Below are 140900 nucleotides of genomic sequence, written 5' to 3'. Positions count from 1 at the left end.
TCGGACGTTCAGCTTCTGAAAAACGTTCAAAATTTACTTCTGGGTTTTCTGTGTTCGGGAACTGAAACGTATGATAATGGAGGCGTTTGGGAACCGAGGTATCAGATTGCTTCATCTTATTAATTGGAGGTGTTTGTTCGGTCTAGTGATATTTGTCTGGCTATTTACTTTTTCTTACGTTTTGTAACTACCGGCATGTTATCCTGGAATGTTGCTGCCTAACATTTTATGGTGGAGAATCTATCTGATGTTGTGAGCTGCTATGAGCATAGCTTGCCATGGAGAAGCAGCATTCAATTAAAATGATGCTTCTGGTGAAGTCCTTGTAAACTAATATGCCTGCCTTGGTCTAGGCTAGTCTTCCCCTTTGTCATACCCTCCAGCTGTACTGGGGCTGATGGGAATTGTAGTCCAAAATATCTGGAGAGCACCAGGTCAGCACAAGCCAGGATATGCTGAACAGGTGCAACAAAGTATGTGACTTGTCTGGTCTTTAACAGTTGTGTCAGTGGAAATTTCGGCCCATGTTAGTTGCACTTGCTAAAACAGTAAAGGTAACGGGACCCCTGACCATTAGGTCCAGTCGTGGCCGACTCTGGGGTTGCAGGGCTCATCTCGCTTTATTGGCCAAGGGAGCCGGCGTACAGCTTCCGGGTCATGTGGCCAGCATGACTAAGCCGCTTCTGGCGAACCAGAGCAGCACACGGAAATGCCATTTACCTTCCCGCCAGAGCGGTACCTATTTATCTACTTGCACTTTGATGTGCTTTCGAACTGCTAGGTTGGCAGGAGCAGGGACCGAGCAACGGGAGCTCACCCTGTCGCAGGGATTCGAACCGCTGACTTTCTGATCGGCAAGTCCTAGGCTCTGTGGTTTAACCCACAGCGCCAACAGTACACAAACCAAAACTTGGACTTCTGCAGGTTTCATTACGCAGTTCTCCATCCAAAGACTGCGTACAAAAATATTTAGTTTTGTTTTTAAAGAAATGCTTTTAAAGAAACAAATACAGGTAAGGCTGGAACAATGGGAAACTGAGAGAAACCAAAATCGGCAGACTTATCAGTAATGTGCCGAATTGAACTAAAAACTGGGAAAATAAGAAACCGAGTGAAACTGAAATTGACATATCTGTCTATTCCTGAGGACAAATGGATCTGGCTGCAGCTTCTTTGGGGAAGACCTTAGCTTAGCAAAGCAAACCATGGTGCCCTGTGCATCTCTGATCTTCCAAACCATGGTTTGGAAATTAAAAATTATTAAAAATTTATTATATTATTATTAAGCATACGGTGAGGTGTAGCATCGGTGACACTGAGACAGAGAAACAACAATAAAAAGTTACTGTACAAAGCAGAGCAGACAGGAAACAGCTGTGAGATTTAAAACATCTCTCCTTTGTACAGAGTAGTGCTGTATGTGGGAACTCGCTGGAACACGGGCCTAGATTAATGGGGTGAGCTTGCCATAGAACACAGCTGGGCCTTTCATGGGGAGAAAAAGGTCTTAGCCGTAGAGAAGGGCTGCAGAAAACAGCGGAGATGAGAGTGTTTTATTTTCTCCTACGTTTCTTTGCTCATTTCCCATTCGCAGGGCCTGTGTGCTCTATTCATATCCAGGAGCCTGGCTGGATGGAACCCCCAATTTGGCAGGCAGAAAAGCTCCGCTTTCTTTTATTTTCACCAAAGCAATTTTTCCTAGCCTTTCTGCCTTTGTAGAAAGTTATTGGTGGAAGAGAGAAGGGAGTTTTAAGGTTTGATTTCTCATGGTTAGGAATGGGGGGGCGGCAGCGGCTTGATTTTGCTTGCATTTTAATGAGGAACTATGCAATTCACACATTTCTGACCTGAAAGCACAACTATACTTCAAATTCCACACGTCTCTGAATTTTGCAACACACTTAAGAGCCAGCGTGGTGTAGTGGTTAAGAGCAGTGGACTCGTAATCTGGTGAACCGGGTTCGATTTCCTGCTCCTCCACATGCAGCTGCTGGGTGACCTTGGGCCAGTCACACTACTCTGAAGTCTCTCAGCCTCACTCACCTCACAGAGTGTTTGTTGTGGGGGAGGAAGGGAAAGGAGAATGTTAGCCGCTTTGAGACTCCTCGAAGGGAGTGAAAGGCGGGATATAAAATCCAAACTCTCTCTCTTTCTCCAACCCAACCATGTGTGCAAAAATGCACATATTAGGGGGACTGTGTGCATTAAAAAATGCACACAAGGGTGAAAAATCACACCCAAAAAGGTATTACGTTAGGAGAAGATTGCTTGGGATAAAAGTGCATATTAGTCGATACTTCACACAGAAACATTATCGGGAGAAATTTGCACTAAAATGCTGACGAATCTTCATGAGCATTAAAAACAAAAATTGCAAATCACTGCAGCAATGTGAAGAACAGATTGTGAGATGGGGGGGGGGGGATGAGATACTGAGAAAAACTGAAATTGATTGATTCAGCCGTTCCCTACTCATGGTCCAGAGTAAAATATCTGAATGTTGCAGCACTTCCAGGCTCCTCTGTGCCTGAGAGATTTAGCCAATGGTTGGTGGAGACGTTTCAGAATGTAGTTTGGTCTTCATTTTTCAGCAAACCAGCCTGATTATTGGGCTACTAAATTGGACTAGCCCAGTAGTCCAATAGTAGTCTTCAGCTTCCTCCAGCCCCAGCATTGCCAGTGTGGTGTAGTGGTTAAGAGCGGTGGACTCATAATCTGGGGAACCGGGTTTGTGTCTCCGCTCCTCCACATGCAGCTGCTGGGTGACCTTGGGCCAGTCACACTTCTTTGAAGTCTCTCAGCCCCACTCACCTCACAGAGTGTTTGTTGTGGGGGAGAAAGGGAAAGGAGATTGTTAGCCGCTTTGAGACTCCTTAAGGGGAGTGAAAGGCAGGATATCAAATCCAAACTCCTCCTCCTCCTCCTCCTCCTCCTCCTCTTCTTCTTCTTCTTCTTCTTCTTCTTGCCAGTGTTCAGGGGTGATGGGAGTTGTAGAGTCTTAGAATTGTAGATTTGGGAGAGACCCAAAGGATCAGCTGCTTCAACCCCCTGCAATGCAGAAATCACTGCTAGCCCTGAATCTCCCAACATTCAGTGGCACCAAATGACCCAGCTGTGGTTTAGTATTATCAGGATGTGAGGAACCTGGTGGTTGTAGCCCAACAACAAGTGGAGGTCACAGGTTAAGAACGTAAGCATAGCCCACAACTGTTTCTGTTCATTGCAACTCAGGAATTAGTAATGAATGTCCACTGTGGGGAGCTGGATGCTGACGGCCTGCCAGTTTTTATGCATCTGTGTTCCCTGGCAGGGAGGATGGTGGCAGAGGTCCCGAGTGGCACTGCCCAACCCCTTTTGGGTCTGGAGATATGCCCAACCCTGCCCACGGCTGGTGCCAGCTTTGAGATTAAAAAAAAGTTTTAAAGTGGCTGCCCAGTTAAACTGCATGCCCTTTTAATCTTTGAACAGGTTTCCTTTGGTTCTGCTGATTAATTGACTCAAATTTACAGCTCTGGAAATTAAGGTCTTGCCCCTACACCACAAGCTTCAACCCCTTGCCTTCCCCCTTCAACCTTGCAGGTTTGTTGAGACAGCTTAGATTTTTCTGTTCACAGACCTTGACCACCTTTGCAGGACTGCAGGTCAGCAAAGTTTGTGATGTTGTCATGACCATCACCTGTTTGACCAGCCCCTGCATGCAACAGAGCAGGTGGAAGCCCTGATCCCTCAAACTGTGCATGGAGGTGGCGTGCCTTCACAGAGAAATGACAAAAAAGGACACCAAATAACATCTCTGTTTCCCCTGGGTCACTTTTGTGAGCACCAGGCATTGGCCCCAGGTACTTGAACTCCCTGCCTTCATAGTGGGGCTAGGAACTTGCTGCTTTTTTGTTTAAAACAAAAGCCAAGAACCCATGGGCGTCTTTGAATCTACTACAAAAAAAGGCTCTGCTCATCTGTCTTGCTCAGCCATCCACAACTTGTACTATAGAGCGGTCATTCAGTACCTTGCAGAGAGTAAAGACCCAGCTAAGGTCATTGATAGCAGGGGAGATGTGCTTTCTGAGCATGCACAGAAAAACTGCATTGGTAAAAAAGAAGTACCGTATTTTTTGCTCCATAAGACTCACTTTTTCCCTCCTAAAAAGTAAGGGGAAATGTGTGTGCGTCTTATGGAGCGAGTGCAGGCTGCGCAGCTATCCCAGAAGCCGGAACAGCAAGAGGGATTGCTGCTTTCACTGCGCAGCGATCCCTCTTGCTGTTCTGGCTTCTGAGATTCAGAATATTTTTTTTCTTGTTTTCCTCCTCCAAAAACTAGGTGTGTCTTGTGGTCTGCTGCATCTTATAGAGCGAAAAATATGGTAATTTAATAAGAAAGTGCTGAAAAGGTTTTCAGCAAATCCAAGAAAACTTGTTCTAGTTTAATTTTTAAAAAATAAGATGAAAAAAGGCATGCTCTTTGTAATTTCGCAAAATATACTCGACAATGACATGAAAGCTACTCCCTGTTGTTAATTTTTTTATTTAGCTTCCCAGTTTTCAAATGACTGAATATTTTTACAGATTTTTTTCTGAGCACTTGGGGTGAAAATAAAGAAAAACAACTATTGTTGAGACGTTTCATTCCAAATCTGCTAGACAGAGCCAGAGAGGGTGATGACAGGTGGGTGTCCTGTCCCCCTAACATAAATGCTGGCTGTGCCCATGCAAGAACATCTGGAATTTTGTACCCCAAATGCCGGTTTCTGCATCGTTTTGCCGCAAGCAAAAAGGCTCAGCCTGATCTTCTGCCTGTGCCCAGAGAGAGATGTGCTGCAATTGATTTCTTTGTTTTATTTGGTCCATTCATGTCAATTTCTGACGCTCCCTCGTCCCTCCTCCCTCCCTCCAGAGGATGCTCAAGGCATGGCGATTCCCAGCAGATGGCCAGCGGCTTCCTCTGCCCCCGTCTTAGCACAGTCCAGGTTCCTGGGGCATCTCCTGGCCCACCTTCTGCAGCAAAACCTGCTCATGGTCCTTGGTAGGGAGATGTTGCTCTGGCACCTGTCTGTTGGGGGATAAAAAGGCAAGACATTGTCAGAGCATCTCAAGGGAGCTGCAGACTGCAGGGGCCATAGATTTGGACCAGGATCTCCTGCTTCTCCCCACCCCTCCCTTTCAACTCAATTTTATTTTTGTTTTACTTTGCTTACATGGCAGCTTTCCCTCTGAAAGTCAGCCTTCATTTGCATCACTCCACATAAATGAGCAAATGTGAATTTTCTGCAAAGTTGTGTCAAATGGGTCTGCAGCCAGAATCAAACAGGCCGTGTTTGCCCTTTTACATGCCGCTTCCGGGTATGTGGCGATGTGTGTTGTCATGGTCACGCATGCCTTGACCGTGCATAAATGGGGGGTTGGCTGTGTTAGTTTGCATTTCTTAGTGCAGAAAGTATTGATCTGATGCGTGGAGATCTTTCCTATTCTGATTAATACAAGAGGATTCTAGAAGCTACTAGAAGCTTCTCTGTGTGAGAGAAACAGGCAGAAGGGTCATGATTGTTTGGGTTATACCTTCTGGGAAGCTGGTTTGAACTGGTTCTCTTATGTCTTTCAATTAAGATCATGCTGACTATAAATACAGGCCAGAAGGAGCCTGGGTTTTACTTTATCTTTCTCTCTTCCTTCTGGTGTGGTGTTCTGTACATAGTATGCTTAGTGTTAAGTTTCAGTCGTGTTATAAGTTTTTGTAAGTGCTGCAACTGAGTTTCTTGTGGACAGTGCCAATCCTGAATGTACTGGATTAGTGACCATTACACTGCCTTCAGTAGCAGTAAAGCTCTGCTGGATGAAATACAATTGCCGCTGGTCTATTTTTTTGAATCTCTGCAATGTGTGAAGGTTTTCCTCCACACGTATGACAGCCTGTGCACGGCATGGTTTATTCCCTTCTGTAAGCCACTTGGGTGGCGCTGTGGGTAAAAGCCTCGGCGCCTAGGGCTTGCCGATCGAAAGGTTGGCGGTTCGAATCCCCGCGGCGGGGTGCGCTCCCGTTGTTCCCAGCGCCTGCCAACCTAGCAGTTCGAAAGCACTCCCGGGTGCAAGTAGATAAATAGGGACCGCTTACTAGCGGGAAGGTAAACGGCGTTTCCGTGTGCGGCTCTGGCTTCCCAGAGCAGCGATGTCACACTGGCCACGTGACCCGGAAGTGTCTTCGGACAGCGCTGGCCCCCGGCCTCTTTGAGTGAGATGGGCGCACAACCCTAGAGTCTGTCAAGACTGGCCCGTACGGGCAGGGGTACCTTTACCTTTACCTTAAGCCGCTTGGAGGCGTATAAAGAAATTTCTTTAACAAAATTCAAATGTATTAGGAAATGTCCACTTTGGAAGAAAGTATACATTTAGAAATGCATAAAATTTTGTGAGGAAACAGGCTCAAAAACATGCATTTATAAATACAAATTGTACTTTTCATTATTATTATTTTTAAATGGCAGAGAAATGCAAAGATGGGATGTGCTGTGGACTCATGAATGGAGACTTGCAAAAGTTTCCTGACCCCCTGGACATGCCTTTCCAGGACTCACCCACTCTCAACTTCTTCGATGGTATCTGAGAGCGGCCTGTTGCGTGTCTCTGGCAGGAAGAAAGCGGCAATCCCAGACAGAATTGGGGCTGTCCCGTATATGAGAGGTGGGAGGTATGGAAAATATTCCCCGGTCATTTTTACCATCGGCGCCACTATGCCCCCCACACGAGCCAGGGTGCTTCCTAGCCCCATCCCGGTCTGTCTGCAAGTGTAGAAAACAACCTTTAAAGGAGAAACCATAAAATGGTAAAAAACAAAAGGTTGGTTTATCTTGGTTCTTTAAACAAGTAAACAAATCAGAAAAAGGGAACCAAGATCTGAGTGTCTTTTTTGGGGGGGGGATATTTTTTGTGGGACTTGATTATTCAGAGAAGCTGCTTTGGGGACTGAGCCACAAGTTGCTTGGCACTGCTTCTTTGGGCTGGATGTCTGAACAGGCACCAATGAGCATTAAAGGCTGTAATTTAGCAGCAGAACATCTGCTTTGTATGCCAAAGGTCTCAGGTTCACTCCTTGACATCTCCAAGGAGAGTTAGGAAAGAGAGAGAGACCCCTACCTGAAACCCTAGAGCAGCTTTTCTCAACCTGTGGGTCCCCAGCATAGCTGTCAACTTTTCCCTTTTCTTGTGAGGAATCCTATTAGGAATAAGGGAATTTCTCTTTAAAAAAGGGAAAAATTAACAGCTATGATCCCCAGATGTTGTTGAACTACAACTCCCATCATCCCTAGCTAGCAAAGCCAGAGCTCAAGGGATGATGGGAGTTGAAGTCCAACAACATCTGGGGACCCACAGGTTGAGAACCGCTGCCCTAGAGAGATATTTCTGGTCAGCATAAGGTGATACTGAGCTAGCTGGACCAATAGGCAGTGGCATAGCATGGGGGGCACAGGGGCGGTTGCCCCAGGCACAAAATTGTTAGGGGTGTAAAATGTCAACACCCGGTGCTGCCTCAATACAGCTGCATGCTGCCGTAGCTGGGCTTTGTTGAAAACAGCTTCTCCATGCAAACCAGGAAGTGACATCTCCAGACAATGGAGCAACTCTTCTTTTCTTATCTTGGCAGCTATGATCTCCTGGGTGACGTGGATCGCAAGCATAGTTCGTCTGTTTCCCTCCCTTCCACCCACCCCTTCGGCGTGGCCCTGATCGCTGGCAACCCACGCTACACCACTGCCAATAAGTTGTGCCATTTTAGGGGGTGTGAAGCTTAATTTTTGCAAATTTCTTCAGTGAGGGCCTTAGAAATATGTTTTTGGGTGTGAAGAAGTCAAATCTGCTATGATTTTTGTGGTTGGACATGTAGTCCCTATGGGACTAACTCACTGTAATCCAGCTTCCTGTGCTCCTAAGTTATATGAGACAGCATTAAGTGAATGTTTGTGGTCTTTGATATCTCTGAATCTCTCTTTCTCACATGCAAATAGGCACCTTGCTCACGTGGCATCCAAGTAACAAGCATATTCTTAATGAGCTTTTGCTACTGCCCAGGCAATTATTTCTGTGACATGTTGGGAACGGCTTTGTGCTGCTATAGCAGGAGCCTGGATTCAGCACTGGTACTTGGTGAAAGCTGCATGTTTGGACGATGAAAGAGATATCATACTCTAGTGATGAGAAAACCACTGGCTCCAATTTTTCTCAAATGTTGCCATTTGTTCTGTATAATCTAAAGGGGAGGTGACAGTCCGAGGTGCAGACTTACCTGATCACGGTTGGGTAGAGCTCGCCTGTGTAGAGATAGAGGCAATTAAAGGATGAAGCCAAGCATCCTTTTCCAAGCACTGCCAAGGAGGTCCTCAAGGTGTATAGATCTTGTGTGGAAAAGAGAGTCAGGAGACACACATGGGGTCATGATGAGTTTTCCATCCCTTACACCTTGGTGGTTATTTTATTTTTCCTAGCTACCAACAAGTCCAGGGAACTGCGGGAGGATCTGCAGCTAAATCACAGAAGGCATGGTGGCTAGATAGTCACCAACAGGGGACTCTACGATGTCATAGCCTCTAAACATTTGTTGTGGGAAGGAGAACAGCAGAAAATGCAATTTATACTTCTTCCTGTCACTACACATTCTTTTTCTACTCTCAGATAATTCTATATTGGTTTGCAGCCTTAGGCTGAGATCCCGGGCTCACTTATCTGGGAATAAGTCCCATTGAATATAGTGGGAATTTTGAGTAAACATGCATAGGGCTGCGCTGTGAATTCTGCTGATTTGAAATTATTTCTGAGTTGCTGAAACTCTCTAGATTAGCACCCATTCTTTCATTGTACAGTGGTACCTCGGATTACATACGCTTCAGGTTATATACGCTTCAGGTTACACACTCCTCTAACCCAGAAATAGTGCTTCAGGTTAAGAACTTTGCTTCAGGATAAGAACAGAAATCGGGCTCTGGTGGTATGGCAGCAGCAGGAGGCCCCATTAGCTTCAGGTTAAGAACAGTTTCAGGTTAAGAACGGACCTCCGGAACGAATTAAGTACTTAACCCGAGGTACCACTGTATAGTGTGTTAGTTTTATGATGTTAGCCGCCCTGAGCCCGGCTCCGGCCAGGGTGGGCGAGGTACAAATAAAGATTCATTTACTATTTATTATTTTTCCTACCTGCAATGTGGGAAGACATTTCTTTGCTGTTCTCCAGAGAGCAATCTCCATTTTGAACTGGACTATTGACATTTTTAATATTTAAGGATTATTGCCTGCCTATTTTTTATCATGGCATCTCTTGAATCCTGGCAAGACTTCAATGTGAGTAAACCTCACATTTTAAGTATTCCAGAAAGCTCTCCCATCCAATTGTTCCCATCAAGGAAGCATCTACCAGAGTCATTCTGATGCATTAACCAACAAGCAACCCTAACATAGCAAAGCTATCCGGTGACTGTAGAAGAGAGAGGATTTACCAACTAAGTGCCATCAGCCGCCAAACCACCTCATGGGACTGATTGTCAGAGCAACGGGTGCAAGTGGTGGCTATGCACAGAGCCAAGCAGCAACGACGTTCCCCACTTCTGCCTGACATCATCTTACCTTGGGGCACAAATAAATTGGCCAGGATGGCCAAGCCAGCCAGGATGACAGAAGAGGCCTGTGTGGTTCTCCGTCCGATGTAGCTCATCCCGATGGCGGCCCCCAGCTTGGCCGGGATGTCGATGCAGCCAAATGCCACCTGGATCAGGTAGATGCTGAAGCCAAAGTTCTGGAGGTCCATGACGAGGCCGTAGTAAGCGAAACTAGTGGCAAACCTGGAAACGGGGTGTAAAAAGGAGATGGCACAGAAAGAAAGGCAAGGGATGTGCAGGTTCTGGTTGTGGTGGGTAGCAAAATCCACACATCTCTCAGCTCCAAAAGCCATTACTTCTGACACAAAGTAATGGCTTTTGGAGCTGAGAGCTGTGTGGATTTTGCTTGTTACCAATTTGACAGAATGCAACGAGATTCCAGCAGGACGTAATCTTGCGTCACTCACACTGTTGATCACTCCGTAGCCCTAAGATACAACCTGCCCTGGAAAAGATGCTACAAACACCAAATACAGTGGTACCTTGGTTGTCGAACTTAATTCGTTCCAGGAGCCCATTTGACTCCCGAAACGGTTCGAAAAACAAAGTGCGGCTTCTAATTGGCTGCAGGAGCTTCCTGCACTCAATCAGAAGCAGCGGAAGCTGCGACAGATGTTTGGCTTCTGAAAAATGTTTGCAAACCTTAACACTCACTTCTGGGTTTGCGCCGTTCAGGAGCCAAAACGTCCGAGTACCAAGGCATTTGACAACCAAGGTATGACTGTACCTTCTTTCTAAACTCTTCTTTTTTATATATGTGGCACAAATATATCATCTGATTTGGGGATAAACTTGTCTTCTAAAGGATCAAAGTGTTGGTTTAACTCTATGAGCCGTAACATTTATTCCATTTAATCTACGTAATTTTTCATAGGACTAAAGCAACTGTTCTGGAGTGGGGGCAGGGGGAGGAGGAGATCATTTGTTTTGGTTTTAGACAATGTACACTTATCTCACAGTGGATATGAAACTGGAGAGAAACTTTTGATATATAATGCAGTAGAAAAAGGGCTTGAACAAAAACACTCTGGAGGTGGGGGTGGGAAGTCAATACATGAAACAATGTAACGATTCAATTTGAAAACTTTTTTGGGGGGAAATTGGAAATTAAATAAAAAAAAATTATATCGGAAAAAGGAAACTGGAGAGAAAGTGTGTGACAGCCATAGCTTTGTAAGCAGTTAGGTTAAAAATAATGTACTACTACTATGGGGACACGGGTGGCACTGTGGGTTAAACCACAGAGCCTAGGACTTGCCGATCAGAAGGACGGCGGTTTGAATCCCCGTGATGGGGTGAGCTCCCGTTGCTCGGTCCCTGCTCCTGCCAACCTTGAAGTTCGAAAGCACATCAAAGTGCAAGTAGATAAATAGGTACTGCTCCGGCGGGAAGGTAAACAGTGTTTCTGTGTGCTGCTCTGGTTCTCCATAAGCGGCTTAGTCATGCTGGCCACATGACTCAGAAGCTGTCTGTGGACAAACGCCGGCTCCCACGGCCAGTAAAGCAAGATGAGCACCGCAACCCCAGAGTCGGTCAGGGGTCCCTTTACCTTTAAAGCATTGGAGTCCTAAAATTGAGTAATTAGGAATTCAGCCTCTTGATGATTTTAGTGTTGCATTTTGAAAAGAATCTTAAAACCAAGTTTCTAGCCCTGGTGAGAGTATTTGAATTTTAGGAGCGGAGGGATGAAAAGTAATGGTCAAAGCGTACCAGACACTGGAAATACAACAGGAGATCCGGCGCACGGTGGGTGTACGAACTAAGCTGACGGCTGTGTAGGATGATCGTGTCAGAGACAATTCTTTCTGCATGCTAGCTTTTAAGACCTACAGGAAGAAAAGGAGAACAAATGGTTGATCTTACTCGTCACTGATGCAGAATCTTTCCTGGACTGCCCCGATTTAAGGAAAGAATGAAGGCAAAGGCTGGCAGAGGCACTGGCAGCAGAGCCTAAAGGACCTCAGGAAGTCTGCCATTGGCCTTGGGTGACTGACAACCTTCACCAGTCCTATCTCTTGAGTTTCTGAGGAGTCACCAAACCTGCTTGGGATTGTCCGTGTGTCATATAGTGCAATACTCCCTAAGAAGCGGCACGTAACCGCCAAACTCTAGGAGTACAGGGAATGATTCCCGTTTGCAAAGGTGGATAATGTTGGGTTCACAGTTTTTAAAAATATGTGCACTCCAGTAACTACACATGTACTTAGCTGAAAAGGAGAGAAAGATAGAGTTTAGAACATGCCCAGAAATCCTGTGCTGGAGGCGTTTAAGTAGAATGTTGTCTATCTGTTAAGGTTGTTGCAAAGCTTCGGGTGGGGGGCGGGCAGGAATGGGTGGACCACTTTGAGCAGCGGGCCAAGCTGTGCACCCATCTGTCACCTGGCATCATATGATATCAGGTTCCCACCTTGAACTGCAAAGGAATGCTCCTTTCCTTTTTAAATTGGCACCTTTCCTCACTGAATTTAAGCTGCAGCTGCAAAAGAATGCTCCGTTGCCTATGCAGCATGCATTTGGTGCTATTTGAAACTGTTGCTTTACCTGTCCTGTGCGTGTCATCATGCAATGTCAGGTGATGGACAGGTGAGTTTGTAAGCTCAGTGGCAGATGCCCTGCATGCAAAATGTCCCAGGTTCCTTCCCTGGCATTTCCAGAAAGGACTGTGAGAAACCTCGTCTCTGAAACCCTGGAGGGAGGCTGCCAGTCAGTGTAGACAATATTGGCCTAGCTAGACCACTGAGCATTTTCTATTGTTTGTTTAATTTCTTTCTGGTTCTAACTTGCTTTTATTTGTTTTATTTCATTTTGTCAGGTCACTTTGAGACTTTATCTCTTGTATAAAGTAACCAATAGATGTGATATATAAATAATGCTGATACTAATATTGGCAATGAAGTATTTTCATACGGTGTGTCGTCCCCGTCCCCCAATATGTTAATACAGTCATACCTTGGAAGTCAAATGGAATCCGTTCCGGAAGTCCGTTCGACTTTCAAAACGTTTGGAAACCAAAGCGTGGCTTCCGATTGGCTTCCAAAAGTTCCTGCAGCCAATTGGAAGACCTGTCAGACTTTCGGCTTCCAAAAGAACATTTGAAAACCGGAACACTCACTTCTGGATTTTGATCGTTCGGGGGCTGATTTGTTCTGGAGCCAAGGTGTTTGAGATCCAAGGTACAGCTGTATTGTGTTTCTGCTAAAGGTGCCCTCCAAATTGAGTCACATTCGAATATTTCAAAATTCAAAGATTCACATTAAAAAACGACAACAAATCCAGCCAACATAACAGACACGGATTCACAGAATGTGCGCACCCCTTGCTTGTGAATTTGGTTGCATCAACAACCTCAATTCGTCTTTGTACCTCTGTGCTGAGTTTCTCTCCCTCTTCCATTTTCCTGTTGATCTGTGCTACCCTCTTAAGAACTTTCACAGCCTGTTCCAGTCGGTTCGAGAGTATTAACCACCGTGCGGATTCTGCAAACCACCTAGGCAGGGTTAAAAAAAAGTCAAATCTCAAACTGTGGGAGACACAATAGCTCAGTTGGTTAGACCATGGTCTGATAACACCAAGGTTGCAAGTTCGATCCCTGTATGGACCAGCTGCATGTTCCTGCATTACAGGGGGTTGGACTAGATGATCCTCAGGGTTCCTTCCAACTCTACAGTCCTTTGATTCTATGACAATCACAGTAGGACCAGTGCCCCGGGCAACTTCTGCTTTCTGCCTTAAGCATATCCAGCGCCGTGGTGCAAATATCTCTCTGCCCCCCCCCGTTTCCCAGAGTTGTTGACCTTTCTTAAGGGGGGGGGACTTCGGTCTGGCTCCTTTACATCGTGTGGTCCAATGCGTGCTCGGCGCTGCATGTAGGTAAGAGATACCCGGATCGCAGCCCAGATGGCCTCCCGCGCTGCCTCCCTCTAAGCTCCCGGTGCCCCTTACCTGCCCCCATCTGGGGAAGTCCGCGCAACAGGAGGGCCAGCAAGCAGGTCAGGTGGCTTGCCGGTTGTCCCATCCTCTCTTGGTGCCAGGATTGCACAGGGCGCTTCCCTGCTCTGCTCACAGACTCCCCAGGGAGGCGCGCAGGCAGTGACGAGGCCAGAGAGGGGTGGGAGAGACACGCCTGCCCTGCACCCACCCCTGATTGCACCTGCCAGGCACCTAGGCAGCCCCGGCGGGAGGGGACGCCAAGAGGCTTCCCTGAGTCGGACGCAGTGCATTTTGATGGGTAGCTGAGAGGAGAGGAGCGGGCTGTCCCAGAGCTGGGAAGGGAGCAAGCCCTGACTCTCCTTCCTGGACACTCAGCCCATGGCGCCCTCCAAAATCTGGCTCCCCGGCGCCCCGCACCACTAACATCTGTGGGCAAGACACCCCTGGGTGGGTCAGGCCTGCTTGTAGCAGGACTGCCGTGCAACTGAGCCATTTGGCCAAATGCTCGCATAGCAGCAATTCATGGCAAAAGTCACAGGAGCTGTTGGGTGAGACCCTGGCTGCTCTCTAGGGTTTAAGGGTTTAATTAAGGGTGTTTTCTGCAAAGGGATGATGTGTGCTCACCAGGAGTAGACAAAGAAGGCGAGAAAGGGCACTGAAACAGCGAACTGGAGCCAGCGCCAGTCTGGGAGGGCGTAGGCCAGTCCAGGAAGGATGATTTGCCCGGTGGTTGCAGAATATCCTACCACAGTCCCAGCAATCGTGCGCACTTTGGTGGGTACCCACTCGAGGACTAAAGGAAACACAGAGAGAGCGAAGATCAGTCAATCATTATATAGCAACAGGGGCTGCATCTACACAGCTATAAAAAAACGCTCTGCAAATGATCTGGGAAAAACGTTTTACAGCTCACAGTGTAAAAATTCATTCAGTTCTAACTTTAGCTCTACAGCGCCCTCTGGTGTCACAGTGTTACAACGCACATATATATTCCACTGGGATTCATACATCTCAGCGCTGTCTACACTGAGTGGCAGAGTCTGCCCAGGGTTTCAGACAAGGAGCCTCACCCACCTCTATCTGGAGATGCCATTAGCAAATGAACCTGGGGCCTTCTGCAGAGATGCTCTGCTACGGAGCTATGGTCCTTTTCATAAAAATAAAGTAAGATTCTAGTCTTTGTGTTTCAGGATAAAGGACTGATCGAAATAGGAAGATAGGAATCATAGAATTATATGATTATTCTTTGCAGAAGTGCATGTTTATTAAAGTAGGGGTACAGCAAGGGTTGCCAACTCTCTTCCTGCCCTCTGCTCCTCTGCTTTTAACAGTGACTGGTTCTGCAGATATTACAAGCTGAGAATGCTGCTTTTTCTTCATCCCTTAAAAAACCTTCTCTGCTCCCTTCTGCACCTTGTCAAGCTGATGTTAAGGAGCAGAAGAGCAGGCCAGGTTGTGTGTTTTTCTGGTCAGTTGGCAAATCTAGCACAGGGCAGATCAAATGAGATATTGTTTTGCATTAATTATTCCCATATGACCAAACAAGCCTGGCATTTCTCTCCCCCCACAATCCGTCTCCAATGTTTCCACATCATGTGACCCACCCACCCTTTGCGCCTCTCCTCTCTGCGTGTGATAAAGCAAATGAGAGCCAGGTATGCCAAACCAGGGGGATAAATATTTGTACAGCTCAGCAACATGCTGAGGGCAAAACACAGCTAATGGAGTCAGGAATGCAAGAAAATGCAAACACAAAAACACTCTTCCACATGCCACCATGCAAAAGCAAGCTTTCCCCTGCACCTCCCACAGCTGTTTGGCAGGCAGAAATCCAGCAGGTCTAGCTTCAGCCACTGCTCCATTTCCACACTGGAGTAAAAGCTGCACCCGTTACATAGCGACCTGTCTTGCAGGTGTTAAAAGCACCAGCCTCTAAGTCTGTGAGCGGAAATGTTTGGAATTACAGAGCAAGGGGCAGTGTGATTCAGTGGGTAGAGACAACCAATACGGGGAAGGCTCAGAATTGTGGAACCGACTTTGTTTATTGTTTAGCTACAACCCCAAGCCAGGAGCCAGGTACAAAGCAGTATCTTAGTCATGCAGAATAAAAGAACAGGGTGTTTTTTTGAATGCAGGCTAAGTTCCGAACCAAGCTTCCAAGTCGTTTTACATAAAAACCCACTCCTGGTTTTCCTCCAAGCATCCTCTTTCAGTTTCTCCGCCATCGCTGGGACTCTGAGCTAATGGTGCTCAACTGGCCTCATTGGACTGGGCCTTGCGACGCTTACCTAAGGACATGCAGTTCAGGATAATCCCAGAGTACGACATGCCGACCAGGAAGCGGAAGACGCAGTAGGCTGTGAGATTCGGGGAGAAAGCGGTGCACAGTCCCGCAACGGCCATCTGCAGGTAGGACCAGCTTAAAACTGGCTTGCGCCCAAATCTGCAACACAGGACGTTGCATGAATATATTGCCATTGCTACAGTACCAACAATCTGAATACTAACAGCAGGGCTGGTCCCAGATTCTTTTTTTTATGGGGGGGGGGAAGAGTCTAGGAAGGTGCCTCTTAAGCTGCAGGTTTCCCTGATCATAGAATCATAGAGTTGGAAGAGACCACAAGAGCCATCGAGTCCAACCCCCTGCCAAGCAGGAAACACCATCAGAGCACTCCTGACATATGGTTGTCAAGCCTCTGCTTAAAGACCTCCAAAGAAGGAGACTCCACCACACTCCTTGGCAGCAAATTCCACTGTCGAACAGCTCTTACTGTCAGGAAGTTCTTCCTAATGTTTAGGTGGAATCTTCTTTCTTGTAGTTTGGATCCATTGCTCCGTGTCCGCTTCTCTGGAGCAGCAGAAAACAACCTTTCTCCCTCCTCTATGTGACATCCTTTTATATATTTGAACATGGATATCATATCACCCCTTAACCTCCTCTTCTCCAGGCTAAACATGCCCAGCTCCCTTAACCGTTCCTCATAAGGCATCATTTCCAGGCCTTTGACCATTTTGGTTGCCCTCCTCTGGACACGTTCCAGTTTGTCAGTGTCCTTCTTGAACTGTGGTGCCCAGAACTGGACACAGTACTCCAGGTGAGGTCTGACCAGAGCAGAATACAGTGGCACTATTACTTCCCTTGATCTAGATGCTATACTCCTATTGATGCAGCCCAGAATTGCATTGGCTTTTTTAGCTGCCGCGTCACACTGTTGGCTCATGTCAAGTTTGTGGTCAACCAATACTCCTAGATCCTAGCAACTGATTTGGGAAACGGCCTGTTTGCGGTCATACTACCCTGAACACACCCGATCTTGTCTGATCTCGGAAGCTAAGCAGGGTCGGGCCTGGTTAGTACTTGGATGGGAAACGGCCTGCCAGTTTGATTTCCCACAATGCCCCTTTGCGGGAATAGTGCTGCTGAGGCCAGTGTTGCGTCAAGCCTAATTGAGACAGCAGTTCACGTCTTCATCTGTTCCCCCACCCTCCACCTGAGTTGTTTCACCCACCAGGCCTGAGTTTCTCCACCCCTGAGCTGATATATTGAACAACCACAGATACCCACCTGTCAGCTAAGCTCCCAAACACCAGAGCGCCCACCAGAACTCCCCCCATGTAAATGGACTGTGCCATCTGTCTCCGGGTCCGCAGGTTACACACCAAATCCCACTGCATGGATAGAATGGAAGAGGGTTAAAATGCAGGCAAAGCAACCCTTTCGCACAAGAAGAGGAATCACAATCCACTTGTGTCAGTCGGTTAAATGCTGTAGGTATAACATCCCACCACTAGGGGGAGGTGTGGTTTAGTGTGTCGCCCCCTAGAGGAGAACTGGGTGGTGGGAGGTCTAAAGCAGGTCTGGGGAATCTGATGCCATCTCTGATATTGTTGGACTCCCAACTCCCATCAGCCCCAGCCAGCATGGTCAGTGGTCATGGTCAGTGGGAACTGTAGTCCAACAATACCCAGAGGGCCTGACAAGCTTCCCACACCTGATCTAAGCTACTACACGACTTTTAGAAGACATCTGAAGGCAGCCCTGTATCCGGAGGTTTATGTGTTGGAAGCCGCCCAGAGTGTGGAGGCATGCCTCAGCACACACCCTGCTGCCCATCTGGATGCGGTCTGTGTGAGCACAAAAGAATGTGATGTGAATATTGTCAAATGGAGAGGTAGCAGTGACAGTGCCAATCATCTGGGGGGGGGGCAGGTGGGGCTGATGCTGAGGCCCCCCTCCCAGCAGCTGGTCAGACCTCATAGTGCTGAGATTCTGTTTGAAAGGAGAGAGCCTCACACAGAGTTGTGTGCTTGCAGGATTCTGCTGTACAGTGGTACCTCGGGTTAAGAACTTAATTCGTTCTGGAGGTCCGTTCTTAACCTGAAACTGTTCTTAACCTGAAGCACCACTTTAGCTAATGGGGCCTCCTACTGCTGCTGCGTCCGCCGGAGCACAGTTTCTGTTCTCATCCTGAAGCAAAGTTCTTAACCTGAGGTACTATTTCTGGGTTAGCGGAGTCTGTAACCTGAAGCTTATGTAACCTGAAGCGTATGTAACTCGAGGTACCACTGTAGTTGATGATCTCTGGGTCTGCAGCAGGGGGTGCCAACTTGGCACTTGTGGGCACTATAGCACATCTGAGGTCTTCTCTCTGGAGAAGCCCCCACCCCGTCTCTGCGGTGATGAGGTGGTGAGGACCACTGTCCATTTCTCTGTCAAAAAGCACAGAGAGCTAAAGGAGGAAGTTGAAAGAGTGACGCTCTTTCTCACTTCCGCTTTCAGCTCTATGTGTTTTTCAAAGCTCTGGTCAATTCTGCTGGATGGGACTTTTGCCCTGATCCTTTGGAAAAGCAAAGTAGGCAGGTGCTGATTTGGTGGAGTGGTGGGGAAGCAGTGATGAGAGCAACCGATGCCTGTGGCACTTGCTCAAAAATCCAAATGTGCCCAAAGACCTAAAAAGGTTGTCAACCTCTGACCTCCCATGCTTCCCCCTCCTCAGTGGAATTTTCTGCATGCTGTTACCTGATATCACACCCCCTTCCTCTTGCTTGTTGAATTAAGATGTGAGAAAAATGGTGAACTGAAACACAGGGTTGCTGCTGCTTTAGTACATTTTACCTTTTTGCCACGTTAACCTTTTTTATATATATAAAAAGAATTGCTACATGAAAAACAGGCAGATGGCATGCACAGAAAACATCAGTGTGTGTCAAATCAGTTGAAACATTAACCTTCCTATGCTGTGGCAGTCCATGTGGCTGTTCCCGGCAGCATGTAAGCGAGTGTCCTGCTGAAAGAGAGCAGTAATATACATCTGGCCTAGTAACCTACTTCCAACGCTGGACAGCCAAAGTGCCTATGGAAAGTCCACAAGCCAAACATGCAAGCAATAGCCCTCTTCCGCTGTTATTCCCTGACCTCTAGTGATCTGAGGTAGACTGCTACTGACTGTGGCAGTTTCACTTTGCTCTTGTAGTTAGCAACTGATGGTAGCAGGATTTCAGTAGCCAAGCAAAATAAGATATAAAGCATGATGGTGATTGTATTTGCTACCTATACTGAATACGCCCCTCCCCCCTTTAAAAGCAGCCTAGCCCCCAGCCCTCCAATCTTAAGTACAGTTCTCCGTATTTCCATGCCAGGTTGCAATTTTTTAAAAATAGTCCTCCTGAATATTTATCAGCAATTTGGTGCGAATTTCTCCCAATATTATTGATTCACATATACAAATCTTTCTGTGAAATTTTGCCTAGTATACACTTTTTTGCAAAACAATGTTCCCTAAGATAGCACATTTTTACATGCAATCTTCACATGTATGTATAATTTTATATGCAACTTACTCCAGTATATATGTATTTGTGTGGAGGTTGTATGTCTGGAGAATTTCACTGTAAAATTCAGAGACGCGCGCAGTTCAAAGGATGGTGGCTGTGATTCAGTTTGCACGTTGCTCTGGGACGTGGAAAGTTGGCAGGCTCAATTATAAATACGAACAGAATCGGCTTTCTCCCCCGTGCCTTCACTGGGGTCCCTGAGCCTGTGAGGGCCAGCTGCTCCTCCAAGCCTTGCCACGCCCTGTCTGCTTGGGCCCAGGCTGATGAGGAACAGGCTTGCAGCCTTGAACCAGGCAAGAGAGAAGAGAGGTCTGTTCTGAGGTTTGGCACACTCCCCAAAAAGGCCACTAGCCACTTTCAGCGCCCAAATTTTCCTTGCCAGCACAATGTCCTAGCCCAGGGGTCTGCAACCTTTAAGACAAAAAGAGCCACTTGGACCCATTTCCGAAGGGAAAAAAAACCTGGGAGCCGCAAAACAATTGCGACATTTAAAACAAATATGTCTCCGGAGCCGCGATCTGACAGCGGGCGGGAAGGTGACGTCGGGACGGTGCATGACTAACACACACACCGCCCCCATGCGACGTCACAGCCAGTATAGCGCCCGCCACAGTGGGGAGTTTCGGGGCGCACAATGCACCTCCTCCCCTTGCTAGTATCCGCCCCGGAGCCGCGGCAAAGGTGTAAAAGAGCCACATGCGGCTCCGGAGCCGCGGGTTGCAGACCCCTGGGCTAGGACATGGGTATGCAAACTAAGGCCCAGGGGCCAGATCCGGCCCATTCACCTTCTAAATCTGGCCCGCGGACGGTCTAGGAATCAACATGTTTTTACATTAGTAGAATGTGCCCTTTTATTTAAAATGCATCTCTGGGTTATTTTTGGGGCATAGGAATTCATTCATCCCCCCTTTTTTTCTTTTCAAAATATAGTCAGCCCTCCACAAGGTCTGAGGGACAGTGGACCGGCCCCCTGCTGAAAAAGTTTGCTGACCCCTGGGCTAGGAGATAGTTAAATTCTCCCTGCCACGGATCCTGATAATTAGCAGCTAGTTCTAGCGGGAGAAAAGACCTGCCCATTCAATGCAAAGACACATTCAACGCCATGTCCGCCTTGGCCCTCGGATGTCTCCAATTAGCAGAGACTGAGCTGGGGGGGGGGGCTGTGGCCCTCAGGACTACAATCCCCACCAGTCCCAAACACCATGGGGCTGCAGGAAGATGTGGTGCAAGTCATTTATTAAATGCTTGCCTTGAAAAGCTATCCCCTATGAAACATCACTGCACGTGGAACCCATGTGGAATGCCGTGGCAGCCTGACCCCCCCCCCCGACCTGCCGCCCAGGCCCTCTCACCTCCATGATGATAGTGTTGACAAAAACGCTGTTGTCATAGATCCACCCATCGTAGCACGGCTCCGTGTCCACCTGTGTCACATTGCGGCTGTCATCGGCGCTGGAATTGAGGAGGTGCCAGCGGGGTGTAACAAACCGGCGACACTTCTCTGGCTTCCCGGCCACGTCTTTGGGGATGTAGATCCACAGGAGGTCCTCCTCCACTCCTGGCTTTTGAGTAGTTCTGTTTGCATGGCCAGGGTTGGTGGCGTTGCCGGTCAGCCGGATCCGGCAGTGGTGGTCCGGGATGGCGGCGGAGAAGTTCTGCAGCAGGTTGTGGCTGGCGACCAACAAGACAGGAGTGACCAGCAAGGCCACCTGCAAGACCTGGAAGCGGCCCATGCCCCCAATCTTCTCAAGTAGGTCGGCAAACGCCATGGTGGAAGAAGGAGGAACGATTGGAGGGGGACGACTGAGTGGCTGGGCTCAGGAGCGATCTTTTGTGGCCGGGATCTCCGGAACGCATGCCAGCCCCAGGCAAACCCTTCCCACCCTCGCTGGAAGAAGTTTCCTCTCGCTAATTCAGGGTCAGGATCTTTCTCAAGGCAAAGCTGTGACGGCCCCCATCTTGGCCGCAGCTGAAAACATCGCAGGCCGGCCTGGCGGGGGAAATAAAAAACACATTTTCAGCAACCTGTTTTGTGAACTCAAGTCATCCCTGCAAGACTGTTCCTCGCACAGGCTGTAAACTGCATGGGGTGTTTTTGAGTCCCTTTTCCCCCCTGTGTGTGTGTCTGTGTGTGTGTGTGTGCCATAGCCTTGAGGGGGGAACCAATGGGGCTAGGTTTCAGAAAAGGGGGGTTGTTCTCTTCTCCATGGGATTATGCAAGCCCTAATCACTTTACTTGGGTCAAAGTTCTAATGAGGCTTTGAAGGATTAGTCCAAAAGGGATAGGAAGGAGGAGAAAATGAAGGCATTCAGTAAATGTGGGGCAGGGTGTTGCATGGAACAAGTATTAGGTTTTTTTTTGGGGGGGGGAGGCGTGTGGAGAAAGGAAAGAGGGGGAGCTGGCTGTGTTCTCTTGGCTACAGGAAGCATCGTTTTTTGTTTCTTGTTCCGTGCTCATAATCTTAAAAAGCGGACCGCTGGAGATCGCCTGCCCTGGAATGACAAAAGCAGGAGATGGCACAGCACTGGAGAGAATGATTGTTCTCATCAGGCAGGGGGAAGTGGCTCTGTGGTAGAGCATCTCTGTTGCAGCAGGCAGAAGGTCCGGAGTTCGATCCCCAGCGCCTCTGGGTAGCACTGGGGGAGATTCCCTGTCCAAAAACCCGGAGGGCTGCTGCCAGTCAGTGTGGACAGTAGGGAGCTCCATGGACCATTGGCTCTGACTCAGCAGAAGGACATTTCCTATATTCCCCCATCAGGCTCTGATTGGTGTGTGTGCAAGCTTTTGAGCTACACAGAGCGCTTTATGATTTTGCCCCTTTCTGCCTGGGAAAGAGCTGTGTGAGGATGGAAAGCTGCCAAGAGGCAGCCCAGGTGAGGCAGCTGCTTGCACCAGTGTCACAAAGGGCCCACGTGCCAAATTCTTAGCACGCGTGACTCAGTGAAATAAACGGGAGCTGCACAAATAAGGGAAGTTTATGAGCATGTGAGGCCTTCAAATTTGGTGTGGCCGTATCAATTTAAGGGGAGTGTGTGTGTGTGTAGATATCAGCCAGAAACTAGCCCAGGGGGTAATGTAGCCCCCAGGCTAAAAACGCTCCTGCAACCTTGATTTATTCCCTATCTTTTTATTTGCTGGCTGAAGACACTGTACAAAGAACAGAGTTGTGATTATTAACAACCTGTCTGCTTTTTTGAAGGGGGAAAAACGGTTTCTAGCTTTTGTGGCCGAGATGCTAATGCGTGAAATATGTGACGGCCGTGTTCTTGACAGACGCAAGTCAAAGCAGCCAAACAGTGTAGTAAAATTATGCAGCAGGGCAGTGTGCTTCATAATTTCTGCCTTTGGGGAGCACCAGCTGCTTTGACTTCACCCCAAGTGTTGAAGCGTGGTGTTCCACTGTGTGTGGCAAAGGATTCTGGGACGTGTTCTGGGGTGTGCACTCAACACAAAGGGTACCTTGCCCAGGCCAGTTGAAGTTACCTGAGGACTCAAGTGAGTGAAGAACAAATCCCCCCAGTAGATTTAATGCTGCCTTGCAATGTGTGCTGCAGGGCAAAACTGACCTGTCCAATGAACCTTGTTCACCATTTCCAGTCATCGTCTAGAGCAGGGCCAGCGGTGGAGCAAGCCGACCGGGCACCTGGGGCAGCGCGCATGCCCTGCACCCATGGGCGGGTCAAGCTGGGGCAGGACGCTCCGCCCTACAGCTGTGGGGGAAGCGGTGGGCAGACCGTTTGGGGCAGCGGGGAGCCGGTGGGCACCCAAGCCACCGCATCACTCCCAGGAGAGACGCGTGGCTCAGGCGCACTGCAGGCCCCACGGTGAGTGCCACCCAGCATTTTGTCACCTCCCTCAGTGGTGACACGTGCTGCAGCCCGCCCCCACCCTTCCTCCAACCCTGAGCAGGGCTGTGGGCCGAGGCCAGAGGTCAAATGTGGCCCCCAGGAGTTCTCTGCCCAGCCCTTGGGACTCCTCCCAGGCCACACCCTCTCGCTGGCCCTCCTTCAGGGCTTTTGCTTGCCAGGATGTGTCCTTCAAGTCTGACTGTGGGTCTACTTGCCTGGATGGGGAAAGGAGAGGGGTCTGCACAACCTCCTAGTTTCTGCCAGGCTGGGGAAGTTGCCCATTGTAACATATTATTTTTGCCTCCCTTATATGCCTGTTACGATTATAAAAAGGAACCCCCCCCCCATTTATTTCACCACAAGCTCCTTGGAGGAGAGTTGAATCATAGAATTGTAGAGTTGGAGGGGGCCACCATGGTTCATCTAGTCTGACCCCCTGCAATGCAGGAATCTTTTGCCCAGTGTGGGGCTCGAACTCACAACCCTGAGATTAAGAGTCTGATGCTCTACCAACTGAGCAATCCATCAGGATGTGGGCTGAGTCTGAAAGCTTGTCAATCTTTTAAGCCATCGTTTTAAGCCATCTTGCTGGGTGCGGTGGGTGCATCTCCTTTTTGACAATTTATTAACATTTTGGGGGAACCGGGTCGTGTTTTTTGTTGTTGTCACTGTCTTCGCTTCCATTACCCTCACTCGCTCTCAGTGATGTCATTATCAAGTCAGATTTGACAGGCTGCACAGAGTGGCGATGCCATTCTAAGCTAGGGTCGCCATATTTCAAAAAGTGTAAATACGGACACAAAAGTTGTTGAAGCCATCATGAGGAGCTCTGCGCGCCCCTTTCCCCACACCCCTCCTTTCCCTTCTTCCCTCACGCCCTTCACGCCCACCGCTGAAGCCTCTCTCTGAAGCTTTCCGCCAAATGTGTCCGGAGAAACGGAGGAGGCGATTGTTAGGCTGGAACCGGGAGCTGCCTCCACGGCTGACCAAACCTCAGCAGAGCCAATAGCTGCATTCTGGGCAAGAGAAGCCCCATGAGGAAGCTGAGGCCACAGTAGGGTGAGAGTAGTGGTGGGGCGGAAAGATGGTGTGTGCTTTTTGAGATATTTTATGGGAAATGGGCAAAAATGACACTGCCAATATGGGCTGCCATATCTCCTGATTTTCCGGGACATTTTCTTGCCGAATTCTACCTGGACGCTGCTTCTGACCGCAGTATTACGGGCATGTCTGGGAAATTCCAGGTGTATGGCAACCCTATCTAAGCAGTACGCAAGTAAGGGGACCTTGAAGGGATGAGGTGCTTCAGTTGGAGCTGGCACTGGAGGCTGGTCCATTGGGCCAAATAGGGCACTGCTCTGAGCAGTGGCGTAGCGTGGGTTGTCAGCACCCGGGGCAAGGCAAGTAATTTGCGCCCCCTAACCCGTGGATTTGCGCCCCTTAACCCGTGGATTTGTGCCCCCTAACCCTAACCCCCAGATGTTGCGCCCGGTGCGGCCGGCCCCCCCTGCACCCCCCACGCTACGCCACTGGCTCTGACTCTGCCCTCTGCCAGCCCCCACTTGCCTGCCTTTTTTAATTACAAGCAGTCAAAGGGGTGGCCGTCTTGCAGAGCTCAGAAGGCAGGCAGAGGAGGAGGAGGATGGGGACGAGGGATGGAAGGATTCCAGTTCTCCCAGTTTCTCATTCTAAAATCCAGTTCCCCACATTTTGCAACGATTTGGAATTTATTGATTAAAAGAAAATTCCCTGTGAAAATTCACCAGCATTTTTAATACGAATTTCTCCTAATAAACACATTTTCATATGCAGTTTTGGTGAACGTACACATTTTTGCAAGCAATTTCCCCATATGCAATGCAGTTTTGTGTCCTTTTTTTTACAAATTTTTTTTAAATGCATGCTTTCCCTTAAAATGTGCATTTAAAAAAATGGTTGGAAAACTGTAACCCGAAATTGGGAAAAGTGTGAATTTTGAAGGATAGCTCTGTTTCGGTTCACACGTGGTTTCAGAAAGGGCAAGTTGGATAGATTTGGCTTTGAATGCATACTGAATTGAATTCTTCCTCTGTCCCTAATGGGGCAGAAACAAGAGCTCCTTAGCTCTGCCTGCCATTGGCTGTGGCTCCAGCTGTCATTGACTCTGGCTCCGCCTACTTTGCCCTCCCTGCTTTCTGCTCCACCCAATGGGCACCAGCTGCCACTGGGAGCAGGCATGGGGAACCAATGGCACTCCACAAGACTGTGAATATGGTTGTATAGTTCAAGTATTTCCCGGCAGAAATGAGCACCCTGCTGAAAGTCCTTGTTTGACCCCAAAGTAAAAACTGGACACTATTCCACACTAACCTGACAATAATTGAGAGTTGGTGCTCTGTGTGCTGTTGCATTTCTTTGATGGCTTCCAAACAAGTCCTGTTGTTTTGCTGAGCCTCACCTCCCTAGAAAACCCACATGATAAGGCAGGGATGGTGAACGGCCCACTGGATCTGGCCATGGCTGGTTTTTCCCTCTGGCCTTATTTGCTCCCCTCTTTCCCTTGCTCCTCCTCACCTGCTGGCTTCCTCTGCCCAAGTAGGGAGAGCTCATTGCTTTGAAAATGTTGATCTGATGGCAGTGGCATAGCGTGGGGGGTGCAGGGGGGGCCGGCCGCACCGGGCGCAACATCTAGGGGTTAGGGTTAGGGGGTGTAAATCCACGGGTTAGGGGGTGCAAATCCACGGGTTAGGGGGGCACAAATTACTTGCCTTGCCCCGGGTGCTGACAACCCACGCTACGCCACTGTCTGATGGCACCTGCAACCTCCACTTGCATCTTAATTTGAACCAACCTCATCTGTACATTCTGAAACAATATGCAACCCAAAGCACAGGGTACCTCCCCTCCCCCAAAATGCATATAACTAGGAAAATCATGCCTTAAAATGCATGTATTTGTGTCCCTAGTATAACATCAATAGTGCTTTCTATTAGGGGATATTGCATTAGGATTGGGGAGAAATTAGATTCAGTTCTCATCTGAAGCTGAATCTATCAAATCTGCACTGTCCGAAACCCATGCGTGAACCAAAGCACAGCTATCTGTTAAAATTCACCCTCATACGAAATTTGCCTTGCAGTTTTCCAAGTAAACAATGGTTAAAAAAAGCATATGTAGAACCAAGATTGACAGCTCTTTCCATCTTTATTTAGGAGTGCACTAAAATGCTGTTGAATTTTCAGGAGGACTTTTTAAAAAACACCAAAATGTTGTAGACATGCTAGGAACTGAACTGGTAAACTGGAAAAAACGAGATTTGGTGGGTCCCTGCAGCAGAGACTAGCCTAAGCCCCTTCCACCTTAAAGTGTCCTTGCAGGGTGGAGGGCATGGCTGGTCAGATCCTCAAACACAAGAAGCCCTTTAAGGAGATGAGGATTGCCCCCCCCACTTTTTTGCAGGTCCCCAGCTGTGAGTTTTTCACACTTGGACATGTCAGCCAGGCTAGAATGGTGTCCTAGCCTATTACGATTAACAGAATGTCTCGACTTTGCTATGCTGGTGGAAGAAGGCACTTAGGGTTTTTTTTTATTGTTGAAGGTGGTACATTGCAGGCAGCGGAGGCCCTGCTGTGCCTGGGGGCACACCTTTGAGGCTCAGCTACTTTTGGCTGGGTCGGCGGCTGCCCCATCTCCTTTTCCTGTGTTTTCAAGCGGCCTGGGATCTTTAAACATTCTCATGTCCAGGAAAATGTCATCCTGATGGGAAGGGGTCCCTTTGCAGCCCTCGTCGCCTTTCTGCTGCTCCAAGTTCCTAAAAGAAGACAAATAATGAAACTGGATGGGGGTGGGGAGAGAGAGAGACGATTGGGGGAATATTATGGGTTCCTGAAAATCCTCCTGCTTAGGTCCAGGTAATCTTACAAACTGACTCCTCCCCAGCTCAGCTCAATAAGAAAATGAGGGGCTGGGGATGGAGGGGGAAGAAAACTCACCAAGCCAGCTAATGTTTCACTGCTGCTGCTCAGGACACCGAAGGTTCATGGGGCTTAGCTGTACCACCTGTACCACAACTGAAGGCGGTCCTGTTTAGGGAAGTTTTTAATGTCTGACACACTATTGTTTTTAATACAGTGGTGCCTCGCAAGACGAAAAGAATCCGTTCCGCGAGTCTCTTCGTCTAGCGGTTTTTTCGTCTTGCGAAGCAACCCCATTAGCGGATTAGCGCTATTAGCGCTTTAGCGGCTATTAGCGGCTATTAAAGGCTTAAGGGATTAGCGGATTAGCTGCTAAAAGGCTATTAGCAGCTTAGTGCCTTAGAAAAAGGGGGTGGGGAGCGGAAAAAAATCACAGGAACTCGCAAGACATTTTCGTCTTGCGAAGCAAGCCCATAGGAAATTCGTTTTGTGAAGCACCTCCAAAACGGAAAACCCTTTCGTCTAGCGGGTTTTCCGTCTTGCGAGGCATTCATCTTGTGGGGCACCACTGTATTCAGTTGGAAGCCGCCCAGAGTGGCTTGGGAAACCCAGCCAGATGGGCGGGGTATAAATAAATTGTTGTTGTTGTTGTTGTTGTTGTCTGCCTGCCTCTGCAGAGGTGAGCCTGGCCGGCTGGGCCTTGGCGAGGAGACTTGGGACACGGCGGGAAGGCTAGGCTCCAGGGTCCAGAGTCCTCTGGCGGCAGGCAGGGTGGGGATCCCTGCATGGGGGCGCCTGCCTTATACCCCTTCAAAACCATGCGCCTGGGGCTACGACCCCCCTGGCCCTCCCCCTGGATTAGAAGGCCCAGATAGGTCTTTAGAGCAGGTGTGCCTTAGCTGGTTTAACCTTCTTTTCCTCACGTAGTCCTACTGCATTTGATACTAAAGGCTTCTGAACTTCAGGCTTGCGTTTCCGTTTTTTTAAAAAAAGTATTTCGGAAGGCAGGGGATGTTTTAAGAGGCACACAGGACCCTCTTGTCCGTGTAATCCAAGCTGACTTCAGCTGGAGTTGCTGTTTGCTCAAGGGAGGTTGTTCTGCCATAAGAATGTAAGACGATTCCTGCAGTATCAGGCCAAAGGCCCATTAGTCTCACAGTGGTCACTCAGATGCCCCCAAGCAGTACAGCAGCACTCCCCCCCCCATGTGATTTCCATGAACGTGCCAGGTGATGTGTTGAAAAGCTTTCCTTGATTGACTTCCATCACTTACACTGCACTTCCTATATACATTTTAAGGAAGGTTGTATCTGTTATTCCATATTATTACCATACAATCTCACACAAATCAGTCAATAAAATTTTATTAATATTTTCATATTGAGATATTTGTAGAATAAATTTGGAAGAAATTCTTCCAACTTCTCTTCTTTTCTCTCTCTATTTTTTTTCTTTCCCCCCTCTTTTGTTCTTTTTTATATATGTGTGCTTCTCTGAAATATATATGTATGTATGTATGTATGTATGTATTTGCAAGATTTTGTAATAATTATGTTAAATAAATTAATAAAAAAGAAAAAAGAAAAGCTTTCCTTGAGTTCTGTACTGATCTGGGGTATTTTTTTGATTAAGGGGTATGTGCAGCCGACAAGTGGACTGCTTCTCCTCACAAGCTAGTCTTTCAGCTAGCAGAGGAGCTGGCGACTGCTCTGCCGCACTCTTGGATTCAAATGTCAAGATGCTGACCAGCAAAGAAAAAGCAAGTATCACTTCTCTCTCAGGAATATGCAGCCATTCCCCCAAATTTGCAGGAGGAAATTTCCGTGGGGTCCAAGGTTATTCCGTTTTTAGGCACCTTGAGTTAATCATTTGTCCCTGCAAATTAACAGAGGTAATCCAGGGCCTGAATGCAGACTTTACCTTCACGCCAAATTGCTCAAAGCAATTTTAAACAGAAGATAAGAGTCACGGTGGGGTTGGATTAGATGACCTCCCCGTAGCGTTGGGCAGAAATTCGATTCCGTTTGCGCTTAAAGGGGAATTTACCTTTCGAAAAACAAGATGCAAATCAACCCACAGCCATCTTTCGAAATGCACACTTTTCTGAATTTTGCAATGCTGTTCCTCTGCTAAGCAATGTGTACCGAAATGCATATACCAGTACTTCTGTACAGCATGCATATAAATTTGTATCTTAATGGAAATAACATGCAAAACTGCATGGTAAAAAGATGTTTTAGAGCAAACAAACCCGATTTATCTGATTGCCAAATCTGGTGCTAAGGGCAGCAGCTCTTGGTCCCTAAACTGTGGGAACCTATCCCTGGGCCTTTTTGTGGGAGTTTAATATCATGTCTACCATGTGGCAATGGCAACAGCAAATTCAGCTTCTTTGCGTCATAAGCCAGTCTCATCTGTGTAAGTTGATTATCTGCACACTTTGTGGGTAATCTGCATGATATAGACAGATAATTTATGCGGTTACGATTGGCATACATTGACAAGCCAAATGATGCCCATTCCATGTTTAGAATTAAGAGAGGGGGTAGCCGAAATGATGACAATTCCTGTGTATGAATCATGACATGAAAAGGCACAATCTCTTCTGTTTGTATTATAATAGCTCTATAAGCGTTGCTAGCATAAGTACCTTCATGTGTCCTTTGACTATTTTAGGTAAAATGCTGGAATGTTGTGTTTTCCTTGATGCAAGTCACTTCTCCGCCACTGATGGCTTACTAAATGGAAGGATGGCAGTGTGGTGCAGTGGTTAGAGTGTCCAACTAGGACCTGGGAGACCAGGGCCATGAAGCTCATTGGGTGACCTTGTGCCAATCACTCTTAGCCTAGCCTACCTGATAGGGTTGTTGTGTGAATAAAATTGTGGGGGACCAGTTATGCCAACTTGAGGTCCTTGGATAAAAGCTCTTGGATACATGCGATGAATACATCTACTTTATGTTGGCTACATATTTGAACACCTTAAGATTATCATGAGCAACGACCAGGTTTCTGTCTATGTTTGGATACATGGAATAAGAGCCTAAGAAGAACCTTTTGCATTAGGCCAAGGATTCATCTAGTCCAGCAACCTGTTCTCACAGTGGCCAACCAGATGCCCCCCAGAGGATAAGAATTCAAACTCAACTCCTGGGGCTTTCTGTGTGCAAGCCCTGCACTTTGGAAGACAGGCTCACAGCCATTTTTTCTTTGTTGATTATATAGAATGAATATGTCCCCTTACCAATTCCCACCACTTTTCTGAACCTTTTCCAACTCTCCAATACCCTTTCTGAGCTGAGGCAAACTGAACCTTTCGAAACTGTGCCAATTTTAGCCTCTGATTTTAAAACTGCACTGTTGTGGGGTTTTTTTGGTCTCTCAGAATTCCCAAACAATGCCAGGTACCAAGGGTTGGTGCTGATAAGCAAACAAATGTGGTTAAGGAATGAGGAGGGGAAAAGGCAGATCTACTTACTGGTTCTCCACATCTTCGATGGTATCAGGTAGTGGCATGTTCAGGGTCTCTGGAAGGAAGCAGGCGGCAATGCCAGAGATGATGGGAGCTGCCCCATAGATCAGAAGGGGGAGAGATGGGGAATACTCGCCAGTCATCCTCACCAAGGGAGCCACGATCCCGCCGACACGAGCCATGGTGTTCCCAAACCCCATCCCGGTCTGCCTGCCATGCAATGGACAGAAAGTTGACAAAGGGGGAAAGCCTTAAGCCTGGGAAACCTGTGCTGCCCCAACAGATAACCCCAGACTTCAACTCCCATCAGACCCAGCCAGCATGGCCAATGACCCAGGATGATGGGAGCTGCAGTCTAGCAGTGTCTGTAGGGCCACAGGCTCCCTATTGCTGGCCTAAATAGATTGGTGCCTGGTGCTCCTTGGGACTGGTAGGGCAAAAGGCAGGGAGCCCAACACTAGGGGGAGCCAGAGCCAATGACAGGCAGAGGCGACTCATTCTGGTTTTGCTCTCCTCTTCCTCCCTGCTCCCTACATGGAGCAACACTGAGGTTGAGGAGGAGGAGGAAGCTGCCAGGCAGTGCCAATCCCTGGGGTGGCTGGGAATATGAAGACTGGTGGAAGGCGGCTGGCGTATGGCAGACTGAGACTGGTGGGGCAGCGCCCCATTCACCCAAATGGGCCAGCCTCCACAGCAGCCAGGTTACTTGAAGGATGGCTCCACCTGCCTGTTTTAAAAGATGGGTCTGCCTTAAATAGCTTGGGTCTAGGGGGCTTCCGCAGCTGTGTGTGCTCAGGCCACAGAGGCCACTTTAGAAAGTAGAAGGAATAGCAGTGGGCAGCATTATATACCCATCAACTGCCCTGGAAAAGCTGGGACATCTCATTTCCCCACATCCCAGAAGAGTGCGGCGGCCATTTTGGGTGCCTCACATGACTTCGGGCTGATATCTAGCGCCAAAAACAGCATTTATTTCCGGGTACGCAAGACGGTTCTGACGGTATTCCAGGGTAACCGCCCATATAAAATGGCCCACAGTTAAGAGCTTCCACTAAGTCTGAGGTACCTGATCACCGTGGGGTAAAGCTCTCCCGTGTATAAGAAGACACAGTTGAAAGAGGCTGCCAAGCACCCTTTCCCAAAGACAGCAAAGACAGTGCGCAGGATCTGCATATCTGGGGAGAAGATCAACTCAAATGATTTTGCAAACAACTATTGTTCAGAGCCCTTCAGCCCCCCAACAAATTCTGTTACCGTTTTGACCTTTGGTTTCTTGCCATTATTTGACTTCCTGTTCCACTTTGCATTTGGCATACATTTCCTGCCCCCACCACCTCAGTCTTAAGATAAGGTTTTCTCCCTCTGTCACCAGCCAAATGACCTTTCGCAGTTTGTCAGTGTTGTGTCACCAGCAGTCTTCGTCTCAGAACTATTAGAGCATTTGTGAACATTCTGTGTCTCACCTGCAGCTCAGCCAATAACAAGGGTGGCAGCCTGAAGGTGTCAGGCAACAGCCACATTTTAAGCCTTATTATATAAGTTTTCAGCAACCTTTGGTGAACACTGGCATTGACACTGTGAATGTTGATGCTCCCATCACCAGCAGGAGTGAAGTCAAGGCACTTTCCTTGAGTGAAACGACACATTATGTTAAATAAGAAATTGCATTTAAAATGTCTGTTTGTGGTTTTAAAATAACAGCTGTTGGGATGGGGCTGGGACCTGATCAGAGCTGGCGCTGTGGTTTAATCCTTTCCCACTATGCTGTGATTTCAACAAAAAGTTCCTCCCTCACCTTCTTGTTTTCTGTTTTATGGTTTTCAACTTTTGCCTGTAAATCACTCAGAAAACTTTAGCTGTTGGGTATTATGCACAAATGTAAAATAAGCAAATGAATTAATGAATTAAAATTAGCCTGAAGGAAGGAAGCTGTTAGTAAGAAAAATGCACCCTGCACATGCTCAGGGGCTCTTTCACCTATTCTTCCACGTGCTTTTGAGCCAGAAGCATGAACCTGTAGTCTCAGTCACAAGGTCTTATGCCACACAGTTCTAGGACTTAATCCCATTTCACACTGAAAACAAACAGCCTTTCCTCCTCCACAGGAAACCCTGTTGGGAGCCTATAACCCTAGGAATCTGCTTTCAGCACCCTCACCAGACTACAGTTCCCAAGAGGTCTTTGGAGGGCACCCAAACACCTCAAGCAGTAGAAAAACAGACTGTTCTCTATTTTGTGGGAGGAACTCTAGCACGTACCAGGAAACATAGGTTTGCAGAAGCATGTTTTGTTTTATTTTGAATTGTATTGTTTTGCTGCTTGGTGGTTTGCCACCCTGGGCTCCTTTAGGAAGAAGAAGGGCAGAGTGGACGTTGAATAAATCAATGGGTGGATAAATAAATAAATAAAGTGGATGAAATCATTCTGTATCCCTAGTGCAGCATACTTATGACTTTATATATGTTGGAAACTGCCCAGAGTGGCTGGGTCAGCCCAGTCAGATGGGTGGGGTACAAATAATAAAATTATTATTATTATTATTATTATTATTATTATTATTATTATTACCCACTTGAAAAAATAAGATGCCCTGGGATTTTCTTGGAGGAAGAGCCATGGGATATAAATTTAATGCATAAAGCAAATAAATAAGAAACAAACTGTTTGCAGTTTGGAAAGTGATGGGGACGTACCGTACATTGAAAAGTATGGGGTGGAATAGTGACTAACAGGAAGATGCATGAACACCTTGCAAACAAATCAAGGTGAACATTTGTTGTCAATGTATAACCCCCCAGGAAACGAATCGGAGCAAGTGCTCAATAAATTCAACTTCCGCATAAGCTTTGTGCAAGCAAATCAGAACGAACGCTCAATGGTCTGGAGGAGCCCCTAAACTGTGGTTTATCTGGAGTCTCACCTTGGGGGACAAAGATGTTTCCGGCAATGGACAGGCCTGCTAGGATGAGAGTCAATGCCTGGGTGATCCTGCGGCCAAAGTAGCAAATCACAACAAAGGCAATGAGTTTCGCTGGGATATCAACAGCCCCAAAGATCACCTGGATGAGGTAGACGCTGACCCCAAAGTTCTGCAGGTCCATAGCCAACCCATAGTAGGCGAAGCTGGTGGAGAACCTGGTGGCGGATACAGGGAAAACACACAAATAAGCCGAGGGTTGTGGCTCAGGGGCAGAACATTTGCTCTGCGTAAAGAAAGTCCCAGGTTAGGTCTCCAGCATTTCCAGGTAGAACAGAGGGACATCCCCGTCAGAAACCAGGTGAATCCGCTTCCTGTCAGCGTAGATACTGAGTTAGCTCAATGCTCTTCAACCTTTGACCCCCCAGATGTTTTTGGACTCTGTTTTCCATCATTATTCTTTATGCACCATTATTTATTAAATTTGTTAGTCGCCTCCAACCCAAAGTGACTTACAACCAACCACCTATCGTTCCATTTACAGTGGTACCTCCATTTTTGAGTGTCTCAGAAGCCGAACGTTTCGGTTTTCGAACGCCGAAAACCCAGCAGTAAATCCTTCCGTTTTTGAATGCACCTCGGAAGTCAAATGGCTTCCGCTGCATGTTTTTCAATTTTCTCCATTGAAATTGGAATTCTCCCTTTGCACCTCAGTTTTTGAATGTTTCGGAAGCTGAACGGTCTTCTGGAAGGGATTACATTTGAAAACCAAGGTACCACTGTATATCCCAACATTTTCTCCACAGAGCTCAAGGTGGCACCTGTGGCTTCTGCCCTCATTTAGTCCCTCACAACAACCCTGTGAGGTAGGTTAGTCCGAGAAGGAGCCTGGGGGGGGGGCTGGTCGTGCCCCCTCTCAAAAAAGCACAGCCCCCCAGCCCCCCACACTACACCCCTGCTCTAACCAACTGAGCTATCCGCCCCCCAATACTGAGCCAAGAAAACGATCTTTAAAGCGATCTGGCTTTTCTTCTTCCGCTTCTTTCATTCCCTCTCTTGCCTTCCCCACCAGCTGCTTCCACCTCAAACTTACCAGACGAAGCAAAGGCAGCACGTTACGCGTCGCACAACAGGCGATCGCACCAAGTCAGCTGCCGTGAAGTTGGACTTGGCGGAGGGTGCCTCTTTCTGTAGGCTGGCTTTCAAGACCTGCAAGAAGAAGACAAGCAAGGGGTTGCCTGCCGCCTGCTGTGGCCTCCGGCCAAATTCCGCACATTTAGGGATGGAATGACGAGACGCCTGGAAACTTACTTAATGTTTAAGGGGAAGGACTGTAGTTCCACGTTCAAGGGCATGCTTTGGATAAAGAAGGTTCCACATTCAATCCTCAACCTTTTTCGGTAGAGGTAGGGGGAAAGCCCCCTTGGAAACCTTACAGATCAGCAGGCTAGTGAGGGTGGAGGCCAAACAGGCGAATCCACAACTTGCACCCCGATTGCAGAATTAGTGTATCCTGACTGCGGAATCAAGACTGTCGCAAAATACACACAGCCATTTTTTGGATGGCTGGTCCACCTCATCTTCTTCCTAAGGTTGCTACCATTCCCCACCTGCACTCCCAGGCAGGCTCCTGTTCCCTGTAGATGTTTGGCAGGCAGATATTCAAATGGTGCTGTTTTTTGTGTTTTTTTAACAGCAGAGAGGTGCATTTTTGTGTGTGTATGTTTTTTTGGGGGGGAGCTGGCACTGCTGAATCACTACCTGTTGTGCAGATGCTAAAGGCTTAGAAGCATAAACCAGGAAGAAAAGGAAGGGACGTTTCTTTCTCTCGCTACCTCGAGGCTGAGCTTCTGCCCTTGCTCCTTCTGCCCATTTATCCGTGCCACTTTTTGCAGCTCCTTGAGTGCCTGGTCCAGTTTGCCAGTTGTGGCATACCACCGGGCAGACTCTGTAAACCACCTGGGCAAGAGAAAAACAGAGAGGCAGCAAGGTGGGGGAACAGGGACACGGTGAGGTGAAAGAAGGTATATACAACCCCTAGGTAATGCCCATCCTGCTCTACAGAAGGAGCCCTTGGGTATTTGATTAACAGCTCTGCCCTGCACCCCAACATCTCCTGCTCCAACAAGCCCCTCCCTAGGTTCAGCTAGCTTCCCCCCCCCCCCTTAGGGCTTATACTTCTATGCCTTCAATGGCTGTAAGCAGGGGTGCTGACTCCTAGAGGCTGAACCCCTTTGAACCCCCACCCTGGGGGACAGAGTTCCCACAATGTTTGTCCGGGATATGGCGGCTCCTCCCCCCTCCCCCCTCCATGGTGGGGGAGCAGCCCCTGGCTCATAGCATTGGCAGGAGGCGGCGGCAGAGGAGCCGCCCAGACACCCAGACATTGTGCACGATGGCGTTGTGTCTTGGTGTCGTGTCCGACGTCTGGGCATCGCATGCAGCATCACAACATCGCGCATGATGCCCGGATGCGACTCGTGACACCCCGGCATCACACGCGATGTCAGCTGCGTCAATCACCCTCCTGAGTCAGCATGCTTGGCTGCAGGAAAGGCAGGAAACCAACAGTTGAAGCTTCCCTCTGAAAATGTGCTGGGGAAGCTTTTACTGTTGCACTGCTGTTTGTCAATGATGCAAACACAGGACCTGCTCTTTAAAGCGGAATCGGAGCAAATGGCAGTCCAGGTTTTCTGCAGATTGCTCTTTGCTCCGATTCAGCTTTAAAGAGTTGTTTTTTTGTGGGAGAAGCTTTGGAGAGAAAGAAAGAGGGTGCCCGGATACAGAGCTTTAAAGCGTGGGTTGTTCCTGGAAAGCGTGGATAAGCCCTATATCTTTATCTTTAAAGTGGCATGCTTAAATGGGGACTGCGAGAGAGGAGAAGAGACAACCCCTTTCCCCCTCCTTGCTTATCCAGTCTCCCCTTCCAGAAGCTTCCTTGTGACCCTCCCCCCGCTCCTCAAATGGCCGGTGTCTGCCTTTGCAGTGCCCTCAAGGCACTCCTTCCTCCCCAGCTCATTCCCCACAACCTCAGCTTTCCTCGCCTTCACCCACCAGTCTCCAGCCTCCCCACACAATTAATGTCAGTGTTTTGGGGTAGGGACTCCCACCACTGCCGCTCACAGCAGACAAGAGAGCAGGGCCACAGCGCCACCTACCAGCCGTACAGGAAGAAGGCGAAATAAGGGAAGGAGACGGCCAGCTGGAGCCAGCGCCAGTCGCGGATGGCATAAGCTATGCCGGCAAGGATGAACTGCCCGACGCTGTAGCTGTATCCAGTCACCATGCTGATGGTGGCCCGGGAATGCATTGGGGTCCACTCTACCGCTGGAAGAGGAAAACCCCATGTTGCCGTCTAGCAATGTTCAAAGGAGTGAACACCCACCTAACTGATTCTGGGGTTTCTAACAAGAACTTTGACCTAAACTCTGTGTCAAACAGAAAATATAAAACCAGTACTTTCTTCCTGGAAGTACTCAAGGTTACACAGTACTGGCACCTTCTGCCCCCCCTCCCCATGTTAAAAGTGTGGTACTTACTGTAACAATTTCATGGTGAGTACCTCCCCCCGCCTTTCTATATAAAAAAACACCGTATAAAACATATGGGACAGATTGAACTTCTCCAGTTCCTCTGGGACATAAATGTGCATCAAAAGGAACACCCGAAAACCTTATTTGCAGCAGTGGAGAAGTTAAAACACAAACCTAGCTAACGGTAAGGCACTGCTATATTTAGGTAGATTTATCACTTCTAAATATTTTGGCAGTTTAATCCCATGATTTGAATTCACACATGTAAATAATGAAGAACAGGTTTTGTTAGTCCAATATCGTATGCTCTAAATGAGTGGAGATTTAAACCCAGATATCCCTTATTCTGTGCAACACTCACTACAACACAACATAGTGCCTCGGGGTGTGTGTGCACAAATCAGACTTGAACCCAGATCACAAGGCAAGGAAGTAGTCATCACTCATTTTACCCCATTGGTGCATAGGGATGAGTGAATCTGTCAATGATGATTGGCGTTTCTCTCAGGTTCTCATTTTACCAATCTTAGTCCTCCTTGTTTCCACATCAGTTTGCAAGTTTCTTTTATATATATATAAAAGTCCCCATGACAATTCACCAGCATTTTTGTGTGAAGTTTTCCTAATATACAAATGTTTGTATGTAATTTTGCCTAATATGCACATTTTTGCAAAGTGATGTCTCCTGATACAATGCATTTTCCCATTTATTTTTCATGAATATATGCGTATTTATGTGCTTTTTTGTTTTAGAGGTGTGAATGAGAAAGGATGCCTCTGTTTCAGTTGTTTTATTATGTGTGCAGATTAGATGGCCACGAGGCACCAGAATTCGCATCGGAGGCCCTGTGATGTGGGTGCCGAGCACCCACAACAAAATCTTTGTGGGTGCTTGGGCCCCCAGGGTCCCCTATATAGTTGGTGTCAGTGGCATACTCAACCTACAGGTGAAAACAGCCCTTTGATTTTCCAAGAGAACTGTGTAAAAGTCAGATCTAGCAGAATTAATCAGAGGCTTGAAAAATAGAGCTGAACAAGGAAACGACAGCACATTTCCAACTTCCTTCATTGTCTCCAGGTACCTTTCAAAGGAGAAAGGGGCAACTACCTTCTCCAGCAGGGGGCAGTACCTGCGTGGTGGTGGTGGGGCTCAGAGGCTTTGTGAGCTCCAGGGGAAGTCCTCAAAGGTGCCTGGGTGCCCAAGGGCATCATGTTGGTGACCCCTGATTTAATATCATTGTAAGAAAAAGCAGTGTGCGTAGGCGGCCATTTTCTCAGTAAAACAACAACTGAAAAAAGAGATTCCAAGACTCAAACTCGCTCTCATCTGTAACTGGTTGTCTTTGGTGGATATGACTGCCTGTGATTAATGGGAGAGCAATGCCCTTTGCACATGCCCAGAGGCCTCAGGGCAGATTTGCAGCATGCTTGGCTAATGTTTTAAGTCTTGGAACCAGCCACTAGAGGAAACTTACTTACACAGCGACACGCAGTTCAGCCCAATGCCTGAGAGAGCCATTCCTGACAGGAAGCGGAAGATGCAGTAAGCTGTGAAGCTGGGGGCAAAAGCAGCGCAGGACCCCGAAACAGCCATTTGGAGACAGGACCAGATCAACAAAGCTTTCCGGCCAAACCTAAACAGGGGAGGAACGAGTCTTGTTATAGACAGGGTGGTGGGTGAAATCTGGAAGCGGCAGGAATGGAAGAATGATCTGGAAAAGGAGTGGGGGAGCTTTTACAGCCTGAGGGCCACGTTCCCTTCTGCGCAACCTACCAGGGGCCACATGCCTGTGGTGGGCAGGGCCAGAGGCAAAAGTGGGAGGAGCAAGGAATGCAAATATTATATTTGTACGGCAGGCCGGTTTCTGCACACACCTCTCTCTCCTTGACCCAGACAAGCAAGAGGCAGTATCAGAGTTCGAAGGTGCACTCCAGCCAGGCATAAACACTCAAGGAGGGTCTGGCTGGGGAGGCTCCTGAGGGCCAAAAAGAGAGTCATGGAGGGCAGAATTTGTCCCCCGGGGCTGAGGCTTCCCACCCCAGAGCTACTGTAGATGCACCAAGGCGATAATGGCTGGTGTGATGGGATGAAGAGCTGCTTGTGCGTAAACTGCAAGTCCCTCAGAGTTTGATCAAGTTCTCAAACCTCTGCCTGTGACGGAGCCCTTCCAGCATGGCTGCGTCAATCGCTAGCAGAATCCGAAAGTGGTTGCTTTCGGAATCGTTTCCAACATAAAAGCTCCTTAACGGAAACACGTCTTCTGGACTCTCGGCATGACAGTTTCCGGCGAGGAATGGGTGTCCCTATAGGAGGTCCTGAGACCTCCCCGCTGTTTTCGCTGGAAGCGTCTCTGAGCCATTCCTCCGACTCACCTTCCCTTGAAGTTCCTGCTCTCCCCCTACTGGTTCCCTCTTCCGCTGCTGCGTCTCTCTCAACCTCAGAGAGCCCTTGCACCTCCTGTCCTTCCGATGGCAGTTCCCTGACATCCGGAGAATGTAAAGAGAACACACCATAGCTGCCAGCATCCTGGGAGGGCAAATCAGGACATGACCTCCCCCCGCATCTTGCCGCCAGCCGCCCTTACATGTCGCTCCCACCCATCGCCTTGGGTTTCCCCAAGGAAAGTGGCAGGATAAAACTAAAACCTGTGAGGATCATGGGACAAATTGAAGAAATTACAGGGCAAATGAAAATGTAGATGAGCCAAGAGTCAGATACTTTCACTGGCCCTGAGCCCACGGTCTTTACGGCTTACAGACGCTTACAGACGCTTCAGGTTACAGGTTACAGACTCCGCTAACCCGGAAGTAGTACCTCGGGTTAAGAACTTTACCTCAGGATGAGAACAGAAGTCGCGCAGCGGCATAAGTGGGAGGCCCCATTAGCTAAAGTGGTACCTCAGGTTAAGAACAGTTTCAGGTTAAGAATGGACCTTCGGAATGAATTAAGTTCTTAACCCAAGGTCCCACTGTAATCCGGATAAGACTCTGGGACTGGGGGAAAGTCAGTTTCTGGCTAGGAAAAAAGGGGTCCTCTTCCCTGCACACACACACACTGAGTTGACCCCAACATGGGGGGAGGGTGGCGTGACATCACACATGCGCCGCCCTCCCAACCCGGCCAGGCCGACTTGGCCCATCATGCCCCCCCACCCCACCCCAAACAGCCAGATTAGCTTCATGAAAGGGATGGGCCAAGGCAAAGACTCTTCATCCTGGCTCATCCTTTTGAGGATTGTCACGAAATTCCCTTGAAAATATGGGGGGGGGCCCTGGCCCCCAGCCCTCCCTTTGATGGCGCCCCTGTCCCCACAACCCACCATTTGCCATTTTCCTTCTACTAATCTAGTATGATTTTTAAAAAACAAACAAACAAAGGATTCCTTGGCCCAGCTAGAACCAACCGCTTTGACGTGCATTCGCGACGTGCTTTCAAAGCACGAAACGCCTTACTTGTCTGAGAGGCCGCCGAATGCGACCGCGCCCACCAGCACCCCCGCCATGTAGATTGACTGGGCCATCTGCTGCAGCGTCCGAAAGTCGCACACCAGGTCCCACTGCGGGAGGGAGGGGGGGAGGGCGGTTAACACAGAAGCATCACCATCGCTTGGCTTTTCCGAAACGCGAAGCAGAAAAGTTGACTTTGGGATATGTATCTATAAAGCTCCATTTCCTTTTCCAACTTTCCACCTCACACAGAAGATGGTGTGTGCTCAAGCTCCGCAGCTCCAAAAGGCATTCCTAGAACCATAGGTGGCCGAGGCAGTTTTTACTGCAAAAACTTTAATCCTTAAATCCCGTTGGCAAGAACAGTGGTACCTCGGGTTACAGACACTTCAGGTTACAGATGCTTCCGCTAACCCAGAAATAGTACCTCAGGTTAAGAACTTTGCTTCAGGATGAGAACAGAAATCGCGTGGTGGCGGCGCGGCGGCAGTGTGAGGCCCCATTAGCTAAAGTGGTACCTCAGGTTAAAAACAGTTTCAGGTTAAGAACAGACCTCCAGAACAAATTTAATTCTTAACACCACTGTATTGTGGCAATTGTGTTGAGTAGGAAATTGCTGAATTTAGACAAATGCAGGAGACCCCAGATACAGAACCTGGGATTTTCCTCCTGCAAAGCTGGTCCTCCACTTCTGAAGAATAGATGCCCCCCCAACCCCCCCATATTTATATGGAGACTCTTCGCAGAGAGCTTTCGTGAATGATGGATTAGGAGAGGGTGGGGTGGGGGGGTTGCAGGTGAGGGGAGGATTATTTAAATCACTAAACTTAGATAATCACAATTTAGCTACTCAACATTGCTCCCTTAAAATCAATCTTGGGCATAGTCATATTTCATATTGAATGTGGACATGTGGCCTATCTCTCTCCCCCCCCTTTATTTGTGAAACATTTTGTTACAGGAAGTCATCTGCATCATTGTTGGGGACCCTCCAGATTATTTAATTATTATTTGTATCTCACCTTTCCACCAAGGGGCCAAACATGCGTATCCCCCCCCCCCCCCGCTTTCTCCACACAACAACCTTGGGAGGTAGGCCAGTCTAAGAGAGAGTGACTGGCTGAAGGTCACTCAGCTGTGTGGGGATTTGTACGCTGGTTTCCCAGGTCCTCTTCCCACACACTTAACTTCTGCACTGACTGCGATTCCCATCACCCCAGACCAGGAACTGTAGTCTAGCAGCAAGTTCCCCCCCGATCTACACAAATCCAGCATCCAGAATCCCACTTCAGTACCAATCCAATCCCAAAAAATGTGGTGAGGCATTGCTGATCCTCACCTAAGGCCTTCCTACCTCTGTCACAATGGTCGACGTGAAGACTTCGCCATCGTAGGTCCAGCCGTCAAGGCAAGGCTCCAACTCTGCCTCTGTCCTCTCCAGCTCCGTGGAATTGGGCTCGAGGAAGTGCCACTGGGTGGTGACGAAGCGACGGCACTTCTGCAGCACCTGGTTGCCGTCTGTCGGGATGAAGGCTCTCAGAGGATCCCGACAGTCTGCGCCTTCGGTGATGTTGCTGCCACCGCATGTGCTGTTAACGCTAGTGCGGCAGCGGTGCCCGGGGACGGCTGCTGTAAAATTCTGCAAGAGGTTGTGGGCTGCCATGAGGACCATCGGGAAGCAAAGCAGCAGCACGTTGAGGACCTGGAAACGGCCCATGCCGCCAACCTGATCCAAAAGTTGGGCAAAAGTCATCGCGGCCCAAAGATGCAGGACGGGCCCGGCTGAATCGGACGAGGCACGTTGGCCGATGCAATGGCAGCAGGGGAAGGAGAAAATATATACCGGTATATATACTTGCAAACGTTAGGTGTTTGCTTGGTGATCTGGAGGTGCAAATCACAAATGGACTTGCTAAAACGTAGAGATAGAAACCTCCAAGAACCGGCCCGGTGGAGGCTGTCAAAATGATTCCACGGCTGATTTCCTTTGCAGTGGTTGGAGCTGTACTGAAGGAATGAAACAGTTAAGAAGGACACTTCCCATGCCTCCTGCTGATGGGCAAACAGACGGGACCTCTGCCCTCCTGCGTGTGCATTTCATATTTGAGCCTGCTCCAAGGTCACCCAGAAATGCGCCGCTGCTTATGTGCAGTTCCTACGAAGGAACCAGTAGGGCACCTTTCCCTCTCCCCCCTCTGCCTGCAGGAACAAAAGGTAGAATGAGGCTGAAAAGGCCAGAGCAAGGCGAAAAGGCTCTGGAGAGGGGCTTGTTTTTCTGTGCTTCTGATTAAGCTCCTGCTGAGTTTCAGACGGCTTAGTCGGTTCCATTAGACCCACATCTCCTAAGAATGGAGGTATTAGTGAAAAGGGAGGGGTGCACATTCACTTCCAGCGAACTCTTGGGCGAGATGGTGGTAACAGGCAGAGGAATGAGCTGAGTCAGGCCTGGAATATGAACTTTCCCCCTTGAAGTCATTTGCATTCCTGGTATCAAAGAAAACATCACAACGATAAGCTTTATTTATGGGGGCTTTGCAGATCCGGGGGTGGGGGGGTGGGATCGTTTGCTGCTCTGGGTGTTTGGTAAGACTTTTTCCACCCTTCTCTTGGTCTGGGATGCTTCCCTCTGAGGTCGCGTCATGAATCCCCAATGAATGTATCAGTCTGCATGGTGAACCCTTCTGCCTTTGACACATCCACATGTCACGAAAAATGGGGCTCTCTCAAGGGAGACCCTGCAATGTCCGCTATTGGTCAGTGGAAGGAAACAGAGTCACAGCCAGCTAAAATGAAAGGAAACTGCCCAGCCCTGTCAGAAAGACCACCCAAAATGTAATGAAAACATCAAAAAGAAAGAGGAGGTGTTTAGTGACACTGGAGCACACATGAGTACATAGTTTCGGAACTTGTCAATCACAATACTTTGTGAACTGCCTGTCTTGAACCGCCATTCAAATTCAGACACATTTTATTCCCCTCTCCAGGCATCTAAACACCCACTCTCCTTCTCCCTCCCGGATCTATTCTTCTTGCTCTTACCCACATTCCCCTCTTTGATAGGCAAATGACAGTTCCCTCTTCTGTGGACAAGCAACCCTCTCCAAATGGTAAGACATTCGCAGCTAGTTGAGGGGTTTCCTAGTTTCCTGGCTGTGTGACTTCAGAGGTGGCTGCTGGGGTGAGGTGTGGGCCAAACACTGCTCACTTTTGGGTTTACTATATCATTTGACATGAGTTTCATTCATAAGCAAGGTTTTCCATTCATAAAAAAACCTATTACTTCAGAGGAAAAGGTTATGAATTTATCCTTTCTGGGTGGTACATGTGGGGTGGTGCATGCCCTCAATTTACAGCGCAACCAATAATTTCCAGCGCTTGATGGGAGGCGCTGATGGGCATTAATTACACAGCTCTGCAAAAGTGATCACAACTGCAAGGAACAGGTCTCATATATAAATTAAATGTTCATAAATGTACAAGGCAAACATATGCATAAGTATATAAACCACGTGTCTGAAATAGTACAGGAGAGCAATCCTGAAGCCCAACCCAAAGGGTGCTCATCAATGGTTCCTCTTCATCCTGGAGAAGAGTGACTAGTGGGGTGCCACAGGGTTCTGTCTTGGGCCCGGTCTTATTCAACATCTTTATCAACGACTTGGATGATGGACTCAAGGGCATCCTGATCAAATTTGCAGATGACACCAAACTGGGAGGGGTGGCTAACACCCCAGAGGACAGGATCACACCTTCTTTGGAGGTCTTTAAGCAGAGGCTTGACAACCATATGTCAGGAGTGCTCTGATGGTGTTTCCTGCTTGGCAGGGGGTTGGACTTGATGGCCCTTGTGGTCTCTTCCAACTCTATGATTCTATGATTCTAAGCCATTTTGATTCTCCCAAATTGACCTCAAATTTTTCTCTGCAAGATGGAAGGAAATGGAAAAACCTCCCCATTGTCTTTTGCTTACAAATCCTGCCTTAAGGGTGTATTTGTGTATGAATAGGGTGAGCCTGTGACCTCAGTTCAGGAACTAAAGTATTAGCCATCAAAAAAGAATGGCCAGACTGCCCAGGTAATGCAACCAGTGACCATTATCAGGTATCCTGGCAGACAGGATTTCTGCTGTAGGTTTCAATTATATGCAATTTCACTGATGCGCACGGTGCCTTGGAACATAACCCCCACATAAGCGGGGGTGGGGGGAGACTGCTTGTACTGCTGAAGATGATGTTACCTGTGTTGTTTCTGCTGTAGCATTGGAGAATGCATGAACAAAGTATTTAAACTTGCTAAAGTTTATGGTCTATTCACTCCAAAAGGGGTGGAGGAGAATTTTAATTGCTTAATACTGGCACATTTTATAACATGGCAAATGTTTATTGAATACATAAATTGTTCAGACCGTGGCAGGAATCCACCCAGCACTTGGCGTGATCTCTTGGAGTAATCAAATGAAACTTTAACACATGGCATGATAAAATTCTATAATTTTATCAAGACAAGTTACTTGTTGCTTACTGTTGTAACAATTGTTTTCTCAAAATGTATCTTCTGAACCATGAAAATAAATAAAAACAGTATTATTATTTTTTTAAAAATAGTGGCATATTTAAAGCTCTAACAACGTATATTTCCTATGCTTTGCAAATGTTAAAATGTTAAAGCTCTAACAATGTATATTTCCTATGCTTTGCAAATGATCTGTGTTTTCAACTCTGCTAGGGACTGTTTTTCCTAAAGAGTGAGTCAAGCCTCGCACCCCTTTTCCCCAGCCATTTTTTCTTTGTAGTTCCCCACACACATGGGACTTCAGGATTAACTGGTATTCCCCAGTGATTTACAACCAAAACAACAGTCCACCAGTTTGGCGGCAGCCCTCCATATCAAGTACCTTTCTATGTTTCTGTCTAGATCAGCCCTTTATCCAAAGCACCAAGGGCTGCTGCCATGGATTGAGCCAAGAGTCCAGTGACAATGGATTTATTATCACAGTTTCCAGAGGAGTAGCCGTACGAATAAAAAATGCAGTCTGCTGACTGCAGCTACTACTATGGCATAAGATCCGCTGTCCTGTAATATCACATATGAGCTTTAACTTTTGATGAAGCCCAGGACAGCGAAACAAGGCCAATATTCCGGAAATCCTTGTCTTTGTGAGAGGATTTTGTGGAACTGTAACAACCTTTCATGTGGATGGTTTGGACTTTATGAACAGACAGGTGGAATAGACACCATTACATGGATGGACCTTATGCATGAACTGACTAGAGAATGATCTGATCCACTGGGTCTTCTGCTTCGTTTGTTGAACTTTATGAGTTACTTCTGTTGAAATTTATAATTTGGTACAGTGGCGTAGCGTGGGTTGTCAGAACCCGGGGCAAGGCAAGTAATTTGCGCCCCCCCCCCGCTGCACTGTCCCTCCCCCAGATAGTCCCTCGCTCTCTCTCCGCACCGCACCGCACCGCACCACACCGCACCGCATGCCTGGCACCCCCCCCTCCACAGTGGGCGGCGACCCGGCGGCTCGGATCGGATTCGCACAGCCAGCACTGCAGTGAGAGAGAGTGAGTGAGCCAGGTAGGGCAGAGAGCTGCAAGTGCGAGCGCCCCCCCCCAGATGTTGCGCCCGGTGCAGCTGGCCCCCCCTGCACCCCCCACGCTACGCCACTGATTTGGTACAATGAATAGTATACCTTATTTATCTAAGAACACAGCCGGTTACGTCTTGTGTGTTTATTGAGCGTGCTTTACGTGACCATAGGTTTGTTCGTTGTTGTTCTGTTGAAGCAAAGCAATGCAAAATGAAATAAAGAGCCTTGTGGCACTTTAAAGGCTAAGACATTTATTATGGCATCATATGCATGAAAAAGCCTCTCATGGCCGACACACACATATATATATAGGTATAGAGAAAACTGTAAACAGTGGGGCCCAAAGGCCACAGGATGCAGAAAGTACAGTCTGACATTTCTTCGCAAATCTCAGATGTATACAATACAATAAGCACAGTAACCATTTTCATCAGTAGCAACTGGCAATCTTCCAAACTTTGTTCCATTAATTACGCACCAGGTATGAGAGGAAACCCTGGTTCCAATTGAGCCACAGACACACAGAATCAAACTTGCCGCAGGAATTCTAGTTCAGTCAGAGGCTGCCTAGGGTGGAGTCAAGTCAAGTTGCAGAGTGTATCCCTGAACAGCTTTGGCAGGAGAGAAGCCTGCAGTCCTCCAGATGTTACTGAACTACAACTCCCATCATCTCTGATAAGGGATGGGGAAGGAAACTGAATCAGTTTGTATTTAAAGACAAACTCTAATTCACACTTTTCAAAACAGTACATGAATCATAACACAGCCACCTTTTGAAATTCACACTTCTCCAAATTTTGCCATGTAGTTCTCCAGCCAAGCGATGTGTACAAAAATACATATACTTGGGCAAAGCGTGCATAAAAATGCATATATTAGTGAAAGTAGCGTACAAAAACACATTATATTGGAGAAAATTGCTTTGCAAAAACTATCTATTTTGCCAAAATAGAATAAAAAAATGTGTATATCAGGATAAGTTCACAATAAAATGCTGATGGGTTTTCAAGCAGGCTTTGGAAAAATAAATAAATTGCACACCGATGCAGAAATGTGGAGAACCAAATTTAAGACTGGAAAGAGTGTGCTGACATTTTGTGTCCACGCAAGCACAATAAATTTACATGCCTGTACCGTAGGTGTATGCATATCCCACCGCTTCCATCAATTCCCTCCCCACTGAGATTTAACTTTTAGAGGACCTGGGGAGGTGTCTGAAGCCTGAAGACTGGGGTGGGCAGGTGAGGGTGGAGTGAAATAGCCCCTGTGTCTTTTGTCTTCTTAGCTACCATCTTTGATGGGATCAGACTTGGTGGAGGCAAGAAGAACCTTCATTTGTTGTTCATCCTCTCGGAGGGGTCTTGACCTTAAAAGTAAAAGCGTTTGAACAGAAATAAGCAATACAGGAGGTAGTGATCATGCCCTATGCAGAAATGGCGGAAGGAGATGGGCATGTTTATCTAACCGTCTTAGAGACTTCACTCTGGATTTGTGTAGGGTTTACTCCCTCACCTTTTCTTCTCCCAAAGATATCCCACAAGGCATTTACTGTTCACTAAATGTGTATAGGCTCCTGCCAATCTAGCAGTTCGAAAGCACATCAAGTGCAAGTAGATAAGTAGGTACTGCTCTGGCAGGAAGGTAAACAGCATTTCCGTGCGCTGCTCTGGTTCGCCAGAAGCGGCTTAGTCATGCTGGCCACATGACCCGGAAACTGTGCGTCAGCTCCCTTGGCAAATAAAGCAAGATGAGCGCCGCAACCCCAGAGTCGGCCACAACTGGACCTAAGGGTCAGGGGTCCCTTTATCTTTAAATGTGTATAGGATTCCAGCCTAAAAGTCTTATAAATTCGTCAGTTAAAGAAGGGAGGGGGTGCTTCTTTTAAAAAAAAAGTGTCTCTGAGTAGTATATAGAATTCTGTTTTCTTTCTTAAAGGTAAAGGTAAAGGACCCTGGACAGTTAAGTCCAGTCGTGGCCGACTCTGGGGTTGCAGCGCTCATCTTGCTTTACTGGGCGAGGGAGCCAACATTTGTCCACAGTCTGTTTTTCCAGGTCATGTGGCCAGCATGATAAAGCTGCTTCTGGCGAAACCAGAGCAGCACATGGAAATACCATTTACCTTCCCGCCGGAGCAGTACCTTCCAATCAGCAAGCCCTAGGCTTAGTGGTTTAGACCACAGCGCCACCCGCGTCCCTGTTTTCTTTCTTAGCCAGCCCAATGTGAGGGCAGGGCCACCAGGGCAGAAACCTCCCCAAAACATTAGATATATCTTGAATCTCACCGTCTCTCCACTTCCTCAATTGTCTCTGCAAGTGGGACATTCCGGGTCTCTGGTAGAAAACAGGCAGCAATGCCAGAGATAATGGGAGCCGTTCCATAGATGATCAGCGGCAACGGTGCAAATATTTCCCCAGTCATCTTCACCAGAGGGGCTATCATGCTACCCACACGGGCCATGGTACCCCCCAGGCCCATCCCCGATTGCCTGTGGCAGGAGAGGAAGCAGACATGAAGATCTGCAGTTTCCAGCTCTTTCTAGAGCTTCTGGTTTGAATGTCGATTGCAGTTTGCATAGAGTTTTCTAGGGCAGCATCACATGATACAAAATCAAAATGCAGGGCTCTTCCAGATGACCAGTTTGTTGAGCAGTCATCCTGATTTGCTCACACAAAGCTTAAGGGGCAGCTAGATAGCTTTACTGAACTTTTCATTCTGATTTCTTGGCAGGGAGACTATACAACAATGCATTTGCCATGACTTGCTTGTGAGGTGTTTGTACGTCTTCCTGTTAATCCTTAATTAATTCCACACTTTTCAATAGGGATAAAGGAGAAGTTCTGTTTTCATTTAAAGGCAAATCTACCTTAAACACACTTTTCAAAACAATACACAAACCAAAACTCAGCTATCCTTCAAAATTCACAGTTATCTGAATTTTGCATCGTAGGTTTCCAGGACTCCCTTTGACCCACCTGACCACAGTTGGGAAAAGCTCTCCGGAGAAGATGTAGGCACAGTTGAAGGAGGCTGCAAGGGAGCCTTTGCCGATCACAGCAAAAACCATTCGCAGATTGCTCAGATCTAAGAAGTAAGAGAGAATTGTCAGTTGGAAGCAAAAAATCACAGAGGATAAGGCTACCAATGGCATCTATCCACAATGGATATGCTGAAGCTCTGCTGCTGGAGGAAATATGCACCTGAACACCAGTAGCTGGAAACTGGAGGTAGGGAGAGTTGCTCTGGTCTTGCTTTTGGGCTTCCCATTGGAGCATCTGGTTGGCTGCTGTGAGAACAGGATGCTGGGACTGGGTGAACCATTGACCTGGGCTCTTCTTATGCCTGGGATTGAGGTCAGTGGGGAGGGGAGACACTATATCTTTGCACTAACCAATTTCTGTGCCGTGCTCATAACAAGATCCTCACCTGAAGGCACAAAGATGTTGGCCAGGATGCAAAGCCCTGCCAGGATAAGTGACAAAGCCTGGGAGAACCGGCGGCCCACAAACGTGATGGTCAACACTGAGGCCAGCTTGGCTGGGAAGTCAACAGCGCCAAAGACCAGCTGGGTTAGGTAGATGTTGATGCCAAAGTTCTGCAGGTCCATGGCCAGCCCATAATAGGCAAAGGCGGTGGAGAACCTGGGGTGACAGAGCACAAGTCAGGATGCTCAACCAACACGCCCCAACTTCCTTGCTTCCCAACAATGCAAAAGCTCTTTCTGTCTTGTCTGAAATGGATTCCAATAATCTGCTGGTTTCAGTTTCTGACAGTTCTTTCTTTAAAATCTTACATTCCATTCTCCACATTTCCATATCAGTTTTTATTTTATTTTTAAGCAATCTTGCGAAAGTTCACCAGCCATTTAGTGTGGATTTCTCCAAAGAGTCACATTTGTATGTGATTTTGCACATCTTCGTAAAGCAATTTCCCCCTGGAAAATACAGTGTTGTATGTGATTTTCACTAATATTGGCATTTTAGTGCACACTTTGCCCTAGTATATGCATGTGTGTACACATTACCCGGCTGGAGAACTGCCTTTCAAAATTCAGAGATGCGTGAATGATGGTGCCTGGCACCATCCCTAGGGAAAGCATTGCTCAAACAGGGAGCCAACACTGAAAAGGCCCATTCCTCAGACTTCCTTCTTGAGAAAGATAGTTCAGGTATATGCATCCACCCTACACCTGCCACTGTGAAGACAGATGCAAAGAATTCATTCAGCCGCCCTGCATTCTCCTTATTCCAACCCCCCCCCCCTTTTGCAGCCCCTATTTGTTTGCATGCATGTCAGGGCTGGGTCATTGGCCGGTTAGAACAGAGACTCAAAGTAAAGCTGGCTTTTGATTCAAGAAAATCGCATACAAGCAGGGAGCATGCAGGCATGGCTGCTCTCAGTGGCAATGTTGCCAAGACTAGCTCTTGGCTCCTCCTCCTTCCACCTAAATCTTCTCCTCTGGATGTCTCCCAAACTGGTTCAAACTCTGGCAGGCCCTTGACCTTTCTGAGCTTTCTGTTCGGCTATATGTAAAGCCCTGCATGGCCTTGGAGTCAAAACGGGAGGGATGCTCAACACAGAGGGACCGGGCAGCTGCTGCAAAGCTGGTGCAGCTTTTGTCCTTTCCACCTTCTCTCTTTCAGGTCCAGGGCCTGATTTCTCTCTCTCTCTGTACCCATATACCTTTACCAGTATACCTGAAGAAGCGTCTCCACCCCCATCGTTCTACCCGGACACTGAGGTCCAGCCCCGAGGGCCTTTTCGCAGTTCCCTCACTGCGAGAAGCCAAGTTACAGGGAACCAGGCAGAGGGCCTTCTCGGTAGTGGCGCCCGCCCTGTGGAATGCCCTCCCACCAGATGTCAAAGAGAACAACAACTACCAGACTTTTAGAAGACATCTGAAGGCAGCCCTGTTTAGGGAAGCTTTAAATGTTTGATGTATTATGGTATTTTAATATTTTGTTGGAAGCTGCCCAGAGTGGCTGGGGAAGCCCAGCCAGATGGGTGGGGAATAAATAATAAATTATTATTATTATTGCTCTGTCTTGCTCTCAAAGGGTTTTCTGCCTCAGGGTCTTCTCTTTCCCTCGAGCCTGTTGCTCCTTGCGCCTCCCAGCCTCCCTCCATCTCTGGCCTGTCTCCAGAGTCCCACCACCACAATCTTGGCTGTGAGCCTTCCTCCTCTGCTGTTTTCCTGGGGGAGTTCTTCAGTTGGTGCCTCCTAGCGCTCCTCTTTATCCAGCCAGTCCCCAACATTGCATTGGGGGGGGGGCAAAGTTTGTGTTCCTTTTTTTTGCCCCGGCAAGAAGAAGAAAAGAAGGCACTTGCCAGACAAGGGAGATCCCGCAGGAGATTCTGCGAATAGCAGGTGTCCACACCAGGTCGGCCATGCCGTGGCTGGCTTTGGTAGCGGAGGAGAGCTCCTTTTGCATGCTGGATTGCAAAACCTGAGCAGGAAGAGAGCAAAGTTGGGATAAACCAAGCAGGGGACAGAAGGTCACCAACGCAGCCCTGCAGCTGGATCAGGCCCAAGGCCCATCCAAGCCAGTGGCGTAGCGTGGGGGGTACGGGGGGGCCGGCCGCACCGGGCGCAACATCTGGGGGGGGGGGCGCACTTGCACTCGCAGGTCTCTGCCCCTACCTGGCTCACTCACTCTCTCTCACTGCAGTGCTGGCTGTGCGAATCCGATCCGAGCCGCCGGGTCGCCGCCCACTGTGGAGGGGAGGGTGCCAGGCGTGCGGTGCGGTGCGGAGAGAGAGAGGGGGACTATCTGGGGGAGGGACAGTGCAGCGGGGGGGGGGGGCGCAAATTACTTGCCTTGCCCCGGGTGCTGACAACCCACGCTACGCCACTGATCCAAGCCAGCATTCTGTTCTCCCAGTGGCCAATCAGACGCCTCTTCTGGAAAGCCCCTAAACAGGACCTGAGCACAGCCACAACTCTCTCCACCTGCAATTCTCACCAACTGGCATTCAGAGACATGCTGCCTCTGATTGTGGAAGCAGAACATAGCCATCTTGGCCTATAGCCACAGATAGCCTAATCCGCCCACACTTTGTCTCCCAAGACTTGTTGCAGAATGAGAAAACAGGGTCATGAAATGCTTTACAGCTCCTGACACAAGTTGGCTGACAATGAACCTCAGCTGTGCAGCAAAGCCTTTTGCTTTGGAAATCAAATCTTAATCTAGCAAGCTCATGCATAGCTTATATAGAAAGGTGGTCCACAAATTAAAAGTGGAATGAAATAGTTGAAAGGCATCAAAATATGTTGGCAAATGAGGGACTCGCCAGCCTCCCAAGCTGGATTCGTAATGGCCAAACGATCTCATGGTTAGCTAAATATGAGTTTATTTGGCAACATTCATGAATGAAAAATGAATAACTGAATGAAGTGAACTGAAATGGCTGAGCCCTAGGGATATATGAAATAATACTTCTGAGCATGCTCAGAGTACCTTTCTATCACAGCCAACTGAAGCCAGTCCTCAGGTGTCTCAGGATGGGAGGCCTGAATTTGAACTCTACCGATTAGTTTGCTAGTGCTGTTGCACACACGGCTGCTTCCTAATTTTGTGCCTGTGCAAAAAGTTGCATTTCTTCCTTGTCCTGCATCCCCAGCGTGATGTACCTCCACACTAAGCTTGTCTCCTTCGTTCTTCTTCCCGTTTATTTGGGCGGCTCTCTTGAGGCCTTTCACTGCCTGCTCCTGTTTTCCTGAAATTGCCAGCCATCGTGCCGACTCCACATATAGCCTGCAGACCAAGCACAAGGAAAGGGGATTCTTAGAGCAGTGAGCAGCAATGGGGTATGTGAAGTTAACTCTTTATCAGAATGCCTGCTCAGGAGAGCCAGGCCTAATGAGCACAGCAACACTTTTCCGTTGGTCTTGCCTTTATGAGGCAGTTGTGGAGGCTGAATGTCTCTGCCTTCCCACAGCTGTCTACATCCCCTCCCTCTCCCAGATCCTTCCCAGACAATCTGAGACTATACCAATGTGTCTCTCTCTGCTCTTCCCTCTTCATATCTCTTCTGGTCCTGGGAGACCATGGGGAAGGGGAGCTTGGTGCAGCAGGAGAGAGAGAGAGAGAGACCCTGAGTTCCTCACCAGCCTGACTCATCTCTGCCTTTTGGGCTCCCTCCACTGCTGCTTCCAATTCTGGACTTCTCTCTGCCACCGAATCTCCCTGCTCACTAAACCCTGTTACCTCTTCTGCTTCCAACACCTCCTCCTCCCTGTCTGCTCCCTCGGTCCACCTCTTATCATCCCACCATCACTCCTTGGGCTCTGAGCCTTCTTCCCCTGGGGGTTCCCTTGGGGATTCCCCAGCTTGTGCCTCCCACCATTCCTCTGCAACCCACCACTCCTTGACTGCTTCTGCCTGCTAGAATTTGTCCTCGAACTGTGATTGTGACTCTTGCTTGCCTGGATGGAGACGTCTGATTTTGGCGTGGCTGAAATATACCTCCTGGAGAAAGGTAAGATTCACACCTGCTGCCGCGCCCTCTTTTCCCTTTGGCCCCGCCCACCACTGTCATGTGGCCCCAGGGAAGTCATTCTCAAGGCATGTGGCCCTTGGACCGAAATGTTTTCCCAACCTTGTTGGAAGGATATACTGGGACCGATTTAAAAATGCAGAGTAACCCACAGTGAGCTTGGAGCACCTTCCATTCTCAGTGTTTGGGATTGGGACCTGTGGCGAGCAGGATCCAGCCATGTGTATTACTTGCTGCAAAATGTGTCAAGCCAGCCTTGATGTACGGGGCGGCCTGAGCCCTCCTGCTCCTGAGCTTTGGGCTTCTCTGCCCCAAAGTCCTGCCCTGGTGGCGCCACTGCCAGCAGACCACATTGACCTACCAGGAGTAGAGGAAGAATACAAAGAAAGGCAGGGAGACTGTCAGCTGCAGCCAGCGCCAGCCAGGGATGGCGTACGCCAGTCCAGCCAGGATGAACTGCCCAGAGGTGTAGCTGTAACCGTTGATGGTGCCAACAATGGCACGGTACTTGGTCGGAATCCACTCCATGCCTGGGGAAGGAGACAAGGATACATTTTTTTTAAAAAAGCTGCTTTTTTCAGGTTGGCAACCGATGTCAGAGGAGCAGGGTGAGTAAAAACAATAAAAGTGCGCAGGTAACAATTATGGGTACCACTTTCTTGCCGCGATTCTTGCTGTTCAGGGTAGGAGTCGTACATTAGTTGCCTAGCTAGGATATCGTTTTCTTTCCCCCATGATGCACCTTTGAACCTGAGCTGTTGACTCAAATTCAAGTTGATTAAGTGCCATGGGAGTTGATTGAGTGGACAGGGCACCGAAACACAGAGCTGTTATAGTCACGTAGATTAAAAAGGTGTAGGTTTTTCTTTTCAAATTGGGAGCAATGTTTCAATATACAAAAATAAAGTGTGTAGAAGTGCTGGCTTAGTACAGTTAAAATATAAACTTTTTCCCTTGTAAAGTAGGCTAGTTTCTAAATACACACACACCCTCTCCATTTTCCATCCAGACAGTCATAGAATTATAGAGTTGGAAGGCACCACAAGAGATTCACAGAAGATTGGAAGAAATATACGAACTATTTGAAGAGCAAATTACGCTAGTAGGACTACAAGAAGTTTTGTAAGGAGGAATATATGAAATATTGCAAAGAAGATAAAGAGGAGAGACATTACTTATGATACTTAAATGTAATAGTGAAAGTAAGAAATGTAAATTAAGTGGAAAAGATTGGAAAATTTTGAGATGTGATTGATGGAAATCAAAAAAATTGTATAAGATATAAAAGTATGTTTAATAACTGTTGAAAATGATGTTAAAAAACTAATATATATATATATATATATATATATATATATATATATATATATATATATAAAATAATAATATAATATAGAGAGTTGGAAGGCACCACAAGGGTCATCTAGCCCAACCCCCTTTTTGCCCCATGTGGGGCTCGAACCCATGACCCTGAAATGAAGAGTCTCATGCTCCACCAAATATCCACTTGCAAGAGGCATTGTCAGAGTGCAAGGGCACGTTCCCTCCAGACAAAAACCCCTCAGGGCCAGTGAAAGGTATTGCCTAGGGAAAGGGGGGGAGGTGTCTGAGGAGAGTCATGGCGGCCAGTTTGACAGGCCTTGGGGGCTACCCTTGGCCCTGGGACCTGAGGTTCCCCATGCCTGGTTTGTAGGATGAAATGGAAGTGGGCCTGTTCTTCTCAGGTGGCTTGTGAAGGGCTGCTTGAGGACTTGGCCAGCGAGAGAGGAGCGTCAAAGTACTCACACAGGGAGACGGAGTTAATCGCTACCCCCGACATGGCCATTCCACACAGGAAGCGGAAAACGCAGTAAGCCGTGTAGTTTGGCGAGAAGGCAGTGGAGGTGCCCGCCACCCCCATCAGCAGGTAGCTCCAGACGATGAGGGCTTTCCGGCCAAACCTAAATGATGGAGTTGAACATGTATTAATGTGAAGCTAAGAGGAGCCTTAAAAAACTCCCTTATATACCACATCAGGCCATTGGTCTATCTAGCTCACTGTTGTCTCCATGGAGTGGCTTTGACTCTCCAGGGTTTCAGGCAGGGGAGCTTCCCAACCCCACCTGAACACACCTGGGATGAAACTGGGAACTCAGGTGTGCAAAGCAGATACTCTTCCATTTGGCTACGGCCCGTCTCCCTTCTTCACTGCAGAGATGGGACCCTCCTGATGTTGTTGCCAGTTTGCATTTCTTAGTGCAGAAAGTATTGACCTGTTGTGTGTCCTACTCTAATTACTACTCTGATCTTTCCTACTCTAATTAATTCAGGAGGGTTCTGGAAGCTTCTCTGTGTGAAAGAAACAAGCAGAAGGTTCATGATGTTTGGGTTATTCCTTCAGAGAAGCTGAGTACAGCTGGTTTAAATGGGTTCTCTTATCTCTTCTGTCAAGGTCATGCTGACTATAAAAGGAAGGTCAGAAGGAGCCTGGGTTTCACTTTCTCTTTCTATCTCTGGTGTGTTCTGTATACAGTGGTGCCTCGCAAGACGAAATTAATCGGTTCTGCGAGTCTCTTCGTCTAGCGGTTTTTTCGTCTTGCGAAGCAACCCTATTAGCGGATTAACGCTATTAGCGGTTTAGTGGCTATTAGCGGCTATTAAAGGCTTAAGGGATTAGCAGATTAGATGCTAAAAGGCTATTAGCGGTTTAGCGGCTTAGAAAAAAGGGGTGGGGAGCGGAAAAAAATCTCAAGACTCGCAAGACATTTTCCTCTTGCGAAGCAAGCCCATAGGGAAATTCGTCCTGCGAAGCACATCGAAAAACGGAAAACCCTTTCGTCTAGCGGGTTTTCCATCTTGCGAGGCATTCGTCTTGCGGGGTACCACTGTACAGTGGTAACTTGGTTCTCAAATGCCTTGGTACCCAAACACTCCAAACCCAGAAGTAAGTGTTGCAGTTTGCGAACTTTTTCTGAAGCTGAACGTGCTCTGTTTTGAGTGTTGTGCTGAGGTCTCTCTGTTTTTGCAATTTATTTTGCATTTTTGTGGCTCTTTTGTTTTTGTGAGTGTATGGAACCCAGTTCAGCTACTGATTGATTGATTGTGTGACTGCAGTACATTGTTTGTTGCTTTCATTTTATGGATCAGTGGTCTCGCTACATAGTAAAATTCATGTTAAATTGCTGTTTTAGGGGTTGTTTTTAAAAGTCTGGAATGGATTAATCTATTTTGCATTACTTTCTATGGGAAAGCGTGCCTTGGTTTTGGAAAGCTTTGGTATTGGAACGGACTTCCGGAATGGATTAAGTTTGAGAACCAAGGTACCACTGTATAGTGTTAAGGTTTAGTCTTATTATAAGTTATTGCAAGTTTAAGTTAAGTCTGTTGCAACTGGATTTCTTGTGGAAGGGCCAATCCTGAATGTATTGGATTTGTGACCATTATGCTCATTTGCCTTCAGTAGCAGTAAAGCTCTGCTGGATGAAATATTAATCACCTCTGGTCTATTTATTTATTTATTTTTGGCAATCCTGCAACATGGTTAAGTTTTTACTCTGCTGGCTATATGTTGGAATCTGCTCTGGATCAATACTGAGTAGAATTCTATGACAGTTTTGGGGCTACCATCGTCCCTGCCCACAGTAGCTCTTTAGGATTCCTAGAAATATTTGGACTTGCAGAGAGTTTAAACTTTCAGCATCGCTGGAGCCTGAGAGGCCCACTGGCTTCACCATAAGACCTGCTTTAGGCTCCACCCCTCGACCCAGGTGGCCACGCAACAGGCCACGCCCACATCTCTCACCCACAACCCCAACCACATTGATTTCAAGAGTTGTTATTATACCCCAGAGGAAGGGGACAACCAACCCCCACAGATTGAACTGGGGAATGGGGGAGATTCATCCAGCTTTGTTGTTCGTAGCCATGGCAACCGGCCTTGGACCTCACCTGTCCGAGAGGTTGCCAAACAGCACCGATCCGATCAGCACTCCGGCCATGTAGATGGACTGGGCCATCTGCCTCAGGGTCCGGGAATCGCACACCAAATCCCACTAAAAATCAAGGGGGGGGGGGAGCAGAGACTTTGTGAGAACAAAGGTGGACATAACATTTGAGGCAGCCTCACAGCGGCTTTATTTCTGAGCCTGGAAATCTATTTTCAGTGCCTCATGGAATCTGTTTCCAGTGTCCCAGAGGAAAAATTATGTGACTGGTGAATTTCAGGCTCTAAGTGAAGGCAATGAAAACAATGACTCATTACAAAGGTGCTGAAAACAATGACTCATTACAATCCTTATCATACCTAAATATCCCCCTTTAGATAATATAACTGTGAACAAGGTAGAGTGCTGAAAGAGGATAAGGAGTAACTTAGGGAAGTCATTATTTAAAGAAGCTGCTTACAGTGGTACCTCGGGTTAAGTACTTAATTCGTTCCGGAGGTCTGTTCTTAACCTGAAACTGTTCTTAACCTGAAGTACCACTTTAGCTAATGGGGCCTCCCATTGCCGCTGCGCCACTGCTGCATGATTTCTGTTCTTATCCTGAAGCAAAGTTCTTAACCCGAGGTACTATTTCTGGGTTAATGAAGTCTGAAACCTGAAGCGTATGTAACCTGAAGCGTATGTAACCCGAGGTACCACTGTATTAGTTTGTACATTTACAAATAGGTGCCAATGTTCAAGGTCCATGTTTCTGATGCTGCCGATTCATCCTACCTACTAATTAATAGTATTAATAGTAAGGAGTAATAGTAATAATAAATAATAGTAAGGAGTAATAGTAATGCATAAGGAGGGAGGAATTTGGCTCAGAGGAATACCCCCCCCCCCAATAGTCCAATTTGGACTTAGCAAGCTAGCTGATGTTTGGAGGGTATATTGGGGAATAATAATTTTATTTATTTATTTATTTATTTATTCATTCATTCATTCATTCATTCATTCATTCATTCATACCCCGTCCATCTGGCTGGGTTTCCCCAGCCACGCTGGGTGGCTCCCAACTGAATATTAACAACACAATACAGCATTAAACATTAAAACTTCCCTAAACAGGGCTGCCTTCAGATGTCTTCTAAAAGTCAGATACTGTGTAGTTGTTTATTTCCTTGACATCTGATGGGAGGGTGTCCCACAGGGCAGGTGCCACCACCGAGAAGGCCCTCTGCCTGGTTCCCTGTAACCTCACTCCTCACACTGAGGGAACCGCCAGAAGGCCCTCGGCGCTGGACCCAAGTGTCTGGGCTGAACAATGGGGGTGGAGACGCTCCTTCAGGTATACTGGACCAAGGCCATTTAGGGCTTTAATGGTCAGCAGCAACACTTTGAATTGTGCTTGGAAACGTACTGGGAGCCAATGCAGAATGGATGGGATCTCTGAGGAAAGGCATGGCTGGCAGGAAGCTTGGACATTTTGCTACAGATCCCACTTGTAGACACTGAAATACAGATTCTTAGGCTCGAAAAACGCCATATCATTATGTGCCAGATGTGAAGAAATCCCTCCCTTTCGCTGTTACATTTTGACTCCACACACTCTGAACCTCTGGCTGTTATAGCTGACACCCCTGACAGATCTGTTGCTATAAGGTGCTTTGGGTCTACTAAATTTAATGAGGTGTACAAAAACTGATTTGCTTGCACAAGTTTTATGCCAAAAATATAAAATGTTCAGTCTTGATTGAGCATCTGTTCTGATTTCTTTTGTCTTTTAAAGCGGCTCTTTAGAATTCATCAGCATTTTGGTGTGACTCTCTCTTCTAATATACATATGTGTAATTTTGCCTAATGTACACATTTTTGCAAGCAATTTCCTCATATAATGCAATATTGCATGCTCTTTCTGCTAACGGGTGGATTTTTATGTACAGCTTCCCGCGAGTCACATATTTTTGATCACTTTATTTGGCAAGTGAACAGCACCCAAATCTCTGGAGAAGTGCGAATTTTGAAGGACAGCTGCTTAGGGGTTTGCATATTGTTCCGGGAGGTGTAAATTAGGGAGCTTTGTGTGAAAGGGTGAATGCAAACCTAATATCTCCTCTAGCCCTATGACTCTTTTCAGCTCTGTGAAAAACTGTTGCCTCATTTGTCCATGGCAAGACAGGAACATGCCTTACTTACACCAAGTTACACCACTGGTCTATTTGGCTCAGTATATAGCCTACACAACGGTTTCTCAAACTTGAGTCTCCAGCTGTTTTTGGACTACAGTTCCCACCATCCCTGACCATTGGTCCTGCTAGCTAGGGATGATGGGAGTTGTAGTCCAACAACAGCTGGAGACCCAGGTTTGGGGAACTCTGGCTGCACTGACTGGCAATGGTTTTCCAGGTGCCATTGGGAATTGAAGCAGGGACCTTCTGTATGTAAATAATATATGCTCCTTTTCCTTTTTTTAAAAAAAGTTAAGATTCTAGACCTCATGGTTCTTAACAAAGGAGCTTGGGAAGCTGCCTTCTACTGAATCAGACCACTGGTCCATGTAGTGGACTTGCAGTGGCTCTCCAGGGTTTCAGGCAGGGGACACTCCAAGCAGGTGCTCTACCACTGCACGATGGACCTCCCAGCCACTTATCCTCAACCCCACTCTCTCAAGGATGGTCCAGATAGAGGGCTGCTCTCTCTCACCTCGCTGATGATGGTGTTGGTGAACATGCTCCTGTCATAGGTCCACCCATCGACACATGGCTCAGTGTCCACCACGGCGTTGCTGGGGAGGGAAGCGTTTGGATCCAGGAGCCGCCACTGGGTGGTGACGAAGCGGCGGCACTTCTCTACCTGCTTGTTCTCATCCATCGGGATGGAAATCCGGAGGGAGCTCTCAGCTCCCAGCTGCTGGGTGAGGTTGCCGGCATGGCGGGTGTGGTTGGCCGTGATGCGGGGCCGGCAGTGGTGCTCGGGGATCCCTGCTGTGAAATTCTGCAGGAGGTTGTGGTTGGCCAGAAACATCAGAGGGATGGCCAGGAAGGCGACGCACATCCTTTGGAAGCGGCCCATGCCTCCCAGGTTGTCCAGGATATCTGCAAAAGTCATGGTGGTGTTGGTGGTCAGCCGAGTAGAGTTCCCTGGAGGAGAGGGGCTCCCAGGAGACCCTGATGGGATTCAAGCTTCTGCACACTGGTTGGAGTTTACAGAGAACTGGCCTCTTGTGTTTCAGAAGGCAGAAGCGTGGCAATCCACAGTTCCCAGATGGCGTGGCCTGAAATCACCAAAAGCCCGCTGTCGCCCTTTGCTTTTCTCTTCACCTATCAATAATATTGCTCTTCTCTCCAGCTCTCCTTTATTCCCAAGAGAATTTAAGAACAGGGCCTCTACGTGTTGATGCTGAGAAGATGCCTTCAGTATATAGGACCCTCCTGGCCAATCCACATGCTTTGAAAAGCCAGCACTTTGTATAAAAGCTTCGGGCCGGTTAATTTTTTACCTCTGAGAGCAGTTTCCAAGGGGGCGGTGGCAGCTTAAATGGAAGATGCTCCATCTATTGGGAAAGGGGGAAGTGGACCGGAGCAGTGGACCTTGGCATGTTACATCACACGGGTGACATAACAAGAGCTATCGTGCTAAGTCATTCTCAGAGAAGACCTACAGAGATGAATGGGATTCAGTTATTCCCATTAATCTCAGTGGGTTTGCTTTGAGGACGACTAGTGGTGGCTACAAAGCAGAGAGATGGAGCTAGGGATTAGATCTAGGGATTTGCATCCAGTCTGGATGAATCCTGGATCCTGAAGCTACTAGGGGCTGGTCCATGGATGGTTTGAAACAGCCTTTGATCACCCCCATTGAGTCAGATCCACCCAGAGTGATCTGGAGCTGTCAAAATGGAGGAGAATATTGGGCACTTAGGGTGCAGGAGAGACCCTTTGTGGCATTCTTCCCTCTCTCCTGACTCTCCTCACCACTGAACCCTGAGGTTTGCCACCCATGACCTAGAGTGTGTCTCCTTCCAGCCTTGGGTCTCTGAGGTCAGGGGCTGAAACTGGGGGCATCAGTTTCAGCTGAGATGCTTTGCAAAGCTTTGCACCTGAAATTCAGGAAGAAGAACACTGCTCTCTTGGCCAGGCTTCCAGTATTTATAACATGCCTGGCCAATGCTAAGGCTTCGTGCTGCCAGCCAATCACAGGATCTGGTGTTGCCCATATTCCCTTGCATGCTTGAGCAGAGCTCCAGAAGGTGAACACATCGTGTGCCAGGTAGAACACTAGGTTAGCCATAAGATTCCTCATTCTAGATGCCAGAGGGTTCAATGTACACAGGCCACACTCACCTCTCCATCCTCCAGCAAGAGGCATTGTCAGAGTTCAAGATCTGGTTCTCAAAGGTTCTGTGGAACCAACTCAATAATGCCCAGGCTTCCCAAATGGCAATACCACAAAGACTGCCTCTCCCCATATGAACCAGCCTGGACCCTACAACCATCACCTGAGGTCCTTCTTCCTGTTCCTCCTCCTCCATGAGAGGTTCGGAGGGCGGCAACAGGAGAACAGGCCTTTTCTGTGGTGGCTCCCCATTTGTGCCATGCTCTCTCCAGGGAAGCCTTCATTGTACACTTTTAGGCACCAAGCGAAAATGTTCCTCTTCAACTAGGCCTTTGGCTGTGTCCTTTTAGATGTGTTTGTGGGACGGAGGGTTCTTGTTTTGTTCATATTCTTGTTTTTATTATGTATTATGTATTTTTATTTTGTATTTTTATTCTATGAACCTCCCTGAGATCTTTGGATGAAGGGCAGTTATACACATTTAATAAATGCATCATAAATACGGCATGCAAGTTTATTCACATATCCAGAGGTAAGCAGGTGCAAACATAACACACCATGAGGAAATGAGCTTGTCTGTTGAAATGCTTTTCACCTGTGCTGGCAAGCTGTTCATTAATCTTACAGGGATGTCATACCACACACCTCCCTTTCTTAAAAACAGGAATAGGTATAAGAATAAAATTAACATACATATCAAAGGGAAAATCAGAGCACCAAAATCAATGCCTACTGAGGTCACCAGTACGTAGACCACCATAGAAAGTGGTCTTTATTACCACCGTTCCTCAAGGAATGTACTATATCTTACTAGTAAGAAGTCTTGAGATGTTACATTCATCAGAAGTCTTTCTTTCACAGACATAAACACACCTCTCATGAGGTGCAACTTTGACTTCATTGGTGCCTTCAGTGTCACTTGCAGACACTACAGTGATACCTCAGGTTACAAACACCTCTGGTTACAAACACTTCAGGTTACAGGCTCCGCTAACCCAGAAGTCGTACCTCAGGTTAAGAACTTTACCTCAGGATGAGAACAGAAATTGCACGGCAGTGATGCGGCGGCAGCGGGAGGCCCCATTAGCTAAAGTGGTACCTCAGCTTAAGAACGCACCTTCAGAGTGAATTAAGTTCGTAACCAAAGGTACCACTATAGTAATATGCTCTCTAGGTGGATAAAATTGCCCTGCCCTCAACACGCACTGCCAAACTCTTCATGGGCCCAACTGTAAAACCTTAAATGGCACTTGTTGCACCAGCACTTGTAACTACCTGGAGTCCTCATTTGATATGAACGAGGCTGCCCACATTTCACGGTGACAGCAGCACAGAGCCAGCTTTCATTAGAAGCATAGAGTTGGAAGGGACCATGAGGATCACCTAAACCAGTGATGGCCAAACTTGGCCCTCCAGCTGTTTTGGGACTACAACTTCCATCATCCCTAGCTAACAGGACCAGTGGTCAGGGATGATGGGAACTGTAGTCCCAAAACAGCTGGAGGGCCAAGTATGGCCATCACTGACCTAAACCAACACTGTGCGGTGCAGGAATCTTTTTGCCCAATGTGGGGCTTGAACCCACAACCCTGAGATTTGAGAGCCAGTGTGGTGTAGTGGTTAAGAGTCTCATAATCTGGGGAACTGGGTAGTCTCATAATCTGGGGAACTGGGTTCGCTTCCCCGCTCCTCCACATGCAGCTGCTGGGTGACCTTGGGCCAGTCACACTTCTCTGAAGTCTCTCAGCCCCACTCACCTCACGGAGTGTTTGTTGTGGGGGAGGAAGGGAAAGGAGATTGTTAGCCGCTTTGAGACTCCTTAAAGGGAGTGAAAGGCGGAATATCAAATCCAAACTCTTCTTCTTCTTCATGCTCTACCACCTGAGCTATCTTTAGAATCTATCCACAACCCAGTGTTTCCCAAACTTGGGTCTCCAGCTGATTTTGGACTACAATTCCCATTGTCCCCAAGACCACTGGTCTTGCTAGCTAGGGATGATGGGAGTTGTAGTCCAAAAACAAAACAAAACCTGGAAACCCAAGTTTGGGAAACACGGTTCTAGGGCCTTGGAGGACTTTGCTGTAGGATTGTAAAAAGTGCTTCTGCAGGAGAACATGGGGCAGGGCCAGTGAGGGGTGAATTCTGGGAAGGTGTGTGGCCCTTGAAGAGTCCTGGGGGCCAAATAAAGATCAGGCATCAGAGCTGCATTCATCCTGCACACCTGACGTTTCCCACCCTTGACCTAAATCAATAATCTATCAGGAAACAGAAGGAAGCCAGGCTAGTGGACCTGACCCATAAGTGAAGTCAGTGACAAATAAAATCTGTTAAATACCTGGAGTCCAACTTTTATAACTTGGCTACAGTCCCTAAGAAAGGAAGTTGGGTTGATCATTTCCCTCCTGGAGACTGTGGGCAAAGTTCAGTTACCCAATCATCGAGCTCAACAAGATGGCGGCCTTTAGCCAGGAATGTTTGCTGGAATGCATGGCACGGGTTCAAGGAGCAGCTCATCTGCACTCATCTGTTCATGCGCAGCGAGCTGTGCTTGTGCTCTGCGGATCAGTGGTTTGGGCATGGAGTGGAAAATCAGGAATCAGCCATTTCTTCCACCAAGTTTGGGTGCAATGGGCACTCAGTGCATGGAAGGGGCAGGTGGGATGAGCATCCACTGCTTAGTTCCTACAACAGCAACGATGGGGGACCAATGGCCCTTTAGGTTCTGGTGGACTCCCATTCATTTCAGCCTCACTCTGCATGGCCAGACATCTGGGATGGTGGGAGCTGCTGTCCAAAAGCATCTCAGGGGCCAAAGATTCCCCATCCTTGTACTGCAGGGTACTCAATCTGTTTGGAAGGCCAGCCATCACCTCTCAGCTCACAGGCCGGTTGTGATTACTGATGGAGGGTAAGGCAAAGTCATTCTCAGAATGAAATCATAGAATTTCACGAAGGGACCTCCAGCTAGTCTAACCATCTACTCCAGCCTTTCTCAACCTGTGGGTCCCCAGATGTTGTTCTACAAGTCCCATCACCCCTAGCTAGCAAGGCCAGAGCTCAGGGATGATGGGAGTTGTAGTCCAACAACATCTGGGACCCACAGGTTGAGAACCGCTGCTCTACTCAGTGCAGAATCTGCAATGGAGAATGCAACTGTATCTAGGGGTATAGGGCAGGGCTTGCTGATGGTCTTGGGAGCATTTTTCTGAGCAACACTGCACATTTGGCTCCTCACATCACCCTGCCAGCCCTGCGCTGTTTTGCAAGGCTGGGATCTGATGTGAATGATTCGCCGGGAGAATCCTGTGCTTCCTTTTCTTATGACCCAAGCGGAGGAGGCAACAGCGGTGGGCCATGGGGTGGAGGCCAAAGGCAGTGGCAGCCTCTTGGCGACAACACTATGCTCATCATAAGAAGGGTGGAGTGGGGAGTTGTGGGGTGGCAGCAGCCCCACATGGGCATACACACCTGTGCCAACCCAATGCCAACCCAGAGTAAGCATGGGGGGAGAAATTAGATCTAGTTGGTGCATCATCCTGCACAACGGCTATGTTGACTGGTGCTGATGATGCATATTGGGGGGGCCAGGTAAGCCCTGCCCCACATGATCAATCGCAAAATGCGGCACATGTGCACCATTTGAATGTCAATGTCTAGCAACTTGGGGAGGGGTCCAGCCCCCTCCAATATTTTACTGGAGGGGGCCGAAGGGACCTCAGCCCCTAGGAGTTGGATTCTATGCTTAGAAGCTACTTCTGCTAATTGGAGATATCTGAAAACCAAAGAAGATGCGACAGTAAATGCATCTTCATATTTCACATGCAGGTTTTTTCTGCCTCCAGCAGCTGGAGGGGCTGATAATGATCAGGATCAGGATCTGGCAGAAGGGGAGGGAGAATTTAATCCTTTCCTAGCCCATTGCAAGGAAAATCTGGGCTCTGAAAGTGCTTAGAGGCCTTTTCCAAGAGTGTGCCGAACCTCAGAGCAGACCGCTCTTCTTTCTCGCCAGATTCAAGGCTGCAAGCCTGTTGCTTTTCATCCTGGGGACCTGGGCCCCTCGTGGGAAGGGCTTGGAGAAGCCACTGGCCTCCATAGGCTCCTAATCGGGGAGCCCAGTGTCGGCAGGGGGGGGGAGAGAGAAAGGTGATTCCGTTTCTTTGCACTTGCCAAAGAAACATGCAAACTGACTCAGAGCCGGCATCCCTTGAAAAATGCACTTATCCGAATTTGGCAATGACACTCTCTTGCCAAGTAATGTGTACAAAAAGAATTATGCATATGTAGTGCATACAGTGGTACCTTGGGTTAATAACTTAATTCGTTCCGGAGGTCCGTTCTTAACCTGAAACTGTTCTTAACCCGAAGCACCACTTTAGCTAATGGAGCCTCCTGCTGCCGCTGCGCTGCCGCCACACGATTTCTGTTCTCATCCTGAAGCAAAGTTCTTAATCCAAGGTACTATTTCTGGGTTAGCGGAGTCTGTAACCTGAAGCCCCTGTAACCCGAGGTACCACTGTATATATTAGTGAAAGTAACATACCAAAAGGCATTGTATTAGGGGACATTGCTTGGCAAAGATTTGTATATGAGGAAAAAATTGCACTGCAATGTTGATGAACTCTTTAGCAGGACTTTAAAAAAATAATTCACAAACTGTTTTGAAATGTGGAGAACTGAGCTTAAGAGTGTGTGGGGGGGGGGGACTGGGAGAAATTGAAATTGGTAGATGGAATTTTCCACCCCACTGATCTCATTTGCCCCTGCATCGCATTCCCACCATGCAAAGATGCCACCCCCTCTGCCCCTTCTCATGAGCAGTGACTGGGCTTCAGATAAGAGGTGGGGGAGCCTGAGCACCTCACTTTTGGATCTCTTAAAATTGGTTGGTAAGCAAGCAATGGAGTCCCCACTGAGACACTCGCAGCCTCAGTCACATGGCTGTGTAAGAGAGCCCTGCTGTTCCATAACGCAAGAGCGCAAGAAAACAAAGGGAAGGCAGAGGGGGGAGGAAGGAAGGGTGTTAACCGATCTGTGTGAAGTGCCTTGGAGCCTTTAAAAAAAACCCCACTGAGCCTTTTTTCCCCTTGCATTGCATTTCCGTCTCTGTAGTCTCCAAACCACCGGCCAAGAGCAACAGGGCCAGAGACTAAGCTGAACTGTGTTCTTATTTGTTCCAGGGCTTCATAAAGGACAAGCAGATCCTGGGAGGGAAGAAAATGAATGTGGAGGTGGCTGCTTAGGAAGCAACTTCCAGGTGGGAGGAGAGGCCCAGGTGGAAAGAGGTGGAAGGCAGGATTGGGCTCACTGTTTTGCAGGAGGGATTCAAGTGCATACTGGACGGCTCCAGGTTTGCACAGTTGAAGTGGATCAAAGTGCTCTGTTTCTTGGGCGCAACAAATCCATTGACAGAAACAAGAAGAAAATAATGAGACTTTTTACAGTGAGGAAAGGAATGGGGAAATGTGCTGGAACATGTGGGATAGACTGAATGATGAACAGGAATGAAAATCAAAACAGGATGAATGTTCAATGAAGAAAGACAATAGGAAAAAATAAGCACCCTTAGATGTACTGCTGGGTAAATGTTTTGTGGTTATTGTATTTGTATTTGTTTAAAAACCAATAAAAATTGTGTTGGGTTTTGTTGTGGTTTTTTAAAAAAGACTGGACAATGGGGTTCCTTCAGACAATTTGTTTATTCAGGATTTATCCCGACTTGCCTGCACAAAGCTTAAGCAGAGCTTAGATTATTGCAGATCTTTATTGCACATTCGTTATTATTTGTCCGCAGGGAGGTTATACAAGGTCCTGCATTCATCCCGATTTGCTGGCATGGCAGTTGTATGTCTTCCAGTAAATCATCTGTTCGTCCCACACTTTGCATTTCCCTGGCCACTGAATACACTTCAGCCACCATCTCATTAAAAGGCAAACAATATTCATTTCCTCTGCTAGCTCTCTTCGGCATCTCCTGTTAAGGCTGAGGGTGGGAGGAAGCCCTGCCCCATAGCTCTGCTGTTCTTCAGCGTAGGTCAGCCTTCACCAGCCTGGGTCATCCCCCCCCCCAATGTTTTGGACTCTGAATCACCCATTGCCCCTGGTCATTGGCTGTGCTGATGGGAGTTGGAGGTGTCCAGTTTGGCAAAGGCTGGTGTAGACAATACTGACCTAGTAGGATCTGGCTTGGTAAGAAGCAGCTTCCTATATTCCACCTCACATTTTAGAAATGAAGTTTCATCAGCCTGGAGGAAAGCAGGTCAAGAATGCAAGCAAAACAGCATCAGAGTCCAAATACCATCAAGTCCACCCATTATAGGAAGTCCAGATTTTTTGCCCCCTTGAGTGATGCCATCCAGTCTGTCTTTCTGAACACAGAGCACGGAGCATGCCAGACTTTTTCCAAAGGGTAAGATTAACCTCAAGCAGCAAGAACTGAACACCCCCCAAAGTCAGTCCACAAGCCATTCTCTCCTCTACTTAAACAGCATCCTTTGTGGTTTCAGGCTTGGTGACGTCAAGAAGGGCCTCCATTTGCTGTTGCTGCTTTGGGTCCTTCTGGGCCTGAGATCTGAACAAGACAGAAGGTCCATGAAATACAGTTTGCTACTCCCCCCCAATAATGATATAATGTTTGCCTGTGCAACTGACGGCACTTTGTAGATCAAATGGGGCAAACCCATAAGTAGGGGGTGCTGTGTGTGTGTGTAAGGTCCACAGCTCAGTGGTAGAGCATCTAGTGGAGTAAGAGCTGAAAATAATGCCAATGTATTTCACAACTGGCAACCCATGCACTCCTTCGGGAAACCAAAATGCTTGCACTACCAACCTTACTGTATGCTTGTGAAACATGGACCACTTATAAACACCATCTCCAACTCCTTGAAAGATTTCATCAACCGTGTCTCCAAAATTTTTTACATATCACTTGGAAAGACAGGTGAACTAATACCAGTATACTGGAAGAAGCAAACATCACCAGTATTGAAGCAATTCTTCAACATCAACTTCGTTGGACTGGTCATGTTGTTCAGATGCCTGATTATTGTCTTCCAAAGCAACTACTCTATTCCGAACTCAAAAACGGAAAGCGTAGTGCTGATGGTCAACAAAAGAGGTTTAAAGAAGGCAAATCTAAAAAAATGTAGTATAAACACAGACAATTGGGAAACACTGGCCTGTGAGTGCTCCAGCTGGAGAACAGCCTTTACCAAAGGTGCCGTGGACTTGGAAGATGCTTGAACTCAGCACATGATCAACTCCCACCCAGAAACCTATGTCCCCACTGTGGAACGATGTGTGGGTCCAGAATTGGCCTCCAAAGTCACCTATGGACACACCATTAAGACCATGTTCATGGAAGACAATCTTACTCAGCTACGAGTGATCGCCAAAGAAGAAGATAAGGCAGCTTCCCTTCCTCCTATGAGGAATGTTGGGAGGTGTCCTGGCGGCTTCAACGCTCACCTGTTCTCAACTTGCTCGATTGTTTCTGGCAGCGAGGCATTGCGGGTTTCTGGCAGGAAGATGGCAGCGATCCCAGACACCACGGGGGCAGTACCGTAGATCAGGTGCGGCAGGTAAGGGAGGTACTCACCGGATATCTTCACCAGGGGGGCTGATATGCCACCCAAGCGAGACAAGGTGTTGCCTAGACCCATGCCAGTCTGCCTGCAAGTCAAGAAGCAAAAGTATTATCCATACAGCTTAGTGGACCCATCCGGCATCCACAAAGGAGACACAGTAAATGCAGCCCCATTCCCTGTAACAGGAACTGGAAAACCCACACCCTTCAAGGTACACAGCAGAATAAAGGCTCAGTCCTCCCCCCCCCCTCGACAGGGGGTAGTTATCAGCCTTTTTTTAACCTTCAGAGCAGGTGTGATGTTATCATCTGCTCGAACACAGTATTAATGAGTCTTTCAAGTTTGCTTATGACGGTTTAGCCATAGACGAAGTTAGCAAATGAACCAAGTAACCAAACAGAGGCTGGCTACCCTTTTCTTTGATGGGGTTCCTGCTTCATGCTAGCAGTGCTTCTCTGCAAGATTACTTGCATTGCTACTTAAAAGCTAAAGGCTGCACTTCCGCTGGTTGTCGATCTTAGGTGAAAGCTCCTTGTATTTCAAAGCATGCAATCAGAAGAAAGTACCATTGAGGTTAGTGGAGCTTGCTCCTGCGAAACTATGCATAGGATTGCGGCCATCACTGATCCTAACAAATTGGGTAACTGCTGCTGTTGGGTGTGTGCATAATAATAACAGAGGGAATTTTTGGACTCTTGTGAAGTGTTTGGCTACAGTGAGCTCTTGCACCTCAAAATCTCCCATTCTAGTTTAGTGGGGGGCTTCTGCCCCAGAGGCTAATAGTGACCATCTCCCCAGACCACCCCCCTCACTGGCCTGGCTTCCCATCCTGAGTGCCTTTGCCTGGCTGGAATGTGTCCTTGGACTCTGTTAATGCCCCTGGCTTGCCTGGCAGAGAAGGTTGTGTGTGTAGAAGTTCACCTACCATGCAAAAGTGGGGGTGGGGATCACATTCATTGCTCCGCCCACTTTTACCTCTGGCTCCACCCACCACTGGCATGTGGCCCCCAGAAGATTTTCCAGAAGGGAATGTGGCCCCTGGTCTGAAAAAGCTTCCCTACCCCTAGAGGAAAAGGTTAGCACTGAAGAGGAGGAGGTGAGTAAGGGATATGAAAGGGCCACACCTCAATGCCATAGGTGTCCCCTGCTTTTTGAGGCCAATCTATTATTCAGCAGCCCCCTAGAAGAAGTGTCTCCCTCACACACCTATTCTCCTCACTTACCGGAGCACCGTTGGATAAAGTTCCCCAGTGTACAAATAGATGCAGTTGAATGCGGCAGCCAAACACCCCTTCCCGAAGACAGCCAAGGCAGCCCGTGTGGTGGGCATATCTGGGGGAAAGGAAGGGAAAGCTTGGTGATACATTAAGGGGTCTCCACTGGCCCATTTCCTGGAATGAAGCCTTGCACTCTTCTCTGTGACTGACAGAAGCTACGCTGGGAGGCAGCAGCTCTTTGTGCAGTCTTCCCTGGACCTATGTGGAGATGTGAGGGATTGAACCTGCGACTGTCTGCACTCTGGCATGGAGCTACAGGCCTCCGTCGCGCAGGCTGAATGAGGCCTTCCATTCCTCTCTATGCCCTGGAACTGGGATCATGGGTGGTCGTCAACTAATTTTTACGCAGAGCAGACTTAGTGAAATCCATGGGCCTACTCTGGGTGAAGAATTAGTTGCCTACCACCTAATGTCTCCTGCTTACCTGGTTGTTAGACGTGTGTATGTGTGGAAACTCCCAGCTTCTGTGTGGCTGGAATGCCACCTATTGTGAAATGGTAAGGGTCAGATCTGTTGCTCTGCCCCCACTTTGGGGTTGTAGCTAGTGGTAGAGCGTCTGCTTTGCATGTAGAAGGTCCCAGGTTCAATCCCTAATGGCATCCCCAGGTAGGACTGGGAAAGGTTGAAACCTTGAAGAGCCACCGCTGCTCAGTTTACTTAGTGTTGACATAGATGGAGCAATGATCTTACTTGGTGTAAGGTAGCTTCCTGTTGCTTCTGACCCACTGTTGTCTCTGGCTCTGCAAATGTGGCCCCCGGAATGCTGCCCAGAGAAGAATGCAGCCTTCCGGGTGAATAGGCTCCCCAACCCCTAACATCAGCCCTCAATTGACTCCAGATCCTTGCTGGAGCTACATGCTGGGTTGCCTCGATTCCTTTTCTGTATCCATTCTAAATCTACCCTTCTCCACGGGGAACTGTCTGAGGTCCTGAAGGTTCACACAATGTGCAACTTCAAGTCCAGAAGAGACCCCCGTTGTTCCTTCTCCAGGATAACACAGCACTTCTCCATTCCACACCATCCCTTGCCAATTGGCTTGATGTGGTATGCTCAGATAATTATTAGCACCACCCACACCTCTAGGCAGAAGAAGAACCTCCTCTCTGACCTTGTGGAACAAAGATGTTAGCCAGGATGGTCAGCCCTGCAAGGACGAGTGTGGCAGCTTGGGTGAACCGGCGCCCAATGTAACTGATGGTGAGGACTGAGATAAACTTGGCTGGGAAGTCAACCGCCCCAAAAACCAGCTGGATCAAGTAGATGTTGACGCCGAAGTGCTGGAGGTCCATGACCAGCCCATAATAGGCAAAACTGGTGGAGAACCTGGGGGTGGAAGAATGAGAGAGTTGGAAGGGAACTCAAGGATCATTTAGTCAGGGCACAGCCTGACCCCCTCCTCTGGCAATCTGCACAGAATCTTGCTTAATGGTTGCCATCAATTTGATTTTAATTAATTTTTATAATGAAAGGTTTTTAGAATGTTGGATTATTTTGATTGTTGTTAGCAGCCCTGAGCCCGGCTTTGGCTGGGGAGGGCGGGGTATAAATAAAATTTATTATTATTATTATTATTAGTCCAACCCCACGTCAAATGGCTCAGGACTGCAGTACCTCAAGGGCTGCCTCTCTCCATATGAACCTGCCCGGAACCTGAGATCATCTTCTGAGACCCTTCTTTGTGTGCCTCCTCCACGAGCGGTCTGGGAGCGGCAACACAAGAACAGGCCTTTTTTGCAGTGGCTCCCCCTTTGTGAAATGCTCCCCCAGGGAGGTTCAGCTGGCTCCTTCATTATACACCATTAGGTGGCTGGCGAAAACGTTCCTCTTTAACCAGGCCTTTAGCTGATTGACATCCAATGCTCTTTTAAAATGTGTGTGTATGGGTGTGTGTGTGTGTTATTGGGTTATTTTTGTTATGTATTTTGTGTTTTTATATTGCAGTTTTATGTTGTAACCACCCTGAGACCTGCGGTTATAGGGTGGTATACAAATTTAAGAATTCATAATCACCATTCTCATCCTAATGATCCTTGTTGTCGTTGGCTATGCTAGCTAGAAGCCTGGTGGAAGCTGGAGTCTAACAACACTTGGAGGGTGAAATTTTGGCTACCACTCTGGTAACGTACAGAAGGACATGGCTAGCTGGAATGATGAGCCAAGAATGCTCCACCCTCCAGCATTTTCTTTCAAGTCCCACTTCTGCCTATATCTGCAACTGTTAACTAACAACCACATTTCATGGTACTGACAGTGGGCTGGTGCAGGTTTTGAGAATTCTACCCCTGCCACTGCCAAGCATTCAATGTAATTTCATGATTTGCCCATAAGACTAGAGCCTTTCAGTGTGATTTTACACTACTAGAAACTGCACAGCAAAGGCAGGCTCCACTAATTGTGGAATTGCACATCTCTCCTGTCAGAACTCACCACACAAAGCAGAGGCAGCAAGAGATCCTGCGCATGGTTGGAGTCCGCACCAAGTCCACAATGGTATAGCTGGATTTCAGGGACGCCATTTCTTCCTTCATGTGGGATCTCAAGAGCTGGCAGGGAGGAAAAAAGAATTCTCTGGCTACTGGGCACAAGCAGGAAATATCTGGAAGGGGAACTGAGGTTTTGCTTCTCTCCACTCCCAGTTTTTATAAGTATCAGAGCTGGAAGGTTTGAAGGTATAGCAAGAAGATAGAAACCACGATGGGCTCTTGAATCTCTCTTGCCAGAATGAAATAGCTGGCCATTTCCCCTCTTTGCCTGCGCTAAGAGTTCTGTTAGCCAAATCTATTTTGCAGATTAAGGACACTTGCATTTGATTCCATTCTCATTTAAAGGCAAATCTACCTGATTCACATTTTCTGAAACAATATGTGAGCAAAAACATTGCCTTCCTTTGAATTTCACACCTCCAAATATTGCAATTCGCTTCTCCGGACAAGTAATTTGTACAAAAAATGCATAAGGTGTCCACAGAAATGCACACATTAGTGAAAATAGTTTACAAAAAAGCATTATTGAATGGGAAATTTATTTGCAAACAGTGCAAATCAGGTCAGTTCCAATCAAAATGCAAACCCAGCCAAATTTCTTCCCCATCCTTATCTCAGACTGGTCTACCACTCAAGGTTATTGTGGGGATAGAATTTTGGAGAGAATTGTGTACACAGCCTTGGTTTCCTTAGAGGAAAGGTCAGCTACAAATGTAATACATGAACAAGTTAGTTGGTGTGTGTGTGTGTGTGTGTCCGTCCTCCCAATTTCACCTCGACATTTAGCTTGTCACTGGCTTCAGGCTTCCCGTTCATCCTGGCTACCCTCTTCAGTTCCTTCACAGCCTGCTCTGGCTTCCCGACCAACACCAGCCAGCGGGCTGATTCAGAAAACCACCTGTTGGGTTGGGTGCAAGACAGTGAAGTAAGGAAAATAAAGATGAGGTACACATTCCAGAGTCAACAAGGGCCCCTCCAGACTGAGGGACATTTAGGCGAGGCGTCATGGCTATGGGAAAATGTGCCTTTTAGGTATCAGAGAAATCAGTAAGATTGGAGATATGGACTCTGCCCTAGTTCGGAAATGAGAAGGAGGGTGAAGCTGACAGCTAGCTATAAAAAAAAGTGTGAAATTCCTGCTTTCACCTGTGACCACAAACTGCCAGAACAGGAAAGTGCTGCCATATAGACGGTTTATTTTTGAGAACCTTTTCCTGTACCTTCTGCTTCATTTTGAGGAAGCAAATCTTATATTTCATACAATGGGACTATGCATTAAAAATCTTTTGAATTCTGCGTGTCGGCAGAGGACTCTCATAGGGTCTCTTTCTCAGGTACCCGAATAAAGAGCTAAGAGGAATCTGTGCATGGTTGTTTGTTTTTTTAATAAAGATAGGTGTGTTTGTATATAATTTGCCTATGTCAGGAGAAATTCACACTAAAATGCTGCAGAATCTTTACTGTAGAGATTGCAGACGGATGTGAACCAAAGACTGGGGGGGGGGGGGGAGGACAATGAGAAACTGAGAAGAACCCAACTTGACAGGTTTGCTCCTTCCCCTCCCCACCCGAACCCCACAGCTACGCAAAGACATTACCAGGAGTAGAGGAAGAAGATGAAATAGGGCAAGGAGACAGTCAGCTGCAGCCAGCGCCACTCTGGGATGAGGTAGGCCAACCCTGCCAGGATCATCTGTCCAATCGTGTAGGTCAAGCCGTTGTAGGTTGACAGCAAGGGCCGGGTCCTCGTGGGCGTCCATTCCACACCTGGTAGGGGGAGCAGGGAGAGAAACGGAAGCTGTGGGAGGCAGTCTGCCCCCTCCAGGTGACACCTTACTGGATTGTGGTGTTGCTATTCACTTCATGTACCTCAAGGGAAGAGAATCTCAGTCCCGGGGGGGCCAAATGTGGCCCTCCAGGCCCCTCTACCTAGTCCTTGGGACTCACCTCAGACTATTACCTCTGCAGCCACACTCATTTATCCTGAGTCAGTCCCCCACCCCACTTTTTGGCATGAGGATCACGTTTCCATACCCTCCAATACGACGTGGCCAAAATCTGGACACCATCTTCGGGGTCATGTGATGGGGAAAAGATCTTGTGAGATCTTGGCTCACAATCACAAGAGAGCAAGCTGCTGCTGCTGCTTCTTCTTCTTCTTCTTCTTCTTCTTCTTCTTCTTCTTCTTCTTCTTCTTCTTCTTCTTTTTCTTCTTCTTCATGGAATTTATAAACTACCCTATACCTGGAGATCTCAGGGCGGCTCACATAATAAAATGGCTGCCATGCTCTCACAGGAAAAACCCCCAGGATGTCCCGGTTTTTCCAGAGCAGTTGACAGGTATGCATTTCCTTCTGGGCAACCTTTCCTATTCTGTGACCCGCCCTGAGATCTTTTGACAAAGATTTAATAATTTGACAAAAATCTTTTGACAAAGATTTAAAAATTTAATAAATAGAAAATGATAAATAATAACCTCCTGGAACCCACATGCCATGGTGAGTGAGGCCAAAAGCAAAATCAGACACAGCCAGAAAAAGGCAAATCTTACCTTTCTACAGCAGCCTAGTTTCTACACACGTGATTTGCTTCTTTTATACTCGCTCACCCCCTCCCCCCCGTCCTCTATCCAGGCAAGCAAGAAGCCTTATCAGAGTTTGAGGACATGTTCCAGACAGGCAAAAACACTTACAGAGGGTGGGGGGCAGGTAGGATCAGTGAGGAGCACAGCCTGGGGAGAGTCCTGAGGGCCAGGCAGAGAGAACCGAAGGGCCACATTTCTGGCTTAAAGTGAGGAGTGAGTGTAAACAGGAAGGGGAGGGGAATCCAACTCACACAGAGAGAAGATATTGAGGACAGTGCCAGAGTAGGCCATCCCTGTCAGGAAGCGAAGGGCGCAGTAGGCGCTGAAGGTAGGGGAGAAGGCGGAGGCCGTCCCTGTGACAGCCAGTTGCAGGCAGGACCAGATGAGAATCAGCCGCCGTCCAAACCTGCGAGGTAGCAGAGGAAGGGAGAAGAGAGAAAGAAAGAGAGAGACTTTTGAGAAGCAACTCCTGACAGGGACATTGGAAGTTCCCTTAAAGGTAAAGGGGCCCCTGACCGTTCAGTCCAGTCATGGATGACTCTGGGGTTGCGGCGCTCATCTCGCTTTATTGGCCGAGGGAGCCGGCGTACAGCTTCCGGGTCATGTGGCCAGCATGACTAAGCCGATTCTGGTGAACCAGAGCAGAGCACGGAAACACCGTTTACCTTCCCACCGGAGCCGTACCTATTTATCTACTTGCACTGCGTGCTTTTGAACTGCTAGGTTGGCAGGAGCTGGGACCGAACAACAGGAGCTCACCCCGTCGTGGGGATTTGAACCGCCAACCTTCTGATCGGCAAGCCCTGGAAGGTCCCTTAGACAGCCTCAAAGGCTATGTCTGTCTAGCCCTTTTTCAGCTGGAGGGCTACATTTTCCCAAAGGCAATCATCCAGGGGCAACATGTCATTTGGCGTGTGTGACCAGAGGCAAAACCAGGAGCAGTAATGGATGCACAGCTGACCTTGGTACTTGTAGGCTCACATGCACACACATGTTTCTCTAGACTCTGTCTAGGCAAGCAAAGAGTCGTTATCAGAGTTCAGGCACACATGCCAGCCATCTCATACCACAAACACTCCATTATATTTTATTTTATTTATTTATTTGTCCCGCTTTTTTGTGCTATAGCATAAAAGTTCGCCTCCAGACAGCAACAGTGTGGCAACTATTAGGGAAGGTGGTAAAGCGACAGTCTAAGGCGAGGAATTTGCAAAAAAAGAGAAACTGATATTAATTAGAGACAAATCTGTGCAGCATGTAAAAGTGGATGAATTGGAATATATCTGAGAGAGTGGGAAACCAGTTTTTTGGGGGGGATGTTTTAAATTAATATTAAATTGGTTTTGATGTATTATAAATTAATCAGCAAAAATTTTTTAAAGCTGATGAGTGGACAGTCACCGCTAATGTGTTGCTATTGTGTCAATTACATCTCACAGGGCACGCCCTCCAAAGAAAACCCAACAGTCTTCTGTATCTGCGGCTTGAGGACATTGTGCCTGGTGCTGTCCAAGGTGCTGCCTTTGCCTTGATTTCGCCTGTGGGCCTCAAGCTCCCCCAGAACTGGGCACACGCAGAGCAAATGCTCCACCTCTGAGCTCCCTCACAGCATGACAGGCTGCTTCTCTGTCTGGCCTGGTGTTGTCTGCTCTGGTTGGCAGTAGCTACCCTAGTTCTCTGGGAACTCGGGCAGGAAAGGCTCTTTCCCGCTGCCTACTATTTGCGGACAGTTGCTGCCTGTCAGTGTATACAGTACTGAGCTAGATGGACCAATGGCTTCTTATATTTTCCTTGAACTGTGGGTGCTCAGCATCAAACTTGGGAGCTTCAGCATGGAATGCATGTGTCCTTCCACAGAGCCCTTAAATTGTGTGTGTGTGTGTGTGTGTGTGTGTGTGAAAAATGGGATTTGTATGCATTAAATAAAATATACATTATCAATAAAATTCGGAGTTTAAAACAAGATAACTTAAAAAAAACAGTTTAAAAACACAATAATTAATTTGATACATGTTAAAATACATGTCAACTTTGTGCTGTCTGGGTAGGCTTGTCTAAGCAAAAACAATTTCTAGCAGGCATCAAAAGCAGTATAGAATTCTGCAATTTAAGCATCCTTCACGGTTGAGTTTCTAAAACCATCACCAACAGTGGCTGAAATTCTAAAAGTTGGCTTTGAAAATGCCGTCACATTTCAGATGTGTGCAAAATTTAATTATGTGATGATAATGATGATGATTTTACAAAATGTTGAGACCACTAAACATCAACGGCTGTACCTACTCAGAGTAGGCCCATTCAAAGCAACAGCCCTACCTTAGTCATGCCCTTTAATTTCTGTGAGTCTACTCTGAGCAGCACTAACATTGGATACAACCTTATGATACCCTAGAAGTGCAAAAAATGAGAGAAATGCAGAATATAAAGCCAATAAAACACCATAAAAGCAAAATAAAACAAATAGCAGGCATATCTTCAATTCAATACTAGTGTAGCTCTGTGAAGGCATTTATTTATAGTCATTTAAACAATTTATATACTCTCTCTGTACACTGCTGGAGTCACCTCTAAAGTATGTTGTTAACAAGCAAGCTAAGGCTGCTCTGTCAATTGTAGAACGGCACTTTGTACATGCTCCATAGACACTTCTCAGCATCTCAGAGTCTCTAGAGAATTCCAGTAGTCCCAGAATATGGCCTAAGGGCACATCAGGTCATCACTCTGCTGAAGCTGAGCTGGTCTGGATCTGGTGTGTTTGCTTGGGTGAACACCTGGGAAACTTAAACACATCGCCTTGGCTTCCATGTTGGAAGGAAGGTGGGATAACCATTGAAATAACATAAATGAATGAAAACAAACAATCTGCTGACTCTCCTCACCTGTCTGAGAGGCCTCCATAGACAATTCCTCCCAGCAGCACGCCAGCCATGTAGAGGGACTGAGCCATCTGCTTCAAAGCTCGCGCAGAGCACACCAGGTCCCACTGCGGGAGGGGGCGGCAGAGAAGAGAAAACAAAACGATTCAGAAAAGGCTGGGTGGTGTTGAAGCTCTTCCCTCCTTAGTTAGACCACAAAGGCTAGTGACTTCAAGCCCTGCTTGTGGGCTTTCTCCAGGAGTCTGATTGGCCACCGTGAGAAGAAAGATGCCAGACTAGATGTATCTTTCAACTGATCTAGTGCGCTCCTTTGATGCTCTGATGTTGTGGCGTCTATCAACAACATTGAACTAGGGAAGATGGAGCAAGCTTGTTTTCTCCTGCTCTGGAGGGTAAGGATCTGAACCAATGGATTCAAGTTACAAGAAAGGAGATTCCAACTCAACATCAGGAGGAGCTTTCTGACAATAAGAGCAGTTTGACAGCAGAACAGACACCCTCAGGAGGTGGTGGGCTTCCTTGGAAGGCTTTTAAGCAGAGGTTGGGTGGCCATCTCTCGGAGATTCTTTAGCTGCAATTCCTGCATTGCAGGGGGTTGGACTAGAGGGCCCTCAGGGTCCTTTCCAACTCTATGGTTCTCTGATTATAGGGAAGCTAAATGGAGCCCCCACGAACAAGAGGTGTCTACCATTAATTACAGTGCAGGGAGGGATCAGCAAGAGGGAAGGGTATTTACCCCAGCAAATTATTTGTCAAAATTACAAATACCCAAATACAGGTGGTCATTTACCCTCGTTAGATTTAACGTGCTGCCATCTGCCTTATTGCAGGGCAGATTTGAGGGTAAACCATACATGGAATGAGTCTGCCCCTGCGGCTTGATAGAAGTAGAAACTGTGTCTCATGCCTTGTTACGCTGCCATTTCTACGGGATATACGCTCGGTATTTATCACCCCTGCTGTGCAAAAATATCCAGATGAATCTGAACTTCAATGTCTAAAATTCCTGGTAGAGGACAAGGATCCTGAGATCACGTTAAGGGTAGCCAAATTCTGTGCGATTGCCATAAAACTTAGGGAACAAGCTGTACTATCATAAGGTTTTAAATGATAATTTTAGGTTATATGTTAATGACCAAGTTTTAATTTATATATTTTTTTAACTGTTGCTATATCTGTATTGTACCTGTTATACCTAATTGCAAATTCAAATGTATCCCTATCGTTTTTTATGACTTCCTTGATATTGTATGTGGGCTGGAACTGGTCTGTGACCGAAATAATAAATTCATTCATTCAAAAAGGGAAGGGCTTTTGTCCTCATGCTGTGCTGGAAGCCTCCCAGAGTGGCTGGGGAAACCCAGCCAGATGGTGGGGTGTAAATTTATTATTATTATTATTATTATTATTATTATTATTTCCTTCTGAAGCCTGCTCCGATCCAGTAGGGTTCTCCTTAGACTTGTGACTACACAACATGAGGTGCTTCTAGCTTGCCTACCATAGGCATGGTGGGTAGACATATGCCTGCCAATTGAGATCTCAAGAAAGCTAAATTCTGCACCTACCTGGGACCCTACTCTGTGCTGGTGTGTGATGCAAACTTCAGCAGTCCATGATACACGCAAGCCCTGACCTCAAAATGCCTCTTGGTGTGCTTAGTAAAGGAACAGGCAACCTGCCTAAATTCCTGCAGCCCTTGATCTAAGAACGTAAGAGCACAATAGGAGCTTGAGCTGCTGGATCAGGCCAAAGGGGTCCCATCTAATCCAGTTCTCACAGTGGCTAACTAGCTGCCTCTGGGAAGCCCTGAGAGCAACAGTAACACCCTCTGCTCTTGCAATTTCTGGCAACTGGTAGAATAATAGAATTGTAGAGTTGGAAGAAACCACAAGTGTCATCTAGTCCAACCCCCTGCCGTGCAGGAGTCTTTTGCCCAACGTGGGGCTCAAACCCATGACCCTGAGATTAAGAGTCCAACGCTCTACCAGCTGAGCTATCCAGGAGAAGCATACCACCTATGAGCATGGAGGCAGAGCATAACCATCATGGCTGGTAGCCCCTGATAGACGTTACCTCCATGAATTTGTCTAAACCTCTTTTCAATCCATCCAAGTTGGGGGCCATCACCAATTCTTGTGGGGGGCGGGGCGGATTCCATAGTTCCAAATATGCACTGTGCAAAGAAGGACTTTCTTTTGTCAGTCCTGAATCTTAAGTGCCAAAAGCACTCTCTGTGGGTGATTGGAAAGATGGCAAGCACAATCTGTCCCTCTCAGAGCATCCTGCTGGATGGGAGGAAGATACAAAGAGAAGAGGACTTCAGAAAGGGAAAGACCGAAGAGGGGGCCACAGAAAGAGCAGGATGGTAGGAAAAGAGAAGAGGGGATAGAATCCTAGAACTGTAGAGTTGGAAGGGACCACAAAGCAAGGCTGGGCGATATCTGGTTTTCAACATTGTGTCATATCACCAGCTAAGCATCATGATATACCGATAGATCACTGAAATATACTCAGAGTCGCAAAGTGATTTCAGGAGGAAGGTAAAATGGGAGGCGTACGCTTCCCAGTCTCCAGATGCTGGGTTGAACGACGAGAAGCTGCTGTCGGTTGCCATTCTGAGTTCCTTGTGTCCCAGAGCTGAAGCCTGGATACACGGTGCGAGGCAGCAGTACGGCAGGTGGCGGTGCTGCGGTGCTGTGTGTGGCAGTCAGCTCAGCGGGATCCCATCCTCGTCGCCAGTGAAATATACTCAGAGTCGCAAAGTGATTTCATGCTCTTTATTCAGCTCATAGTGGTGAGGAGGAATGAATGAAAGTCCCCTCAAAGTATCTGCTTTATATACATTATTTACACAATGGGCTGCACATGATTGGCTAATTCTGGAATTCTACTGTAAGCCAATCAGGTTGTGGATTCACTTATATCTGGAGCATGATTGGGTGGTTCCTGCCAACCAATCATACTGCTGCATTGTTCTAGGACCAATCAGACTGCTGCATTCTGAATCCTATTGTTCTAGGACCAATCACACTGCTGCAATTTGGATCCTATTGTTCTAGGACCAATCAGACTGCTGCAGTTTGGATCCTATTCAACTCAGTACATAACAATCACGATGTCTGAAGTAAGCATGGAGCTATGGAGAGGCATTGGCTGGATTCATGTTTTTTCCTGAATCGTGCTTTTGCCAGCGCCTGCCCTTGTGACTCTCTGCCCCCTGGCAGGAGGCAGGGGAGAGCTGAGCCGGCAGAGATAACAGGGGCTGCAGGAATCGAGAAAAGCATTGCTGACTTCACAGTTTCCCCCACATTGTGATTTTTGCAGGGCACACACACACATATCATGATATGCGATAAGCTGCCGGGTCAAAAATTATGAAGCCGATATCACTTCAAATTGGTTTTGGATGATATAGTGATATATCTGCCACCCCTAACCACCAGAGTTATCTAGTCCAATCTCCTGCAATGCAGGAATCTTTTGCCCAAGGTGGGAATCGAACCCACAACCTTGAGATTAAGAATCTCATGCTCAACAAATGAGCTGCAGCCTGGTAGCCCCTCCCACTTCTGAAACTGGCCCCACCTCTTTCAGTGGCCTTGCCCATTACCACCATGTGGCCCCAAAGGGATCGCCTCAAAGGAAGCGTGGCCCTTGCATGGAGAAAAGACTGCTCACCCCTGACTTAGAACAACACCCACCAACTCAGCAGCCTGGCTCTGAGCAACGCTGGTCCTCACCTCGGTGACGATGGTGCTTGGGAAGACCGTCTTGTCGTACACCCACCCATCCTTGCATGTCTCCGTGTCCATCTCAGTCCAGTTCGCTATGGTGGCATTCAGGAGCTGCCCCTGGTGGTGGATGAAGCGGCGACATTGCTCGGGCTGTCCTTTCTCATCCATGGGGATGGAGACCTTGAGGAAATCCTCTGCTTCCAGGCTTTGGTTCCCAAAAGTGCCATTGGGGTGGTGGACCAAGCAGTGGTGGTCTGGGGTACCTGCAGTGAAGTTCTGCAGGATCATGTGACTGGCCATCATGAAAATGGGGAGGGACAACAAGACCACGTGGATGATCTGGAAGCGCCCCATGCTGCCAACGTGTTCCAGGAGCTCGGCAAAACCCATTGTGCCTGGCTGAAGAGCACGGTGCTGTGGTTTAAGATGCAGTTATCAGTTTATGACAAGTCTACCAGTCAGCGGCAACCAGAACCAGATGCCTGGCAATCAACACAGCAATGGGACTAGACACCCGTTGGCCACTAAGATGGCTCTTGGAGGCTGCCATAAAACCTTGACAAAACTGGAGGTTCCCGGCCTCCTTCAGAGGTGCGTTGGAATTTATCTCCTTGGATCACGAGATAAACATCTTTCCGACTCAGGGCAGTGTGGTACATCCCATGCGAGGAGCCTTCTTGATGGTGGCAACCTTTGCTGAGAGCCTCTCAAAGGGGCTGGGCTTTATTTCTGCCCCGTGACTCTCAACCTCCAACAAACTGGCTGAGGATGAAGCATCACTTGGGGGGCAATATTTAAAGTCCACCATCAATGCCCTGGTTAAAGGATGACAGCAGTTTGGTGGTGGTGGAGGGGGTCAGAGAGTGCTAAAAGGGGGAGAGTTGAGAGGAAACATCTGGGTTGTATTCTAGCACAAAGTGCGCCTGGGGCTCCTCTGACCCTGATTTCACGAGGCTGAGTGTATGATTCACACATCAATGTTAGGGATTAACTTTAACTGGGACTGATCCAGGCTGTCCTGAGAGCCACCCCTCAACTTGCCATTCCGGGGTATGGGCTGAAGTGACCCACAGACTTTGCAGCCCTGTAGCGATTAGGTGGCTGCTCTGGAAGTCATACCATACCTTCAATGCCCTCCCCACCAAGGCTCCCTCATTACATGACTCATTACACAACTCTCATTTTGACGGACATTCCAGGCTTTTAATGAGTCATAGAATCACAGAATTGTAGAGTTGGAAATGTTCCCGAGGGTCATCTAGTCCAACCCCCTGCAATGCAGGAATCTCAGCTAAAGCATCCATGACAGATGGCCATCCAACTTCTTCTTTAAAACCTCCAAGGAAGGAGAGTCCACCACCTTCTGAGGGAGTCCGTTCCACTGCCACTTACCATCAGAAAGTTCTTCCTAACATTTAGTCGGACTCTCTTTCTTGAATCCATTGGTTTGAGTCCTACCCTCCGGAGCAGCAAAAAACGGGCTTTCATGTATTACAAGCATAGGTATTGTGCCACTAGGCTGCATCTTTTCAACTCCTACTCAGAGTAGACCCACTGACATCAACAGACATGGCGGATTTAAGTCCATTAATTTTCAGTTCAGATCAGATTTAAATATAAATCTGCCTAAGAAACCTGCTAAACTGCATATAAATAGGCCCAGGGACTTTTGTTCTAGGTACCTTTTAAGTTGATTTGGGTGTGTGCGAAACTAAAAGGGTATAATGTTTGCCAGGTATAATGTTTTCTTCCAGTTACAGTGGTGCCTCGCAAGACGAAATTAATTCGTTCTGCGAGTTTTTTCGTCTTGTGAATTTTTCGTCTTGCGAAGCACGGATATGCATTGACAGTTTCCCATAGGAATGCATTGACTGTTTTAAGAAAAAGGCGCAAGACGTTTTCGTCTTGCAAAGCAAGCCCAAGGGAAATTCGTCTTGCGAAGCAACTCAAAAAACAAAAAACTCTTTCGTCTTGCGAGTTTTTTGTCTTGCGAGGCATTCGTCTTGCGAGGTACCACTGTACAAGCTTCACCTATCAGTTGCAGCAGAGCTCCTCTCCTGATCCTGGTGGTTTCCTTAGGCTTAAGACATAAATTTCTATTTTGAAAAGCTGTTCCCTCTCCCCCCGCCACCCTCTTTTTTCCCTTACAAGTTAAGCTAAGAGACTTAATTCCACTTTTAGCAGATGCTTGTCTGCATCATTTTTTTATTACTGGCTCACCGCGATGCCACAAAGGGGCTCCAGAAGCTCCCTCTTTCAACTCGTGCCGCTTCGTACATATCTATTTTCTCTTCATACACACTACAAATCCCTCTGATTTCCCCCTGGCATGGGGATTAAGTGAAGCACTTCACCTGTTGGGTTTCTGCCTGTCAAGCATCTGTGGAGGGCACAGGAGCCCTGCCAGGGAGATGAAGGGCCCCTGCAGCTTCATGACTCCACTTTCCTCATCTACTCTCCCCCTCATCTTGCTTCCTCAGCTTTCCTGAGGGGCTATTGTTTTATTGGGACGCGGGTGGCGCTGTGGGTTAAAGCCTCAGCGCCTAGGGCTTGCCGATTGAAAGGTCGGCGGTTCGAATCCCCGCGGCGGGGTGCACTCCCACTGTTCGGTCCCAGCGCCTGCCAACCTAGCAGTTCGAAAGCACCCCCGGGTGCAAGTAGATAAATAGGGACCGCTTACCAGCGGGAAGGTAAACGGTGTTTCCGTGTGCGGCTCTGGCTCGCCAGAGCAGCGATGTCACGCTGGCCACGTGACCCGGAAGTGTCTGCGGACAGCGCTGGCTCCTGGCCTATAGAGTGAGATGAGCACACAACCCTAGAGTCTGTCAAGACTGGCCCGTACGGGCAGGGGTACCTTTACCTTTATTGTTTTATTGCTCTTGTCCCTCTCTCCTTTTCCAGAGAGGCAAATTGCTAGACCTCAATCAGAAAAAACTGACTGAGTTGGGGCCGGAGGGAAAAGATGTGGGGAAATGCAGGTGGGGCAAGCTGACCTCCGCCTTGTGATTCTTGACAAATGCCCATTGGCTCCCTTCCCATATGCTCCCCTCTCCCTCTTCTCTTTCCTTTCACTTCATAGACAACATGAGAGGAAACTAAGGCAGGCCCAGGCCCTCCCCTCCCCTGACAGACATAAAATGGCCGCCTTATCCATTGCTATGGAGATGGGAGATGTAATGGCCCTCAGGGAAAGGAGGTTGCAGTTGGGAAGGAGACTCAAGAACTGGATCCAAATTTTGGAAAAGAGAAACAAACGTTTACTCTGTGTGGGTTTATTATTATTATTACTATTGCAATCCAACCCAGCAGTCCTGTTATCCTTCCTTCCTTCCATCCTTCCTTTAGCCACACAGGTGGCGTTGGACACAGGCCTTCAGAGCCGGCCTTTACAGTGCTTTATGTCAGAAAGGAGAAACCAGCTGGACAGTGTGTGCTTTTTAAAAAAACAACAGCGCTTCCTTTAAGGAAAAAGATTCCTGCTTTCTGCCAGTATTAACAGAAGCAAAGATCTTGGCCAGGCAGTATTTCTTACCCACCAACATTTCTCAGATTAAAACAGGGATGTGCTTGTAAAAAAGAAAACAAAAACTCTTATCTTAACTCAGGATTTATTTCTATGGTGCTGCAAGGCCACAGAAGGGGCCTGATTATTGCCACCTACTGGCCAGAATGCTATTTCTCCTGAGTTATAATTGTTTCTAAAGCCTGGTCTCTCGCAAAAACTTCCAAAAGATCTCTAGCACTGGATAAAGGTTTTGGTTTGGGAAGCGCATTGCAAAGTACGGGATGAACGAATGGTTAACAGGAAGACATGTAAACACCCTGCAAGCAAGTTAGGGTGAACACAGGACAAATGCTTATTGTTGTATTACTGCCCTGCAAACAAGTCAGAACAAATGCTCACTAAAGACCAGTCTAAGGGCCCCTTCAGACATCCTTTTTATTCTGCATTCATGATCATTTGTGCTCATGATGGTATATCAGGGCAGTTAGACATGTCCAATAGTTTTGCGGTAGACAAACAGCTTCATCTCCAATCAGTGCATGTCCTGTACCTTCCAGCTGAAATCCTGTAACTTTGTATAACATAAATGCCTAGGCCACTGGTGGGATGTTCCCCACTTTTGTTGTGCTGTCGTGCAGAAGTGCCCCTCCGGATAGCAGTAACACAATTTCTTGGAATGAAGGTGAGCAGAGACTGTGGTGTCTTTAGGCTATATGGTTTCATTTGCACATAACCTGAGCATTAGATGGAGGGGCTCACAGTATCCCCGCAAATATTCCTTCTCCCTTAGTCTCAGCTTTGTCCTGGATCTTTTAAAAAAAGCTCAACGATTTTGGGGTGTCCTGGTTTTTACTTATTGAAATATGGCAACCCTAGCTCAACAGATGACATTAAACTTCTGGCAGTCAAACAATGTATTTTGTGGTGTTATGTTCACCTGCTCTTCTGATGGCAGGGTGTGATCCTGCGTAGGGCTGAGTTTGGATGTTCACCCAAACTCAACAGGATCCCTCTTTCTTTGTGTCAGCTTGTGTGAAGGGGGGTCGATCCTGCTTAGCGCTAGGTCCTCGCTTTGTGCGGTGCTGTTGGTCAGGCTCTTTGGGAGCTACACAAAGCAGCATTGGGCTAGCCCCACCCTTTCGGTCAAGCTCTGCCGTTACTTATGGCTTGCCCCAAATTTCCTCATGAGCCAAATGGGGAAGCCTGGTGGGCCAAGGCTGGCCCATGGGTTGGAGGTATCTAGGGATACAAAAATTCACCTCAGGAGCTGAAGGCCTCTTGCCTTGCCTCAGGCAACAATACAACTCCAGTAAAGGTTAAAGGCAGGTCTGAACACAAAGTGTGAATGAGTTTTAACATAATATTTCAACAAGCACCACTAACACAAAGAATAATGTCCTGATGGGAAATGTAATTGTGCTGAAATAAAATGCAGAAGCAGGAACAGTTGCAGAAGTACTTGTGTCAGTTGGCAGCTTTGTTATTGTTGAATGTGAGACTAGGAAATTGGAAAGAAAGCAGTTAGCCAATATGATATTCATTAGTATGAAATCTTTTTAAAGGTGGGGACTTCTGTGACATTTGTCTTCCCTGCAAATGATAAAAATTGGGTGGAAAACAGACAAATCACATGGGTATTGCCATAGCTAAGTGTAAATTGCCACAGGCATTGAAACTTCCCACATGATCTTGATGTTGATCTGCAACTTGTTGAATGCATAGTAAAATGTCACACGCACAGGGTCTTGCTTTGGAGGCATTTATTTGTGGGTGTCTGTCAATGAATTTTCACATGTTATATTGGTCACGTTACATTGGTCACAAGTTATTTGCCAGAAAAGCTTCCCCCCCCCCCCACATTTCCCAATTTCCAATATTACCATAAGTTTGACACTTGCCCATGAAACATTAGCTCATTATGTATATTTCCACAGGTGGAAAAAAGTTGATTTATACCAGAGCTTTCTAAACTGTGTGTTGAGACATGTTAGCGTGTTGGCTGCAGTGTGCAGTTGTGTCACGCGAAGGCTCCCTGTGTTCCTCCTGGGAATGGAAAGGGGTTAGTTTAACCTCCAGTTTGCTAGTAAAACTGAAATACTGTGTTGGGAAACAATGCATGTCTAAAAAGTGTGCCACCAGCATGAAAAGTATGGAAAGCTCTGATTATACTTTTTGAGAAAACACTTATCCAAGTTACAGATAAGATTCTCAAGGATGCAAAAGTTTTGCGTGGGTCACATCTTTCAAAACATAATGAAAAGAAAGCATTGAAACTACCTGTGGCATGTTTCTTGAGTATTACTGTAGGGAAGGTGAAGATATGTTAATTGGAATTAAATAATATAAGCTAAAACACAAAATATGATATAAAGAAGCTTACAAATGTTACATAGGTCACCACAGAATTCTCCAACTTCTCGAAAGATTCCATCAATGGTGTCTCCGAAAATTTTTACACATCACTTTGGAAGACAGGCGAACTAATATCAGTGTACTGGAAGAAGCAAAGATCACCAGTGTTGAAGCAATGATTCTTCAACATCAATTTTCTTGGACTAGTCATGTTGTATGGATGGCTGATCATCTTCCAAAGCAACTACTCTATTCCGAACTTAAAAATGGAAAGCGTAATGCTGGTGGGTCAACAAAAGAGGTTTAAAGACTGTCTCAAGGCAAATCTAAAAATATGTAGTATAAACACTGACAACTGGGAAACACAGGCCTGTGAGTGCTCCAGTTGGAGAACAGCCTTTACCAAAGGTGTCATGGGTTTTGAAGACACTCAAACTCAGGGAGAAACGTGCTAAAAGAAAGGCATGCTTGGCAAATCCACACCGTGATCAACTCCCACCCGGAAACCAATGGAGTCCAGTCAACCCCTCTTCACAGGGAACTCTGAGAATTGTAGCTCTGTGAGGGGAAATAGGGATCTCCTACAACTTTCAACACCCTTAAAAATACTGGAATTCTTTGGGGAAAGCCATGGCATCAAAGTGCCTTTAATCTATGGTATGAATGTGGCCCTAGAAGGAGCAATGGTAGTTTGTTTCGTTTCTAGGTATGAGATAGGTGTAGGTTGGGACTGCTTTCTAAAATGATAAGTGGGCCCCTTAGAATGAGGAAATGCACTCTGCACGTGTTCAGAGGCACCTTCATCTTTATTGTTATTGCACTGAGTCCTCCCAGCAACTGAAAATGGGAGAGTCTTATTCCCTTTTCCCCCCTGGGGTATAAAAGGAAAAAGTAAAGATCAAATTATAAGACGCTAGCGCTCTCTCTCTCGCTCTCTCTCGCTCTCTTTTTAAAAGTGCCTTCAAAAATGCCCAGAATCTTCCCACACCTTCACAGTTTCCCCCTTCATAAAGCATTCCCCGGGATTAGCTCAAAACAAGCAATCAGCAAAGTATCGTGAAGACTTCTTTTCCCAGAATCAAGCATCAGGGAAACATGAAAGATCGGAGGTCTCTGGATCAGCAAGCCTCTTTGAACAGGGCCTTGTCTGGGCTCTGGAGCAAAATCTTCTCCTGGGCTATTTCTTCCACTGTCTTCTTTCTGGACCTTTTGGGGGGGAAAGAAAGAAAGATCAGCAACGGGGCTGAAAAAGGCTCAGTATCCGGGACACCCAATCATGTTTAGAGCACAGAAATAAATTTGGAAGGTTCCCCTGTATGTTCAAATATACGTAAACATTGCTATAAGGCAGGTCTGGAGAATCCCCAGATATTGGTGGCCTCTGGGTCCTCCAGACCTCCTGTTCATTCAGAATTACCGTATTTTTCGCTCTATAAGACGCACCAGACCACAAGACGCACCTAGTTTTTGGAGGAGGAAAACAAGAAAAAAAAATATTCTGAATCTCAGAAGCCAGAACAGCAAGAGGGATTGCTGCACAGTGAAAGCAGCAATCTCTCTTGCTGTTCTGGCTTCTGGGATAGCTGCGCAGCCTGCATTCGCTCCATAAGATGCACACACATTTCCCCTTACTTTTTAGGAGGGAAAAAGTGAGTCTTATAGAGCAAAAAATACGGTAATCTTGATTTGCTTGAGCAGTCACTTGATTTGCTTCCAGGCAGTCTATGTTATCGGTGTGGTTACGGAAATTACTGGGGGAGGGGGGCACATCTTTAAAGTTCTTAAATGTTACAAATATTATGCATAAATGCATGCTTTTGACTTGACAGCTCAGGGAAGCTTTAACAATCATATAAAATCAACTCCTTTGACAGTTTCCTCCATTTCAGCACTATTTCGCCTTTGGAAAAACGACTCCTTTGCCTGCCATAATCCCTCAAGCGTAAGGACACGATACACATACCCCACCCAGGGAAGTGCCCAGGGGTAACAGTTGCTGAGCAGATAGTTTCCAAAAGCCTATCACCGGACTTGCCCCAGGTTATGGATGTACAAAGAGAGCTCTATTGTCCTTTAATGATGGGTACTTGAGAGGTGCCTGGACATCTTTTGCCTATGCTAACCTTGTACCAAGGACTTGTCTGGACAAGTTTGCCAAGGTTAAACTAGTGTAACCCCTGTCTACCCCTCCCCTTTTGTGACATGTCAGTGATGTAGCAATGATGTATCAATGATGCTGTACAAACTGTATTCTGGGATATGGTGGGAAACATTTAAAAGACCTTGTCACCCCATCCTCGGGGTTCAAAATTCCTCTTTGAACCTGTTGCGCAATAAACTTTGCTCTACAGCTGTTTGCTCCGGTTGGTGGCTGGACACCTTCCTTTATTCTGCAGGGACCCGCGGGCTCTGCCCGACGAGCTGGGTGACTAAGCAGCCTCGCACCTAGATTTTTTCATAACAGTGTGAAATTCAGTCACATAATCTGCAAATTCAGGTTGTACAATTATAGTCGATTTGCAGATCTTCAGAAGGAAGCCCTGCTGCCCCTAAGATCAGACTTTTTGCAAGAAGGGAAATGATGGGGCTATAAAGCAGAAAGTGTGGGGTGAGAATTTCAGTTTCTCTCCATTTATCATTTTTCTAATCTTACTTTCAGTCCTCCACATTTCCACACCAGTGGGTGGGTGGTTTTTGTTGCCCTCGTGACAATTCATCAGCATCTCAGTGCAAATTTCTCCTAATAGTCTCACTTTTGTATGCAATTATACACCTTTCTGCAAAGCAATTTTTTTACGCATTAATGCATTTTGCACTGATATATACACTCTTATGCACACTTTACCCTAACATGGGGGTTGGACTAGATGACCCTTGGGATCCCTTCCAACTCTAAAATTCTATGATGCTATGTGCATTTTTGCTCACTTTGCTTGGCTGGAGACCTGCACAGCAAGAGCCAAGGAAGTGTGAATTCCAAAGGACGCCTGTGCTTCAATTCTTATGGTCTTCTGGAATGTGTGAATTAGGTAAGTTCACCTTTAAATGTGAACCAAATCTGAGTTCTCCCTAACTTCAAACCCTCTGCTCCTATGATTTCAAGCCCAAGCATGAAAACTGAGCTCTGGAGTTCAGATCCACCTTTGCTCCTCCCAGAAGGGCCAGTGTTTTGAATTCAAAAGCTGATGACTCAACACTTCCCCCTAAACCACAAAATGCCATGCTTTTTCTTCACTCTGTTCCATATGCGCCACCAAATCCCTTTTGCAAGGGATGCAGCAGGACTGATGGGAATTTGACTAACACGTATTTAATCTGCCGCCCTTCATCGTGAAAATTCCAAGGATGGGATACACAAATAATTTGTTCTGAATTATCCTATTCAAAAGTATGCAAGCTGTTAGCAGAAGCTAAGGGTTCCTTATGTGGAAAAGTGGAGGTAATCTACTATGCAGTCTGTCCAAGACTGGAATGATGAACAGTGGGAATTGGCCACAAAAATGCTAAGTTACCGCACTGTTTGAGAAGTAGATAGATGGGTAAATGTTATTTCTAATTATAACAGGAAGAGATAGTTGCCTGATACAGGCTATGGACTGACAGTGCTTTGACACATTCAGATGACTTGTGGAACCATTATGGTAAAGTTATAAAAGAACATGAAACAATGTGATCCGTCAAGATGCATGAGGTAGAACACTTCATTGTATCGAGGCGTATATGATATAAAATGCTCTTGTTGAGCTGTTTGAGGTTTATGGATTACTTCGAAACCACTGACTGGGGTCATCCAGAGTTTTGAAATATGTTATCAGCAATCCTAGAGCTGAAGGGATCCTGAGGGTTATTTAATCCAACCCTCTGCAATGCGGGAATGTGTAAGTGGTTCATACTGGGATCAAACCCACAACCTTGGCATTATCAGCACCATGCTCCAACCAACTGAGGCAACTGGTATGCTTAATGGCACACAGCTCTACTTCTCTTTTACATCTGCAGGTGAGGCAGTGTATGTGCTGAACTGATGTATTGCCTTATAATGGATGAGAGCCAACAAACTGAAGCTCAATCCAGATAAGACTGAGGGACTATTAGCGGGCAGTTCTCTAGACTGGATGGATGGGATGCTGCCTGCTCTTGATGGGGCTACACCCCCTCCAAAGGAGCAGGTGAGCAGCTTGGGGGTTCTCCTGAATCCATTGCTGTTGCTTGAGACTCAGGTGGCGTGGAGGCATCCCACCATCTTGGGCTGGTGGCCCAGCTGTGCCCGTATCTGGACTGGGACAGCCCAATTTCTGTTGTCTATGCTCTGATAACCTCTAGGTTACAGTACTACAATATGTTATACATGGAGCTGCCTCTGGAGATCATGTAGAAAATTCAGCTGGTGCAGAATTCAGTGGCTAGGTTGCTCACCGGGGCAAGACAGTTTGAACATATTATGCTGATCCTGTCCTGACTGCACTGGCTGCCAATTGGTTTCCGGACTCAGTTCAGAGTGCTAGTTTTGACCTTTAAAGCCTTAAACACTTTCAAGGACCATGTTTCCCCTATTAACCAACCAGGATCCTGCAATCACCATCCGAGGCCTTTCTTCATGTGCCCCCTTCACAATAAATTGTGAGGGTGGCAACACGAGAACGGGCCTTTTCTGTGGTGGCTCCTCATTTATGGAATACTCTCCCCTGGGAGGCCTGCCTGGCACCTTCATTGCATATCTTTAGGTGCCAGGCCAAAATGTTTCTCTATAACCAGGCATTTGGCTGATTAAAGAATATACAGCCTTTTAAAAGTGTGTGGGAGGGGAGGTTATTGCTCCTGGGGTTTTTTTGTATATATTTTGTGTTCTCATTTTGTATTTTTATGTTGTAAATCACCCACAGCATTCAGACAAAGGGCAGTATATAAATGTAATTAAAAATAAATAAATACTTTGCAACAAATAATATCTGTGTGAATATTAGTACAATGAAATAAATAAAAGTGTATTTGCCGCAAATAACAGAGTCACTTACCTGTTCTCTACTTCTTCAATGGTATCTGGAAGGGGGACATTAAGGGTTTCAGGCAGAAAGCAAGCGATGATACCAGAAAGGATGGGAGCTGCTCCGTACATGATTGGCGGCAGGGCGGCAGAGTAGTCTTCCATCATCTTGGCCAACGGGGCGATGATGCCTCCCACCCGGGCCATGGTGCTGCCAAAACCGAGCCCCGTCTGCCTAGGATGGGGGGGGGCAGGGTAAGAAAAGCAGGCAAGAGATACGGCTGGGTCAAGGGATCTCTGGCAAACCTCAAGAAAAAGGCACCTGCCATGCGATCGCTGCCAATGGCTGCACAGCTGCCGTGGCACACCTCCAAGCCGTCCAGAGTCTGTCATCCTGCGGCAACCACCTACCCACGCCCCGTGGAAAGGCCAGCTCTGCTTAGGGGGCATGTTCTTTCTAGGAAGAGAAAACCCAACCTCTTGTGCATTCAAGCTTTTTGTTAGTTTGCATTTCTTAGTGCAGAAAGCATTGATCTGATGTGTAGAGATCTTTCCTATTCTACTTAATTCAAGAGGGTTCTGGAAGCTTCTCTGTGTGAAAGAAAAAAGCAGAAGGTTCCTGATGTTTGGGTTATTCCTTCTGAGAAGCTGAGAACAGCTAGCTTAAACTGGTTCTGTTATCTCTTCTGTCAAGGTCATGCTGACTATAATAGTGAGGCCAGGAGGATCCTGGGTTTCTTTCTTTCTTTCTTCCTTCCTTCCTTCCTTCCTTCCTTCCTTCCTTCCTTCCTTCCTGCTGGTGTGATGTTCTGTATACAGTGTTAAGGTTTTAGTCTTATTATAAGTTATTGTAAGTTTAAGTTAAGTCTGTTGCAATGGATTTCTTATGGACAGTGCCAATCCTGAATGTATTGGATTTGTGACCATTATGCTCGTTTGCCTTCAGTAGCAGTAAAGCTCTGCTGGATGAAATGCCTCTGGTCTATTTTTTTTAAATCCTGCAATGTGTTTAAGTTTTTACTCTGCTAACTATACATTGCAGTCTGCTCTGGATCAATACTGAGTAGAATTTCAATGACAGGTATTTATTGAGATCGTTCAAGGGCACCCTAGGAGGTAGCGAGAGGCACACCTTAGTGCCCACAGGCCCCAGGTTGGAGACCCCTGCTTTAAAGCCACCTCCATTTCCATAGGAGCCCCAGAAGTGGGTAAACAAGGGAGAAACTGTGTTGAAAAGCAGCTCCTCACCTGACAGGTGTGGGGTAGAGTTCCGTCGTGAAAAGGAAGGTGCAGTTGAAGGCCGCTGCCAAGCACCCCTTGCCAATGACGGCCAGCGTTGTCCGGATTGTCTGCAAATCTTTGGGGGAAAGGCGGGGTGGGTCAGAGAGAGTGTGGCGTGAACAAAGTGCGCAGCTGAGGAACTCCCTCCCCCTCCCCGCTTTCTATAGGGTCGATGTGCAGAATTGTCAAGAATCATTGGTTTCTCATTTTTGCCAGTCTTAAACGCGGCTCTCCACATTTCTGTAGCAATTTGTGATTCTAATTTCTATCCTCACATAAATTCTTCAACATTTTAGTGCTGATTTCTCCTAATGAATTGTCCCGCCCACCCGTTTCCTCCAACCATGCAAGTAAGAAGCATTATCAGAGTTCAAGGACACATTTCCAGCCAAAACACTCAAGGAAGTTGTGGCTGGGGAGGAACTGTAGCCCAGAAAGAGTTCCAGAGGGCCAGATAGGGAGGTCTTGAGGGCCGCGTTCAGCCCCTTGGCCTGAGGTTCCTTATACCTGCTCAAAACGATTGTGCTTAAGGTCTATAAACTTGCTGTGGCTGTAATATTGATGCAGAGGCACCGCCACTCAATGGCTGCAGTGCTGATAATAAATCGGAATCCCAGAATTGTAGAGTTGGAAGGGACCCCAAGGGTCATCTTGTGCTTTGTGAGAGTGACAACAACATTTAGCTTTGTGCATATCTCGGAAATGAAGGAGATCAGAGGCGCAGCATATCTGTGGGAGGTGGTGCTCTTTGGGCCTTCAGCCTGTGCCAAAATGTCTCCAGCTGGATGCCTTGGAGTGCATCTAAAGGCGAAAGGTGAGGCCTGGCGGAAAGTGAACCAACACTCACCTGTGGGCACAAAGATGTTGATGATGATGATGATGCCAGCCAGGATGAGGAAGGACGCGAGGCTGATCCTCCTCCCAATGTAGCTCATGGTAATGGTCACGATCACCTTGGCTGGGAAGTCAACGGCCCCGAAGATGACCTGGATGAGGTAGATGCTGACACCAAAATTCTGGAGGTCCATGGCCAGCCCGTAGTAAGAGAAGCTGACTGAGAACCTGATGTGAAGATAGAGACAAGGCAAGATTCAAGAAGGCGTGAGAAGAGGCTCCTCCTGCTCTCAACTGTCACCTACAGCAGTGTTCCCCAACCTTGGGCCTCCAGCTGTTTTTGGACTACAACTCCCATCATCCCGCGCTAGCAAGACCAGTGGTCAAGGATGATGGGAATTGTAGTCCAAAAACAGCTGGAGGCCCAAGGTTGGGGAACACTGACCTACAGCAACCATTTCCTCAGGCTGCAGCAGAAGGGGAGATGCGAAGTAGGGCTACTTCATCAATTTTTGAGTGACCAGCTCCATTGAGTTCCTCTCCCTGGACTGTTTCATTCCAGTGGGTCATTACGTTATGCAACTTTAGGAATTGGAGCCCGAACTTGCTTGCCTTCCCTTTCCCTCCTCGTCACTTTTTTGCTTTTGTCATGTTTCTTAGACTGTAAGTGTTAAGTTGTGGGTGAACATATCAGACGACACAGCGATTCTTCAAACAGCTCTTGTTTATTCACAGGCCAGGACAGAACTGAACTGAAGGGTTCAGTCAGCCTGCTTATATATAGAGCTCCAGTACAATGTAACTGTAACAATTTTCTAAAACTATCCAATCACTGAACGTCACTTTCGATCCCTTATTTGCATACAGTATCCCCCTGCTGGCCCAGGGTGAGAACATCAGTACATAACAGTAAGCCTACAGGCAGCAAAGGCCTTATTTTTACTGAGCGTACGTAAGCCACTCTTGGGACCTCCTTGGCTGAATAAATAAATAAATAAGTGAATTGATAATTTATGGGATGCTTTTGGAAAAGTCTTCCTAACAGAAAACATTAACTATTTTAACGAGTCTTTGACAAATCAATCTCTACACTGTAGCTTCCCATTTATGGCGCCCGCCCTGTGGAACACCCTGCCATCAGATGTCAAACAAACAATTACACAACTTTCCGAAGACATCTGAAGGCAGCCCTGTATCGGGAAGTTTTTAACGTTTTATGTCTCATGGTGTTTTTATATTCTGTTGGAAGCCACCCAGAGTGGTCAGGGCAACCCGGTTGGATGGGTGGGGTTTAAGTAATAATAATAATACTAATACTAATAAATTAAATGAAAGGGGAGCATTTATTCCAGAAAATCTTGGTTTTCTGTCTGTTAAATAATCAAACAAATTCCGTAACCTTTGACATTTCCAAGAACCTTCACGTTTTCCTTCCACATAGGAGAAAGGGGTCTGTGCTCCTTTCCCCCAACCAGTGGGGACTACCGGTAGCTTCAGTGAACCAGTGAACCAACTAGCTTCAGTGACTATATTCCAAAGTAGCTCCTTGTTTTGCAAATCTTAGACGTTCAGCTGGCCTTTCAAGACCTGAGCTGCTAGTTCAAAGGAGGAATCTTTATAAGGCTTGTCCTGAGCAATTTTAATGCACACAAAGATTGCTCAGTCAGAGCTATTGCACAGCTCAGATCTAAGGTACTGCAAGTGGATTTTGCTGGAGATGTAATAGTTCAGAGCTTTATGAACAACAGTTGAACCAAACAATATAGTTTTCTGTTATGATGTCCCAAAGCATGCTAGCATCCTGATAGTTTTAAAGCAGGAGTGGAGAATGTTTTTCAAACCAAGGGCTGTGAACTGCCCTGAGAGACCTGCGGTATACATAGGGAAGTATATATAGGGCAGTATCCAAATAATAATAATAATAATAATAATAATAATAGCTTTCCAGACAACTTTCTGGGGTCCATGTACCAGTGATGCATAGAGTCATAGGCAAAGGTGGGCAGAGAAATGAAGGTAAATGTTGCCTTTGTGTAGTAGACTAGTTTCTGCATGTTATGTACTAAGCTTGGATCCTAGAAACATAGGCAAGTAGGATCCTAGAATGCAACAACTGATTGGCTTGCAGCAGCAGCCCAATCAGACCCCAGGAGGAAGCTAGTCAGCCTATTAGGCTGGTAGGATAGTAGAATGCAAGAACTGATTGGCCTGCAGTAGTGGCCCAATCAGGCTCCAGGAGAGAAGCAGAAACCGCCAATCAGATGGGACTCGTTGTGTAAAGAATGTACGGTGGTACCTTGGGTTAAGTACTTAATTCACTCCGGAGGTCCGTTCTTAACCTGAAACTGTTCTTAACCTGAAGCACCACTTTAGCTAATGGGGCCTCCTGCTGCTGCTGCGCCGCTGCTGCACAATTTCTGTTCTCATCCTGAAGCAAAGTTCTTAACCCGAGGTACTATTTCTGGGTTAGCGGAGTCTGTAACCTGAAGCGTATGTAACCTGAAGTGTATGTAACCCGAGGTACCACTGTATATAAAAGCCTAAGGTTTGGGGTGGGAGGATTCATCAATGTTTTACAAGCTGAAATCACTGCAGGACTCCGAGTATATTTCACTGCACATGCTCAGTCATACTGCTGCATCCTCCATCCAGGCAACCAAGAAGCGAGGGCATCTTTCCAAGCCAGGCCAAAACACTCTAAGAGGGTGCAAAACCAGGCTGGTAAGAGGTGTGGTTCAGGAGGGAGACTCTTAAGGGCCAGGTTTGTAGGGTCACATCTGACCCTGGGGCTTGATGTCTCCCATCCCTATTTTACAGCAATAAGTATTGCTGTCTATGCTTTGATAATGGGCCATATTATCAGGCAGTGCCTAAACCTCCGTTTCCTCGGGTTCCCAAAGTTGGAATGGAACTCTCTCCTTCCTGAGTCTGCTCAGATGGAACAAGTTCTCTCACCACACTATGGAGAGGCAGCAGAAAATGCGCCGGATGGCTGGTGTGCGCACCAGGTCAGAGATGGTGTAAGAGGCCTTGGCTGTGGACAGTTCTTTCTCCATGTTGGAAAGCAGAACCTGTGGGGAGAGGAGAGGCAGGGGGTGGGTGTGTAAAAACAGGTGGGTGAGCTCCAGTGATGTCCTTAAGCACGGGCGTAGCCAGGATTTCTTTTAGGGTGGGGCAGGCATTGCGTTGGGAAAGCAGAACTGAGTTATCTGTGACATAATTGGTCAGTTAGTTAAGTATTTTTATTTATTTGCTTGATTTAGGGGGGAGAGCAGCTGCCTCTCTGTCCCCCAGCTACGCCCATGTCCTTAAACAGCCTTTCCGAGCCTGAGACCTTGAGACATCTTTGGACTACAACTCCAATGAGCCTCTGCCAGTCAGGGATGATGGGAGTTGTAGTCCAACAACATGAGGAGGGCACAAGGCTGGGGAAGGCTGACCTTCAGCATCACCCGCTGCTCTTCCTACTAAAAAGCACAATCAATGCACAGCACAAAACTAGATTTTGGTGAGAATGGATCGTGTGATTTACCCCAGGGAAATTTGGGTTAACATTAGCAAACAGGAAGTTCTAGGGCCTGTTTTACACAGGCAGCTTCCCTTCAGTGAAAGCGAGAATTTCCAGATGACCTGTGTTAAGTTGTGGGCGAACATATCAGACGACACAGCAATTCTTCCAAAGCAGCTCTTTATTTGTAAGCTGGAACAGAACTGAACTGAGGAGCTCAGTCAGCCTGCTTATATAGAGCTCCACTAGAATGCAACAGTAACCATTTTCTGTAACTAGCCAATCACTGAACGTCACTTTCGATCCTTCATTTGCATAACTATCTACAGTATCCCCCTGCTGGCCCAGGGTGAGGACTTCAGTACGTAACAACCTGTTTATTGAACATTTATCCCAATTCCCCCCACCCACCCACAAAGTTTGGCTATTTATTGAGAATTTACACTGATTTGCCTGCAGGGAACGTGGTTGCTATTGTGTCAAGCAAATGTGATCCCACACCTTCCATTGTGCATTTCCTCACTGTATTCCTCATATCTCAAATAAAGTCCAAATTTGGGAGGGAAGTGAGTTACAGGATTTCAGCAGTGACTTACAGGTCAGTATGACTTGCCCCAAAAGTTTTGCAGGAGCAAATCAACGCGGGACCGCACATAACTGCCGCAATTCTACCAACAGGACCAAATCATCATGGATGCACAATAAAAAGGATGTCTAGAGGAGCCCATAATCTAACTTCTGTGTAAGCTTTGTGCAAGCAAATCAGTGTAAATCCTGCATATCAAGTTCACCAGGAGGCTCCCTGATTCTAGCAGGCTTTGCTCTCCAGAAGCTCCCAAGACTTCTATTTTCTACATAGATTCATCTGGATTTACAGCCACCTGGATATGGAGAGCCACCTCCCTCCACCGGCTTCATACCTCTGTGGTGATGCTGGCTCCAGCTTCCTCCTTGCCATTGACCCGGGCAACCCTCTGGAGGACCTTGACAGCTGTGCTCGCCTTTCCCGAAAGGAGCAGCCAGCGAGCTGACTCTGCAAACCACCTGTGCCAAAGAAGCCAAGACTCGTCATCTCGGCCAACAGTAAAATCCATCCACAAACCTTCAGGTGGTAAAACGGAACTGAATCCTTTTGTTGTTGTTTTCTCAAGGAGGGAGAATTTGATCAAAGAAAATGAAGAAGAGAAAAGAATCCTGACTTGAATATGCTTGCAAACATTTGAATTGACCCTGTTTTCTCATTCTAATCCAGTTCTCTGTCTGTGGTCTTTTTTAAAAAAATGTTTTTATTCATTTTTCATGGTACAGAAAACACCTTTTGCGGAAACAATTGTTACAAAAGTAAACAACAAATGACTTGTCCCAATAAAATTACAGACTTTTGTCATGCTATGTAATAATATTTTGTTTGATCGCTTTAAAAGATCACGCCACATTTTCTCCATGAGCGCTGGGTGTATTCCTGCCACAGTCCGAACAATTTATGTATTCGGTAAACATTTGCCATATGTTATAAAAGGAAAAGGGATCCTGCTTGCCCTTTGCAGCTCTGACTTGACATGTCAATTTCTCAGCCAGTTCTATTGACCATACACTGGTGTACCACAAATCAATATTAAGCCCAGTGCCAGTTTTCCAACATCTGGCTATCTCCATATGGGCAGCTGTCAACAGAAAGACCAAGAGGTCATCATTGGGGTAATCTTGAGCAGGTGAGAGCATAAGGCCAAGCACAGGATACATTTTAATTGTTTTGTTATACATATCAAGCTTATTTATTTGAAAACAGCCTTCCAGCATCTCTTTGTATCCCAACACATCACCCCGAGGAGGAGGAGGGGTCCGATCTGAGCAGAAGAAGAAGAAGAAGGAGAGTTTGGATTTGATATCCCACTTTATCACTACCCTAAGGAGTCTCAAAGCGGCTAACATTCTCCTTTCCCTTCCTCCCCCACAACAAACACTCTGTGAGGTGAGTGAGGCTGAGAGACTTCAAAGAAGTGTGACTAGTCCAAGGTCACCCAGCAGCTGCATGTGGAGGAGCGGAGACGCGAACCCGGTTCCCCAGATTACGAGACTACCGCTCTTAACCACTGCACCACAATGGCAGCACAACATACCAAGAGTAGAGGAGAAAAACAAAGAAGGGCACCGAGAAAGTCAGCTGCAGCCACTGCCAGTCCGGGATGCCGTAGGCCAAGCCAGCCAGCAGGATCTGGCCCAGCGTGTACACGAAGCCAGTGACCGCAATGGTGATGGTGCGGTACTTGGTGGGAATCCACTCCACAACTGCAAGGAAAAGGAAAACGCTTTCAGGTTTTTGCCTTGCCACTCACACCCGACAGATCATCCGGCTGGGCCTTCCGGTATGAAATTTAGACCCTTCATCGGGAGTTGCCGGCCTTTCTGAGGCAAGTGGTAAATTTGGAATTCTGAGAAAGTGCCGTGGGTGCCATTGACAAAATGGCTGCCATGAGGCCAGGCATGGAGAACAAACCAAGTCAGTGCAAACTGAGAAACAGCAGGAAGAGAAAGCAGTCTCTGCAAACTGCAGGTTTTAAAAAGGATATTAATTGAGATATTTCATGGGCAAGATAGGAGGTAATAATAATAATAATAATAATAATAATAATAATAATAATAATAATAATATTTATTAATACCCCGCCCTCCCCAGCCAAGGCCGGGCTCAGGGCGGCTAACAAGCAATAATAAAAACAAGTTGAATGAATACAACTTAGAAACAAGATTAAAATACAACAATTAAAATATTGAAACATTAAAATGTTAAAATGCAGCCTCATCACAGGAGGAGAAAGGAAAAAGAAAAAAGAAAGAGGGCGGAAAAGGTACTGGTGGGCACACTGGTGCCCATGGTCACCAGGCTGGCAACCCCTGTAATACTTGCCACCCATTGTGTACTGAACTTTTCCCACTACTGCATCAGAAGATTGGCTCATCTAGCTCAATATTGCCATAAGGGCATAGGAAGAGAGGAGAGTCCACGAGCTTCCGATATAGTCCGTTCCAGTGTTGAACAGCTCTTGCCGTCAGGAAGTTCTCCCTAATGTTTAATTTCAAACACAGTTGCACCATGTATTTGTCTAACTGCATTATGATAGTCACAGGTTGGTTTTCAGTTCCTTCCCTAATGACCCCTAGCATGGGATTTGCCTTTATCACAGCGGCCACACACTGGCTCAACAACTTCATTGAGCTATCCACTAGGACCCCCCATGGTTCCAGTCCTGGTCAGTCACTGCCAGTTCAGACCCCATAAGAATATATGTGAAATTAATATTTTTTTTTACCTTGACATGCAACACTTTACACTTGTATACACTGAATTGCATTTGCCATTTTATTGCACATTCACTCAACTTGGGGAGGTTCTTTCGGAACGCTTCACAATCTCTCTTTCTTTTAATGACCCTGAATAATATCGTCTCACCAGCAAGCCAGACCACCTCACTGTTCCCCCCTCACTATATATCATTTATGGACAAGTAAAAATAGCACAGGTTCCAATAATGAGCCTTGGGAGACCCCACTTTCTGTAATTCTCTATCCATTTGGAGAACTTTCCATTTATTCCTACTTTCAGCTTCCTGGTACTTAACCTCTTCCTGATCCACAAAAGGGCCTCTCCTTTTCTTCCATGCTGCTATGCTTTCTCAGGAGTTTTTGGTGCCGTACCTTGTCAAAAGCTTTTTGAAAGTCTAAGGACACTGTGTCAACCGGATCACATCTATCGATATGCTTGTTTGAGCCTCTCAAAGAGTGCCAGGGAGACAGGACTTGTCCTTGCAGAAGCCATGCTGACTCCGCTTCAGCAAGGCTTGTTCCTCTGTATGTTTGGCTATTGTACCTTTAACCAAAATTTCCACCAGTTATCCTAGGACCAACATTAAGTGAACTGGCCCATCATTTCCAGGTTCCCTCCTGAATCCTTTTATAAAAATTGGTTTTGCCTTGGCTACTTCTCAAATCCTCTGGTGGATTTGAGGCACCAGTTACATATTTCTGTTAAAAAATCATCAATCTCACATTTGAGTTCTTTGAGAACTGTTGGGTGGATTCCATCCAAACGTAGCAATTTGTTAGTTTTCATTTTGCGTATTAGGGCTAGAGCTTCAGCTATTGTCTCCGCTATCTGCCTCAGTTCCACCAAATCTCTAGTCCAAGGTAGCCAACAAGATATCATCTAGGCCAGGCTTCCTCAAACTTGGCCCTCCAGATGTTTTGAGACTACAATTCCCATCATCCCTAACCACTGGTCCTGCTAGGTAGGGATCATGGGAGTTGTAGGCCAAAAACATCTGGAGGGCTGAGTTTGAGGAAGCCTGATTTAGGCCAAATGAAGAGTGTCCTGTGGCCAAACTCCTCTGTTTACTGTGGTACCTCAAGTTAAGTACTTAATTTGTTCCGGAGGTTCGTAATTAACCTGAAACTGTTCTTAACCTGAAGCACCACTTAGCTAATGGGGCCTCCTGCTGCCGCCGCGCTGCCAGAGCACGATTTCTGTTCTCATCCTGAAGCAAAGTTCTTAACCTGAAGCACTATTTCTGGGTTAGCGGAGTCTGTAACCTGAAGCGTATGTAACCTGAGGTACCACTGTACTTTGAGAAGTGTCCACACAACTGGCTGGCCTTGGTCTAGGCTGCTTTACTACTAATTATTGACAGACATATCCTCCATTAATGGATCGAATACAGAATGTTCAGATAAATCCCTACATTGCGCAAAAGTTCCCAGCCAACGCCACTAGCTCTGCTCTTACCCAAACAGGCAATGCTGAGGCCAAATCCAGAGAGCGCCATGCCGCTCAGGAACCGGAAGATGCAGTAGGAGATAAAGTTGGGCGAAAAGGCCGCACAGGTCCCCATCACTGCCATTTGCATAAACGACCAAATGAGGAGAGGCTTGCGGCCGTACCTGCAGGCACAGAGAAGCGAAAACAGCTGGAATACCAAGGCATTGGTGGTGTTGGGGTGGGTGTGGCCACAGGGGGAAGTGGGCGGAGCCAGTGGCATAGCGTGGGGGTGCAGGGGGGGCCGTCCGCACCGGGTGCACCATCGGGGGGGGGGCGCTCGCACTCGCAGCTCTCTGCCCCTACCTGGCTCACTCACTCTCTCTCACTGCAGTGCTGGCTGTGCGAATCCGATCCGAGCCACCGGGTCGCCGCCCACTGTGGAGGGGAGGGTGCCAGGCGTGCGGTGCGGTGCGGAGAGAGAGCAAGGGACTATCTGGGGGAGGGACAGTGCAACGGGGGGGGCGCAAATTACTTGCCTTGCCCTGGGTTAGGGGGCGCAAATTACTTGCCTTGCCCTGGGTGCTGACAACCCACGCTACGCCACTGGGTGGAGCAAAGAACATTACCTTTGTAGAGTAGGCTGATTTCTACACACACTTGCAGAGACCCCTCTCCGTTCTCCCTCCAGGACAACTGAATTGAGTTGACCCCCCATCTCTGCCTCCTATTCAAGGGGGTGAGTTTTTAATGAGGTTGCCCGATGGCTTCCTTGGATCATGCCGGTTTTTAGACTGTTTCGAGTGGTATTTGCTGTGCTGGTTCAAAACTGTTGACATTGTATGGGGGAGAAGGTGGCTGCTGTACATTTTATGCCATCTCACCCTGGTAAGACGGTTTGAGCATATTACACAAACCCTGACCCAACTGGCTACCCATTAATTTCTGGGCCCAATTCAAACTGCTGGTTTTGACCTATAAATTCGTAAATGACTCAGGACCATAGTACCTCAAAGACTGCCTCTCCCCATATAAACCAACCTGAAGAAGAAGAAGAAGGAGAGTTTGGATTTGATATCCCGCCTTTCACTCCCCTTCAGGAGTCTCAAAGCGGCTAACAATCTCCTTTCCCTTCCTCCCCCACAACAAACACTCTGTGAGGTGAGTGGGGCTGAGAGACTTCAAAGAAGTGTGACTGGCCCAAGGTCACCCAGCAGTTGCATGTGGAGTCTGTGGTCATCACCTGAGGCTCTGTGGTCATCACCTGAGGCCCTTCATCTTGTGCCTCCTCTGCAAGAGGTCCTAAGGGTGGCAACATGAGAACAGGCCTTTTTTGTGGTGGCTCCCCTTTTGTGAAATGCTCTCCCCATGGAGGCTCGCCTGGCACCTTCATTATATATCTTCTCCCAGGCCTTTGGCATTTAACTATCTTTGGCCTTTTAGAAATGAGCAAGATGTTTTTAATGTATTTTTTTTCTTCCCCCCTTGGTTTTAATGTATCGATGTGGGGGTTTTTTTGTGTGCGTGTGTGGCTGGTTGGTTGGTTGGTTGGTTGTAAGTCACTTTGGGTTGCCTGGGGCAAGATAAAGCAACCACCAGATTTACTAAATAAATAAAATGAACATCTTTTTAAACTGTAAACTGCTTGAGGGCAGGGACTGCCTTATTACCAGTCATTTAAGCAGCTCCTTTTCTCAGTTAAAGAGTGGAATAAAAATTGCTCCTCATAAGATATGCAAACATTTAGCTGATTAATTGACTAAAATTCCTTGGGACAATCCTAAAGCTAATTAATAATGTAGTTGATATCATTTTGATTCCCCAGAACTCCATCTTGTCTCCAGCTTCCTCTCCCAACAGTGCCAACCCACAAGCAGGCCATACCACCCAACTTGTTTGTATTGTATCGTATTTGCCTTATATTGTATTATATTTCACAAAGAATAAGTGGTATCGGGGAAATGAGGTGGCAGTTGGCAGTTGGCTGGTTATTCTTTGACTGAGACTGTGGGAATGTGGTGACTTCAAGCTGACACCTGGGTGTTGTGACCTGGGACCCAGGTGAATGTTGTGGCCCAGGAAGTATGCCAGAACCCATATAAAGGTAAAGGTACCCCTGCCCGTAGGGGCCAGTCTTGACAGACTCTAGGGTTGTGCGCCCATCTCACTCAAGAGGCCGGGGGCCAGCGCTGTCCGAAGACACTTCCGGGTCTCGTGGCCAGCGTGACATCGCTGCTCTGGCGAGCCAGAGCCGCACATGGAAACGCTGTTTACCTTCCCGCTAGTAAGCAGTCCCTATTTATCTACTTGCACCCGAGAGTGCTTTCGAACTGCTAGGTTGGCAGGCACTGGGACCGAACAACGGGAGCGCACCCCGCCGTGGGGATTCGAACTGCCGACCTTTCGATCGGCAAGCCCTAGGCGCTGAGGCTTTTACCCACAGCGCCACCCGCGAATTAAAACCTTGAAACTAAAACCAGATGCAGGTGTGTTAGTTAGTTAGGAAACATTTATATATCTCTTTTCCACACTAATGCAACGAGTGTTCATTTTAAGAACTGAAAAATCCGTTTTCTTGTGTCCCTGCACCCCCAGTGAGTGAGCAGAAGACGCATTTCTGCTTTGCAAAGCAGCGCCCTTTCACTCATTACCTGGCAGGAAGTTGTAGACCTTCCAAAGCAGAAACTTCCATGCCAAGAGGACAATAAATTCTCCTGACCCAGACAAGTCTTCATGTAGCAGGTAGCAGAAAAGCAACATTTTGTATGAGGCAGAAGGGTAGTGAATTGATAACTCTGTTCAGAACTATCGGTTGCCCTGGTGCGGCTAGTGGATAGGAGCATGCTTTTTGTAAACCAATTAGAAGTGAACATACGGTAAGTTTTGAAAGAAAAAGGACTAAACCCTCTCTTGGGCTCAAGGGCAGTTCAACCGTTGGCAAGATTTATTTATCTCTAACCGTTGCCAAGATTTCTTTACCTTCAAATCTTGTTTGAGGCGTCTGTTTTATCACAAAAAGCGAATTCAGCTTACCTATCGGACAACCCCCCAAGGACCACTGCTCCAACCAGCACGCCAGCCATGTAGATCGATTGGGCCATATCCCGAAGCTTCCGTCGCTCACAGACTAGATCCCACTGTTGTAGGAGAAGGAGACTGGGTCAGGGGACAGAAGCTTGAGGGGAGCATCCTGGGCGGCCACAGAGCCATGGGTTTGGGAGGGGCTAAGGTTGCAATTGCACCCAGGATTGTTGCAGTTGCACCCTCGACAGGCAATGGGACCCTTTGCTGCTGCTTCTTCTTCTCTTTTTTTTTTATTAAAGATTTTCTCGATTTACGAAAGTGTTTGCAATATCTCTCGTATTTTTCGCCCCATGTAACATTTTTACAAATCAGTTTCGTTTGTTGAGACATCAGGAAGAAAAGGGAGAAAGAGGTGTCACATAGAGGAGGGGAAAAGGTTGTTTTCTGCTGCTCCAGAGAAGCGGACACGGAGCAATGGATCCAAACTACAAGAAAGAAGATTCCACCTAAACATTAGGAAGAACTTCCTGTCAGTAAGAGCTGTTCGACAGTGGAATTTGCTGCCAAGGAGTGTGGTGGAGTCTCCTTCTTTGGAGATCTTTAAGCAGAGGCTTGACAACCATATGTCAGGAGTGCTCTGATGGTGTTTCCTGCTTGGCCGGGGGTTGGACTCGATGGCCCTTGTGGTCTCTTCCAACTCTATGATTCTACGATTCTATGATTCTAGGTGGAGGGGGGGAAGATGGGTTGGGGTGGGGTCGGGTGGCGATGTTTCTATTTTACTTATTATATGTAGGGTTTGGTGTCAGCGTTGCTTGTGGAGGTTCTTTGCTGTTCACTTGTGTTCCTTTGGTGGTGAGAGAGGTTGGTGTTGATTGAGGGTGTGGTTATTCATTTGTGGTTGGCTGTGGTGGCCTTTGTTTTCATGTGTGAGTGAGGTGGGTGGGTGTTTTGGATCAGGTTAGCCTTATTGATTTGTATGCTGTTGGTGGATTTTTGTTGTTGTCTTGTTGGGCTGTGTATGTGATAAAGGGACCCTTTGCTTCTGTCCACACCCAGTGCTCAGCTCTCAAACCTGAGAAGCTAGCCTTTTGCATGTGTGTTTCTGAGCATGTGCAGAGGGCCTTTCCCTAGTTACCAAATAACAGCAGTGATTTCTGTACAGAACAAACTTTGGTGTGCAAAGCTACCCAGATACAAGGCTGAATGAATGCTGAGTCTGGCTGGATTGCTTGCACATCTATCTGTTTTTATAAGAAGGCCTGGCAGAGCACAGAATCGCCTCCAGCACCCACCTTCCCACCCCTGTGGCTTGTTATAACACGACAAGGGTGAAGGGGGAGCTGAAGGACTAGAATGTAGGACAAAAAATTTTGCTGTCTCCTGAAAAACCAGCTGCTCCCTTGGCTCAAGATCACTGCCAGCAGCAGTGCCTGCTGGCTTTGAATTATTCTCTTCCCAGCAGGGCTGTCAATTACCACCCTGTTTATCCACCGGACGCAAACACCCCATGCGGATCCTGTTGCTGAACTCCTTGTTTGCTGGAAAGCCCCAAAGGCTCACTTTCCCTCTCTCTCCCACCTTCTCCCTCTTCCTTGCGGGGCAGTAGTGGGGTATCAGTGGCCCTCCAGATGTTGCTAAGCTCCCATCGTCCCTGATCATTGGCCATGCTGGCTGGGGCTTATGGGATTTGTAGTCCAATTGGAGGGATACAGGTACCCCACCACCACATCTGGAGGGCTCTGCAACAATTGTTCTTCTACGCTCTGGGCTGAAGGAAGCTGAAGCCCACAAAACCATGTAAGGCACACACACAGAGATTTCTCATCCACTTACAGAAATGCATGGAGATGGCCAATTACTGATTATTATTATTATTCAAGATAGAACAGAGCCTCCATGTAGAGGGGCAGTGTACCACTGAGTACTGCCTGCCCTGCTTGAGGGCTTTCCAAACGATCGAGAACACAGGTTGATGGACTAGATTTCATCAGATCCAGCAATGGAGGCTCTCGGCTATCGCCTGCTCCGGAGTGGTGCAGTAGTGAGAGATATGGGCTGGGGCTTGGGAGACCAGGGTTCGAATCCTCACTCAGACATGAATGGCTTTAGGCCAGGTGCATGACTTTCAGCCCAGCTGTCCTCACAGGGTTGATGTGCGGATAAAAAGGGGGAGGGGGGAGAACCAGGACCACCACCTTGAGCTCCTTGGAAGACGGGATATATATGGAATAATGAATAAAGTAACATTTGGTTCTCTGGACAGATTATACTGGGCTTGGCTCCAGATTTAAATCCTACCATTCTCATTTCTGATGCACAAATCTATCTACCTATCTATTCCCACCTCACCCCATCTTTCTTGCCCATCTCAGTTTTCTATTTGTAAAATGAGAACAACTTCTTGCTTAATTACATTTACATCCCATCATTCCTCCAAGGAGCTCAAGGCACCCCATTTTAACCTTGCAACAACTTTGTGAGGTAAGTCGGGCTGACAGACGGCAACCGGCCCAAGGTCACCCAGTGAACATTGGCGCTGACTGAGAGAAGGGTCGGAGCATGTGCAGATTGCCCCAAATTCAATCTCCAGCATAGCTGGAAAAGACCACTCCAGCCCCAATCCCACACTGGCTCCTATTTAGCTCTTAAACGAGATGAGACGGGACCACCCGAAAAGTTTACATCAAGAGGAGAGGAGGGGAATAGCAAAGTTATGACCTTGGGAGGAGCTGGACAATGGTTAAAGCAAAGCTACACAGCGACAAGTGAGGAAACAGCGAGGCTTTCAAAAGGCATTTAAAAACAATGTGATGTACTTTATGGACAGTCTCAAACCCGGAAGGCCTCTCCAAAGGAGCTCAGCAATTGACACAGAGGTGGGCCTCCAGACTACTCCTCTAGACTACAACACCCATCATTCCTGACCATTGGCCATTCTGAAGAACCAGGAAGACCTTACCCTTTTCTTTTAAATAAAAAGGGGGGGGGGAGAAGTGCTGTAGCTCAGTGGTAAAGCATCTGCTTTTCATGCAAAAGGTCCTGGGTTCAAATAACGTCTCTGGGGAAAGCTTGGGAAGTTCACTGCCTGAAACCCTGGAGAGCCACAGCCAATCAGTGTGGCCCAACTGTGCATAAGACACCTACATTGCTATACTGTTATTATTGCTTTCCAAACTCCAACTAAGGATGTAAGGAGGCAGACATTTCTATCCCATTCCATGTTCCTCGCAATCAGCAGTGTTTTTGTCCTGCTGCAACTCGGCTTCTGCTGAAACCAGTGCTATTTGTCTCACTATCTGCTGTGGCCGAAACCAACATAATTAATTGCGTAAATGGCTATATAACGAACTTCCATGCATTTCTGCCGAAGGTGGATGTCAGAAACAATGCAGAAAACAATGTAATTATTTATGTAACATTTGTGGACCGAATAAACCCAACAGTAGCAATTTGCTGGCATTATTTCCCTTCCTGACCTTGAGCGCACATGGTGCAGTTATCCGAAACCCTCAGATGCAGCACTGGAAACCACTCCAGAACTGCTCAGACTAAATCCCTGCATCAGTGTTTCTCAAACTTAGGTCTGTAGCTGTTGTTGGACTACAGCTCCCATCATTCCTGACCACTGGTTCTGCTAGCTAAGGGTGATGGGAGTTGTAGTCCAACAACAGCTGAGGAACCCAAGTTTGAGCAGCATTGCCCTCCATCAATATGCATTCATTTGGCATATAATATGCTCCCTTACGTCCCTGCTCCCTTTCAGACTTTTCCATTCCTCCAAGCTAGCCTTTCCCCTCTTCCCCTCTCACCTTGCTGACAATGGTGGAAGGGTATGTGGTCGTATCATACACCCATCCATCAGCACACAGCTCGGTTTCCGCCTCAGTCTGGTTTGCCTTGGTGGAATTGGCATCAAGGAGATGCCACTGGGGATGGACAAAACGCCAACACTTTTCCGGCTCCTCTTTGCTGTTCGTGGGGATACCAACTCTGAGCAGGTCGCTGGCTTCCAGAGGCCAAGTGGTGTTGGGGTACCCACTGCTGTTGGTGGAGATGTGGATCTGGCAGTGATGTCCTGGGATGGCAGCGGTGAAGTTCTGGAGAAGGTTGTGACCTGCCATCAGCACAATGGGGATGGACAGAAGCATGGTGTGGATCAACTGGAAGCGGCCCATGCCTCCGACTTGGTCCAGGAACTCCGCGAAAGTCATGGCGTTCCGAGAGATTCCTTGCTTTGGGGAGTTGCAGGCGGCTTGTGTAGATCGATGGAGCGATGGACAGGCAGATAGACCTTGCGAGCCCAAAAAGCAAATTCTCTCGGCGTTAAGGCAAGATTCAAAACCCTGTGGTGGGAAAATTAAGGCACATCAGCTTAGCAAATCCGCCGCAGCTGGAAAGATTTGGTTTAATATGAGCCTGGTTGTGACCGCAGGACCTCTGGAGGAGATGGCTCTCTCGCTTGTGGAGGAGACAAACAAAATCGTCTCGCTAAAGGGAGTGTCTTAATTTACCTAACAAACAGCTTTCAACAGGACGGCGGGATCGTTTTGGATCAAAAATGGCTCAAATTATCTCTCCGGGAGGCTGTGGGTCTTCTGCCAGTCTGGGAATGGAGCCACACACTTGCTAGAAGTCTGTGCGTCTTCTCTCCCACAGTCACCATGTGCTACTCAGGCTTCTTTTGGAGGATATATATATATAATCTCCCTGGTGTTTATTCTTCAATCCTGCAAGAGGAATCCACTCTTTGGTGAAGGAGGAAAACTTCAGAAGCAGCCACAGGTCAAATAATGTTCTCTTCTCACTTTTGCCAGGGGATCTTACTGGCTCTCCCCTTTACCAGGTCTTTGAGTGGATTATTTATGTAAAACAGTAAGCAGCTCACTCCGTTAAAGTTTTACTCTTGTTTTAAGGGATTAACTAAAAGTTTTAGAAAGCGAGTGGAGAGCCAGAGAGATGTGGAAGAAAGTGCAGCAACCAGCCGGCAGAGATTTGTAACTGTTCTCATTTAGGGTTAGGAATGTGTCAATCATGTGCCACGGCCACCCCTCATTCTCCACTCCGCCCCCCAAAAAGCTTGCTGGTCACTGGTCACCCAAACACTGTAGATTGAAGATTTGCCTAACCAGGGTGTTCTTTAGCGGAACAGTTGATGCTCTGCAGTGCTGTGGATCTGGTGGTTGTGCGGCACCAAAGTTCAAAGTTGTAAGTGCCGTCCCATTGCTTATGTGGTATGATGGTGCATAGAGGGGCTCTGGGTGCATGAAAGTTTCTGGAGGAGAAGTGAGTCAGCAGAAAAGAAAGATCAAGAGAGGGCCCAGGTATGCATAACTTCCCCATATGCTCATAGATATGCATGGATTTAAATGAAGGGTGAGGAACCTCAGGCCAGGGGGAGGGTGCAGCCCCCTTCCCCAGGCCTCTTGATATGGCCCATCCAAGTGTCCCTATTTTCCAGGGACAGTCCCAGATTTACAGATGCTGTCCCAGTTTCTGATTTGATCCCAGAATGTCCCACTTTTCCTTAAAGGTAAAGGTAAAGGTACCCCTGCCTGTACGGGCCAGTCTTGACAGACTCTAGGGTTGTGCGCCCATCTCACTCAAGAGGCCGGGGGCCAGCGCTGTCCGGAGACACTTCCGGGTCACGTGGCCAGCGTGACGAAGCTGCATCTGGCGAGCCAGAGCCGCACACGGAAACGCCATTTACCTTCCTGCTAGTAAGCGGTCCCTATTTATCTACTTGCACCCGGGAGAGCTTTTGAACTGCTAGGTTGGCAGGCGCTGGGACCGAGCAACGGGAGCGCACCCCGCCGCGGGGATTTGAACCGCCGACCTTTCGATCGGCAAGCCCTAGGCACTGAGGCTTTTGCCCACAGCGCCACCCACGTCCCTCCACTTTTCCTTAGGATGTCCCTATTTTCATCGGAGAAATATTGGAGGGCATGGAGTTGCGCGAACTCTGAGATAAGTAACTATGCAACCTTTAGAAGACACCTGAAGGCAGCCCTGCATAGGGAAGTTTTTAAACATTTACAGCGGTACCTCTGGATGCGAATGGGATCCGTTCCGGAGCCCCGTTCGCATCCTGAAGCGAACGCAACCCGCTTCTGCTCGTGCGCGGGTCGCGATTCGCCGCTTCTGCACATGTGCGTGACGTCATTTTAAGCGTCTGCGCATGCGCGAGCGGCGAAACCCAGAAGTAACGCGTTCCGTTACTTCCAGGTCGCCGCGGAGCGCAACCCGAAAAGGTTCAACCTGAAGCGTATTCAACCCGAGGTATGACTGTAATGCTTTACATATGTTGGAAGCTGCCCAGAGTGGCTGGGGCAACCCAGTCAGATGGGCGGGATATAAAAAAATAGCATTATTATTATTATTGCGGAATAGGATGTCCCTTTTCCCATCGGAGAAATGTTGGAGGCTGTGCCCTATGGCTTCTCCATATGCCTCTATGTTCTTTCCAGGACATGTCTCCATCCTCAGACTAGGCCTCTCAAAAGCCCTGCTTCTTCTTGCTTTTTTTCCAAGGCTGGGGTGTGTCCTTGAACTCAGACACTGCCTCTTGCTTACCTGATTGGAGGATGGAGAAATGTACAAGGGGTCCGTGCATGCAGAAGCCAACCCTGTTGCTCCACCCACTTTGACTCCGCCCACTGCTGGCTGGAAGGTGGAGAGAGGCGTGTGAGTACACTGGGATTTCTTGCTTCTCCTTGCACCCTTCCCCCCCCCCCCCAGGGCATGTGGCCCCTGGAAGTGGAATATGGCCTTTGAGCTGAGAAAGGTCCCCCTCCCCTCCCCTCCCCTCCTCTCCCCAATTTCATCATAGTGGAAGCAAGATATTGACCAGGTAACCTCATACCCTTCAACCGTCCTGATTTGAATGGGATATCCTGGAATTACAGAAGCCATCTTGGCTTCTGATTGGATCCATCTTTTGGTCTGGTATTTTGGCACAAGTTAGCAGACTCCCACTAGAGAAGTGTTTTTCAACCACTGTTCTGTGGCACACTAGTGTGCTGCGAGATGTTCCCTGGTGTGCCGTGGGAAAAATAGAAAAATTTGAAAGATTTTTTTTTTAAAAAAATGTCAATTTTTCGCCCACTAGGCGGGCACCGGACTGTGTCCACCTTGTTTTCCATCCATCCTGGGTGGGGATCAGATCGGTTGGGATCGGATGAGAGCGGACAGGTGGTCCGCTCTCATCCGATTCCCCATAGAGAGCAGCGGGGCTCTGACATCTCCCTCTCCGCACACAGTGCGGAGACGGAGCTGTCATCCGCCGGCTCAGCAGGGATCAGCGGATCGATCCCCGCTGAGCAGAGAACGGTCCGCAATGTTCGATTCCAGCCAGAATATCAGCTCTGTGTTCAGCCAAACAGGCCCAGGTTGCGCACTGAATAAAGTATTTTATAATTTTTCATATTTCTGTTTACTTACTATTTCATAATAAAGTAATTATAAAATACTTTCTTTGTGTTTATTGGATTCCTATTCAAGAGAATTACTTTATATATAGTCAATATAGGCACAGAGTTAATTTTTTTAACATTTTCTAATGGTGGTGTGCCTCGTGATTTTTTTCATGAAACAAGTGTGCCTTTGCCCAGAAAAGGTTGAAAAACACTGCACTAGAGCACCAGACCAAAGGACGCTCATTTTTTGGGTCTCTCTCATGAGTCAGCTGGTTCCCGCAAGAGCTCAGGACCAAAAACGAGCATCCCGATTTTGATTGTTGGGATGTTGGAGTCTGCCTGCTCAATACCTGCTCCCCATCCCTGTTATCCTTCCTTAAGGTTCTTTCGCTATTTAAAACAGATTTGGAGCAGGCATCCCATACAAACAGAGGAACTGCGCCCTCTGATGCCCTTCCAAATATAAGACCCTCCTCCATAAATTCGGCCAGGTGGCCCCTAGCAGAAGGCAAGAAAGGCATGAGCAGAGCCAACAGCTAAATCTGCTGTGAAAGGGCCATAGTGCATGCAGAAGGCCCCGTGGCCAATCCACGAGGACTCCTGATTTGGCTGGGGAAAGCTCTTGCCTTAAACCTTAGAGAGCCATTGACCCAGGTGAGAAACCTTAAGCCCAGGGGCTCTCTATCTGACCCTCAGATTTATCCCTCCGGCCACACCCCCTCTCTGCAGGCCATGCCCCTCGCTGTCCTTGCCATGCATCCCAAATGTTCTTGCCTGGCTGAATTCTGATCATGCCTCTTACTTGTCTAGATCAGGGTTTCCCAAACTTGGGTCTCCAGCTGTTTTTGGACTACAGCTCCCATGGTGCCTGAGCACTGGTCTGCTAGCTAAGGATGATGAGAGTTGTAGTACAAGAGCAGCTGGAGAACCAAGTGTGGGGAACCCTGGTCTAGGTGGGTGATAGGCAGGTGTGTGGCGGTTGTGTAGACATCATTGTGTAGAAATTTGTATCAGTAGCTCCACCCTCTTTTGCCTCTGGCCACGCCCCCAATGGTGTGTGGCCCCTGGGAAGTTGAGCAGAAGTGAATGTGGCCCTTGGGTTACAAGCTTTTCCCAACCCCTGCTTTAATGCTATGCCTGATGAAAGACAAGCATCTCCTTCTGAGCTGCTTTCAAGGGTTTCAATTAAGAACAACAACAATTTATTTATTATTCTTCAACACTTTTGTGATTTAAAAGCAAGAGTCCGAGTGGTTCTGCTGGCTTGTGTGTGCAGCATCTCCAGAGTTCTGGTGTCTGCACAGGTCAAGCAAGAAATCCTCAGGTCAGCAGCAGCACTCAGTGGTTCCACTGAAGGCATCTCGAGAGCCAAACATAAAATGTTCCGATTTCAATTAAGTGCCAAAATGTTGCAACTACATCCTCATTACTTGTGCATGCTCCCATTACAAGGGACATATGACTTAGTTGTCTGCATCGCTGACCAGCGTTTGGACTCTGCTCTTCAACGTCAGTGGAATAAGAATTTAAGTACCCAATGAAGGGACAGACATCAAGTTCGGGGAAACCACACAGGCAGGGGGGAAACCTTCACCCAAATCCTGGAGTTTAAATCGGGTCACTAGTTCCTCGATGCCCATGGTCAAAGTTGAAAGATGAGGAGCACTTTCAGCCCAAAGGAGCACTGGAAACTGTTGCATTGTCTACACAGACTGGCAGCAACTCTCAAGGCTACATGAGTGTTCCGCTCACAACGAAGAGGCAACATTTCTAGATTCCCTAAATGACTGTGCTTTTGAACAGCTGGTTGAGAAACCAACCAGAGGGAAGGCAACCCTGGAATTCATATTCACACCCAGGACCTGGTATGAGATATCAGTGGGATTTCTCCAAACCCTACTTGGCGATGCCACTGGGGACTGAACCCAGGAATTCTGCCTGCTCTGCCAATGAGCCACTGCCCTCCCACAAAAGCTGTGTTGCCTCTTTGCGGCGACATCATGCCAGAGGTGGACAGGGGGCCAAAGACAACAAGTAGATGAAGCAATGGTGTCTTCCAGCCACCCAACAGCCAAAGCTTTCTACACGCATGCCTCCATCTACTTTGAGGACACATTCCAGTCTGGCACAAACACTTGGGGAGCAGAGCTGCTGAGGGGTGTGGCCTGCTGAGGGCCGTGACATCAGGAGAGTTGCAGGGGCCAGGCAGAGAGGTCTGGAGGGCTACATTCAACCCTGAAGCTGAGGTTCCCCATCCCTGACATTCCCCATGCCTGATCTATGGGTTGAATTTGCACAGGAGTAGGGACGCGGGTGGCGCTGTGGGTTAAACCACAGAGCCTAGGACTTGCCGATCAGAAGGTCGGTGGGTCAAATCCCCACAACAGGGTGAGCTCTCGTTGCTCGGACTCCTGCCAACCTAGCAGTTCGAAAGCACGTCAAAGTGCAAGTAGATAAATAGGTACTGCTCTGGCGGGAAGGTAAACGGTGTTTCTGTGCTCTGCTCTGGTTCGCCAGAAGTGGCTTAGTCATGCTGGCCACATGACCCGGAAGCTGTACGCCGGCTCCCTCGGCCAGTAAAGCGAGATGAGTGCCGCAACCCCAGAGTTGGTCACGACTGGACCTAATGGTCAGGGGTCCCTTTACCTAAAAGCAATATTTCTGAAGCCTGAAATGCTATTTTCTTTGTTTTTAGATGCTCCAGATATCTGCTGCCGCAAGTGTCATCTTAGAACATACCATTGCAATTGGTGTGTCAGAGAAAATTTGCAGTTGGTGTGTGGCATTTGTAGTTGTTCTAAGTGCTTGTCTTAGAAAATAATCTTCAACATCCACTGCGTATGTGTAATATCTGTGCACCCTCTGCTGGCCACAGCAAGTATTCCATGTGCAGGTTTTAATGCCAAAATAGTAGTTGAGGAATGCAAAGCTACCTACTAAAAAAAAATCACCAGTCTGTCTCTTGGCAAATAGAATTGGTCTTGGGAAGGGTTAAAAGCTACATGCCAACCAAAACTCAAATGGCCTTCAAAAATTCACACTTCTCCAAATTTTGTGGTGAAGCTCTCCAACAAAATCATGTTCTCTGAGCCGCTTTTAAAAGGCAAGAAGAGGTTTCCGCCTGTCAATATCATTCATATATATATATATATATATATATATATATGCTTTCGTAGATTTTCACGGGTACAGGAATGCAGGTTTTGGTGTCCTCGGGTGTCTTCCCGTGTAAAAGTTGGGGTGTCTAGGCGACGTTTCGACGAGGTCTCACTCGTCATCTTCAGGCTGGTGCTTTCGGCTTCTTGTTACTGGAACAGAGCAGGATCTCAGTGTTTGAGTTCCTATAAATACTGTTGAGGAGGTGTGGTGTATAGCCTCCAATGTTCTGGGCAGAGAGGAGGTTCCCAGGCTAGTGTGCCTTTTCTTCTTTTGTTCCTTAATTACTTGAGGGATATCTTGAGTGATTTCTTGAGTGATTTCCTGAATCCCACTTAGGTGGGTCATTAGGTGTGGATTAGTTGCTAAAGCCTTCGTGTCTTGAACTCTTGAACTTTGTGAAGAGTTTTTCTGAGAAGATGGCTGTACTGCACTTGGTTGTGCTCTGGCTTGGCTTCGTGTATAGGGGCGAGCTGTGGTTTTGTGGCCTGTGCCAGCCAGATCTGTGTAGGGATTGCAGGGGGGTGCAGCATCCGGAGGTGCCACCCTGGTTTGGCTACTGGATGGTGTCTGTAATTTATCTGTGGAGAGGGTCTGGGTTTGGGTCTGGTGTGGTTGATTGGTGATGGCGTTCTGTGTGCCTCTGGATCTGGTGTCAGATTTTGTGGGGAGGGCTAATTTCCAGATGTCTGGCAAGCGGGATGTGTCGTCACGCTTGTTCATGTTGTGAGGGTGTTTCTCTATCTCGATGGCTTCCATGATTATTCTCTTGTGGTGATGTTCCATGTTAAAGAGCAATTTGGAAATGTTAAAGAGCACCTCCGGATGCTGCACCCCCCTGCAATCCCTACACAGATCTGGCTGGCACAGGCCACAAAACCACAGCTCGCCCCTATACACGAAGCCAAGCCAGAGCACAACCAAGTGCAGTACAGCCATCTTCTCAGAAAAACTCTTCACAAAGTTCAAGAGTTCAAGACACGAAGGCTTTAGCAACTAATCCACACCTAATGACCCACCTAAGTGGGATTCAGGAAATCACTCAAGAAATCACTCAAGATATCCCTCAAGTAATTAAGGAACAAAAGAAGAAAAGGCACACTAGCCTGGGAACCTCCTCTCTGCCCAGAACATTGGAGGCTATACACCACACCTCCTCAACAGTATTTATAGGAACTCAAACACTGAGATCCTGCTCTGTTCCAGTAACAAGAAGCCGAAAGCACCAGCCTGAAGATGACGAGTGAGACCTCGTCGAAACGTCGCCTAGACACCCCAACTTTTACACGGGAAGACACCCGAGGACACCAAAACCTGCATATATATATATATATATATATTCTCTACACTGTCCTTCTTTCCTCTGCTCCCTAAACTGTTTAACCAGGAGGGGATGTTTAGCTAAGCGTAAGGAACAGTTTCTGACTGGCTGTGTGTACATTTACAACTTGGATTGTTCTTTGCAGGTCCAGACAGAAGAGGATGCAAACCCAGTTTACAGTATAATGTGCCCTCATTTTAAAGAAGAGCATGTTTCTCTTGGGCAAGCCGACTCCTCCTCCTCCATTTTCCTGGCAAAGCCGATCTCATTCTCACCACCACCGATAACCCTGAAATCTACTCTCCTTCACTGTTTCTCTGTCCTCAGATTTATTTTTATTCTTCCCCACTCCTCTCAAGGCTTCTGCCTCCCCAACACCCTAACCCTGTCAAAAGGAGGTTGCTTAGTTAACTTTGCATAACATAACTGGTCTTCCCTCTCACTGCTCCCCTAGTTAAAAAACAAAACACCTCAACAAGAATTTTTATTCATCCAAGAAACAAGAAGCACCAGGACTAGACTCCATAGGAGTGGTTTTAGAGTAAATCTCCTTTGGGCTCACACTGATTTGTAAGCTTCACTGTTGAAGAAGAAAGCTGCCATCCACAGAGGCCTTAAAGGTGATATGTCAATTCACCCAATAACTAAATAAGAGTAACAAAACAGGCAGAAATGTGTGAAGGAGGGTCAGGCCGGGCCCACTCATGGGACAAGGTGAGGCAACCACCTTAGGATCCACAGGGATGGCAGGATCCGGCCTCCAAGGAGCACATCACCTGCTGCCGCTTCCCCCTACCCCTTGTTTCTGATGTAGATCTTCACTCCCAGCTTCTTCCCTGGTGGGAGGGCGCCATTTTGTGGTTTGCCTCAGGTGCCAAAATGTATTGGGGTGGCCTTGAGGAGGGCTTTCCTGCTCACCCTCCTTCAATAACTGTAAATCAAAGGGCAAAGACCAAACCCCAACTCTCTCTCTCTCTCTCTCTCTCACACACACACACACACTTAGTCACACCCACACATAAAAGCCTTTTCTGCCTCTGAATATGATCCCATGTGAGCCCTCCTTCCAGTAACCCCAAGGGACTACTCAGGCCTCGCATCCAAGCTTCCCAGACTGGGCATCTGATTGGCCACTGTGGAAGAGGAAGCTGGACTAGATAAGCCACTGGTCTTTGATCCAGCAGGGTCCCTCTTCTTATGTAGACAGTTGAGGTTTTTGTGAGATGAGGCCTTGGGTGCCTATAGCTAAAAGGGACTGCAGAAACCTTCCTTACAAAACATTAGCAACATTTCCCCCTCTCTTCCCTACAAACCAAACTGGGCAGAAACCTTCTAATTCTTTGGAGGCCAAATCCAGCTTGTGGGCCTCTCTTCCCTACAAACCAAACTGGGCAGAAACCTTCTAATTCTTTGGAGGCCAAATCCAGCTTGTGGGCCTCAGTTTGGATCCAGAGCGAGACCCTTTGGGCCCAGCAAATGTGGTTGTAGCGTTCAGCAGTAGAGTTTTGCAGCCTTCAGCAATCGGATGCCCTCCAGATGTTGTTGGTCTACAACTCCCATCTATTGGAGGTACCAGGATGCTGAAGGCTGCTTCCTTGGAATCCAAAAACACAACGCACCCTACAGACTCACAAAATATTCAGTTCCTTTATTTTCATTCATGAGAGGGAGAATCCTTGATTATGAATAATAATAATAATAATATTATAATAACATTAAAAATTCACAGGCCTGGCTCTGTTCCCAGCAGATCCGAGAAAGAAGACCAATATGTAAACAAAACTCACACCCTCATATAATTTACTTTATGCCCCGGTCCCATTAAGATGCTGACGTTCCCACTGTTCCATCACACCTGCGTGGCAACAACGCACCAGGCTGGTCCAGTTACATTTGACACCTAAGGCGGACTATCCCACAAGTGCCTCTCCCACCCCCCTCGCAATAAAAAAAAAATACAATTTACATTATTAACTTAAATAACTTTCACAATTTGCTGCCGTTTCATGATGCCCCAAATCAGCCAACCTCCCCAACGATAGGGCCGGCCCTATAGCAGCTTAGCACAGAGATGTGACAGGACAGTTAACTCCACCGCTGCTTTCCAAAGGAAAGCAGCTATGGGATGCAATCACAGCCATGGCACAAAGGCAAAACAGGATTTGCAGCTCCGGTAGAGGCTGGTTGGCAGGCCAGAACGGGGACTCGTACAGAGGCAGCCTCATGTTTAACATTCATTTCTTACAGTACACAAAGAGAGAAATCCATGTCTTAGAGGCTGCATCTGGTTCACAGAATCAGGAAAATGTGCAGCCACCCAAACCTCTGGATGCAACAGCTACATGTCTGTAGGAGGGACAGAGGCTGGGCCGCCTCCTGTCAGGAATGCTGTAGCAGCACTTTTTCTGCATGGGCGGGGGGCTGAGCTAGAAGGCCTCTGAGGTCCCTTCCATGATTATATGACCATTGTGCAAAGAAAGAAGCCCTTTCCTGCACTATCTACTACTCTACTAAGGGTATGCTTTTTCATTTTTACAAAACCCATGAGATCACAGGGATGAGGAATCTGTGGCACCCAGTGGCGTAGCGTGGGTTGTCAGCACCCGGGGCAAGGCAAGTAATTTGCGCCCCCTAACCCGTGGATTTGCGCCCCCTAACCCTAACCCCCAAATGTTGCGCCCGGTGCGGCCGGCCCCCCCTGCACCCCCCACGCTACGCCACTGGTGGCACCCCAAAAGTTGCTGGACTCCCTGACTTCTGAACTCGGTGACCTGGGGCTGATGGGAGTTGGGGTCCAACAACATCTCAAGGACGCCCCCTCCAGCTTCCCCACCCCTGTCTTAAGAGGGGTTTTCTTAAGGCACTCTTAGCATCACTCTGAAGAACAATGCAAAGTCTGAGGGCTGAGGCGTACACATTGGCATTGTGTGTGTGTGTGTGTGTGTGTGTGTGTGTGTACACCACTGGGGCGGTTGCCCCGGATGCAAAATTGTTAGGGGCACAAAATTTCAACACCCAGTGCTGCCTCAATACAGCTTTGCACTTCCGTTGTTGGGCTCCATTGAAAACAGCTTCTCCATGCAAACCAGGAAGCGACCTCTCCGGACAACAACTCTTTTAAAAAATCTCTGCAGCTGCGATTTCCTGGGTGACATGGACACCATTAGGTAGTTGAATGTGCATGCGTACTCCATCTATTTCCCTCCCACCCACCCACTCCCTCCACGTGGTCCCGGGCGCTAGCAACCCACGCTACACCACTGCCTACACAGCCAACCTCCCCCTTCCATTCCCTCCAAATAACTGGGTTTTTGGAGGGCATGTCCTTGGAGGAATTGAAGGCAGCAACTGGAAAAGTCTCGTTCCTGGGCCTGAAAACCACTTTGAGTTCACGCTCTGGGTTTCGCTTTCCGGCTCCTTCCTCCCAGAGGAAAAAAAGGACATTTGACTTCATACTTCCAACATAGTCTCTTCTCCTTTTCCCTCTCGCTCTGTGCCGTGATTCAAAATAAAAATGTCAGCCCTGTCTCCCACGTGGAGAGACACCAGCATAAGAAGTTTTGAGAATCCCTGAGCTAGGAAGAGGGTTGTGCTTGCCAGAGGGGGGGGGGGCACGGAGGGCAGAAGAGGGGTGCCAGAGGATTGCGGGACAGGGACAGGCACTTCCTCCCCACCCGCGTGAAAACACTCAGGCACACATTTCAGAGGCAAGGGCCCCCCTGCAGCAGAGTGGGTGCGGCGCCGGCGTGGACAGCAGCAGCCGTCTTGCGTGTGGCCTTGCGCAGCAGGGGGCTGTCAGGGTGGCGTTCCTGGAGGTGGCGCAAGTGGCTTTCCTGGCTGTCGGCCGTGGAGCCGCACTCCTCGCAGACGTACAGCTTGGCGCGGCGCTCTTTGTAGGCGTAGCTCTGCTGCACCCCGTGGATCTTCTTCAGGTGAGACTCCAGCGAGCAGCGCTGGGTGAAAGCCTTGTCGCAGAGGTCGCATTTGTAAGGGCGGACGCCTGCAAGGAGTGGGAAAGAAAAGTCCTTTTTTAGTGCACCGGTGGACCCAAAACACAGAGGCATTTGGGCGGGAGAAACAGTGCAATCGGAAAGTTTGAATGTGTTGTTTGAAACAATGAGATTATCAGAAAAAGAGTTAAACACTTTTTTTATAAAAAAAAAGTTAATTTTTATAAAAAAAAAGTTAATTAAAATCAATGACAAGCTAAAAACCAGATGGAAACACATGACAGCTCATACATGCCCGGACAGGCTTGCATATACAAAAACAATTTTAGCAGGTGCTGAAAAGGGCACAGGGAAGGTGCCTGTCTGATATCAATAGGCAGGGAGTTCCATAGTACAGGTGCTGGCACACTGAAAGACCTGTTTCTTACAACAGCAGAGTGTGCTCCATTTCAACTTTCCAAATGGTATTAAAGCACCTTCTTCTTAGCCCGGCACCCCCTCTCATTCGTCTTTGGGCAGGCAGATCAGTAACTGCTGCAAAAAGCAGAGCACTTTTACGTGTACACAGAAGGGCGTGGTACTTTTGCAGCTGCTACTGAACTAGGGCAGATCCATTAATGAATCACTGCTGCATAGTAGAGAAGAGTAAGCAACTCCATGGGGGCAAGACCTAGCGGAGCAGCTCTCTCCAGTAGGTCTTGCCCCTATAAGGCAGTTGCTGAGACTAAAGGTCCCCTCCGTCCTGCAGCTGCCTAAGTCTACGCCTCTCCAGAGTTTTCCCCAAGCAATCTGAGACTACGCCAGCATGCCTGACTTTGCTCCTCCCGTTTCACGCCTCCCCTGGTCCTGGGAGACCAGTGGGGAGAGGAGCTTGTCGCAGCAGGAGGGGGAGACACTCGTGCTTCTTCACCGGCCTGCCTCAACTCTGCTCTCAAGTAAGAGAGGAACGCAGCTCACCTGTGTGCGTCCGGACATGGCGCTTGAGGTCAAAGGTGTCGTTGAAGCCCTTGTTGCAATAGGGGCAGAGGTGGCGCTTCACCTGACTGTGACATTTCAAGTGGCGGTTCAGCATGCGCTGGTAGGAGAAGCCCTTCTTGCAGTAGGGGCAGGAGAACTGCTCCCCCGGGCAGTCGCCTTGCGTCACCTGCAGAGAAAAGATGATGGAAGAGGCTTCGTGAGACTCACTTGCACACATGGAGCCAGAGGGAGGCATGGGCAGCTGCCCGCAGATTGTGCAGATAAAATAGAATTCTACAGGATGGGGTATTAGTGTGTGAAAACAGTCAAGATCCAAGGATCCCCACGCATACTCCTCCAGATGGTGGAGATGTCAGGTGCCTTCCTGGAGCCCAGGAATCTTCACTTGGTCGCAAATGGCCGGAAGCCAGGTGCAAAATGCGCCTGGCGCCTGGCTAATTTCTAACAGACCCTTCCCACTAGCAGCTACCTGAAATCCCTTCAAATGTAGGACATCTCCCCCTCTTATCAGGTCATACCTTGATCTTGGGGTGCAAGAACCCCGGCTCTTCATCCTGATGCACCCCACTGGGGACCTGGGCTGTGCAATGGGGCTGGGCAGCCGTGTAGGTGGAGCTCCGTATCGTCATGTCCAAAGGCATCGGGTATGACGGCGGCTCGGCCACCGAAGGCTCCAGGTCCTTCCACAGGGCATAGCCGCCCAAGGAGACTGTGGGGTGGGAAAGGGAGTGGTCACTTCCACTGGCACAAGAACATAGAAACAGTCAGGCTGCATCCAGCCCAGCATTCACAGCAGATGCCCCAATAGGAAGCCTGCGGGCAGGACCTGGGTGCAACAGCCCCTCTCTCTGCTTGCCCTTCCCAGCTGCTGGCCTTCAGCTGAAATCTCCTGTCCTGTGACTCAATCCTGTTAAGTCAGACCTGCCCTCTGGGACAGCAGCAGGGAGCAAGTCTTTGACTCCACAGATGTGACACACCAGCAGTGGGGAACCTGTTGCACTCCAGATGTTGCTGGACCACAACTCACCCCAGCAAGTAGGGCTAAGGAGTAGGGATGGTGGAAGTTGTTGTGGTCCAAGAATCTTTGGAAGGGAAGATATTCCTCACTGCTGCAATAGGCCTTCAAGGATCTGAGAAGTGCCATGTTGTACCCCCTGGTCAAGGTTTCCCAAACTTGGGTCTCCATGGATTAAGGCAGAGGTTTTTAAACTGTGGTCACCAACTTGGTGTCCAGAAATCTCCAGCTAGTCACAGTTGGACCCACAGCAGTAGCAAAACTGGACCCACACCAGTAGCAAAATGCGCCTGGTGCCTGGCTAATTTCTAACCCGGCCCGAGGGGCATCAAGTCCAACCTCCTGCAATGCAGGGATCTCAACTAGAGCATCCATGGCATATTGCTGGACCATTGGCCAAGCTGGCTGGGACTGGTCGGAGACAGAGTCCAAGAACACCTGAAAGGGCTGCAGGTTCCCCACTCCATAGTTCCATTTAATTCAATGGGGATTATTCCCTGGTAAGGGGATACAGGATTACAATATGTGTTCACTTAATCCTTAAATCAGAGATGGGGAACCTGTGGCCCATGCCACCGCAACAACAACTCCCATTATCCCCCATTAATATTCTAAAGTATTTTAAATGTGTTTGTGGGAAGGAGGGTTACTGTTTTGTTGCTTCTGTTTTGACTATTTATTTGTGCTTTTTTCATGTGTTTTTATCTTGTGAACCGTCCTGAGATCTTTTGATGAAGGGTGGTATATATAAATCTAATAAAAATAAATAAAAATAATAAATAATGGACATTGGCCATGCTGGCTGGGGCCATTGTGAGCTGGACTCTTATGCAAAAGGCTTCCTGAACCCTGCCCTAAAACTAAGGCCATGTACACACTATATCTTTAAAACACATTTGAAGTACATCCTTTCCCTCAAAGAATTCTGGGTACTGTAGTTCCCCCGCCACACACACAGACAGAGTTACAATTCCCAGCCTTCCTTAACAAACTACAGTGGCCAGTGTTCTTTGATGGGGAATGAATGTGCTCTGAATGTGCTTTAAAGGTGTACATAGCCTAACTTTTAATTAAGTGGCTAATTAGGGAGTGGAGTAAGTGGATGCAATACTGAAAACACACGGAGACAGGAAGCGTAGAATAACACGTAACACCCATCTCCCCCCCTCCCCAAGGCGCTAGTCCTCATTACAGGAGCACAACTGAAAATGTCACGGGGTTCCCTTCTCCATCCCACCACCGCAACCGACCCCCTTCCCTTCCACTATCATCCTCACCACCCAGGGTCAGCTGTAACAGCAAGTAAACAGCTCAGAACCGGTTAACCGGGATGTTATTGGAAAGTCCAACCCAGCCCAGGTAGTTAATTAAGCGTTTCCGGGCCGGCGCCACAATTCCATCTCCTGTCACCTGCCTGGGGGGGAAGCGGGGTGGGAGGGCACATGTTGCAATCGCCCTCCAACCAACTGGAAGCACATCTTCCCGGCCTTCCCGTTCTTCTCGGCTCCGTTGGAAAGAGAAAGAACACCTCAGCGCTATGCAGCGGCCAAGTGGGAGTCACAAAAGGCTCAGGACACAACAAGCCAGGCTCAAAAGGCAACATGGAGGCAAAGGATGCCCAAACCCAAGCGCTCCTCACCGGGTCTGCAGAAAAGGGCTGATCAATGGCCAGCCAAAGGCTGATCAATAGCCAAAATGGGGCTGATCAACGATAATTACCGTATTTTTCGCTCTATAAGACGCACCAGACCAAAAGACGCCCCTAGTTTTTGGAGGAGGAAAACAAGAAAAAAAATATTCTGAATCTCAGAAGCCAGAACAGCAAGAGGGATCGCTGCGCAGTGAAAGCAGCAATCCCTCTTGCTGTTCTGGCTTCTGGGATAGCTGCGCAGCCTGCATTCGTTCCATAAGACGCACACACATTTCCCCTTACTTTTAGGAGGGAAAAAGTGAGTCTTATAGAGCAAAAAATACGGTATATTAAAAGGAAAAGAAACTTAAGCAAAGTTTCAGATACACCTTGCAGACTGGAGAACCCATTTGTACCAAACTTTTTAAAAAAGAAAAATCTCCGCACATTTTCTTTGAGCCACTTTCTTCGCACGGAAACAGTATTAAGTTTCATTTTGATTTATCCGTCAAGGAGCCCGGAGTGAACTGGCAAGCTATTTGAAGCCTGTCAAATTTGTCAGGGTGTTCCTCCTCCCCCCCACCCCTTCTTTAATTAAAAAGAGTTTGATGAAACTGTTTTGTTCCAAAGCAGTTGCAATTTGAAAGGAGGGTCTGGAACTTAAATATCCCTGGAAAGTCACATCTCTTCCTTCCCACCCACCCCCTATATTAATTGCAGATACAGTGGTACCTCGGGTTACAGACGCTTCAGGTTACAGACTCCACTAACCCAGAAATAGTACCTCGGGTTAAGAACTTTGCTTCAGGATGAGAACAGAAATCATGCTCCGGCAGCACGGTAGCAGCAGGAGGCCCCATTAGCTAAAGTGGTGCTTCTGGTTAAGAACAGTTTCAGGTTAAGAATGGACCTCCAGAACGAATTAAGTACTTAACCCGAGGTACCACTGTATTTGTGTCAGGGCTGGCTGCAGTTACTCAGCACCTCTGCACGTGCTCAGAGGCATTGTACCACCTGGCACGTTCCAGAGCTGAACCAAGGTTCCAACTGAGCCGCAATCAAAGCTGCTATTTTTCAAAGTTCCACAAAAAGGAGAGAAGTGTGGTCACGAATGGAGGCGGGGGGGGGGGGGTTGAAGCAAGGCAGAGAGGCCAGAGGGTTAGACTGGGACCTGAGACCAGGGTTCAAATCCTTGCTCAGCCGTGAAACTCACTGGGTGACCTTGAGCCATTCACTGTCTCTCAGCCTAACCTCCCTCACAGGGTTGTTGTGAGGACAAAACAGAGAGGGGGAGAACTGTGTATGTCATCCAGGGGTGCCAACTTGAATAAAATATTGGGGGGGGGGGAGGTAAGCCCCACCCTGCACCGATCAGAAGATGCAGTGCACACACACCATTTGAATGGCAATGCCCATCAACTGGGGGGGGGGGAGCAGCCTCCTCAAATATTTTTTCGGGGGGGGGGCAAAGGGACCTCAGCTCAACGCCACATTGAGCTCTTTGGAGAAAAGGTGGGATATGAAAAGAATAGTAAAATAAAATAACCATCCTCTCCAGATCCTCCGCTTTCTTTAAAAAAAAAGTAATTTCTTAGTGTCTCTGAGCAGGTACAGAGTGCTTCTTTCGCAGAACCCCCCAATATGCACAACTAGAACAATTAGTTATAGCAGGGGTGTCAAACTCAAATTCATCGGGGGCCGCATCAGCAGTTTGGTCACCCTCAAAGGGCCGGTTGTATCTGTAGGACTTTATCAAAGTTATTTTTCCTTAGGCACTGGTGTGTGTTGTCTTGAACCTATACACTATTTAATATACCTATTCCAGTACGATTTTAAATAAGAATAGAAGAAGAAATAATAATGATTTTTTAAAAAGATGACGAGATGGGCTTCCAGGCAGACTGGAGCTCCAACGGGGAGGAGACAGGAGCCTGTCCCAACAGAGCAGAGCAGAAGCAAATGTTGCCTCCCCCCGCCCTGCCGCCGCACTCAGAAGCCGGAGGATACGGAGCTGCAGTTTGGACAGCAGCAGTTTCTTCCTTGCAAGGGAGCCCCAGCCGCACTGCGGGCACGGGTGGCCAGGATATCCTGCTGGGGCCCCGAGCTGCTGCAGTTGCTCCCGGGGAGGAGGCTATCCGCCAAGTTCTCCGGCCTGGAGAAAGCCGATGTGTTGGCGTGGGGAGGGGGGTGGTGTTTCGTAGCCAGGCTTCCGCAGCCAAGTTGCTGGCAGGCTCCCACTTTGCTCCAGCCGCCCAGATGACGGCGTGGTCCTCTTCAAGGTGGGAGGCGCCCCTGCTTTGCGGTGTGGCAAACCCCCGCCGCCTGCGCCCCCGGCCATCTCCTCACCAGCTGCAGCGCCGCAGTGGCCTCTTTTTGGGGGCCCGAGCGAGTGAGTGAGCGGCGTCCCAAGCGTGGCTCTCGCTCCCTGCCCTCACTGCCAGCCTCCACGGCTCTGGGACTCCAAAAGTTGCCTCGCGCGCGACCCGCCCCCTCGAGCAGCTGCGCCTGGGAGGCTCCGAGGGGCAGAAAGCCTCTTTGCCCGGCCGGCGACGCAGGTGAAAGTTGTGAGACCAGCTGGTAGGCAGCGCCGACGGGGCGCGTCGGCTGGAGCCCTGTCTGCAAGCAGGCAGGGAAGGCTGTTCGCGTGGGTCACTTTTTAGAAAGGCAGAGAGCCTCCGCCGGAGTGCGGACCCTAAAATCTGGGTCGGGACCGGTAAAAAGGACGAGAAGCTCGCTTCCTCGCCCTTGATGCCACGGGCCATATGATGAGGTCTGGCGGGCCGGATTCGGCCCGCGGGCCTTGTGTTTGACACCCGTGAGTTATAGCATCTTGCTGCTGTGACTAGCAAAGTACCCAGCGTTATGAAAAGGGGACTGTGTGACTGGGACACATTGGTCTCCCCTGTGGGAACAGCAGCAGGAAGGGCCAAGGCACCCAATGCCAGCGGTGGAAGGTAGTTTTTTTTTAACCTCATCGTCACAGCGTCCTGCCTGACAGCTCATTAAATTAGCACCCTTTCCCCAACTTGGTGCCCCTCCAGGTGTTTGGGGCTCCTTACACTCATCACCCTCTCCCCCACGCAGAATGCCTGCTCTATTCAGTGGCCCGCCAGATCTTGCCAGGACTACAGCTCCCATCATTCCTGACCACTGGCTATGCTAGCTGGGGCTGATGGGAGTTGGAGTCCAGCCACATCTGGCAGGCCAGAGGCTCTCCAGCCTGGCACTGTAGGGGGGGAAGTGGCACAGGGCCTTCTTGGTAGTGGCCCCCAGCCCGGGGAATGCCCTCCCATCAGATGTCAGAGAGAACTATATAACCTTAAGACATCTGAAGGCAGCCCTGTATAAGAAAGCTTTTTAACATGCAATGTTTTACAGACCCACCAAGTGCCCCTATTTTCCAGGGAGGTCCCTGATTTAGAACACGTCCCGGTTTCTTATTTGACCCCGGAATGTTCCACTTTTCCTCAGGATGCCCCTATTTTCATTGGAGAAATGCTGGAGGGTATGGAGTGATCTGACCACTGAGCCATCTGAACGCAATCATATGTAGGGAATTTTTTTAATGTTTCATATTTTATTATGTTTTTATACAGTGCTTTTTTCTGGGGGGACGCAGGGGTAGGCATACCCCAAAATATTTTGTGAACCCAAGTCTGGCCTCATTGAGGGGCAATATTTCAATATGAGTAGGAAAATGAGAGTACCCTTAAAAATGTTTTTAGAAAAAAAACACTGTTTTTATTTATGTCGAAGCTGCTCAGAGTGGCTGGGCCAGCCCAGTAAGATGTGTGGGTTATAAATGGTAAAATTATCATTATGGAATGGGACGTCCCTATTTTTATCAGAGAAATGTTGATTATGTTTTTATAAATGTTGATTATGTTTTTATATATGTTGGAAGCCGCCCAGAGTGGTTGGGGTAACCCAGTCAGATGGGTGGGGTATAAATACTAAATTATTATTAATTATTATTATTATTATTATTATCATTAGCTGTAATTGGGGAGGGGGCTAGATCAAATATCCTCATCACTGGTGGCCCAGTAACTTTCCCCAGCCCTAGACCTTAATCTGCATAGCTCCGCCCCAGGTTCACTTTCTTGGTCACACTAGTATGTGACACAATTACAGGAGAGTGGGATGGAGCATCAGAATGTGGGACTTAGAGAAGGCACAGTGTGGCTGTTTGTAGAGAAGCAGAGGCACAAACACAGGCCTCTGCCCCAGAGAGCTTGCAATCAAGATCAGGAAGGAGGAAACTGAACAACCTGCGGCTGTGGTGAGATTCGAACTCCGCAACGGCTGATGGCGGTTGTTCTCCAACAACCTCTGAAGGAAGGCTACAGACCACCCTCAAGAGAGGGAGTGACCCCACCCAAGCTACCTCAAAAGAGGAAGTGGGGGGAGAGGCAGTATGGCCTAGTGGTTAGACTGTCAGACTAGGACCCCAAAGATTGAGTTCCAGTGCCTACTTAGCCATGAAGCACACAACTTCCTCTCAACCTCACAGGGAGAGGAAAGATATTTTATTTTCATGGTGGAGGTTTCAAGGTGGTGTGCATGGCTGTCCCCCAGTTTATTCACACAACACCCCTGTGAGGTAGGTTAGGCTGAAAGACAGCAACTGGCCCAAGGTCACCTCAGCAAGTGTCATGGCTGAGTGGGGATTCGAACCCTGGTCTCTCAGGTCCTAGGCCAAAACTCTAATCACCCCCATACTACATCATGTGCACTAGTTTGAGCTCCTTGTAGAGAAGGCAGGATATTCAGGATATAGCAAAGTAATGGTGTGTCTCAGCCTCAATTTCCCTCCTGTTATCTTTAACCCAGACTCCCCGCGGAAACACTTTGCTATGAACTAATACAGCTCGTAGACAGATGAAAGGCAGGCTGTTTTCCTTTTGGTCCTCAGCAGAGGACCAGCAGGAACCAGTGGAATTCTTTTCCCCGTGTCAGCACATTGGAATCTATTGAGGAAACCAGGAGCAGGCTTCCAGCGTGATTAATTAAAAGCTAATTACAGACTCTCAAGTCAGGCCCTGTGATGCTTGCCAAGACAGACAGGGAGGTTTACGAGCAGAGCGCCAGGCGTCCGCCTAATTCCTTTGGGCTCCCCCTCCATCACCAAGCCAGGTGCCACCACCCCGCTCTCTTCATGACCACCCTACTGCTCTCTGTGGCCTCATAGCCCCGATGGCCAAATGGAACCTCCAAAGTCAGGGGCAGTCTACCACTGAATACCAGTCACCAGGAGCTGGCCACTGGAGGCTAGGCCAGATGGGCTTTTGGCTTGATCTGGCAGCTGTCAAGCTCTTCTTATGTTCCGTTGGTAGAGCACGAGATTCTTAATCTCAAGGTTGTGGGTTCGAAAGATTCCTGCATTGCAGGGGTTGGACAAGATGACCCTCGTCATCCCTGCCAATGCTATGATTCTGTCTCTTGCACACCTCAAGTTTCTCCCACTACCCCATACAGTGTACAGTGGTACCTCAGGTTACATACGTTTCAGATTACATACACTTCAGGTTACAGACTCCACTAACCCAGAAATAGTACCTCGGGTTAAGAACTTTGCTTCAGGATGAGAACAGAAATCATGCTCCGGCGATGCGGCGGCAGCAGAAGGCCCCATTGGCTAAAGTGGTGCTTCAGGTTAAGAACAGTTTCAGGTTAAGAACAGACCTCCAGAATGAATTAAGTACTTAACCCGAGGTACCACTGTATATGCACCTGCCAACAGAGGATCATGCAGCATGCATCTCATCAAAGCGAAGTGTGAGTTGCAAAACCTATGCCACAAGTAGTGCCATTAGGGGGAGAAGCCAAGGTCCCCACTCGGTAGAATGACCAGGAATGCCCCCCCCAAAAAAACCCCACACAGAAGGGCTGGCTTGCCACATTCCAAAGTCAGTCAAGGAACACACAATACTGTCTTAAGATGGGGCACCCTCCCCATGTAACCAGACTGTAAAATTACTTAACCACACCACTGTATTGCTGTAATAAATGTGCTTGTTTTTGAAGATGTCACAAGACTGCTGTTACCACAGACTAAAGCTGTGCACACACCATATGTTTAAAGCACACGTACTGCAGAGACTCCTGGGAACTGTAGTTTACCCCCCACAAAACTACAGTTCCCAGCAGCCTTAACAAGCTAGCGTTCCCAGGATATGCTTTAAATATATGGTGTGTACACACAGTCTGGCAGAGCTACCCTTACGGAAATGATCTCATACAGTAATGTGGTTGCGTCAAGTTCAGGGTTCTTCTATTAACTTACAAACTTGGGTCCAGGATAACCTCAGGACCACCTGATCCCTTAGCCTCCTGCCCAATCAATGAGATCTTCTTGTGGCGTTTCTGTTTGTGGTCTCAGATGAGAAGCTCATCGTATCCACCAGGAACGGAGCATTCAGTTCTGTGGACCCAGTTCTGTGGAATTCCCTCCCTCCTGAGATGTGCTTGACTAAGACCTTTCCACTTCAAAGAGCATTTCAAGCAAGTTGTACTACGCCTGTTTATGACTCCCCCGCCCCCACAATCTTGTCTGTAGTTTTCGTTTTCAACACAGCATTACCTGATCGATTGTTTTATTGGTGGTAACACTCTGTGATGAAAAGTGGCCTATAATTATTGGAAGTAAAATGAAGTGACAAGCATGTAGCAGCATTCTTTCACCTTGGGTGCAACCTGCACGTTGCTGGACTACAACTCCCACCATCCCTAACCGTTGGCTAAGCTGGCTGTGGTTGATGGGAGTTGTAGTCCAACAGAAACTGGGGGACCAAGGCCATAAAACACTGGTCTAGGGCGCAAGGGCAGAGTAATTAGAGGGGAAAGTCAAGATGCAGTTTTTTCCTCTCTGTTGCTTGCTCCCTGAAGGGAAGTGACACCCAGTAGTTACTGCACTAACTATCGTTCTGGACCCTGTATTAAGGAAAGGAGTAGGGCCTAGCAGTTAGGGCAAGAGGCTGTAATCCAGAACTCACTCGCAGGGTTTTATTCTGTTGCAGAATGGTGAGCGGTGGAGATGCTGTGAAGCAAGAGTTAGGCAAAGGTTTCTGGTGTATGTTAGTGGGAGGACTATCATGGGCATAGCCAGGGGTGAATGGGGGGGGGGGTCAGCTGCCCTCGCCCCAAATCCAGTAAATAAAAATGTACTTACCGTAACTAACAGTTCTGTTCTGCTCTCCCCCAACATAGTCATAAATCCTAGCTACACCCATGAGAGTTACTTATTTATTAAATATGTTATACTTTTGCATACAACTTCAAACTCCTGCAGTCTCTCTCTCTCTCTCTCTTTCTAAAGCAAGGGCTGTATTCAAATAAGTCCTATTCGGAATAGGCCCATAGAAATCAATGGCCATGACTACAATACCTTGAAGTCCGTTGGTTTCAGTGGGTTTACTCCAAGCAGGACTCAGTTCAGGGCCGGATTTAGGTTTGATGAGGCCCTAAGCTACTGAAGGTAATGGGGCCCTTTATATGTCCAGCTGTCCTTTGTCAACAACAAATCGTCACTGTTTTGTGTGTTGAATATGTGCTATATGGTAATTTATGGACCTAATAGGTATCTAAAGCCATTTGCACATAACAAAATATGTATTTTATCAAAGTGATTGTTGAACTGAAATACAATTAATAAGTATATTAATAGTGAAATAATTATGAAGCTCTAACATAAAATGATTGGGGGCCCATTACTTACAACATAGGAGCCTACACAACATAAAACTCTGTTGCTGTAAGTAGGTTTTATTTTATTTGTCTTTTTTATCTTATATTTTGGGGGTTTTTTTCTTTTTGGAAAGGGTTTTTTTCTTTAATTTTTTGGGGGTCCCCAAGTGAGTGGGTGCCTAATCTATAGCTTGTTTAGTTTATACGTAAATCCGGCACTTGACTCAGTTGGATACAGCCCTAGGCTGCCCAATTAGTCGTCTATGTTTATTATTATTATTATTATTATTATTATTATTATTAATGGTGAAAATATTGCAGAAACTCAAATGTTTATGCCTTTTAAAAAATTCAGACCGTTTAACCCCAAGTCAGCCCAAACTCCTCCGGACGGTGCTGGCAGAAACACTGACACCTCAGTCAGTAGCACGAAGCGAGGCTTTAACTAACTTCTAAATTTGCTTGTTTGCATTTGTTTAATTAGCGTGGGAGCAGCGAGAGCGGCGTCCGCAGCGCCCAATCCCATTTTAGGAAAGGCGCCGCCGCTACCCTTTGCGCCTCGATCTTCCCCGCCAACCAACCAGCCCCTTCGCCGGCGTGTTTAAACGCCGCACGCTCTGCTTCAGCGGAGCCTTGTCGCGCATAACTGCCCTTTCCCAGCATTCTCAGGCGAGCGGCAGGTCTGGATGGCCCGGCGCGCCGCGCAGGTGCGATCCGCGCCGAGGAAAGGTCTGTGTGGGAGTCGCCTTGAGTAAGGCAGCGATTCCCTTGTTTTGCCTGGAGGTGATTCATGGGGAACGGAGTTATGATCTCCTCCTGCTCCTCCTCCTCCCCCTCACCCACCGCGCTCCCCCTTCCTCCCAGTTTCCCCTCAGACACCCCCCCCTCCTTCCTCCAGGAAACGAAGTGGGTGGGGATCGGAGCCTCTCCGGAATGCCCCGGAGCCCCGAATGAGCCCGTAAGTTTGCCCTCCAACGATGGTGGCCGTTATGCGCCACCTGGTTCCGTCCTCCCCTTTCCTCCCCCCCACTCCGGAGGCATTTTCATCTCTAAACCAATTTTCTTTTTTTAAAAAAATCAAATAATAAATAAATTTTAAAACTCGCTCGAAAGCAGAGGTTTTTTAATTCTAAAGCCGCGGCGGCCGTTGTTTCGCCGCACTCCAGATCCCTCTCCTCCAAGACTCACCTGGGACGTAAATCTCGCCTCTTTCTTCATCGGGAAGTTCGCTCCAATTCCTCTTGCCTGTAGAAACGCAAGTTTTCTTCACGAGGAAAGCTCTGGGCATCTTTAAATTGTTTTGGTGAGCGCTTAAAAAATTTAAAAAATAAATAAACCCCCGCTACTCCCAAAAAATGGCCTCTTTTCCTTACTCCTGGCCCACTTCCTCTTCCCCCGCTACTTCAAGACAAAACAAAGCAAAAAAAAAAAAAAAAAAGGCCCTATTAGTTTTCGTTATTAACGGGCGCCCATGGAACGTTCAGACAAAAAAAGTTTCCCGACGTTCCGCGGATGGAACGTTCAGAAAGACAAAAAAAAGTTTCCCGGCGTTCTACGGATGGAACGCCCGCGCGCCGAACGTTCCAAAGCCGCTCGGTTTCGCCCGTCCCCGCGAGCCGGTTCGTCTTTGGCGCGCCGGGCTGAACTCGGAGGGTCAAGGTACAGCGAGCAAGGTGGGAGGGAGCCGGCGAGGCGGGCAGGTTAAGTCCCTCGCACTTCGCCGTCTCTTTTCCACCTCCACCTCGTCTGGGCAGCGGCTAGTTGCGCGCTCGCGGGGGGGGGGGGGGGGAGATGCTTTTTCCTCCACCCCAACGAGACGCGAGTTCGGCTGTTTGCGCCAGGAGAATGAGAGACTCCAGCAAAACTCGTCCCTCTCCTTGCCTCTAATTAGATCAGATGTTTGGGGGTGTGGTGGGGATGGCGCATGCGTTTGGAAATAACGGTGTCCTTACCTTTTGTTACCTGGCTGCCAAACCGGTTTGAGAGGGGGAAGGAGGGGGCGGGTGCTTAAAGCACCCACGATTTTCCAGGATGGCGCCTGGGTTTGGCTGTTGTTCCCCCACGCACACATTTCTTTTTCTTTTTTTGGAGGGTGGGGCAATTCGGTTTTTTACGTTCCCCTCGGACTTTTCTTCCTAAATTGGGGGGAGCAATTGTCCCCCCTGCCCCTCCCATGAACCCATATCCTATAATCCAGATATTTTGTATTGTACATTAGTATAAATGTTCTTGTTTTAATTGTTTTTGTCTGTTGCACTAAGTCACTTTCAGACTTTTTTTGGTAGCTAACTAACTAACTAAACAAGCAAACAAACCCAGATTCTCTGTTTTCACCTAAAAAAGAAAAAAGGAGTAAGGCCACCATACATTTAAGGCACATAGCTCTCTGCAGAGAATCCTGGAAGCTGTAGTTTCTTAAGGGCGCTGGGAACTGTAGCTCTGTGAGAGGGTATATTACAGTTCCCATGGTTCTTTGGGGGAAGCCATGTGCCTGCCTTTTTGGGGGGGCGGCATTTGTAGAACCTGAGATGTGAGATAAAGTGTGCAAGCACTAGTCCCCTAATTTGCTGGAAAACCAGGCTACACCACCACCAGGAAAAATCCCTGTTAATTTAGGAATGAACGGAAACAAAAGGTGAGGTTTGCTTGTGCGGAGGGGGAAATCATGCATATGACCAGGCTGTGCTGTCTTATCAATATTCTCCCCTCCAGCCCCACCCAAAGAAAAGAGGAAGCAACCAAGGGATTTGGAGAAGGGGCCTTGATGGAGAAAAAGGCTGGGAGTGGGGCAGGGCTGCATTCTCCCCAGCCCCCTTTCCTCGCTACCTGGAATGGGAAACTTCAGTAAACACGGAGAACAAAGCTCAGTCAAACAATTGAAGGGGGTGGGTGGGAGGGAGAGAGTTCAGATGCACTGATCCCAAGCAAAGGCCATGGGAGGGGTGGAATTTGGGATCGGTGGGGTCTGTTTCAAGGGGGAATCAAATGAGACTTTTGAAATAATCAAGGGTTGAGTCAGTGCTTTCCCATTATGTTATGCCCCCCCCCCATGGATTAAGTGGCACTGTAAGTGTCTGGATCACTCCCTCCCCATCCTCTTTGTGCCCTCACCTCCTTGGCTGGGCACTGAATAGTTAGGCCAGTGGTTTTCAACCAGTGTGCCAGGGCCCCCTGGGGTTCCTTTCTGGGGTGCCTTGGGCAACACTGGCCCCTGTCCCTCTTTCCTTCCCTCCCACCTCTGATGCCCTCTCACGTCTCTGCCTCCCAAAGGCTTGCACAGCTGTTTGTTGCAGTTTTCCAGGTGAGTGGTGCCTCTCGGGCTGGGCAGGGGGTGGGGAGCCCTGGACTCAAAAAGGTTGAAAACCTCTGAGTTAGGCAATCTAGCGCCCTCCAGGCATTCAGGACCAAATCCAATCAGCCCAGCCCAGCTGTGGGAGACGAATCCGGAGGGTGTGAGACTGGAGAAGGCTCTGAAACAATAGCATCAGTGGCAAACACAGGGCCTGAAAAATCACTGAAGTCGAGTACATTTGATGAGTTTCTTATTCTTGGGGTTTTTTGTTTTGGCTACTGCTTCCTCTGAGACTAAACTTTCCCAAGTCCAGTTCGGCAGTCTCAAAAAGAAAATCTTCCGTCACAGACCTGTTTGTGCCACGTTAGGAAGTAACTGTGCGAGCCTAACACTGTGTCTACTTGGGTGTCAGTCCTATTTAGTCACATTGACACCGTACATTCAAAGCGTTCCTATACCTCGTTAACAGTCACGACCTCCCCCCAAAGAATCCTGTTAACAGTGCTAATAGTTGAACCCCTCACAGAGCTACAATTCCCAGCACCCTTAACAAGCTACAGTTCCCAGAATATATATATATATATATATATATTTGCTTTCGTATATATATATATGGGGAATCTGTGGCTATTAAAGTGGTATAAGATTGCTCTAAATATGCAGGATGGAGGTGACCAAAATGCCTAGGAATCTTCCTTCTGAGTAAGCATGCATCGAATCAGGATGCAAGGCTTTCCAAAATGGGTGCATTGGCCCAGGGTGTTGGGTTTTTTTGTGTTTCTTCACAGCAAACCGATTACATTGTATACAATTGTTGGAGGTAACTCTGTATTCCTTGAGACTGGCTACCTTGAATGCTGGAATGAAGTTATATGGTTTTAGCAGAAATGTTATAAAGAATTAAGTAAAAACTGATTGTTAATGGGCCAAAGTGGAAAATATAAAGTGTTAAGATAAAGTATAGAACAAAAATCGAGAAAGATGGAAAGGATTTGCTGAAATAGCTAATTGAACTAGAATACAAAAAGGGAGGTGTGAGGAGGTCGATGAAACAAGTAAATGAAAGGTAAAGATATGGAAATATGGGATGTGTTTTTAAATGTTTTTGTTTTTCTAGCTGTTTTGATGAATTTTTTTATTTTTTTATTTTTTATTTTTGATGTATTGTTTGTCAAAAAAATTTATTGTCTCTTTTTTCCTTTTTTCTCTGTAACTATTAAATTTCTAATAAATATTACTTAAAAAAAAGAGAGAGAGACTGGCTACCTTGGCCATCCTCATTTTGAATAACGTTTCCTCGCCTTTTGTCATTGCTGTTGTTAATTGTTGGACCCCAAGTGTGCTGCAGCCTTACTGGGAAGTAATAAAAGTCCTGTGACATTGAAACAAGGTTTCTCTTCACACTTGGAATTCTGTGCTGTGGACGGTTCTGGGAAAGGTTTGGAAAAGGGCAACATCAAGGAGGTGGTGGTGAGCAACTCCCCCTGCGAGGAAAAGTTACGACGTTTTGGGTGGGCGAAGCAAGTGGGGTGCAGAATGTATCATGGTTTGGGGGAAAGTGGCTAGAGTGCTGTTTTGCTTCCTTACGTAAAACTAGAACTCCAATGGAGTGGACTGTTGGGAGATTTGGGACAGAGAAAAATGACTTTTTCACACAGGGGACAGGTGAATTGCAGACAGATCCACCCCATACATTCATTCAAAGCACATGACTTCTGCCAAAGAATCCTGGGAACTCGTGAAGGGTGCTGGGAATTGTAGTGTGGTGGGTGGGAACTACAGTTCCCACGATTCTTTTTTTGTGGGGGGGGGTCATGTGCATGGATGTGCTTTAAATGTGCGGTGTGGATCTGCTGGTGGCATTTGCTCACACAGTGATGGCCACTGACTTGGGTGGCATTAAAAGAAGATTGGACAAATTGGTGGGCGATAAAACTGTCGGTGGCTACCGGCCACAGTGGCTAAGTTTGCCCTTCACTGTTGGAGGCTGTTTGCCTCTGTATCCCGAGCCTGAAGATCAGGGGTCAGCAATTTTTTTCAGCAGGGGGCCGGTCCACTGTCCCTCTGACCTTGTGGGGGGGCCAGACTATATTGGGGGGGGGATGAATGAATTCCTATGCCCCACAAATAACCCAGAGATGGATTTTAAATAAAAGGGCACATTCTACTCATGTAAAAACACGCTGATTCCCAGACTGTCTGCGGGCTGGATTGAGAAGGCGATTGAGCCGGATCCAGCCCCCGGGCCTTCGTTTGCCTACCCGTGCTGAAGACTGTAACCTTTCCTCATGGGGGAGTTGCTTGATAGCAGTCAGGCAGCTCTAAGTGGGGTTCTTCCTGCAGTAGCAACACCTTGACAGATCCCCCCCCCACAGTCTCCCCTTGATCCAGCTGCATACAGGCACCTACAGATGTGGTTCTGTGTTGATCTCCCAGCCCCTTACTTTCAGCCTCAGGGGTGGGGTTTGCTTGCCAGGTAAGGCTAGGTTGGGGGCCCTTTGGGCAGTGCTAGCTGTCTGTCACCCTTGGAGCCAAAATTTAATTTCTCAGGATTCAACACTTTAGAAAGTCTTTTCTCTGTGTCCCAGAACCCATTCCTCCTCATCTCAAGGTGGTTAGCTCAGCTGGTTAGAGCATGATCCTCATAACACCAAGGTCACAGATTCGATTCCCCACAAGGGGCAGCTGCTTATTCCTACATTGCAAGGGGCTGGACTAGATGATCCTTGGGGTCCCTTCCAACTCTGATTCTGTGAATCTTTGTGATGGCGACAGAAAAGCACTCTGCCCATGATCTGGGGCATGTTATTCTTTATTAGTATTCTGCATGTTTCAGCACATAAGCTCCAAGACAGGGTTTGGGAGGTTGTGCTAGTGATGTAAACCCAGCTCTGAGCTGGGAAGTCCTGAGTTCAAATCTTGCCACAGCCGCAACTTTCACGAGACGACCTTATTTATAGATTGCATCTATGTCCTCCACCTTTCCTCCAAGGCAGCTTTATCTATATTTTTCATGAAATTTATACACTGCCAGATTGTAAAGGGGGGGGGTAACCTCAAAAGCTTTTTGCAAAAAGGTAAAACAATAAAATCAAGGAAAACTGACAGCCTTACCTTTATAAGACATATGAAAGTTAAAATGCTAAAACAGATTAAAATGCAGGATGCAGCCTGAGGAGAATTGCTTGTCCAGTCTCATGGTGGGTGGAATTAAAACATCCCTTGAGACAGCTCCCTGGATGTGCCATGCTCTTGTTCCAGTGCCTAATGCAGCTGTTTTTGGACTACAGTTCCCATTATCCCTGACCATTTAGTCCTGCTGGCTAGGGACGATGGGAGTTGTAGTCCAAAAAACAGTTGGAGACCCAAGTTTGGGAAACACTGCTTTATAGAAGGGAGCCCAAGGGTCATCTAGTCCAACCTGCTGCAACACACTTCACTTCAGTGTGTGGGAGGCTGTTCTTCTCCAGGTTGCCCCCCCCCCGCCCATGCCCACCCCAAAGTCCTCTCTGCGACAGCACCTCTGCTTACTAAGTGCATTATTCCCTCCTTAGGACAGCAACATGCAAGGGGTGGGGAGCGCAGTGGCTGCTTCGCTCTGTCTTTCAGGTAGGGGTGGTTTTTTGGTGCGATTTTGGATGGTGTTCAGCTCACACGTGAGCTTCCCAGAAGCTTCTGGCGGAGCCCCACCAGGGACGATAAACATTGGACTACACGTCCGCTTTAGTCTCGTCCAGCCACTCTTGATGTTCCTTCCAGCTGTTGCGATTTCGCAAGAGATGGTGACTGGCTGTTCCTGCTGCTTGCTCTGAGCGCCGCTGCTTGTGTTGCT

The 140900-nt window shown here is 47.7% G+C and overlaps 5 protein-coding genes and 1 long non-coding RNA gene across 7 annotated transcripts; all 6 read right to left on the bottom strand.

The window, feature by feature from the left end:
* Positions 1-4520: 4520 nt before the first annotated feature.
* LOC310666367 (solute carrier family 22 member 6-A-like) lies at positions 4521-21495 on the bottom strand. 2 transcript variants are annotated; one of them, XM_083417073.1, is made up of 10 exons: positions 20753-21492; positions 17131-17234; positions 15854-16008; positions 14190-14358; positions 12999-13122; positions 11346-11461; positions 9604-9818; positions 8273-8381; positions 6567-6770; positions 4521-5047 (listed from the first exon to the last, which is right to left on the bottom strand). In XM_083417073.1, exons 1-10 carry the CDS (start codon positions 21167-21169, stop codon positions 4951-4953), a joined length of 1710 nt encoding a protein of 569 aa, XP_083273199.1. In that variant the 5' UTR covers positions 21170-21492; the 3' UTR covers positions 4521-4950. The 2 variants fall into 2 exon arrangements, with proteins under 2 accessions (XP_083273199.1, XP_083273200.1); XM_083417074.1 differs by lacking the exon at positions 4521-5047 and having other exon boundaries at positions 6621-6790; positions 20753-21495.
* Positions 21496-26480: 4985 nt separating this feature from the next.
* Positions 26481-60618, bottom strand: LOC310667165 (uncharacterized protein; the record flags this gene model as incomplete). The annotated part of the gene is made up of 20 exons (XM_083418889.1): positions 26481-27039; positions 30621-30824; positions 31681-31789; positions 33535-33749; positions 34625-34740; positions 35367-35490; positions 36690-36858; positions 38544-38698; positions 40518-40621; positions 41866-42377; positions 47397-47473; positions 48390-48593; positions 49081-49189; positions 49532-49746; positions 51434-51552; positions 52737-52860; positions 53964-54132; positions 55388-55542; positions 57530-57633; positions 60214-60618. The coding sequence occupies 20 exons, from the start codon at positions 60616-60618 to the stop codon at positions 26883-26885; spliced, it is 3546 nt and encodes a 1181-aa protein (XP_083275015.1). The 3' UTR covers positions 26481-26882.
* Positions 60619-67523: 6905 nt separating this feature from the next.
* LOC310666371 (solute carrier family 22 member 6-A-like) lies at positions 67524-82838 on the bottom strand. The gene is made up of 10 exons (XM_083417081.1): positions 82394-82838; positions 78654-78757; positions 76026-76180; positions 74789-74957; positions 73965-74088; positions 73135-73250; positions 71816-72030; positions 70653-70761; positions 69311-69514; positions 67524-68414 (listed from the first exon to the last, which is right to left on the bottom strand). Exons 1-10 carry the CDS (start codon positions 82775-82777, stop codon positions 68324-68326), a joined length of 1671 nt encoding a protein of 556 aa, XP_083273207.1. The 5' UTR covers positions 82778-82838; the 3' UTR covers positions 67524-68323.
* A 6193-nt stretch (positions 82839-89031) lies between these two features.
* On the bottom strand, positions 89032-111063 carry LOC310666370 (solute carrier family 22 member 6-A-like). Its single transcript, XM_083417080.1, has 10 exons — positions 110438-111063; positions 106635-106738; positions 103632-103786; positions 100972-101140; positions 99772-99895; positions 98299-98414; positions 95357-95571; positions 94477-94585; positions 93260-93463; positions 89032-89450 (listed from the first exon to the last, which is right to left on the bottom strand). Exons 1-10 carry the CDS (start codon positions 110837-110839, stop codon positions 89363-89365), a joined length of 1686 nt encoding a protein of 561 aa, XP_083273206.1. The 5' UTR covers positions 110840-111063; the 3' UTR covers positions 89032-89362.
* Positions 111064-120150: 9087 nt separating this feature from the next.
* On the bottom strand, positions 120151-121382 carry LOC310666395. Its single transcript, XR_014505894.1, has 2 exons — positions 121239-121382; positions 120151-121083 (listed from the first exon to the last, which is right to left on the bottom strand). It is a non-coding gene; the product is annotated as an uncharacterized lncRNA (long non-coding RNA).
* Positions 121383-121735: 353 nt separating this feature from the next.
* On the bottom strand, positions 121736-135548 carry OVOL1 (ovo like transcriptional repressor 1). Its single transcript, XM_083417120.1, has 4 exons — positions 134965-135548; positions 123964-124154; positions 123425-123611; positions 121736-122517 (listed from the first exon to the last, which is right to left on the bottom strand). Exons 1-4 carry the CDS (start codon positions 135062-135064, stop codon positions 122219-122221), a joined length of 777 nt encoding a protein of 258 aa, XP_083273246.1. The 5' UTR covers positions 135065-135548; the 3' UTR covers positions 121736-122218.
* Positions 135549-140900: the final 5352 nt, after the last annotated feature.

Source organism: Podarcis tiliguerta (assembly GCF_965153285.1).
Source record: "Podarcis tiliguerta genome assembly, chromosome: 16".
Taxonomy (NCBI): domain Eukaryota; kingdom Metazoa; phylum Chordata; class Lepidosauria; order Squamata; family Lacertidae; genus Podarcis; species Podarcis tiliguerta.
Note: the sequence above shows the minus strand (reverse complement) of the source record. Positions and strands in the feature narration are given on the sequence as shown.

Bases quoted from the DNA above. Each gene is read 5' to 3' on its own strand.
- LOC310666370 (XM_083417080.1), bottom strand. From the start codon at position 110,839: ATGACTTTCGCGGAGTTCCTGGACCAAGTCGGAGGCATGGGCCGCTTC. The intron at 99,896-100,971 runs GTATGTTGTGCT...TCTTTGGCACAG, and splicing joins GTTTTTCTCCTCTACTCTTG to GTGGTTTGCAGAGTCAGCTC. The intron at 95,572-98,298 runs GTGAGAGAACTT...TCTTCACATCAG, and splicing joins TGCTGCCTCTCCATAGTGTG to GTTCTCAGTCAGCTTCTCTT.
- OVOL1 (XM_083417120.1), bottom strand. From the start codon at position 135,064: ATGCCCAGAGCTTTCCTCGTGAAGAAAACTTGCGTTTCTACAGGCAAG. The intron at 124,155-134,964 runs GTGAGTCTTGGA...CCCACCCCACAG, and splicing joins AGGCGAGATTTACGTCCCAG to TCTCCTTGGGCGGCTATGCC. The intron at 122,518-123,424 runs GTGAGCTGCGTT...CACTCCTTGCAG, and splicing joins CCATGTCCGGACGCACACAG to GCGTCCGCCCTTACAAATGC.
- LOC310666371 (XM_083417081.1), bottom strand. From the start codon at position 82,777: ATGGGTTTTGCCGAGCTCCTGGAACACGTTGGCAGCATGGGGCGCTTC. The intron at 70,762-71,815 runs GTCAGAGAGGAG...CCTTTCCCCCAG, and splicing joins TAACATCTTTGTTCCACAAG to ATATGCCCACCACACGGGCT. The intron at 68,415-69,310 runs GTGAGCGTTGAA...TGTCTTGTTCAG, and splicing joins ATCGAGCAAGTTGAGAACAG to ATCTCAGGCCCAGAAGGACC.
- LOC310666367 (XM_083417073.1), bottom strand. From the start codon at position 21,169: ATGGCGTTTGCCGACCTACTTGAGAAGATTGGGGGCATGGGCCGCTTC. The intron at 13,123-14,189 runs GTGAGCACACAT...AACCCTGCCTAG, and splicing joins GCCTTCTTTGTCTACTCCTG to GTGGTTTGCAGAATCCGCAC. The intron at 11,462-12,998 runs GTACAAAGACGA...TTCTTCCTGTAG, and splicing joins GAGAGAAACTCAGCACAGAG to GTCTTAAAAGCTAGCATGCA.